At 51.1% G+C, this 143,885-nt stretch overlaps 2 protein-coding genes and 4 pseudogenes across 6 annotated transcripts in view; all 6 read right to left on the reverse strand.

Moving 5' to 3' along the window:
• Positions 1 to 1,143: 1,143 nt before the first annotated feature.
• LOC307054036 (death-inducer obliterator 1-like) lies at positions 1,144 to 110,901 on the reverse strand (the record flags this gene model as incomplete). The annotated part of the gene is given in 20 exon segments (XM_079705539.1): positions 1,144 to 1,422; positions 1,426 to 1,658; positions 1,661 to 1,708; positions 1,711 to 1,829; positions 81,840 to 82,091; positions 82,093 to 82,994; positions 82,997 to 84,165; positions 90,320 to 90,515; positions 91,320 to 91,409; positions 92,135 to 92,288; positions 92,733 to 93,261; positions 93,486 to 93,621; positions 93,885 to 93,989; positions 94,149 to 94,265; positions 94,802 to 94,961; positions 95,209 to 95,686; positions 105,931 to 106,144; positions 106,933 to 107,145; positions 109,081 to 109,402; positions 110,066 to 110,901. Coding segments are annotated over 20 exon segments (6,552 nt in total).
• On the reverse strand, positions 1,923 to 41,390 carry LOC307053165 (death-inducer obliterator 1-like; the record flags this gene model as incomplete). The annotated part of the gene is made up of 16 exons (XM_079704473.1): positions 1,923 to 2,917; positions 2,977 to 4,155; positions 9,261 to 9,456; positions 10,264 to 10,353; positions 11,079 to 11,232; positions 11,713 to 12,205; positions 12,429 to 12,564; positions 12,829 to 12,933; positions 13,093 to 13,209; positions 13,746 to 13,905; positions 14,153 to 14,630; positions 24,878 to 25,091; positions 25,880 to 26,092; positions 28,028 to 28,349; positions 29,013 to 29,850; positions 41,021 to 41,390. The coding sequence occupies 16 exons, from the start codon at positions 41,388 to 41,390 to the stop codon at positions 1,923 to 1,925; spliced, it is 6,060 nt and encodes a 2,019-aa protein (XP_079560599.1).
• On the reverse strand, positions 49,302 to 53,660 carry LOC307054037 (transcription factor-like 5 protein; annotated as a pseudogene). Its single transcript has 4 exons — positions 53,013 to 53,660; positions 51,723 to 51,909; positions 51,276 to 51,438; positions 49,302 to 49,552 (listed from the first exon to the last, which is right to left on the reverse strand). The product of its transcript is annotated as a transcription factor-like 5 protein (transcript).
• On the reverse strand, positions 65,885 to 70,244 carry LOC307054038 (transcription factor-like 5 protein; annotated as a pseudogene). Its single transcript has 4 exons — positions 69,597 to 70,244; positions 68,307 to 68,493; positions 67,860 to 68,022; positions 65,885 to 66,135 (listed from the first exon to the last, which is right to left on the reverse strand). The product of its transcript is annotated as a transcription factor-like 5 protein (transcript).
• A 19,425-nt stretch (positions 110,902 to 130,326) lies between the features above and the next one.
• Positions 130,327 to 134,684, reverse strand: LOC307053612 (transcription factor-like 5 protein; annotated as a pseudogene). Its single transcript has 4 exons — positions 134,037 to 134,684; positions 132,747 to 132,933; positions 132,300 to 132,462; positions 130,327 to 130,577 (listed from the first exon to the last, which is right to left on the reverse strand). The product of its transcript is annotated as a transcription factor-like 5 protein (transcript).
• Positions 134,685 to 142,229: 7,545 nt separating this feature from the next.
• The window catches only part of LOC307053331 (transcription factor-like 5 protein), a 4,358-nt pseudogene continuing 2,702 nt past the window's right edge, over positions 142,230 to 143,885 (reverse strand). The window contains exon 4 of the transcript in view: positions 142,230 to 142,480. The product of the transcript in view is annotated as a transcription factor-like 5 protein (transcript). The remainder of the gene's footprint in view (positions 142,481 to 143,885) is intronic.

Raw genomic sequence — 143,885 nt, forward strand, 5'->3', positions numbered from 1 at the left:
ATGTTCAATGGAACAGACTCCAAAGAAAAAATGAAATTCTCTCATTTTATGTTTGCAAAAGTAAGTTTATGAAAATATAAAAAAATTATCAAAGTTTCTTTGTACAGTCAAATAAATGAGCACGTTTTTTCTCTCTTTCGCACTTCAGAAGTACTTGGTAAATACACATGACGAGAAGAGGTATACTGTGTCTCACAGTGAAAAGCTTTCTAGTTGGCAGTTCTTAAGCTAGTGTCACTATTTTCATCTCAGGCTTTACACAAATATTGTTCCGTTTCAACGACAAACGTTGAGATTTGTCACCTGACAAGTACCACAGTGCAGAGCTCGTGCACCTTTCCAGGGACAGAGAACGAACCGCTCAGATGGTAAAGTTCAACAAACAAAACGTTCCTGATTATCCAAATCAAAGAAACCTACTCCCTCCACCCACCCTGCCTTTTAAAGTACACTTGATTGCTTTCTTTTCTCACTTTCTTTAGGCTGGTAAAATTTACACCTTTCAAAATAAATTGTTCTTTAAAATTCCACAATTTCTATTCAGATGTTGCTTTTAATCCTGTTTGGGGCTGGGGGGAACATGTAAGGCGATACCTAAACACTGAGCAAAACCAAGAAATGTGTTTTTGTTTCCGGGTTGAAATTTGTATTTCAAATTTCTTCATGACAAGAGAAAGATGCACCTGTAAGTCTGGTGTTTCTCAACATTCCAGAGACGAGCTGACACAGCCATGCACAGAAACACGTGGCCGCCTGCCCCGAACCCTGTGAAGTTAGCTTCTGGAAACAGGTATCACAGATGAGAAGATGTCAGGAAAGGTATGGCTCTGAGGTCCACTAAACTCCCTTAAAATTTACAACAGTCAAGTTATGAGAAAAGATAACTTTATACTCTGAAAAGCAATATGCTCTTGTAGATACTTTCCCATTTCAGTACATTCAAATGGACACGTTAAAGAGTTCTTAGTTTTTTGTTTTTATTTAAAAAGCGTCAGAATTGTAAAGGTGTGAAATTTTGTAAGAAATAATCACACACAAAATTACAGTAATTTCTCAAGTCCAGAAGGTTCTGTCCTGTGCGTCAGCTCCCAGCTCTTTCCAAGACCACCTGCTTAGCACGTGAGCGCGGCTTCACGGGCGGCCCTAGGTCTCGGTGGCAGGGGTGGCGCCCCGCGGGGCCGCGGCCTTGGGGTCCCGGGGTCGCTCCGGGCTCCGACTGCGGTCCCTGCGGCACTCCTCCTCGCGGGCCTTGTCGCCTTCGTGGTCCCTGCTGCAGGACCTCTCCCGCTCACGTCTGCGGTCGCGGTGGCAGCTCCGTCCTCGGGCCCAGTGCCACTCGCGCCGCTCGGCCCTGCCCGCGTTGCGCTCGCGGCCGCGGTCCCACTCGCGGCCAGTGTCCTTCTCGCGGGGTTGGTCCCACTCTCAGCCTCGGTCCCAGTCCTGCTCGCGGCTCCAGGTCCGGCCGCGTTCCTGCTCCCAGGGCTTCCCACGCTCCCGCTCGCGCCGCCGGTCCTCGAGGGCCTGGCCCGGGCGGCTGTCGGGCGGCGGGGCCTCGGGCTCCTCCGGGGCCTTGTCCCGGGGCCGCCCCTTGCAGCCTGGGCCTCTGTACTCGTGGCCCCTGCCCTCGCGGAATTCGGCCTCGGGGCCTGGGGCCGGCGCGGTGGGTGGCTGCGCAGCTCCAGCAGCGCCCGGGGCGCCGGTTTGGCTCTGGGGTGGCCGGGCCCTGGCAGTGGAAGTGTGGAAGCACCGATTCGCTCTTCTCCGGGAAGGGAGTGGCCCCCCGGGGCCCCCCAAAGGGCAAGGGCGCCGCTGCCCTCTGGCCGGTGAACCTGGGCGGCGAGTGGACCCTCTGCTCTTCGAACCGCTGAGGCTGCATCCCCCTGGGTCCCGGCACGAATCCAGGAGCTTGGCCCATTGGGCCTTCAAACTGCCCAGGGTGTGCCCCCTCGGGCCCACAAAGTGGCCCGCGGTGGGGGCCTCTCTGACCTCTGAACTGAGGGGGAGGAGGGCCACCTCGGGGTCCTTTGAACTGTGACAGCACAGGCCTCCTCTGGCCCCCGAACTGGAAAGGTGCGGTGCCCGTTTCCCAGGAACGGGGCCTGCTCGGGCCCCTCGCTCTGGCCAGGGGGGCCCGAGGCCTCACCGTACGGGGCCTCCGGGAACTCCCTCTTCTCCCCGTGGGGGTCCTTGCGGTCTCCAAATGGAGGCGGCCCTGCTCCCCTGGGCCCGCCCACGTGGGAGACGGATGGGCCCCTCCCATCCCTGTAGGGAGGTGGCCCGTGTGGCCCTGAGAACAAAGAAGGGATGGGCCCGTTTGGGGGCCCGAATCTGCCTGGTGGAGGCCCCCCTCTCGGCCCATCGTTATTAGAATTCTCTTCCGAGAACGGAGGGACTGGCCCCCGTGGGCCAGTGAAATTGGGGCCGTGAAGGCCCGACATCCCGAGAACGCGCGGTGCAGGCTCCCGCTGGCCTTGGAACTGGGGCCGAGGCCCCCCTTTCTCTGCTGCGGTGGGGAACGTGCCGGCCCCCTCAGCCGGCCTGGGCTGTGGCTCTCTGTCTCTTTCGGTTTCAGCTGCCAGGGAGTCACGTTTTTCGGGAAACTGAGCATTTCTCGGATCCTCGTACTGGCAAGAGCCCAGAGGTTTTTCCTGACAGGCGTACACTGGACCCGAGAAAGAATCCCTTCTTCCGGGAGGGTGGAAGGTCTGGCCGTCGTGCTGCCAAGGGAAGAGGGGCTGGAAGGAGGTGCCCTGCAGCGTGGGCAGCAGCACCTTCCGGGCAGGCCTGGCCGCGCCCTCCGCGCCCGCAGGCCCCGGGCTTTCTGTGGGCTCGCGCAGGGGGCCGTCCTGCTTGGCCGGCAGTGGGGCCTCTTCGCCCGGAGCCCACGGTGGAGGGGCTGACTCTGGCTCCTCCTGGGCTGGAAGTGGCCCCGGGGGAGCAGCGGCCCCTCCGGGCGCTACTCTGGCCGGCGGGGGCCTCGGGGCGCGGCCTCGCTCTCGTTGCTCTCCGTGGCCAGCCGCCGGGCCTGACGCGGGTCCCGGCTCAGCCGCGCCTCGGCGCTCGGGCCCGGGGCCTGGCTGCCAGCGGGGGGCGCGGCCGCCTTGGCCGCGGCCTGCAGCTCCTGCGGCAGCAGCGCGGGCTTGGGCGGCGGCGGCGACATGAGCGCGTCCGACACAGAGAAGTGGGCCATGGAGGCCCCGACGGCCGCCCTCTGCTGCCTGAGCGCCTCCTCCTGCTCCTCCACCTGCTTCTGCTGCTCCTCGATCTGCTTGGTGAGCTCCTCTATCATCTGCTGCCGCTCGGCCAGGGAGGGCGCCTGCAGGCCAGGCCCGCCGTGCGCGTCCACACACATTCTGGTGGGCAGGTCGTCCACGGTCACTTTGGCTTCTTCTAGGATCGTCTCGTCCTCCGGGTCATAGGCCACCTCCTCCCGCTCAGCTGCCTCAGCGGCCTTGTCCGCGTCCTGGCGTCTCCCGCGGTCTCCGAGCTGATTGCCCAAGGCTCTCTCAGGACCGTACTCTTCCTCAGGGTCATACGGCCTGTCGTCTTCCTCCTCCTCCAGAGCTCTGTCTTTGGAGAGCTGACCAAACTGCTGGACAATTGGGTCCAGCAGAAGCGCCGACGGCACCCCGCCGCCGGCTTTGGCTCTCGAGTCTTGGTGGGGGGCTGGGGCCGACTCGGCAGGCTCTTCGGTGGGGGTGTCAAACGCCTTCTTCTTCCCGAAGAGAGTCTGCAGGATATATTCTAGGGGTGAAGAAGAGGAAGTGACAGAGGAAGCGGCCACCGCAACCGTCACTGACGCGGGTGATGCTGTGACAGTGTTCGTGGCTCCTGGTTTGAGCGACGACGGTATCTGTAACCCGGAAGATGAGGCCGGCGCACCTGGTGCTTCTGGAGGAGGGGCTGGGGGTGGGGGAGACCCCGGGGGTGTGGTGCTGACAGCCGCGTTCCCTGGGCGCAGCGGGTACTTGCGGGGCTTCTTCTCAGGGAGCAGGGCTGCTGGCATTCTGGGGTGGACGGCATCCATTTCTTCTTGTGTCTGAATACGGGGCCGCTTCTCCTCTGTCTTGTCTGATTCGCCAGCATTTGAAGGCCGCTGTATTTTTTGGCAGATTACTAACCCCAGTATTATGTTTGGACGCGGTGACTCAAGACCTAAAAAGCAAAACAGTTGTGCAAATTTTAGAATCGAATTGTAGCTTTTGTCCTTCAGGGGTCAACTCTGGCTGTGAAGGGCAGCGGGGGGATGGTTTCCAGAGGGAGGAGGAGGGGGAAATTCTGTGGCAAAATAGAACCAAGTGTTCGAAGACCGGCCGCAAAAGACGCAGACTGCACCGCGCACCTGCCCAGCCTGACGGGCCCACAGACCACAAAACCAAGGGCCCAATGCACACGCGCATTCGCCCAGTGCTAAAATTATTACAGGTTTTCAATTATACACAACGCTAGGGTAGAGGCGCGCTGGGGGAGGTGGGGAAGGCCAGCACGCACACACTCCAGGCCGTTCACCTACTGGGAGTGAAGCCTGTATGTACCAGGATGTTTTCTAAACAAACTCTTAGCCGTGTACCTTCATTTGCCTCTTGCTACAAATCAGGAAGGCAGCACCCCCTTTCGACTTTAACTTATGAGCTGCAATATGTAAATTAAGCTATTCATACTAAAATTAAAGGTTCAATTAAGGACCAATTCTACAACTCAATTATAATGATCAACAAAATTATACGGATCGATATAGCACACGCCCTTCGGTAAGTTCATGAGTCACTGGTGTCAAAATGACAATTGATGGGAAAAGTGATGCTGACCAAAATGCCTAAAACAAATGTTCTTGCAGGTTTAGAAAGACATTCAATGACCAGTAACTTCTCAAAAGCTACCGAACGCTCAGGTCTCTGTCAACACAGGACGTGCGGCTTAAAGCCCAAAGGTGTTCAGGACAGGGGCAACAGAGGACACACCACGTGGAGAACACGCTGGGAATTTCAGAACATTGCACAGTTCTTAAAACATAATGATTTCTTAACAAATTCTTGGTCCACACATTCTGGATTGTGGTGCACTGGACCAGGAATGCTACTGTTTCTGTACGGCTCCGCCACCCTCACAGTAATAACAAACCTGGAATACCAACAGGGGAACAGAGAAGCCCACGTCACAGATCAGTAAGTTAGGGAGAAACGATAAACACGGCACCAAAATTTTGTTTCAACAGCATATTTTAGGAGGCTAAGGCACTGCGTTAAATCCAGGGAGATGGGGTCCTGTCCTCGGGAGGTGTGCCAGCCCTACAACTGGCAACAGCTTTATATGCCTCCTAACAAAAAGGATACACCCCAGACTTGGCAAAATTCTCTAGACTCTACCCTTTGCGGTCACAGGCATCACAGCTGAGGGTAGGATTCAATTACTTAACATTTACATTTGTTTCGAAAACAGTAAACTCCCTGGAGACCAGCATCTAACTAAGCAGCTAGTATTTTTAAATGCTTTCAGCTCTCAACTACTTCATCTACACACACCCGTAAGCGATCTAATAAAGCTCCAGAGTTGGAGGAGTGTTAGTTATGCATTTCCCCACTAATCTTCCCCAGGATTTGACATTTGAATTGGGCTGTTTTTGAAGCAGTCAAACCTTCTCTACTTCACCTGTGCACGTTATGGCTGCATGGAGACTTGAAATGTAACTAGCACCGTGGAGATGACTGACTCGTGGAAGAATATGATTCACAGTGCTACCGGGGTCTCGGCAGTGACCTTCAGGGAGGTGAGGGCACGTCTGGCTCCACCCCGCTCCGCACCCTCACGACAGGCGCCTGGCAAGGGCACGCTGGACACAGTCAAAGGGCTACTACCACTGGGGCGGTGGCAGGGGCAGCTTTCCCCCGAAGGCCCCATTTTCTGCCTGGGGCCCCTGTGGGCGCGCCCACTGTTGAGTGTGACCCCTGGAGAGGAAAGGGCGCCCCGAGACGGCGCAGCAGCAGTGAGCACGCTGGCTGCGTGCAGAGACAGGGCTCCCTCTGGGGGCCCGGGGCGCCCCGCCGGCTCCGCACAGGGCCTCTGTCCCATGGTTACAAGGGGGGTGCTTACTTACCGACCTCCCTTTGAGGGTAGTGGTGAGGCTTATGACTCATCAAGTAGATGAGAACTAGGTGGGAGGCCACTGAACTATCATTTCCAGACAAGGGGTACTGGTCAGACTGAGCACCGGGGTGTCGGCACCCCTGCCCGACCCCCTCCGAACTGCGGGAGCAAACGTGTCCACAATGAACCGTCTGGTTGAAACGAGCCTTCCTAGCTGCATGTAGGTCCCCGAGTCTTCACGGTGAAAGAACGGGTCAGCCCCAGACCACCCGTACAAAGAGAGAAGTGGACAAACCCAGGGACGAGGGACAGCTGAAAAGGTGTGTGTGGATTTCCTGAGCCAAGACCCAAACCAGGATCTGTGTCCGGGTGTGTCAGCAACAGGGCCGCGGGGGAAGCAGCCCCCATGCACCTTGGACGTGGCACAGCGGGAGACGAGGTTTAGTTTTAATTAATAAACCAGCTGAAAGCTGCCCAACTATCAAATGAGGCTTTTACCCCTAAATCAACCTGGCATGCTCCACTATTCAGTATTTACAGTGAACACCTTTTTATGGTCTGAGTCCGACAAGACAAAACGTCCACACCTGCGGGAACAGAAACTGTGCTGGAGTTAGCAACAACCATCCTCAAAGAGGACTTGGGCAGAGACCCAGCAAATACAGGGAGAAGCAGCTGCCCGCACGCCACACTCGGCTCCCATGCAGACTTCGCCCGCTCCCACTCTTGGGTCCCTAAGACCTGAGCAAAGCCAGGGCTCCGCGTCCCAGTGAGGAGAGCGTCGTCCATCCGTCCGTCCGCCCGCCCGTGTCCAGGCGCCCCCAGCGCAGCACCGCCGCCTGCACAGCCAGAAGCACACTGGCGTCGGCTGAGGCAAAGCAAGGTGGAGACAGTCCTCCCTCACAGTGCACCTGGATGGGCACCAAGAGCTACCAAATGGTTCAAATTCAGACAAACAATGGCCAGTTTCCATGAAATATTCATTGATTTCAAAGGAGAGAGAAGCACTTTCCATTCAGCACCATTTTGCCTTTGATTACAACATCTGTACACAGCTACGCAGGAAGACACGCAGAAACTGAAGACGTGCTTTTATCTGACAATACTGCAACTCACGGAAACGGTCTGCTGTTCAGGAAGCAGTTAAGAGTGAGGACAGAAGGCAGACACCACGGATGGAGCCAGCCTAAGAGAATGGCCCTCTCCCGGCAGTGCCTCGGAAGGCAGGTCCCTGTCCTCTGCTCAGGGTGGTCCACACCTTAGATGCCCGAGGGCCCTCGACAGGCGCCCCCCACCCCCTCGGGAGGGCCGGGCACCCTGGCCTAGGCCCAGCGTCCCATCTGACTGCTCTTCCTTCCGTGAATAAAGCCCTTAGAATTAAAAACATATATACTAAATTAAACAAGCTGAGATTTAGAAGCCCTTCGATTGAAAAACAAAGTCTTTAAAAGTTTATGGTAAAATTTCCCGTACAATCACGTTTCCAAAACCCCTCCTACTACTTTATTTTAATGAAACATTCGTTCTCTATTGTGGAGGAACACCTGCAGGCTTTTGAGCATCCCCTTCAGGAAGTGACAGCCTTGGCAATGCAGGTGGAGGAGTGATGTCCACTCCGCTGGTCATCAAGTGTGGTCACTTAGCAGATGAGGTGGGCGCCCTGCCCAGCCTTCCTTGTCCCCGTGTCACCCCGGAACACCCAGCGCGGCCCCCTCCCTCTGCCAGCCGGGCCCCAACCCAGCACTGCACCAGCTCCCGCCGCGGCTCCAACCGGGGGTTTCCTCGGTGGCCCCCGCGCCCCTGCCTCCTCACCACGCCTGACCTCGTCCACCTCTGCCCCCCTCAGGGTCTGTGTGTGGCCCCGAACCTGGCAGCCCCCTGCTCGTGTGACAAGGTGCACCGGGACGGTGTCAGGCAAGACCCCATCGCGGGCTCTGCAGGTGGAGCCGTGAGAGGGGCTCCAACACGGGTGAAACAGGGCTTCGTCACCTCCCAGGTCCCGCTGCTACAGACGCGCAGAGTGTGCGTGTCACAGGATCTACGCTCACACTAGGCCCCGCACAGGCTTCCGCCCTTGTGACTGACCGGAGGCTCTTCACGGTATCGGGAAGTCGGCTTCACCACCGTCACCCCTGCCTCGGGAACACGGCGTCCAGGGAGCCGGCCGGCGCCCCGGGAGCTGCCCGCCAAGAACCTCGGCCACAGCCCTCCCTGCTGCCCGTCAGGCGGCACCGCTTTAGCGCGAGGAGTGGGACAGCCCTCCGGAGAGCTTGGCTTCTAACGTGTTTGGCACTGAGACAGTTCCGTGTGTTGTGTCAGGGGACACGAGCCCTGCGGTCACGGGGACCGACCAGGACGCTGGGCCCAGCCGCAGAGCTGCCGGGGCGCGTAAGTGCCTGGCCGCGGCAGGGGCGCTGGCCATGGACACGGAGGCGCCGGGCGCGGGCGTAGCTACTGCCTGTAGAAGCAGGTGCTTCAAGAGCCCTCACCGCGGGTTACACTCAGCATCTTTTAGGCTTAGCCGTTTTGGGGGCGCCATGGACAAGGAGACACTCCCATTTAGGCGAGACTTAAGTCCCGTCAACTTCTCAGGGTGAAGGGGAGTTGGGTCCCCAGAGACCACGCCCCCCTTGGAATCACCCTTAGCTCCCTTGAGAAGCCTGAACTTTCTTTCTGGTCAGCCTGGAAATAATTCTTTAGAAGCAGCACTTTCTAAGGAATGAGTGACCAAAACGTGGTCTGCCAAAGACACGCATTCGAGCAGCAGATTTCAAAGTGACTATTTCTAGAACTAGTTCCTGTCTCTCAACGCTATTTTTCGTTTCTCCTCAAAACGAATGCCTGCAGCCAAGAGGCTCTGCCTGACGCCTGCAAGGAGCCAAGCCCGCAGGCCAGGCCCAGGCCCCGCCCTCCCGGCACTGCCCAGCCCCTGCCAGCAACACCCTGCTCATGCCAGGCGGGCGGGCTCCGGACAGGGTTGTCCCTCTTCACAGGACTTTTCTAAGACAATGCACACCTTCCTCAGGGGACCTCCCGTGCCACCCTCCACTATCCGCTGCTTCACCCCTGTTCCCAAGTTCCGCTGCCAAAGGCCGGGTCTAGGTGAGGCACGCAGCTCGCTGGGACGGACTCCGCAGGGCGTCGGGGGGACGTGTGGGCGGAAGCCTGGGGCCTACCTGGTCCCTCAAAGGGCAGGAGTTTGGAGGGGACGGGGTCCGCGGCGCTCAGCGGGATCAGGTAGAAGTCCTTGACGTGCCTGCTGTTGTTTACCACGACGCCGAAGCGGCCGCGGCTACTGAAATAGGAGTACAGAGACATGTAGGCCACCTCCTCCTCCTCCGTCGCGGGGTGGAAGCGGATCAGACACAGCTCCTGCAACAAACAGAGGGCGGGGAGCATTGACCTGCGGCCACTCGGAAAGGCAGCCCCTTCTCCTTGCACCTAAGCCCCCAAAGCAGGAGGGAAGCGAGGAGAGAAGCGACCAGCCCTGATTCTGACTGTCACAGCCCTGCTGCCCAACACATCAGAACAATGAGCTGCTGAAGAGGACACAGGCCCGAGTCTCAAGACTGCTGGGTTTGATCTTGGTTTCGGAGGACTTGCTTTAAAACTACTTAGCCCCACCGTCCTCAACACAGAGCCCACCTCCTGGGGCTCTCGTACTGATGGGGTACTCTGTGTGCAGGGCCAGTCTGGGGCAGCGTCTGACACAGAGCTAAGTGACCACTAAGCGTGCGATGAGCTGCCCGCAGCTCCGAAACGGGAGGGCTGAACTAGACCAGGGTCATAACCCTTCTGTGACCCCAGTAAAAACCAGAGCCCCTCCCCCAAAGAGCACTGCACACGCAGACACACAGCTGCGTCCGCATCTCAGCGGTTCACAGACTCCAGCCCAGCCGCCTCCCCCGACCTCTCCTCCATCAGCTCAGACAAGAAGGGACACAGCATCTGTATTTCTAACTCTGAACCACACATGCGCTTTCACAAAGCTTCCACCGTCATGCTACTCAGACCCCCCTTCACAGGTTAGCCAGCTATCAACTTCAACGTCCACCTGCAAACATCTCACCAACTAGAGACATTTCAAGTATTAACGCGCAAGATGAGACGTCAAAAAAGAGCCGTGGGTAAACAAACCCCTTCTTCCTTGGGTGCAGAGGTCAGACTGTGGGCAGGTACCTTAGACACCGAAGACCTGAGTTTGCCGACGTAATCCCAGACTGTCTTCGGGGCAATCCGTCCGCCGATGTGAATTGTGTCGGGCAGGTCCTAAGTGAAATGAGCTCTGATTCAATGGCCGGTGGAACCGTGGCCGTCACAGAGACAGACCCCAAACTACCCGAGATTCACAACTAAGACAACTGCAACTATCCCAAACACAGCGGCAATAACTGTGTCAAATGTTGCTTAGTTGACTAACATCCGGGATTATGAGTGACCAAACCCAAGGGTGGTAGGAGGATAAGCTTCTGCTAAATAGGATGACATTTAGCAAAGTGTGTTACTGTTGTCTTTTAGGAACATACACATACAGGAAAGATCCAGGTATGTCTCAGAAGAGACTGAGCACTCTTTCTTAAGTCTGAAGTGCTAGTGCTGTTTCGTTAATTTTGAAAAATAAAAGACCTGTCACGTGTGCCCCTCCACACCAGGGCAGGTCACGCGTGTCTGGCCACACCTGCAGTGGGCACATGCACACCCAGCTTTTGCACAAGCTCTAGCGGAACAGAGGGAGAAGAAAGACAAGCTTCAGCTTTTTCAGAAAAGAGGGAAGGTCTGATTTCTCATTTCAATTTTCGCCACTGTCCAAACTGCGTAACCTGCTGACTCGGCCCGGCAACCCTTATTTTGCCTTCAGAGGTGCTTGTGCGTCCAGACACTCAGCAGGAAGGTGGTCACACGCCTGACTCCAGCGCCGGATCAGAGTGCCTTTGGAAAACGCGCGCGTGCACGCACATGCACACACACACACTTCTCTCCCTCCTGGTTCTAACCTCACTGAGATAATCAAAATATCCAGAGACAGGAAACGCCTTAGTGACAAACTTCGCTACACTCTGCATGTTAATGAATCCTTTCCAAATGGTGCTGAGTTGAGACAAAAAGAGGGTGGTATCTCCTTCTGGAGGGGACTGGGACTCCGAGATGCTGTAAAACAGAACCACAGAAAATACGTGAATCTTTCTCTGCCCAAAGAATCCCCAAGATTTATTTATTTATTTATTTATTTGACGTGTTTATAAAAGCAAAGTGAATTCCTGCAAGTTTTGATAGCTTACTTTTTCAAATTAATTACCTTCATCATAATGATATGAACACATTCTGGTCAAAGAAATATAAACTATATAGGCAATAAACTGGATGGCTGTAAATTCAAATTCCAGTTTTCAACAACTATATGTCTAAGGTGATAATTAGTCATCCTAAAACTGAAGCTTTAAAAAAACGCCTTTCTAAAATAGAAAATTGAGGAGAGTTGTATATCTGGGTGGATTTCAGAGCCGAAGGACTGAATCACTCATTACTGCTCCTTCTCTTCATCTGAAAGAAAGGCCACAGCTCAGCTGCTCAGACCACACACGGGGGCAGCACCTGATGCTTGGCGACGGCGGGACCGACAGCAGGTATCTGGGCTCGGGCAACATGGACGGCTTCACCAAGATGGACTTGGGCACCGTCATGGAAGTCGGCAGAGGCTTCGGGACATCCTGTCGGGGCTCTGCTGGGTGGGCGCTGCCTGGGCGGGCTGCCGAGGGAGCCGTGCCCGTGCTCGGCCTGCCTGGTGCAGTCCTGGGGTCTCGGCCGGACACCGTGACTGTGGTGAGCACTGCGCCGCCACCAGGGGCCGGGCAGGGGGCGCCTTCCAGGGCGGAGGGCTCGGGGTGGCCATCCTCTGGAGGCACCGGGAGGGACTTTCCCTCCAAATGGGCGCGAGCAGGGCTTTCCAGGTCTGGCTCCAAGATGTTTTTAGGCAGAGTTTCTGGGGCCGCATCATCGGCTGAGCTGAGAGCGGGCTCAGAGGCAGAGCTGTCCCGCTTGGACTTTGAGTCCTCCTTCTTGGCAGAATTTGACCACCTTTGTCTTTGCAGAGCTGGCTCATCTTCTGACGATGGAACCTGACCTGGAGAACAGAAGGCAGGCCTTCGTGAGAAGTCCCACACATTCGAGAGCAAAGCCTTCCCATGGGTAGACAGACGATCACTGCTTTAAAACAACCACACTATAAAGGTGGGGGGTCACTTCCTAAGCTTGAAGAAACGATTCTAGCCTTTCCACTGTGTGACTTGGTTTGAATGCAGCCGTCCTGAGAAGGGTCTCCACAGTCTCCCCCCAGACCTGCTCACCTGTGCAGATCTTACAGTTCCGGTCAAAGAGGTGCGTGCGGTGCTGCCCGGTCGTGTCCTGCAGCGTGCCGCCGCCAAGGCCCAGCAGCGGTACCGCGCTCCTCTCGGGGGCCGCCCGCACCGATTCTTGCTGTCCCTAAAGCACAAGAAGCAGAGGAGGTCATTTCCTTTCCCACCCCCTCTCCAAATTAGCAGCACCCATGGAAAAAACATCTCACGTGATTAAGAACCACTGAAAAAAGAGGAAAAGGACTACTGAATACAAGTCCTCGAGAAGCAATACAACTACACACACTTGTGTCAGCTCAGTGTCTTGCCCAGTAATTCAGGCACCTAACAACGTCTGGAACGGGATCATCTTTGTCAATTCTCGTGAGCAATGGAAATCCTAAACGCTTACATCACAATCTGATACTGGTGGAGAATCTTCCATATCGGGAATAGTTTCCGGTTTAACGGTCGGCTTCTTACTCTCATTATGCAAGTTAGTTCCGGACTCCATCACCTAAGATGAAAAAGACAGACAAACGTGAACCCTTAGCCCTTCTTTCCCAAGGGGACTCTCTCACGCCAACAGGCTATTAATTCACTCTGGGGTGGGGTTGGGGGCGGCGTTGGTGTCAGGCTTCTGGCATCCGCAGCCGCCTCTCCCGTCGGCACACACAGGATTGGACGATCTCTCTTTCCACATGGAAAGCCCTTTGGAGACAAGTTCTTCTGGCTTCATTCTCACAAGTTTTGCCAAAGAGATTTCTTCACGCAGAACACGATGCAAGAGCCCCTGTAAACAAACATCTCTTGTTCACTCGTTCAAAACCCTCTAAGATACTAGAGAGGATGTGGAGGTGGGCAGCAAGGCAAGCCCCTGCCCCGCGGCAGGACGAGGGCCCGGAGCCTCCCATCGATGCTTGGAGAACAAGGGCCCTGAATTCGGGCAGCTCATCTCCAGTATCCCACCGCACTAACCCTGCTACAAAGACCACTTCACAGAAAACACAATTGACTGAAGAAGGTACACTGTTAGGGACAAAGGTAGAAGAAATCCCTTCTGCCAGGGCGTTAACAAGGCGAAATGGAAAGTCAAGAGTATGTGCCCTGCTTCTAAACACAGGCAAGAGGTCAAGAGGCCGATACAGACAGCGTGGGCCCCGGCAGGCACACAGGCGCGCAGGTGGCAAGAACCTCAGCTGGCGAGCGCCTGGCCCCACGGGAACAGCATGCCACTCACCCGCAGCCGCAGGGGGACCCAGTGCCCTAACCCAGGCCTGGGCAGCCCCTGGCCAGGACTGCCCCCGCTCCTGACGGTCGGACACGCACCTGGTTGTTGGGGTCCTTGAGGTTGAACATGAGGCTGCGGTACTTGCTTTTGTACCGACTGTCTGTGACTCGGAACAAGTTAAACATCTCCTTCTCGAGGTGCAGTGCAATTTTTCCTACTTCATTTTCTGTTATGATTAAGTCATCGCCGTCAGTGACTCTAGATGGAATGAAGAAAGCCCCACGGTAACTGCTGCACTTACCATGCCACATGGGATCTCAGCTCCCCAACCAGGGATGGAACCCCGGTGCCCCCTGCAGTGGAAGCGTGGAGTCTTAACCACTGGACGCCAGGGAAGTCCCACATGGGACATTTTTCATAAACAGCAGGGCCATCGTGAAACAACCACCCTTTACTTGGAAAACTTTCCACTTTAACAGATAAGAAACAAAGTGGAACAGCCCACCTTTTCCACAAGATCTCCTTCAAGGAGCGTCCTATGTTTTGCCGAATTTGAGAATTTGGCTGTGACGAGGCGGGGCGCGCGGGGCCCAGGCGTCCCGGGGCTGGAGAGGCCAGGGGAACCGAGGTGGTCCCAGGCTTCCTGATGGCGCCCACCGAAGCAGCGGAGCTGGGGAACTTTCTGGAAGCAGACGTGGCAGCAACACGTGCCAGCCTTGCCTGCTTGGCCGAGGGAGCGCTGCCCGAGGGGGAGGGGGCAGCCGAGAGCCACGGCCTCTTGGGGATGGTGCCCTTGAACCCCGGTGGCAACTTTTTGATGGCCGGTTTGGCTGCCGCCGCATTTACAAAAGGAGGGGACTTCTTTGGAAGGAGACTTCTGGGCGAGGGTTGCTTGAGGCCCCCCGAGGAGCCTGGAGGAGCCACCTTCTTCGGCACCGCCGCCACCGCCGCCTTGGCCTCTGCGCGTCTGTCCTCCTTCACGGCTGAAAGGAGAGGGGCCGCTTAGTGAGGCAGGGGTGCAGGGGACCCCACACAGCATGTGCACCCGAAACCAGCAAAGCTAATAACCAGGCATCACTGTGAGACAGATTTAAAGAGGATTTTTAAAGTAACTGTTAAATTCACAAAAGGAGTGTAAACAGGGCTACCAGCAACATTTACGATACTGAATATACTTTGTTTCAGAGAGAAATGCTTTAGTATTAAAACTTTTACTCCAACCGATAAACCAGTAAGCTATCAAAGGCTTGATTTGAACCGTTAGCTTAGCTTGGAACTCCAAGGCCAAATTTCGCTGTATCAAGAGAAGGCATAGATTTCAAAGACCACTCGCATGGAGAGTCCCAGTGCAGTTTTTGGTGAACAGGAGCTTAGAAACTCTTTCCAGGGTGGATCAGACACATTCTCTTTGAATGCATATCCAAGCCCCACCTCGGGGGCCCTTGGGGCACTGGAAGGACTAGCGAGAGTCCACCCTGGGGTTAGGGGCTCACAGGTGCTCATCGTCCTCTTGGACAAGAGTCAACTGGACACGGTTAATAAATATAGAGAATGTTGGCAGAAAACTGCAACATGGGGGGAGACCAGTTACTTTTACACTAGGAGCTCGGTGGCAGGAACGCCACCTGCTGTCATTCACGTTCCCATTCACACCCCTCTAGTAGCAGCTCGCTATTGGGTAAGACAGTAGGTTAGCACTTTTAATGCAAACAAGGATTACAGCCCAAAGCTAAAATGAGAATCTTTATGCCAGTACTTCGCATGGACTGATTCCACTTAATCCTGTATCAGACCATCAGAATTACAGTCAGAGGCAAGCAAGGAGGTTCATCCTAAGACCAGTGCCTCGGTCTCAGGGGCGAGCGGCCCAGCAGACGTCCATGGGGAGCCGTGACGGAGAGCTGGGGCGTGTTCCCAGATGGCCCCGCTCAGGCCCACCGCCCAGAACGTCTGGGACCCAGGGTAGAACGGGGTGGGGGGGGGCAGGCAGGTCCAGGGAGCAAGCCAGGAGAGCACAGGGACACCACCTAGGGCCACGTCACACAGGACCGACGGAGAAGCCGCCTCCCCAGGCGCAGGCTTTTCTCAAACTACCCACAGCGCAATGAGCCCCCACATGCTAAACAGGAGACTTCGAGATGCTCTAGCAGCCTTCCGATTTTACACAGGGCTTGAACACCCACCAATGCCAGTCGGCTGCCGGTGCTTCTTGCAACTGTCCTAGTGAAGCAGGGAGAAAATCTGAAGTCCGGGGACAGAGGTGAGACCCTGTCTACAAATAAGGCCTGACCCCACAAGAGCCCCCAAGGCGTTCACAGCCTACACCCTGCGTGACCATCCTGGCGAAGGGCCGAGCGCTGCCCTCAGGACTGCCTTCCTCCAGCACTGGTCAGGCCAGTTCAGCCACAGGTGTTAAAAGCCCAGGGACCGCAAGAGTTTTCCATTTCATAGTACAGGTGAAATTACCTATGTTTAGAAACTTTGCAACAGCGCTACACACATCCAAAACTTAGAACCGTGTCAGAAGTACTTCATTGTCATCAAGCAACCATCCTGACTGCAAATCTCCTATTTTCATCTCACAGAGCACCCCCCCAACCTTATGTCCCCTTGTCCACGGTGTCCCAATCACTGGCCCCACGTGTGCCGGCACCCCCGGGCTATGCTGTCCAGGCTTTCCCAAGACCACCTGCTCCCCGCTGAGCAGCACGCTTGTGCTCTACATCCACCCTGCTGGCTGTCACCCACGTCCCGTCAGCAAGTCACAGCTGTCTGACAAAGGACGAACTGGCCACGTCATAGGAACTAAGAAGTATCTTTCTACGTATATTATTCATCAGCTCAAATCCATATTCCTAAGGCGCTACCATACCTCAGTACATGGAACCTTATCTTTACCAGCTCAGCCTCGGCTAACGGGGTCCACAGCACCGAATCCAGGCGGGGGGTGGGGGGAGAGACTGCTAGAGCTTAAGTTAAATGAAATGGACAGAGGCCCCTCTTCTTGGGGGAAGGAACGAGAGTGGAGTGGAGCAGGACGCGGCGCCAGCTGTGACTGCCAGCAGGGGAAGAAGGAACAAACCCGTCCGGATTAAAATCGAGTCCTAAAACCAGCTCACTCACTGACTTTATACGAACTTTGCTGAGATTATTTTAGTAGCACACTTTTAAGCAACTCTAAAAAGCTGGCCTAAGGGGCTTCCAGAATTCTCAATGAGGCACCCATGATGGGGCCTCAAACAAATCTTATCATGTGACATTTACATTGTTTCAAGTGAGAATTCCTGTCGACTCCGAACACATTCACTCCCTAAGATCAACGCTCCTACTGGTCTAACCGGTGTTTTGTCTCATTCAGGGAAAACAGAAGCCAGGAGCTTAATTTTAGGACATTCACAGTACAGGTGATTAAAGTGACCTGCTATCCAAGAGTGGTAATGGCAAATGAACGTACTCTATTTAAAAAGCAGGGGATGGCTTTCCTTAACCATTGTGCTGCTCTTCTAGAAGATTAGCTGCTTCTGGCTTTTAAAAGTCAACTTTCATTATCCCTCACCTGCGTCTCAGAGCGTATGTAAGTATGATTACAGAAGTAAAAAGTTGGTCAAATGTGGAAACTGGTGGACCCCGACAAGTCAGCTCTATCCCTCTTCTACTTGGAGGAAAAATGCTCAAAACAGAAAACAGCTGCATGTGGTCCCACCGTCAGCTGGATGCGGGTTAGCTGCTGCTGGAATGGCAGTGACACCATGTAGTGCCAAAGCGTCTGACAGCGACAGAAGCATTACTTCTGTGTAGAGCTAAAATCACATTTGCAAATTCTTCATCCAAATTCCCTTTTAACTGTATTATGTGTATACATTCACAGAAGAGCAAGGCGTAACCAACCGACCTCGAAGCGCCAGTTCTAGAACAGGACAGCAGCCCACCCACCCCCGGCAGAGTGGCTCCAGCAGTGGCAGGGCCCCCAGTGCTGCCAGCTCGAGGCAGGGTGACCACCTGCCCACGTGCCAGACAGAGACGGCCTCCTCGGAATGTACACCCAGTCTGGGCCATCCCGGGGGCTGCCGATGGGGAAAAGAGTGGCCCGAGTTCCAGGCCAGGTGCTGTCTCGGGGAGCAGATACAGGAGGAAAGGCTGGCCGGTGGCCAGGCCACCGCCCCACATGACGTCGTTTCTGCTGGGTCTGGCCATTGGTTTCTACTGGAAACGACTTGTTTGTGGTGAAGCCCGGCAGGAACCAGGCAGGCCGGTGCGCTCAGGGACCAGCAACAATCTAACTGGCTAACTTCCCAGTAAGCATGAAACTGGGGGCCTTGCCACACGGCAAGGTGGGCCATGCTGCTATGGCATTGCTGGCCACTGGGTGGCACTGGTGGGCCTTCGAGGGGACAGGAGGAAAAGGGAGTGGAAGCTGTGTTACTGGGAGCAGCCAGTGCTGTGCAGCACCACAAGGAACCGGCGCCTGGCAAGAGCCGAGTCGCACCGCACAGCACAGCATCGCGCGGCCCGCGCCCACTCACAGCTCAGTGACAGCCGTTGCCGGGGTGGGCCCTCACAGGGACCACTGAGAAACCCTGAGGGACGGTCACTGCTTTATACCTTTTGTCCTGCCCCAAAGAGGTGCCAAGATACCCTACAAATCCCCAGATATGAGGCTTTCAGTCACACTGACACGGTGGGGGGTAGGAGGGGAGACACTACTTAGAATGATTGGTTGTAAACGCCAAAGGAATCGAAGAGCTTCTGATGTGACCAGGCGCCAAGCAAGCCCTCGTGGTGCAGGTCGGAGCGTCCCCTCCCCCCCGCCATTCCCACAGGGCCCCAGATCCACCCAGGCTCAGTGGTGAGGCCGAGGCAGCTACCGCCACAAGGCCCGGGTAACGTAACGGGACCAGCCAGGGCTCAGAGGACACAGTGGACCAGCGGCAGGGGTTGGGGGGAGTGGACTCTGCTCACTGTGACAGCGGTTCTAATTTCAGCTCAGCCTGACACGTGTACGAGGTCGTTTCTCATTACAACTTTGTTTCTTGGCTGTCAAGACTTTAGTGTGAAAATTCAAGTAGCAAGAGAGAACCATTTTACTTTTGTGCCTTTGCTTAAATAGTTTGCAGTGAATTATTCCTGTAGAAGTTATGCTTACACAGAAACAGAGACAATCCCCACCCAAGACTTGGGAGGCCTGATCTCCATCTCTGGGGCCCTCACGCCAGCTGCCCTCCATCGCTAGGGGTCTGTATGTGGGTCCACAGCCAAACTGCCATGATCTGGGGCTACACAAAGCTTGTCCAGATTGACTTTTTCTTACTGATGTGCAGTATTTGAGCGACTTACACCTCAAGAGAGGTGCACAGAACCGGCCGTAACAAGCTTGCAAAAAACCAAGTACGCCTCCGGAGGCAAATGGACCCTTCCTTCTTTTCAGAGTTTCACAGATTTTGAAAACCAAAAGCCAATTCACGTTGGACTGGTAATATATGAAAAAAATGGTCACATCATCCTTCAGCACGAACCACGAGAAGGAAACGGGGCCGAGGCTGTGTGTGAGGCAGGCGTTCCACTCTCCTGTCTACGCCAACTGGACTGGCGGGGACTGGCCGCCAGACCTGACACTCAGCTGCAAGTAGAGCTGCTGCTTTCCCTCATCTCCAAAACCCGCCAACAGGCACTTCACCACTTTGACAAGGTTCAACTTTAACTGTTATCTGTGCCTGCACCATCTGCTACTTCAAGCAACATGATGGGGTCGAGGGCATGATAAGACTCTGGGGCACAGAGCCCGCGGCACCTGCTGACCCCGGCGGGTTTAGCGGCCGTTACCTTTGTGCTCGTCTTGCTGACGCCTCCAGGTGCACGGCAACGCCCCGACCTTCGTTGACAGAAATCAAAGTGGAAACCCTTCTTCTCGATCTTCCAGGTTTACTTCTTTAACTTTCAGAAGGTAAGACTATGACTACGTGCACGGTGAGGTGCAACACGCAAAAAATCAAAAACATTACTTTACAGCTTCAAGTGTACCTGAGACTCCTACACCGTGTGGGAGGGTTTACAGCTGCATCTTCAGAAAGATCCCTTGGGACTCGATGCCACCTAAGGGACTCTGCCGCGGGACCGTCTGTGAACAGTGCCACAGGAGATGCAGAGCCCCAGAGGCCACATGAAGGCCAAAGGGCAGGTGAGGTGAGCAGGACCAATCCTGCTAGCAACTTCTACCCCGACCCCCCGCTAAAGCACAAGAACTAAGGGGGGCAGCCAGGATACATCTGAGGGTCTCTGTCAGAAAAAGTACATGTACATGCAAAACCTTCCCTGCACTAATTTTCTGAACAGTTGGCTATTAAAAAAAAAAAAAAAACCTGTAAAAAGTAAAACACATAAAAATACAAGAGAATGCCAATGACCAAGAAAATTCCAGGTATTTGGATAACATTAAAAACAGCTGTCAAGGTAAATCCTTATCAGGACAAGTTTTGGTTCTCTCTCCAAATGGGGGGAGGAAATTGGTGAGATGTACAAGGCTGCTTTGTCCCCACCCACATTTTTTTGCCACTGCAGATCTGGAAGAGACAGAGACAAACAGCTCGTGTAGCTGATAAAACATGCCTCTCCCACCGTTCCATTCCTACCAAACACCCCTTGGTCCAGGCAGCGCCTCCCATCTATGTCACCATGGGGACCTGTCTTCTCTTACTACCTGTGAAGCGTGCTCCCGGAACTCACACCACCGATCCCTGTGAAACCCGCGCCCCCAGATCCACTTCGCCACAGCACAGGAACCGGACATGTGGCACACGGAGACCACGGGGCAACGCTTACGTCAGGGCAGGATGCTAACACATCACTGGACCTGGGTGCACAGGTTCTGCCAGGGGTCCCCATTTCAATTCTCAAACCTACATGGAACTGCAGAACTCTGATTTCCCAGTCAAAATTTATTCAGGTCCCCAGAGTTTCAAGTCATCTTGGAGCCATTTAGGGAGCCCCAAACATGGGACCATGTACCTATGCCTAACACAATTCCACTTCCAAACCCTAACCAACCAGGGCCACTTTAGAAGAACATCTTCAGCCCTCTTCGTGCCTGTGCCTGGACAGTAACGAGAGGCGATGAAGAGGAAATGAAGAGAAACCATGAGGAGGACTACGAGACACAGGGACCTGGGGGGAAATACAATGGCAACTGTTTCCCTAAGTTACACTGTTTCTGTTTTCAGAAACTCTGAAAAACAATTTAAAAAACTCATCAGAGAACAAGTGGGTGTTAATCCCATCACTGTGAGGACCTTAAGATCTACTGACTGTCTCACGAGAGAAGCAGGTCAGAGCCTCTGTGTAGCAAGGTCTTGCCCACGATGCTCATGAAAGGCCGCCCTGAACCCACAACCCAAGGCCAGTGCCAATGGCCTGGGAGAAGTGGGGTGGGGGCAGAGCACCTCCAGGGGCCGCACACTGGCTGCCTAAGGATCCGCCCAACACCTGACCCGAGTCCAGGGCAACAGGGAAAACGCCCCCTCCGAAGAGCTGTCCCGGCATCACCTGCACCCAGAAACATATCACGCTCTGCAGCCAGGGAGGCGGCTGGGGGCGTGGTGGGGGTGCAGGGCTCTGCTGAGTGTGTGCGGGGGGCCCCCTCCCATTGTGCCTGTGTGTGGGGACCCGCGGAAGGTCCACAGCCACTGCCACTGTCAAGTAATGGTTTGGGGAAGAGGCAGAGGCACAGCTGCTACTCACCGAGGCTCAAGTCGGGTGTTGACCTTCGACCTTTTACACTCCTCCCAATCATCTTTTGGGAAGAGGACATTTCTGGGATAACAGAAAATGATCAGAAGCAACTAGCTCAACAGCATGTCCCTTATGCAGGCTACAAGCTGTGGCTATCCATCCACGTACTTCTGAGACGTAAATGTGCTACAGTCATCAAGACAGTGTGGTGCTGGCACAAAAACAGAAAGATACATCAATGGAACACGATAGAAAGCCCAGAGATAAACCCACGCACATATGGTCACCTTATCTTTGATAAAGGAGGCAGGAATGTACAGTGGAGAAAGGACAGCCTCTTCAGTAAGTGGTGCTGGGAAAACTGGACAGGTCCATGTAAAAGTATGACATTAGATCACTCCCTAACACCATACACAAAAATAAGCTCAAAATGGCCTAAAGACAGAAATGTAAGGCCAGAAACTATCAAACTCTTAGAGGAAAACATAGGCAGAACACTCTATGACATAAATCACAGCAAGATCCTTTTGGACCCACCTCCTACAGAAATGGAAATAAAAACAAAAATAAACAAATGGGACCGAATGAAACTTCAAAGCTTTTCCACAGCAAAGGAAACGATAAACAAGACCAAAAGACAACCCTCAGAATGGGAGAAAATATTTGCAAATGAAGCAACTGACAAAAGATTCATCTCCGAAATTTATAAGCAGCTTATGCAGCTCAAGAGCAAAAAAAAAACAAACAACCCAATCCAAAAATGGGCAGAAGACCTAAATAGACATTTCTCCAAAGCAGATATACAGACTGCCAACAAACACATGAAAGAATGCTCAACATCATTAATCATTAGAGACATGCACATCAAAACTACAATGAGATATCATCTCCCACCAGTCAGAATGGCCATCATCAAAAAACCTAGAAACAATAAATGCTGGAGAGGGTGTGGAGAAAAGGGAACACTCTTGCACTGCTGGTGGGAATGTGAACTGGTAGAGCCACTATGGAGAACAGTATGGAGGTTCCTTAAAAAACTACAAATAGAACTACCAGATGACCCAGCAATCCCACTACTGGGCATATACCCTGAGAAAACCATAATTCAAAAGGAGTCACGTACCAAAATGTTCATTGCAGCTCTATTTACAATAGCCCGGAGATGGAAACAACCTAAGTGTCCATCATCCAATGAATGGATAAAGAAGATGCGGCACATATATACAATGGAATACTACTCGGCCATAAAAAGAAACGAAATTGAGCTATTTGTCAGGAGGTGGATGGACCTAGAGTCTGTCATACAGACTGAAGTCAGTCAGAAAGAGAAAGACAAATACCGTCTGCTAACACATATATATGGAATTTAAGAAAAGAAAACGTCATGAAGAACCTAGGGGTAAAACAGGAATAAAGACACAGACCTACTTGAGAATGGACTTGAGGATATGGGGAGGGGGAAGGGTTAGCTGTGACAAGGCGAGAGAGAGGCATGGACACATATACACTACCAAACGTAAGGTAGATAGCTACTGGGAAGCAGCCACATAGCAAAGGGAGATCAGCTCGGTGCTCTGTGACCATCTAGAGGGGAGGGATAGGGAGGGTGGGAGGGAGGGAGACGCAAGAGGGAAGGGATATGGGAACAGACGTATATGTATAACTGATTCGCTTTGTTATAAAGCAGAAATTAATTTAAAAAAATGCGCTGGGAAGTTGGTCAGTGAGGAGGTGATGTGCAGAGGAGGGGGGTGGGGCAGAGGGAAGAGAAACCCGGCCTGTGAGCAGAGCCACCACCTCCTTGAGGCCGGGCTCCCCGCCCCTCCACCCCAATCTTCCCTCAAAAACCGGGAAGTCAGAACTGGGGATAAGTAAGCACCCACCCCTCCCCCAAACCCCGCCAGCTTTCCTTTCTCACTGTGCGCCCTACATCTGACTCCACACTCCGAGCCTGGGGGCAGTCTCCCGATTCTGGTCCACAGACATGGAAATCAACTGAATTGAAATCAATCACCCAGGGTTTTGTGGCTACACCTCGGTTTCCCTTTCATTCTGTCACGTGCCTATAACCAACTGAGAACATTCAGCCCAGGATTCCAACATGACGGCTCCCCACCCATTCACAGCTGGGCGATGCTTATATTTAGGTCCACTCGTAACCCCTGTAGAGGCGCTACGGTGTAGAGCTGCTACAACTTGATGGATGTTTGCGACACGTTGTTAGCATGAAGTTCTTGCTTCAAACAACCTGAGGTGTATTGAGACTCATTTTAATACAGCAACTGGTTAATTCTATATTTAACCACTCACTCCAAAAATCCAAAAATAAATACACAAACAAATATGTATAGAGACATATACACACACAGTATTGCTTGGCAGTTTACTTGCAACTCCATTTCTTAGGTCTTGGGTCATTTACATTCTCAAAATGCATCTAGTTATGCAGTCTTCTAACCACACTACATCCACGAGGCCTTCCCTCAGGCCACTGGCCTAAACAGCCCGCTGAGAGGAGGAAGCAGCACGTGGCTATAATCCTGGAATTTAGGGCCATTTAACCTCTTGTGCTTTTAAAAAAAGTTGCAAGAGTATAAAAGATAGCATAAATAAAAACACAAAATGACCTTAATCATAGAAAAATAAGAATAAGATGTGCCCCAGAGCAATTTAAATTTCTAAAATTTAATTTTGGAGAGTGAGCTGAGAAAAAGAAGAAGGAGAAAAGATTCAAGTTGCATGATCTCATCTGGGATTGCAAAGGTCTGTCTGAACTTGAAGCCTGGGTGGCATGACCCAGCAGTGCACGCCAAGACTCCTGGCCTGGGTGCTGCTCAGAGTGGACAGACATTGTGCTCACTTACTTTCAAGCACGGGAAGCAGGGTAAACAGCCTTCAAGACTGGCATGTGTGTTTCTGTTGTGTGTAGTATGTGAATTGGACATTAAAAAAATTCCGGTTCGGTCAAGAATAATATAACTCCTGCAAATCATGCTTCAGTTGAAAATCAGCTACAACACTACTGTGCTAATAGTAATAGGTTCCCACAATATACAAAGAAGTGAGGGTCACGTGTGCTGGGAGCAGACTGTGTGGAAAGGCCCCCGCGTGGAGAGCCCACGGCGGTGACGGCGCAGTGGTGAACACCTGGATGACAGCGGACCCTGAGTGCCGGGCAGCGCGCCCCCTTGTCAGATTCTGCTGAAGATACTACACATACTTACCAGAGCCTGATAATAAAGAAAAGCAATTAAAGACATCAGTCGTCGGAGGTGAGACATTCAGCAACGGGGCTGGTACAGCTTTTTGGAAACACGGACAGGAAGTCCCGACAGACTAAGGATGGGCACGCGGGGCTCAGGAGGCCTCCTGGACTTGGGCAAGGGCTTTGATCTCTGCAGGTGCAGCAGAAAACACGGCTAGAACTCCTAGCTCTGGACAGGCCCGAGTGCACGGCCGTCCAGAAAGACCGGGAAGGGTCCAGAGCTCCCCCCCGGGTGATACATACATTTATACAACAGTGGCGGCCAGGGGGCGGCAGTCTTTTCTGGCTTTACTGCATTGTACTTGTGGTCGCTGGCCCACGACGGCGTGCTGCTCTCACAGGGCGGCTCCTTAGCGAGGACCTCACTCCTTGGAGGCACCACCGCCACCTTCCTCGCTGTGTTCTCCTTCTTGTCTGGAGCCGGTCTCTTGTGCACAGAAGAGATTTTAATGCCTGCCTGGATAATCAGTAAAGCCCCAATCATGAACGAGGTCAGAAATTAACCTTTGCGCATTTCACTCTGCAGTGAGGGTCACGACTCAATCAGCTCCTGGACCATCCTAAGCCCAATACACTGCATCTGCTCAGCAGAGGGCTTGGCTACTCCCCCACATCCAGCAGGCCCGCATCAACATCCGAACGATGACAAGGTCCCTGACACAACAACCCGTCAACCTAGCATCCTCATGAGGCGCTAGGCCGCCAGGATAACCGAGGGGCCGTGGAGTGAGGCAGTGAAGCAAGGCGGAGAGCACGACAGACCGGGGCCCCGTGTGAGAACCCGCCCAAGCAGCACTGACAGGCAGGAGCTGCAGACACAACAGCACGTGGAGAAAGGACAGGCGTACAAACGACATCCCTGTACCCTACCGGGCACTCAGTGAGGTGCCCCCAGAACCCACTGGCCACCCCGCTGTGTGTCAACTCCCCGCACAGACTCCAGCAGGGACCACTCTCCTCCCAGCGGGGCTGGCGTGTGGGTGGACAGCTATTCCACGCAGCAGCCGGTTCCCACGTTTCTATCAGTTAATCCCTCGGCAGGAGGCGGAGAAGGAAAACATGAGAACACGTGCCTATTTGTCATTTCGACAAGAACACTGGTGGGCAAGACGGAGGGCAGTGTGAAGGTGCCTGCATCCCGTCCGGGCCTGTGTGCCCTACACTCTCCAAATCAACCCACCGAGCCTGTAACCTCCAGACGCTCATGGGTTGAACTACACAAATGGTTGGTTTCAGTCAACTTACCTGAACGCTCCATTTCTGAAGAATGATTTTTTCCGGCCTTGTCTTGGGTTTCTTTTTAGGTTTTGGTTTCTGCTCTTTCCCTGCGCTCAGGAAGCGCATGGTGGCCGCGGCGTGTTTCCGGATACACTCGCTGCTGCAGTAGACAGAGTCGGGCTGCGCCACGCTCGAGCACCCGGGGCCAATGCATCTGGCGGCACCAGGCGCCTCTAGGACCTGCAGGATCAGACGTGGCTTCAGTGTACTCACCCACCAGGTGGGTACGGCACTTTGTAACAGAACTATTTATGGTACCGAGATGACTGCTTTTAATCATGTATGAAAAACTGTAAATAAACATGTACCTTTGTTTATTCAAAACACACACATCTACCTCCCCTGAGGAAGGCCCTCGGCTTCTTACCTGCCCTTCAGCCACGCAAGAAGGGCGGAACCCTAAGCGGACCCGGCGCTCACGCTGCGCACTTCTGAACACAATGGGGTTTCACACCACAAGTAGGTTCCCTTATCGGGCAAATGGGCAGGGATTTTACCAACGCATTAAGATCCCAAGTGAGAGGATTCTCAGTTAGTCCAAAGGGTCCAACTTCATCAACTGAAAACCCTTCAAAGAGGAACTGAGCCTCCAGAAGATAGAGGATTCCACTGCTGCCTCTGCTGAGAGGGCGCCCATGCCTAGGCTCGGCGGGCAAGCTTGGGAGACGACACCCAGGACACCCAGTTAAACGTGGCTCTCAGAAACAACAGATCACTTTTTGCTATTATCAGGCCACAAAAATTGCCCGGGATATATTTTTCATGCTAAACCAAGTCAGAGCTTTTGGAAGTGGATCTTTCCCCAGCCGAGCCTCTGATACCTCAGGCCCCACAGACACCTGGAGGGCAGTCTTGTAAGACCCAGAGCAGAGGGGGCCCAGCTAAGCCAGGCCTGGATTTTGGAGCTAATAAATGTGTGTTGTTTAAGCTGCTGAACAAGTCTGTGGTTGCCTGCCGTGCAGTAGGAACCTGGTTCACTACAAGGGCTGAACACAGCTGTCCATCATCACTAGAGCATGTTCTGATGGTCGAGACTAATAACATACATGAACATACCCCTCCAATGTACTGGAGCAAAATCTTAAATCTCAAATTATGCACTTAATTGTTTTTCCTCCACAGAATCCACGTTTTGCTCAGAGAAATACTTAAGTTTCTGGGTAGTCTCAAACACATCAGCAATCACAGGACGTTTCCTACTGACTTCCATTTCCATTCATTCTCTTCCTTACCAGTTATCATCATACTTCCACTCGATGCCTCCTCATACGCCCGTGACAGGTAAAATTTAAACGGTCCAGCCCTCGAGGCTACCTCAGTGCAAGGGGGAGACGGCGGGAAGCTAGGACACGGCCACCGCAAGGTCGTCTGCATGCCCAACACTGGCTAGAGCACGGGCTGTGGGGGCGGCATGGGCCCCCAATTCAAGGAAGGCCTGGGGTGAAAACATGCTCTGAGTAGGACGATCATGAGAGCCTCAGACAGCTCTCAAGATGCACGGAATCCATGACAAAGCATCACGGCCCTTGGGCAGGAGACACGAGTGAACAGACTTGGGAAAGGAGAAAACACAGCTGCACAAGCACTGGTGAGTGGGAGAACACCATAACAGAGGGCGTGCCAGCCGCAGCTGTCTTGTCAGCCTGGGGACCCGTGCGGTCACCACCGCTGGCCTTGGCATCTTGCTGCGAGGCAGGGACTAGACCACTGGTTCTCTCAAGGCGCTGACGGGTAATATAGGTGCACACGTGCCCCCGTGACTCAAAAATAATTTTGTTTGTTCACATATGTACTTCAAACTCCGGATCCATTCATGAGAAAACTTAAGGGAAGACTTACAAAAGTGAGTCCACTTATGGAAAATGTTAAGTCAGTAATAACAGCATAGGAGATAGATATGATGAACAAACATAGAGAAAGAATAGACAGGCGTGCCAGCCTTAAGCAGGTGCATGGACCTGGGAGCTCGCAGAGCCCAGCCCCGCGCCCAATGCCACTCCTGGGAAAAGCTAATTTATCTCAGGAAACAAACGCTTCTGTCTTGATGTTTCTGCCAACGGCAGCTGAGGGCTCCACAGTCACCTCTACCGCTGACCTTGGGAGACAGGTACTTACGGGCTGGAATATCTTGAGTTTTTTCTTGCAACTTGGGTTTGCAGCTTTCTCAATTCTAACCTTAATTCCTTGGTCTTCATTCGATTTCTGCTCCACGATTCCTAGACTTGTACAGTCCATGCCGTCGGCATCTGCAGGTCTCGACCTCGAGTCCTGCGTGCCTGTGGTCTCGGAGCTGGGCTCGTCCTGCACTTGCAGGATGGTGCAGTTTGGGCAGATGTAATCCTGCCCGTTCCTTTCCAAGAGCCTCCCTCGAGCCTCAGAAATGCCCACACAGTCGCCATGAAACCATTCTTCACATCGGTCACAGCGAATCATAAACCTGGAATGATAAAATAAGGAATGGAGATTATTATTAGTATTACGAATGGAAAGTGAGAGACCAACTCAATTTTAAACACAAATCAAATTTCAACATTCTATTATGAAAAAAACAAAAATATTACAGACACGTGGGCAGAACAGAATAAAGAGCATCCACGTGTCCCTCTCAATTTTACTAACATTCAATCAAATTTGCTTCATCTTTTCTTTCAGGGGAGCACCCTGCCCTGGACACCAAAGTTCTTGTCCACAGGAGGGCAGCCATGCCTTTACCCGCCCCCTCCCTGAGCTGCCCCAAAGTCCACACCACAGCCCAGTCGCAGCCGGTCTGGAGCAGCGTCACCCAGCGAGCTCTCTGGGACAGCAGATCCTCTCTGGTCCAGGCCGCCCTGTCCGTGGCTGCTGGGACCGAGGCAGCCAATGTCCCACGCCAGCCCCCACCTTGGTGGAGGGTGTGGCTCTTGGCAGTGCCCACCCATGCCGTATTTGGTTTTGTTTTTTGACAATGACTTGCTCGTCTTTCCCAAGAGAACAAGTCCCTCATTCAGGCCACCCTGGGACTCTCTAAACTAAGACGAATGGAAAACCCTCTCTGGCACTTTCCACACCTCGGACTGACCCCCGGAAGCCTGGGCAGCCACTTCATCCCCCCACGACCCACCTGTTGTTGTGAGGCTGGCGGCACAGGCAGTACAGGGCATTGGGGTCGTACACTTCACATGCGGGCTTGTGTCGGACTGCGTCTCCGGGTTCCTCTGCATTCCCCCCTGGGGCCGCCCTCCCTTCCAGCTGGCTCTCTCTGTCCATTCTCGCCGCGTGGGACGCAGCCCCCAGGTCGGCCTCCGGCTCCTGCGGGACGGGCCGCGAACCCTCCATCGCATCGCCTGCCTCAGCATCCACGGTCTCCACCGGGTCCTCCTCCCGATGCTTCTTCCTCAGGCGGTTCTGGATGCCCTTTGGGGGCCTGTCGGTGGGCTCCTGCTCGCGCTTTCTCCGCAGGCCATTCTGGAGTTCTTTCAAAGTCAAACCGTCACTGTGGCTATTGGAGGTGTCAATCTCGTCGCCACGCCCTCTGGCCTTTGCCGAGGAGGCCGTTCGTTCCTTAGCACCCGTGCAGCCAGACCTGGGACCGCTATTCCCGTCCGAGGTGCTCTCCATGCTCCCCTCGGAGGCGCTCTCCGCTTCTGTCACTGGACAGGATGCCGGCTCCACTGAGGCCTCTAGGGACACAGAGGTGCCCCTCCGGCCCCGGCGCCGAACCGTGGTCAGGAACTCCTCCACCCGCTCCGTACGCTTCGGCTGCCTTCCGCTGCGACGCAGCGACGGGCTCTGCTGCTGCCCGGGCAGCGGCTCCAGGGAATCCACCTCCGCATCCCTGGCCCCCTCGCGCTTGCCGATGGTGGTCCTCCGGAACCTCCACGTCTTCCTGAACACTTTGCTGGTGGGCTTGATGGCCTTGGGCGCGTCCTCACCACTCGGGTCATCCTCCTCGTCCATACCTGACAGGGAAATGCAACCAAACCACGCCAGGCGTCAGCCAGGGCCGCGGTCCAGGCCCAGGACCGGCACCCACCAGCCACGAGAGTGCACCAGAAGGGGCACCACCCGCACGGAGGAAACCCAGACACAGTGAATCGCAACAATTCTCCACCTACAAAAACCGAAGGCTTTTCCTAAAGCGCGCTGAGAGGATTCAAGGTGATCTCTGAAGAAAAGTGTAACACTTACGGAGCTAATGTTCAGTAGAAAAACACAGCTAGCAAACCAAATCTGTGCATCTGTCAACTGCTGAGGACCAGGATTTGTACAAGATGTAGCGGGGAAAGAGGAAGCGAGCAGCAGTGCTGCCAGGACAGGACAGGGTGGCGGGTGCCTCGGGCTCTCCCGCACAGAGACGCAGGGCCCACCTGGCTCTGCCCGCAGAGCTCGGTGGACAGAATGCCGTGCTGGCTCCGGGCCTAGTGCTTGGAAGCCCCGAGCTGCGTGTGAGACGTCTGACCACGCTGCTGGAGGGATCACGTGGAGATGGGGGATTCGGACCCTGAACACCCACACCCAGCCCCCGCTAGGCCCTGCCCAGATTCCCGAGCCACGACTGTGTTGACACAAGATGGGCCCATCCAGCTCTGCACGCAGGGTCTGCAGCAGCAGACCATCAGGACACTGAGAAAATACTGACCCACGCAGCACCTGTGGTATTTATTTCTTCTCTCCTCTTTCTAACAGACTGTTTAAACGGTCGTGTTTGTGAAAACTTCACTCCTGTTTACAATGAAAAAGCCTGAAAAAGATAGTATATACCTTGAGAATTTTTTCCCAAGCTGCGCGGGCTTCAATTACATTTAAATGCTAACGATGACTCAGGTTTTACGCCATGATCCATCCCAGGGGAAGGACTAGTACAGAATGGAAACCTTCAAACAGAAAACACACAAAATTAAAAATCACACGTAACTGAACTCTCTTTTTCGTTCCCACTAAGTATGGTCACCTCCCATTTCCATGTCCAGCTCTGCAACTCCCCCACCCTGGGCCTGGGCCCACACTCTCCCAGGCCACTTGGAAGCTTGCAGGAGCAGCTGTGGCATCAGCACCTGTGCCACCAAGGACCACGCCACTGTCCTGGTCACCCAAGTCTTTCTGCAGGAAGGACTCTCTTCTACAAAACACAGTTCTCACCAGAGAACATACAACGTCATCGTAAATGCACTAAAGAAACCACCCATGTAAAAATAAAGTAGTGCTCTGAATCAGATTCTTAACACACAGTTAGACACTCTTCAAGAAATCTTGGGCTAAAGCTTAAACCACTGCAAACAGATACTAATGTCACATCAGTTTCTTTACATATAATGCTGCTTTTGAAATAGAAAACATGACATCTAAACTGAAAATTGTGTTGCTGGCGTTTAACACTATTGCCACGTTACCTGCCCCACACGGAAGCTTGGGCGCTTCTTCCGACTTCCTAGGAACAATGAAAACCTGGCCGATGCAACTGCGGGGTCCAAGGGAAGCGCCAAGCCCCGAAACCCTGCTGCTGCCGGTCACTATTCACAGATTACAATGCAGATTATCTCGAGACTGTCACCACGGAGTAAGCTCCTAAAAGAAGACAACAAAACAGTTTAAAGATTTAAAGCAACTATAACTAAAATCATGTTTAAGAAAAAAAAGGCATGAAGCTTTCCAAACAATCTCTTATTTGAATGTACATTACATGACCCACAAAGACACTGGGCGAGTCGACAAACAATATCCACAAAACAAAGTCCCCTGCTTCCTTAAGGACTTTTAAAGAAGGGAAGATACTTTGACTACACTCTCAAAGCAGGGGGCTGGAAAGGCCTCCGCTTGCGCACTGGTGGGGAGGAAGCTGGTGGGCAGAGGGCAGAGGCCTCAGTGGGAAGGAGGGTTTCAAAACTGATCATTGGTACCAGCTGCTTTCCAATTACAATCGTACTTTTAAGATGGACCCAGGTCAGTAAAAACCCAGAGACAGAGAGAAAGGAACAAAACATGAAAAGATGAACACAAAAATTACACATGAAAGTCATTATTTAGAAATTCTTTTCTTTTTAAATCTATTTATTTAAGTTTTGGCCGTGTTGGTCTCTGTTGCTGTGCGTGGGTTTTCTCTAGTTGCAGTGAGCGGGGGCTACTCTTCGTTGTGGTGCGTGGGCTTCTCATTGCGGTGGCTGCTCTTGTTGTGGAGCACGGGCTCTAGGCGCATGGCTTCAGTAGTTGTGGCACGCGGGCTCAGTAGTTGTGGCTCGTGGGCTCTAGAGCACAGGCTCAGTAGTTGTCGCACACGGGCTTAGTTGCTCTGCTGCATGTGGGATCTTCAGTTCCCTGACCAGATATCAAACTCGTGTCCCCTGCCTCGGCAGGCGGATTCTTAACCACTGTGCCACCAGGGAAGCCCTAAAACACTATACCTATGTCATCCTTTTAGTTAAAAATCTAAGGAAGATTTCAGAGGACTAATGTGATGATGATTGAACATCACCGGGGTACAGCTCATCTATGTGTATTTACATATTGAAAGAACGTTTCTCCTCCTGTGCCCTCATTCAATCACGATACCTAGTTTGCTCCACAAATGTGTCTCTGTTTCTAGGTAAGTCCGCAGTGTTAACATTTTAACACATTTTGCTTTCTAGACCCAGGACTCCCTGCCCGCAACTCACCTCTTCCTCACCTCACACCAACTGCCTCCCCTCTAACTGTGGTCTCCTTGGGTGACCTCAGAGCAAACATTCCGTCCCACCTCCTTTTAAAGAGATAGCGACCATCTCACTCTGGTCACCCCCGGCCCCCCATGGCCACCACCTCTCTCACATATGGTCAACCCATCTCAAAATGAGAAACTTCTCAGGAGAAACTGTTCAGAACAGTGAACATGTATAAAAGCAAAGAAATTACGATGGTCTCAGGAATTAAAAAGTTTTTAAGGTTTGGGTTAATCTCAACCACCCAACCAAGAAGAAACCCATGCCTCTGGATTTGACTTCTGAATCATCAGAAAAGGAAAATCCAGCTATTTCTGTTAAGTGGAATGAAGTACTTTATTCAGAATAGATCATATCATTTTAGATCATCTGGTTCATTTTGGTTCTTTTTTTTTGATTTTACATTTGCAAGATCGCTTTCATAATTTCTTCCCAGAAATTCTAAGGTAAAATTTCAGGTCACGAAACAAAAACAAACCCCTATGATCAAGGCAAAAGTTAAAAGAGAAAAATTGTGTTCTGTTCCTAACACAACTTAAAATGTGGGTCCACACACAACAGCAGGTCACCAAACGGTGGTCACACCGTACTAGTAACAACTTTTCCCCAGAGGAAAAGAACGGTGGGCGGTCATCCCTGAAACTGGGAAAAAGAAAACCTGGAGGCGAACATGATGCACTGAGATACTTTTAGATCTTTACATTTCTAAGTGCAAATGTCCTCTCAGCTGAAAACGGCTCCACTTCCTAAGCAGACCTAGGAATACCAACACGAAACCTTAGGTTCCCCCAGGCCACCCAAGGGCAGGAAGCAGCCCACCACCTCCCAGGCAGCTCTCCAACGTTTTGCTGTCAAGGTCCCTTTATACCCTTACAAACTGAGGACCCCAAAGAGCGGCTGCTCATGTGGGATATGTATTTCCAAAATTAAACCTGAGAAAGGCTTTCAGAATTGTGGATGTTCCCTGATACCACATCAAACCTCGACAGGCCGCAGTTCCATAAAAACTACTTGGGACACGAATCTGCAACCACAGCCATGAATGCTCCACACCTTCCTGCGTCGTAACGCACTCTGAAAACAGCTTTTGCCTATGTGCACGGTGGCCAGTTGGACACGTGCAGAGTCCACACGCTGGCACATTTCATTAGACGACATGAGACGCATCTCTTAATGTGAGCGCCCATCTCCTGAAATGTCTTTCATCACTGGGAAGCCATCAAGCTCAGGGTGGCAGATAAAAGCTTTTCCAAATGCTAATTTTCCTTTAACACCGGAATTTTGTCATCAGTAACAAATATAGGCAGTTGATTTCCTCGAGTCTCACGCTGTGCATCTTCGAGAAAACGCCTGACACACACCACCTGAAAAATGCAGTCCATCGGCACTGCTCTGCGGCCCCTGGCTGCGGGCGCCTCTGGCCCCTCAGGGGCACTACCAGGAACCTCTGTGCCAGCAGTGCAAACGCCGACCCGGCAGGGCTGGCTCACGAGGCCGACTGTGACCCTGGACAGGGCTTCTGAGCTCTTAGCCTCCAAAGGGTTTCAAAACACACCATTTCCGGTAGCTCAAGAACATTCTGGATACACGCCAAGCGCTCACACGAATCCGCACTCCAGTGTCAGAGGAGAGGAAACATTTGCTTCCACAAAACTGTTCTAAAGCCCCACTTCGTTTTCCCTTCAGACTATACAACCCTTGGAAAACGTTAAGCTGCCAGAAGTGATTTTCTTTCAAGCAAAACCCAAAATACGCTCCCCAAACAAACAACGTGGGTGCTGCCCGACTCTACAAGCACGTAAATCTGAAGGCTCCACTACTACAAAGCTCGCCACAGGTAAGTAACCGCATCTTACCCATCTGAAGATGCTTAGTTCTATGCACTGGAGACTAATTTCTCTGAGATACTTTAAAATGTAGTATATAACCACAATGAAGCTCCTATTTTCACAGCACAACAAACACGAGAAAACCGTTGCGGCTTCTCAAAAACATAACACACAAGCGTGCACCTGCCCTGCCCACCTAGCGGCAAAACAAGGTGGTCCTCCGAATCTCACACCCCGAAACAATATTCAAAGCTAACAATTTTAATTTTGAAACAATTCTAACCTGCGGGTCACAAATTATATCCAGTGCTACAACATAACCTCATTATTTCGCTCACAAATTATATCCAATGCTACAACGTAACCTCATTATTTCGGACTCTGCTAACTCAACTTATGGTTCTAACAGGCTGGGCCAAAGTTCACAGTTACTGATATTTCACGTTAAGAGTCTTCCGTCTCATGACGAATCCTTTGCTGGGGATGAGGAGGGATTGAGAAGGTGCTGAAAGTTCTATGAAGTACTGAAAACAGCAAGCTTGCACAATTTCACAAGCCTCTTGCACAATTCCGTTTTTATTAATGGGACAGTCACTAACGAGGCCACGCCCAGGAATTTGAGAGGACATGCGACATCCTGCCGACCTGGCAGCGGTCCCTCTCAGCGACCCCACGCTCATCCTGACTCGACTGCCCTAGTGGCGCTGCAGTCCTTGAGGTGGCCAATCCAAAGTCTGCTGCTTGCCAAATAACACTGTCATTCAAATTCCACTGAAGCAAAAGGACCCACAGCACGATACGCTTCTCAAGCGGTAACTACAGAGAGAAATCTAGGAACCACCTGCTGTTCAAAATTTCTTAGGTGTTTTTGCTTCACAGGTCTGTGCAGACAAAAAGTAAAACTTGTTGCTTAAAAGCTCGCCACGACTGGTGCCTCGGCAAAGCTCTGGTGAGGCCGGGACCCCAGCTCCCCCTTGGCGGGCGGGCAGCGGGCACTCTGCTTTCTCTCTATCCACTTCCTAGTGAAAACACAGGCTTGTGACCTCGGTGGGCAGCTCTCCAAAAGCGCTTCAGGAACAACCAGCAGAGCCACGTGAATGCGTCCAGGGTAAGGTGGAGGAAACGAGGCTTTCCCTGTCCTCTACGGAACCGCTTGCTACCTTGGATGGACTACTCCTGGGGTCTGCACGTTTGTGCCCCCGGAGCCCTCCTGAATGGGGTATCTGCCCTGGAAAAGACGCCCCAGACCCCACCTGGCCCTGCCACCGGGACCCAACTGCCCCGGCATCCTGACCTCGGGCCTCCCGCCTTCAGAGCTGCAAGAAATCAAGTCCACTGTGTCAAAGCTCCTAGTCTGTGGTCCTTGCCACGGCAGCCCGAGTGCACTGAGGCAGCTCCCTCTTGTCTCTCAAGGAACAAGAAGACATGGCTTCAAACACTGCCAAGGGACTCTCTGAATCCTACACCCTGGGGATTGGTGCTTGTAAGACAAGGCCCCCGCCAGGGTCTTAGGGACCCTCTGAACTGCACAGGCTCCTGTCCTCACCGAGTCTGCAAGATGGGGCAGGTCTGGCTAAATGCCCAGGACAACACTGGGATGGGCCCCCAAACGGGAGCCTTCCCCATCCTTCCCCAACCAAGACAGAGGGTGTGACTCTGAGGTGGGGGAGGAGGGTCACAGAAGGGACCTGGGCACAGTAAGTCGCTCCCCAGGACAGTCAGCCCTGCTGGGCACCTCAGGGGTTGCTTCCTAGGGACCCTGATCCTCCAGCTCCGCCCCCCTAACCACCCACCCTATCGCTTTCACATCCGCAGTGGTCTGTCTGGGCCCCGAGTGCACCCGGGCTGGCTACTCCCTTCCAGCACCCACGGGGGCACTGCTGCCAGATCCCCGTGTCACCTGTAGCACCCAGTGCAGGCCCAGTGCACCGTGTCTCGCTGCGGCAAGAGCTGTTGGTAAGGATCCGGTGAGAGGCTGTGGGTGAGGACAGCCTACGATAAAGGCAAAATGCCACCGTTCCCTCAGGCCCAAAGACCCCTGGGGCCTCCTCACCCACAGCGCACCCCGGCTGTACTCTGGGGCTCTGGTTCCCGGCGGTCCACTTTGAGGGGGACGTGTGCACTGAACCCTCTTCACTGGGGACCACAAACTAGCCAGATAGTCCACGCTGTTCCCAAAAAGCAAGAACGTGGTTGAGGGCCCCCTGAAAACATTGCCTATCTTCTTAAAAGTAACCCATTTCCCCAGGTGTTAAAGTTCAGAGTCAACTGCCTTTTGAAATTCCCATTTCTCAACAACAAGAGCATTTCTAACCATGACCTACAGCAGAGGTTCTCAAAGTGTGGCCCCCGGGCCTTTCAGGAGGGCCCCCCCCAAGGTCAAACTATTTGCACAACACTAAGGGCACAGACGTGGTGGTTTCTCAGAAGCCAAATGACAGAGATAGGACGAAGGAGACAAGAGAATCTGGCTACTGTCGCTTAAGCCAGACGTTCAGGAGACCTGCAAAACCCTAGGACAACACTACCTTTCTCATTAAATTGTTTTTCTTTTGGAACATAGTTTCCATAAAGTGTTATTTACGTTAGTATTTTTAAGTATATTTAAATGTCTCATTTTTAATGCCAAATATGGAAAATATCAATAGACACAACATAAACAAAAGCCCTGTGGGGTCCTTGTCAATTTTAGGTGTAAAGGGGTCAGTCTGAGTATGGCCAACGGCACAGACTTGACACTACTGGCTACTTCAAAGGGCTGCTCTTGATGGGCCAGTGAGACTGAACGGCCGTGACAGTGACGCTCCAGGAGGCTGCTCTCCCAGACCCTCCCCACCTCTCCTCGGATGACTGAGAAGGCACCAGTTATGAAACGGCAGCATTCAGAGGGACGGCCACCCAAGTCCAAAGAGAAAATGGCTGGAGGAAAAAACCAAAGGCCTGCTGCTGTCTCACAAGTACGTGCTTCATGAGTGGAGCTGCATCTCATGCCACAGGCCAAGGGGCAAAAATAATGCTTGGAGACCTTGGAAATGCAAAAGTCAAGAATTCAACTGTATACTTGAGCTGGAATCTTCCTTTCTTTCTCTGAGATTAGAAGAGGCCAATGTCTACCTTTGGGGGGCAGTGGGGAAGGTCCAAGCTTAAATAAAGCAGTTATTAAATAAAAACAGGATTTTACAGATCCACGCAGAGCTCAACTTGAGGCAACTTCTCCGACTCCTGCCACCACTGCCCGGGTCGCGGAAGTGCAGAAGAAAGCCACCTTACTACTAAAAACACAAATACTGTTTAAATTACAATCTAACAAACCTAAAGAGTCAATGGCTAGCACTGACCTAGCCCTGTCTCCATGGGGCACTGGGGGCATTTCAGGGGGACCACTCCTTGTGCCGGCTCAGCATGCCAAGTCCTGACCAAGGCAGCCCCCAGTGTCCTCCTCCGCTGACCACAGCATGACCACACCCACACACTAACAAGTAGGGTAAGTCCTCTGATAAGCAGAGAGGGGGCTGGGAGGCTCAAGGGGCAGCACCACGGAAGAAGGCAGGCTTCACACCAGGGTGTCCCTGCCTTCAATCCCAACTACAAACCTAACAGCTAGGTGTGCTGCCCAGGGAAATGGGGACAACTGTGAAACTCCATCGTGTCAAGTGCCAGTCAGAGTATGATAAATAGCCTGTGTCATTTGTAAGGGGGCTCCCAGCATGCCTTTTTTTTTTTTAAATTAAGGGACACAAACCAATGTCCATCACCAGGCGACCAGTTTGAGAAAAACCCAGAAACAGCCATATGATGCAATTCTTTAAGACTGTAATTAAAGGATGATGAACTCCACGGCCCCTGCCATGGAAAGAGCCCCACACCCTTGAGCGAAGCCAGCAGGTAACAGTTCCCAGCGCATCTTGACCCCCACCCCCACCCCGCCCCAACCAAGTTCACAAACACATCCACAGCTGTAACTGGGCTTCCAAATGGTGCCATTTCTGGGGTTTCTGCTCTCTTTATATCCTTTCATATTTTATATCCTTTCTTTATCTCCTAATTTTCTCTCTATATAAACTTATCTTTGCAACCCATACACAGTACAGCTCTCTTTACATTGGGGGAGAACCTCATTTCCCTTCCTGTAGTAAAGGTGTATTAAATACCTCTTGAGTGTCTCTATCAGCGTATGAAAGACAAAACCATAGCACCTAAGTTTGACACTCAAGAGAGAAACTTCTGCTTTACAAATTACAAACAAGATAATCACACCGACTAAGTAGGTTGTACAATCACGGCTACAACAATTCTTATTAAAATGCGTACAATTACCTATTCAACTTCACGCAACAACTTACCCTCAAAATTAGAGGTGACCTTTCAACAATGCAGGAACTGGACTCCCATCCATTTCCCGTGGATAACTTATACTTGGCCTCCGTATACAGCAGACTGTGCAGTACCGTACTATTTACTACTGGAAAAAGTCCCTGTGTAAGTGCACCCGGACCGTTCAAACCCATGCTGTTCAAGGGTCAACTACACTACTCAAAAAAATAAAATGAAGAGAACAGTATGGAGGTTCCTTTAAAAACTAGAGTTGCTGTATGATCCAGCAATCCCAGTCCTGGGCATGTATCAACCTAAATGTCCACTGATGGATGCAATGGATAAAGATTATGTGGTTAATGTATACATCAAAACATTACTCAGCTATAATGAAATGCCATTTGCAGCAACATACATGGACCCAGAGATTATTATACTAAATGAAATCAGACAAAGACGAATATATATCACTTATATGTGGAATCTAAAAAACTTGACATAAATAAACTTACTTATTACAAAACAGAAATAGACTCAGACGTAGAAAACAAAGTGTATCCCACGGCCCGCATGCTCGGGCAGGGGGATAAATTAGAGTTTGGAATTTAAAAAAAAAAAAGGCCTCAGCGAGAGACTCCAGGAAGTGTGGGCGGTTAAGATCAACGGAGCTCAATGTAGACCGTTAGGCCTCCTCCTTCCCAAATAGTACATGTCCATTAGCTTTTAGTCACAGAGCCTTTGCAGTGGAATTAACACACATCATTTGATGCTGGCCTTAAAGAGAGTAACATTAGGTTTCCACTGTACCTGACGCCACCATTTCAGTAAGAAGAAATGCAAAAGGGACTCTTTAAGGGAAGTTTTTCTTAAAGGACTTCCCGAAGCCACCAGTTGTATGAGAAATCAGGCCTCTACTGGACACAGTGCCAACTGCAGGGACCCAAGGACAACAGTGAACTGACCTGTAAACATTCAATCTTCGCTCTGTAAGAGCCAAATGGAAGTCACTTGGTAGCCTGCAACACGTGGATAAAAAAGGTAAAACACGTCATGTTAACAGAAATAAAAAACAATCAGTACCTGGAACATCTGGAAAACACACACACAAAAGACCCAGGCCGCGGGCTGCCAGGGAAGGGGCTCCGCGCCAATAAGGCACCCTGTGCTCAGTCACGGAGAGACTTCCAGTGTCAACAGCAGGACCCACAACTCCACCGCCAAGAAGAAAACGGGAGCCGAGTCCCCACTCCAAACCCTCCCCGCCTCACCAAGAAGATAAACCCCACCCACACGAAGGGCCACCTAAAGCACTGGGCGTCGCCCCGTGTCCAGGTTCCAGTGACGCATTTCCTCAACAAGCCATGGTGATGCTCACACACGCATACATGCTGGGAGGGGCACTGCTCGCCAGAAAGAAATGGTGACCCCCGGTAACAGCAGACAATCAGGGGAGGGGCCAACTGCCCAACTTTTAATTCTGCCCTTTCTTATCAGAACATAACTCGTTTCGCCTGGAACAGCCTGAATTTAATCGAATACTAATAGAAGACAGTTCTCGGTGGAAAATCAGAAGGAAATTAAAGATACGCCTTATTCCTAAACTCACTGCTAACCTAAGTCTGCAAGAACACGGGCAGCTAGGAAACAGAAGGTGCTCAGGAAATGCATTAGGCAGAACGCTTCACAACAGGGTTGGGGCTGGGCCTCCCCAGGCGACCCCTGAGACGTCTCTGCCATGTTAAGATGGGAGAGCAGAGGACTAGACGTGGAGACGTGGATGTTCAATACACGCCACCCTCAAGTGCCAACAAGGGGCCCCAGGCTCCAGGGACATGGCTGCCGACCCTCACAGGACCCCATCACACACGTCTCCAGGGCTGGGAAGGCCACCCTTCTGCTCCCTGCTACAACCAGGGTGCTTGGCACACAGGATGCAATAAATGTTTGTTGAATACAACGAGAAATCGTTCTAAAGGTCACAGATCTTATTTCCTTAAAATCCATGACTAAGATATGGGGATATGTGCATGTGGATAACTGAGTCACTTTGTTATAAAGCAGAAACTAACAAACCATTTTAAGCAACTATACTCCAATAAAGATGTTGGAAAAAAAGAACCAGGGCTAAAGCACCTTTCTTGGAAACATGAAGGCAGGGACTACGTAGCTCTGGGGAAATCATGGAACATTTGTTTGGGGTTGGCCCAACGGCCCAGTTAGAACCCAGCTCTGCGATCTGGATTGCTGGATCTGGAATCAAGGGGTGCGAATGGGGTGGCCCCCTTCCCTATTACCTCTCCTGATGCCCCGCAGAATCTGTGCTTCCTGTCCTGTGACTCTCGATTCTAGAGGGCTCAGTCCCGAGGGGAAGAGAGCTTCCTCGCAGGGACGCAGTGAGGCTTCCTGGGGCCGTCGCTGGAGGCTGTGGCCTGGCCACTTGGGACTCTTCAGGCCCAAAGCAGGGGTGGCAGGGCCCGACTCAGCAGGGTGAGGAGCCGGAGAACCCAGGTCCTCTTCATCCTCCAGGCCGGTGGACAGCCACAGCGATGCCCTCGGGCCCGACGGCTGAGGCTCAGACCCGGCAGAAGCAAAGGTTTGGGTCACCCACCAGGCCACGAACTCCCAGCAGCTGCTCGGGGGCCCAGGGAGCGTGGACGGGTTCATGGAGGAGGGTCGTTGTCGGTACCAGCGCCGCGGCTGCCACCAGGAGTGACGGCTCTTGACAGCCGCGCCTCATCCTGCTTCTGATGGAAACTTGCCTGCGCATCTATCCACCGCACGCTTTTGTTTTCTCCTCCTTGCTCGTCCCTGGTCGCGTTGGATGCGACGGGAATGGCCGGCCTTATTGCCATGGTCTGCAGGACCGGGAAGCCCGCCCAGAAGTGACGGGAGGTCCGGTCCCCCCTCCTGGGGGCGGGGACAGTGGCGAGGAGGGCGTCGTGTTGGGTGGGAGGTGAGTTTGTGCCTGTCTTCCTTTGGGAATTTGGCTCAAAGGGCGCCTGTAAGCAAGGCATGCAGGCACGCGGGGGGCCGAGATGATGGGTCCACTCACCCAAATTTGGGTCCACTCACCCACGCACAGTAAGGCCAATCTACTGACACTGGCTTGCAGTGAAAGAAAGTGCAGCTTTTATTGCGGGTGCCAAACAAGAACTTCAGGTCTTTTGAGCAATAGCTGCCCACACTGCTTCTTTGGCACCTGCAAGAGACGCTGAACTTTTTTTCACCGCAACTGGTGGCAGCAAATTGGCTTTACTGTGTGCAGGCAAGTGGACCCACATCTGGTTCAGTACCATTCAGCCTCATCAATAAACAAACAGCAAGGAAAATAGGCAAGGGGAGCCGTAACAGATTAAAAGGTATTGAAGAGCCGTGAACCAAATGCAGAGTTTGGATACTGATTTAAGTAAGTCAACAGTAAAAAGACACTTGTGAGCCAATCAGAGAAATCTGGACACGGAAGGAGATTAAGGAAGATGATGATGACATGATTGTGCTTTTAAACAGCCCTTTTCTTTTTAGAGATACGTTTGTGAATGAAAATGATATGACATCTGGAAATGCTTTAAAATAACTCAGTGACGGTGGGAGGATGGCGATGTATAGGTGAAACAAAGTTATGCCTGAAGCTGAGTTATTGCACACGGGAGTTCATTATTCTAGTCTCTCCGTTTTTGTGCATGTATACATTTCTGTAAGTTTTTGTTTTTAAGCACAGCATTCCTACACAATTAAGTCTAAGTTTATATGTTTTTATTGCGGTAAAATATATATAACATAAAATTTGCCGTTTTTTACCATTTGGAAGTGTACAATTCAGTGGCTTAAGTACATTCACAATGTTGTGTAAACATCACCGTTATCTATTTGCAGCACTTTCTCATCTCCCCAAACGGAAACTCTGTCCCTGTGAAACATGTACCCTCCATCCATCCGCCTCCACCAGTCTCTGGCCCCCCTCATTCCACTTTTTGACGTTATGAATCTGATGACTCTAGGTACTACATGTAAGTGGAATCATACAGTATTTGTCTTTTTGTGTCTGCCTCTTCCCACTCAGCATCCTGTTTTGGAGGTCCATCTATATTGTGAGGCATGTCAGAACTTCATTCCTTTTCATGGCTGAATAGTAATCCATTGGCTGTACAGACATTCTGCTTATCCATTCGTCTGTTGATTGGATTGTTTCCACCACTTGGATTGTTTCCACCTTTTGGTTACTATGAATAAAGCGGCTATGAACACTGGTATACAAATATCTGTTTCAGTCCCTGCTTTCTATTCTTCTGGGTAATTCCTATTCTTTTGGATCATATGGTAACTCTGTGTTTCACTTTTTGAGGAACCACCAGCTGCACCATTTTACATTCCCACCAGCAATCCCGAGGGCTGCAATGTCTCCACATCCTCACCAACACTTCTTATTTCCTTTTATAAGAGCCACAGCCAATGGGCGTCAACTGCTATCTCACATCCATTAAAGTGCTTTTGATTTGCATTTCCCTGATCATTAGTGATGTTGAGCATCTTTTCATGTGCTTATTGGCCATTTGCTTATCTTCTGTGGAGAAACGTCTATTCAAGTCCTTTGCCCATTTTTGAATTGTGCTGTCTCTTTGTTGCTGGACTACAATAGGTTGATATTTACTTTGTGTCCAGGAAGGGAAGTATAAGCGCTCTCTCTGCTGCCACTGCGCTGACTTCTGAGTCATCTGGAACGGCTGGAGCACTCCACCTGTCCACACGCTAAGTGGCATCCCAACCAAGGCCATCTGCCATTTGCAACAACTGTCTATGCTCAGAAGCTATATCTGCACATAAATACATTCTAATTTCCTTCCCAAAATTTAAAAGATTTTCAACGGGTCTTAATGCAATGTAAGATGAACCATGGTTTGATATATTGGTTTCTATATTCTGACACCCAAAGCCCAACTATAAAATATTTGCCTATATTTCAGAAGGTAGAATTTACCTTTGAGAATACCTAAATAGAAGTCAGAAGGAAGACAAGAATCATCTCTCAGATGTCAGAAAGTACTTCAAGAGATTTTCTAAACAATCGTCGTAAAATGAGGTGGATAGCCCTGGGCACCCGTCTTTATTTTGAATACTTCTGCCAGCAGTGGGGTTAAGGTGTAGCTCAATCTAGACTCTCACGAGGTCCCTGGGACTCAGTTCATGGGAACTTGGGGTGACCGTGAAAGAGGGAGACAAGTGGACACCTCCCGCCCTTGACTGCCGCAAAGGGAAGCTAGTAATTGTTACTCTGCTCTCTCAAGTAGCGTCTATTTCAACGAAACGTAAGCGAAATAGCTGAGTTTGAAGGGATTTTTACAACTCATCAGACATCCTGAGATGACCTCTGGTCAAAGTTGGATATTCACATTAAATTTGTAAATAGGAGAAGGTCAATAATAAAAACTATTTTTAGTAGGAAAAAAGAAAGACTGTTCCAATTACATGTCAAGAAATTATACCAGGAAGTCAGGAAGAGGAAGAAAACTGGTGTCATCTGTACAGAGAGACGAGAGACTTAAAGGAAAAGGGTTAATGAAACCAAGCGGGGTGACAAACCTCGGGGCCCCGGTGGGAGGATGTGCCCCCGACACTCAGCCACGCTGAGAGCCCCACAGACATGGGACAAGGCCAGTCACGGCGGGAGATGCCACGGGGGCTCTCAGAACCACAGGTCTGACAGACAAGAGAGAACAGGAAAGGCCTGAACCACAGTTCGTAACCTCAACCTAATAAACATACAGAATTCGCCAAACACACATCCTTTCCAAATAAACACAGAATTTAAAAAAATTGACCACATAAGAGGTCACAATGGAAGTCTCAACAAGCTTTTAAAAACTACCATCTTCACTGATCACAATGTGATAAATAAATGGGAGAAATAGATGAAATGCTGTTCTTACAAACAACAGTCTTATCTGCAAAACGGAAACAGACTCACAGACGTAGAGAACAGACTGGTGGTTGTCAAGGGGGTGGGGGGGATCGATGGAGCGAGAGCTTGGGGTTAGCAGATGCAAACTATTACATATAGGATGGATAAACAAGGTCGTAACCCTATATAGGGTTACAGTTCCCTGTATAGCACAGGGAACTATATTCAGTATCCTGTGATAAACCATAATGGAAAAGAATATGAAAAAGAATGTATGTATGTATATATATATATACGTGTGTGTATATATATGTGTATATACATATATATACACCTGAGTCACTTGGCTCTACAGCAGAAATTAACACAACATTGTGAATCAACTATACTTCAATAAAATAAATTTAAAATAAAAAGGACAGAATTCCTACTGCACAGGAAAGGGAGAAGTAATAGTACAGCTGCACCTGATAACTGGGGATGGTGCGCAAGGACAAGTGGGTGCGGGGCGGCCCCCAGCCCGTCTTCAGGTGGAGGAGGGAAGACAAAGCAGGGGGGCAGCGCCACCGTCCTGCCCAAAGACTGTGATGGTGACACGACACAGGAGAGGGGAGCACAGAGTGAGAGACTGCCCCACAGCCCCAGAGCCTGGCTAGGGTTCAAGGTCATGACCCCAAAATGTCACCTCACAACAACTGTGTCACCAGTGATCCTGGATTGGGGCTGGACGGGGAAAATGGTGTAGAGGGTGTTATTGGGATAAGAGGCAAAATTTGAATTAGATAAGAGTATTACAGCAATGTTAAGTGTCCTGATTTGGGCCATTGTATTCTGGTTATGTAAGATAATGTAATATTCTTTAAAATCACAGACCGAAGTGTTTGGGTATCAAGGGGCATGGTGCCCACAGTTTACCATCAAATGGTTGAGACTGCGAGAGACAGAACAAATGGGGCAAAATGTGAACAACTGGGGGTTCTGGGTAAAGCTGGGTGGGCACACAAGGAGCTCTTAGCACTCATCTTGCAATTTTCCTGCAAGTTTAAAATTATATAAAAATTTTTAATTACCATAAATAAATACAACGAATCATCTAAATCCAGGGTTCTACAGGCACCTGTCTGGCCCGATCTCTTCAAAATCTCAGTGCCGTAATAGAAACTGTGCGGTAGGAAGGACTGCTATAGCTTAGAGACAGAAAAACGTCACTGAATGCAACACAGGAGCATGGCTGGGTGCTGGTCTGGAAAAACACGCAGCCATAAAAGTCACCTTTAGAACATCCGGGGGACATGGGAATACGGACTGGGTAGTAGATGGTATAAGACAATGATTATCGACCTTGTGAGGTGTGAAAACGGCACTGGCGTTACGTGGGCGACGCAGGCGTAAATATTCAGAGGTGACGGGTCATGACATCTGTCATTGTCTTTGAAATTGTGCTGTGCGCGTGCACGTGTGTGTTAAACATGGGAAATGTTGACGGCTCACACTAGGTGAGGGGAGGGCAGGTGTTCAGTGAACTCTGTGCTCATTAGAAAAATAAAACAAAGCGAACCACCTGCTTGCAGACTCGTTTACTCATTCTCAACTTCTCCACCTGACGCCTCCTGGGCACTGAAAACCTAGCCCGTCGGACACAGAACGTGGATTCCGCCCCACCCCATCCTGCTCGTCCACACGTCTTCCCATCTCAGGAAACGGCGCCACCCGCCCACCTGCTCCAGCCAGACGCCCCACCGTGATCCCCACTTCCTCTGCCCAGCAGCCCTACATCCAGCACCGCGGGCCCTGGCCAGTCACAGCAGAGCGGCTGCGGCCTCTGACCAGGGTCTGTGTCTCCACTCCTGCCCACCCCCAACCTCTCCTCCTGGAGTCCAGTCTCCCTGCTGCACAGCAGGGAGAGCCATCTTTGCAGCATGTCAACCAGACCCCACACCGGGATGGAGGTGGTCCATTCACCCTCGACCTCTCAGCCGCTTCCCTCCAGCCCACGGGGTCTCTGTCTTATTCAAGGTGCCCCCAGTGTCTGGGACACAAGCCTGGTTAGAGTCGGAACAGACCTGTGGCATAACATGTGTACTGAAATAATTTAGGAAAATCACGGAAGACTTTTGGGTATCACATCTTTCAAAATGTTCATGCAAGGAAGAGGGGGAAAGTCACTAAGGAAACAGGAAGGACACAAGGGTTTAAGCTACCTACATTCTAATTCCCCCCCAAGTTGCTACTGAGGTCACTTCAGCCTGTTTCCTGATGGGTCTTGTAATCCGACCCAGAAACAATCTACAACTTCAATGTAACTAAATTTCACAAAGATTCAGGAAGCCTAAGACACATAAAAATTAATGTCCGGAAGTTTTTAACCTATTTAATCTTTGAGTAGAGATAGTGACAGTTACGTTTTTTTATTGCTGTAAACACCTTCATCATATTTGAATGAATCATAGAAATAATAGTTTACCACTATTACGTACACACAGCCAACCAGTAAATCATTGTTTTAAATAGAAAAGCTTTATTTTTTTACAATAAACCAAGTCTATCGCTAAAAAATAATGTTAAAGAGTAACCACACTATAAATAACCAGAAATGATCCAATCAGCACAAACTGCACACAGGGATCGCTTTCAAAGGCAACTAAATATACAAGGAAAATAAGGAACTTGACCAAATTACGAAATACACAAGATGGAAATGCCCATAGGCACAGAAAAGGGAAACGGAGAAGACAAACTCTTAGCACTCAGCCCCAGGGGCCTCACTCCAGGCGACCTGGGGCGCTCGGCCGGCCGCTGCCCCAGGATCTCGATACGGAAGGCTCTTTTGCAAAAGGTTCCACGTTTACAGTGCCAGCCTCAGCTCGGTTCTCTAACCAGGCCCGTGCTGCCGTCAACGGCAGCGACTACGCGACAGCCGGGACCAGCAGCCAAACCCGGACGCTCTTCACTAAGGCCTCATCTACAGCGGCCAGCCCCCCTTCAGTGGCCCACTAAGCCCAGCTGCGCTCCCTGGAAAGTTTCCTGTTTACTTCTCCTGGGCCAGGAGCAAGGACCAGGTCCAAGTCTCTAGACCAAGGATGGACCCAAACCCTCTGAAACTGGAGGCAAAATTGTGTGTGTGTTTCTTCTGGGCAGGACATTCTTTCACTCACCTGCCCTCCAGGTGCCAAGAAAGTCACAGAAGCTAGGATTCACAGCTTTCATCCTCCAGGGGTCCCGGTTCATAAAGGACCACAGACTACCAGCCGGTTAATATCCCCAAACCTGCTCTTTTTAGGGATGATTTACATCACAACTGGAGTCTTAGACCATCTTTAACTTTTACGTATTACGTTCAGATAATACGGCCCTTGTTTCTATTTCCCCACCTGTACGCTCAGAGCTTTAGAGCAACTTTCTAAGGTAACAACAACAGCAGGAATTCACTAGATGCTCTGTAACTGCAGGCACTGGGCCAGACACTACATTTCAGCTTCTTTACTTCCTGTGTCCCATCTACGCAGTAGGTAATATACCTATTGTATAGACGAGAGACTCAGGTGGAGAGGTAAAGAATGTGTAGGAAGTTGTTAAACTAGGGAATGGCAGAGCAAGAATTTAAGCTTTTACCGTCAACACGTAGTACATATGAGGCTTTTTTTCAGACGGTAGGTGCTCAGCAAATGTTTATTAAATAAATAAAAACCACGCCCATTATGATTCACGGTGAGTTCCGTGATGCCCATCACTTGGCGTGTATGTGCGGACACACCCTTAGGAAAGGGATCTAGATGCCTAGCTTTAATATATCCCTTTAAAGAAATAAATTTCCACCGCTCCACACTGTAGGTTCAGAGATGAACATTTCTCTTGCTCAATGCTCTATTTCCTGAGCCTAAAACAGAAACTGGTACAAAGTACTCAATAAATGACTAAGTTAATTAACTCTATGTTAGGGAATCATCCCGTACCCAGCTCTAACAGAAAAAGTAACCACCTTTTGCTTCTACACAGAACAGCACAAATAAAATCCACAGATAAAACAACTTACATAAGCTGTAACTTCCTCCTTCTTCAATATCCTTAAAAGAACCAAGCAAAACTAAGTAACCCCGTGTGCAGGCGGACTCCCTCCCAGGAAGGCGGCCCCGGCCAGCACCTGGGAACTTAGATTTCGGGGGGGTTCCCACCACCATTGGTCACTGGCTTATGCTAAACACCAGCTTTCCTTCTGGGCGTCTGGGATTTGGCCGCGTGCCACCTAGGGAATACCCCCCACAACCAGCCCCCAGTAGGATCCATGGCCCCGAGTCTCTAAGGAGCTTTGCTGTCCGGGAACATGTCACCAGTGCTGGGGGGTGACAGGCATCCTGAGTGGCTCCACTGAGAGGTGTTCTGGGGAGCTGGCGCCTGGGGCCCCTAGACCTCTCCCCATGCGCCTCTGCTGACTTTGCTGGGTTCTTTGCCCAAAATAAATCAAAGCCATGAGTCCTCCTAATGAATCTTCAAACCTGGGGGTGGTCTTGGCTACCCCCATCCACCTAGCAAAGCAAGGTGACCATTGACTCTTGCCAGCTTTCCCTCCCTTGAACACAGAAGTGCCTACACCATTGTTTTCTACAAAAAGGTGCCTGTTACCAGCACTGACTCTCATCAGCTTGGCGTCTAGGACAACTGTATACCACCGGCAGCACGCATTACCTTCTATCTCTTTCCAGGCGGCTGTGCCTCTCCCTCCGCTGGGACCTGCCCCGTGGGGGCCCGCTCTGCCTCTGCTCCCCGAGGGCGGCCTGGGGCGACTCCACCGACGGCCAAGCACCCTGCGCTGCTGTGGAGCCTTCACCCACATTCTGGAGCTCTCCAAGGGTTCTTCGTTCTATGTTTGTGTCCAACTGACGTATCCTACTCCGACTCCTCTTATTTATTGCTTGTTTACATAGCGCTTCTTCTTTGCAAAAGAAGGAAAAAGCGGTATTTTAATTTTTTGATTCTTCTAAACTTACCCTCGTGAATGCTGAATATATTTTTTGGTATTTTCGATCCAAGATATAAACATGAATGGGTAAGGAGCACACAGAACCAAACAAGAAGCACTCCAAAATTCCATAGAAACATCCGGCACAAGGCTCTAGGTTTCAAACTATACAACGGAACATAAACTAAATTAAAACACCCCAGAGGGCTTTCCTGGTGGCGCAGTGGCTGAGAGTCCGCCTGTTGATGCAGGGGACACGGGTTCATGCCGCGGTCCGGGAAGATCCCACGTGCCGCGGAGCGGCTGGGCCCGTGAGCCATGGCCACTGAGCCTGCGCGTCCGGAGCCTGTGTTCCGCAACGGGAGAGGCCACAACAGTGAGAGGCCCACGTACCGCAAAAAAAAAACACCCCAGGTATTATGTCATCAATACAGCTTATACAGCAATACAATCAAAAGTCCCCCTTTTAAATCAAGAGCCATTTTAACTGTCATCTAGGAATAAAAAAACCAAGAAGTTGTTTCATTTTTCTGATATTCAGAAGGGGAAAAAAAAAACAAACCTAGAAATATTTTCTCCAAAAGATTTTCTTGATATGCAATTATTCTAAGATGACAACTGATATTCTAACTGCAATGCTCAGAAGAGGACAGAACCTAAGTGGTTTAGGATTAAACACGCCCTCACCTGACAAGTGAGATTCCCCCCACAAAAGGAGTCATCACGTCATAGCTTTGACCTGTGCTACAGAAATATGTCAAATTTCTATCACAGTACAGCAGGCGTCTAAGAAGTACCTGTGGTGATGTGCATTCCCGAGGTACCGTACAAAGCCAAACCCTCTACGATGAAAGAATCACTTAACACACATTTCAGAATGGTGATAACTTTTCAAAAGACATAGAGAGGAATTCACAAGTATTGGTAATATTTTGGTTCTTCAGCTGAGTAGTCAGTACAGGGACTATTTTAATTTTAACCTTTATACCTCACAAATGCTAACATATACTTTCACGAGCAATGTCATAAGAACAATGAAAAAATAATCACTGGCGTGGGAGAAAGAAGGAGAGCTCCATCCCTACCCTGTCTTTATCAGCTCTTGAAAAGCTGAGTGTGAGCTGTGTTATTGTTGGATAACTCGAAAAAGAATGTTTTCCAGGAAAAACAGATTGAGGGTTAACGTCAGGGGTAAGCAAAGTTTGCCTTCAGAAGTTTCTTTCTTTCTAAGACTTTCTGTATCACCTTATGGCCTCTTGCTCCCAACTCAATCCTTTGCCCATCTGCAGATGGTCCCCTAAAGCTCTGAGCGGATTCCAGACTCCTGCCTCACTCATGAAGTATGAAATAAGAGAAAAAAAAAAAAACCCTAAATTTGCTGTCAGTAACGAAAATGTACCTAAGTCTATCATGTTTCTGTTTAAGGAGGTTACTGTTAAGAAAAAGCAGCCCCTAAACTCAACGTTTCCAGGCCAAGGATAAACGTGATGTTCAAAATTCGCAAGGATGTTCCAAGTGAGGTGACTGGGCAGAGGGACAGAAGGATTCCTAAGATGCAAGCAGGCTTCCGAGATCCTTTCATTTGTTTATAAACCACCTCTCTCCCCTCCCCCACCCGTGGCCAAAAAAAAAAAGGGGGGGCAGAGACATCAGGCAGGAGGAGAAAGCAGCTGCCAGCTTCTGTTTTATCGCTTACCTCCTACTTTAATCCGAACGTGCTCAGGCAAAGCTTTGTTTCTACTACCCAAAGTCTGTTTAGTGGATTCAATTTACTTCTGATAACAGAAAGAAAACGCTCTCGGCAATCCAATATCCTGATGCTTGGTAGCTTCAAGTACAGAACGTGAGTTACTAGAACTCTGGAAAACAATGAAGCAACCGGAACGTTATCAACAGGTGACAATCTCCTCTCTACGCACAAATAAAATGCGTTTTAATAGAAGTAACGTCAAAGTTATTCACATGAACTTGAAGAACTTTAGGTGCACTAAGGATTTTTAAATATCCCCGAACCACATAAATACTCTCGATTTTAACAAGTTATCGAGCTCAATGAAAGACAAAAACAGCCTTGGGACCTAACTAAAATACAATTTATCCACTTAACACAAAAGAGCAAAGCTTCGCAAATCATTTTCCCTACCTGTGTTTGTGAAAGATTAGAATTTCCACTAGTAGAGCAACTATTTGCAGTTAACAGAGGGTATGTAAATTGAAGAGCAGTAGTTGCAGCAGCTGTTTTGTTTTTCACTCATGTTCTACATTTGTTTTGTTGCTGATGAAGTGGAACACTCATTAATCCGGATGGATGGCGAATAAGAGTTACCAAACTGCCAAGACAAAAGAAACCCAGAAACACATGAAGAGTATGTGGCAGGTAAGTTTCCTGAAACACCACAATCACTATCACACTCTAATGGCTAACATTTGATTTTCTGGATAGGAACTCGAATCTGTTACCATGAATGCCCCCCATCATGGAAATCTCTACAAAGCAATTATCAGCTAGTGTTGTAGGGGACAAGTTCAAACTTTCTTCCTCACATTGGAAGGTGTGGCTGTGTGTCATCTTTTAGTTACACCTCCCTTCCCATTACACTTCTGACACCAATCTCTGGTTTTTTCTGGCCATCCTCCAAAATCTGACGACTATGGGCAAAACGGGGAAAACTACAGGGTGGGGACAGACAGAAAGCTGAGGAGACACCCTAGCAGACAGGCTACTCCTCTCCGATAGTTGTTGCTGCGAGATCACTTATGGGCTGGCAGTCTGGCTGAAGGATGAAGCTGCATTTTACACTCAAAGCCTCACAACATGACGTCTGTCCTCCCAGGGGATGCATCTGTGCAAGATCAGGTCAGCCTCAAGCTGAGTCAACAGAGGGGGAAGCAGAGGTCTCTCCTGACATTTAGGTGGGTGATTTGGGGACAAAACCTTTGTTCCTCAGGAACACGTGTGCACTTATCTCAACTCATCTCTCTTCCACATGCAGACGCAGAGCGCACACCGCAAAGGTAATGCTGCAGGCTCTGTACTTAATATCTGCTTGCTGTGCCTGCACAGAGCACACAAACTTTCAGCTCAGCCTCCACACCCACTGAGGTCTGCTCCCTGTTAAGATGCAAGCTGCAGTGAGGCCGCTGGCCTCTGCAGAAAACCCGGGTCTACATCCAGACCGAGGCTGGTGCTTCTCTGCACAGGACCCTGGTCTACACCCGGACCCAGGCTAGTCCCTCCCTGCAGAGGCCCCTGGTTCCACCCGGATACAGGCCGGTGGCCTCTGCTGAGGACCCTGGTCTACACCCAGACCCACGATGGTGCTTCTCTGCAAGGACCCTGGTCTATACCCGCACACAGCCTGCTGCTTCTCTGCACAGGACCCTGGTCTACACCCTGATCCAGCCGGGCCCGCTCCCTGGGGGATGCACCCACTTGTTGAGCGCCATGCCAGGCTCGGGGGGATCCGCACCGCGCGGGGCTGGCGGGGGCTCGGCTGCTATGCTGTTGAAGCCGTCCTCCAGGCGGACGCGCACCGCCCACTTGGCCCGCACCTCGGTCGCGCCCTCCACGTTCTCCTTGACGCCGCCGTCGGGCGCCTTGGGCCGGGGTGCGCCGGCGCCCGGCACGTCGGCGCCCGGCGTCTTCTCGGCGGCGCGGGGCGCGCCCGCCTCGCTCAGCAGCATCATGCGCAGCTCCTGGAAGTCGATGTGGCCCAGGCACTGGTTGGCGCCCGCGAAGCCACCATCGGCCAGCGCAGGCGGCACAGCACCGGGTACACGGGCGGCGCGACACCGCCGCCGCGCCCACGGCCGCAGCGAAGCCCCCCGCCGCTGCGCCCGACGCCGCCGCCGCCAGGAAGCAAGAGTTGACGCGCGTCTCGAGCTCGCCGTCGGCCGCCGCCGCCTCCATGTGCGAGTAGAGGATGTGCTGCAGCTGCATGTACTCGATCTCCGTCATCTCCACAAGGCTCAGCTCGCTGGTCCTGAAACTCAGCCCCGCCTCGCCGAGCGCCGCGTCCGCGCCCTCGGGGCCCGCCGGCCCGCCCGCCTGCGGCGGCTCCTGCTGCCCGGGACCCGACATGCCTGCGCCAAAGGCGTGTGGCGCGCGGGCGGGCCGGCTGGGCCAGGCCGGGCGGTCGGGTACGCACAAACCGACGGCCGCGGCGGGGCTGTGCCGCCCGCCCGCAATGGCGGACCCTCCCGGGCCCCACCCCGCCCCGCCCGGAGGCCCCACCCCGAGGGCGGGCCACACTCACCGCCGCCCCGCCCCCGCGGCGGCGCCCCTTCCCGAGCTGCGCGCCCATGTTGGGGGCGCGGGGTTCTGGTGGCGGGGGCGTGGCGCGCGGGTCCAGGCCGTCCAAGTCCAGTGCCTGAGGGGCCAGACCACCCGGGTCGAGTGTCCGCAGGGCCGGGCCGCCCGGATCCCAATGTCCAAGGGGCCAAACGCCCGAGTCCAGTGTCCGAGGGTCAGACACACCCGGGTCGAGTGTCCGCGGGGCCGCCCGGGGCCTGGCCGGGTATCAGGGCGCATGCAAGAGACACCTCTCTAGGTAACGCTTCACCACCAGTCCACGTATCCACGGGGTGCCCTGCGGTCCCCCCCTTCTCGGGACACGAGGCCTGCAGTAAGCCCGAACAGTAGACAGGTGAGACAGCGGCCCCAAATACAGGTGTGACAAGGCAGGCTGTACGTAGGTGAAAACTCAGGCAGGTAAATCAATACACGTGGTGCACGGTTCCTCCTACAACCGGCAGGGCTCGTGTAATCAATGCACTGGACAAACACTGGCCACTGATGAGCTGGAATGCACGTGCCATGTGGGTTCATCCTTTTAAAGTGCGCTCTTCAGTGGTAGTGGGTTCACATGCCATCACCACAACCAGTTTTCGAACATTTTCATCACCCCAAAGAATCCCATACCCATTAGCACTCCCTAAACACTAACCTTCTTTTTGTCCCTATGGGTTTGCCAACCCTGGGTACGTCCTATAAATGGTATCATAGAATACGTGGTCTTTAGAAGAATTAGTTTTGCAGGCTCAAAATGATGACTGTACCCACCTCTCACCCTTACCCCCATCTCAACCAGTGGCTGTTTTCTGTATGGGAACCACGTGCTTTAAAGAAAGGCCTGTGATTTAGGCACAGTTTTCTTCCATCAGGCTCTGAATCGCTCATTCTGTCAGAGCTCAGACATCTATGGAGTGCTATTCATTTCTTCTGCAGTCTCTTTTCTTTGAACAATGTAAGATCATCCTGCACTTCCCTGGAGGACCAGTGGTGAAGACTCCGTGCTTCCACTGCAGGGGGAGCAGGTTCAATCCCTGGTAGGGGAACGAAGATCTCACATGCCACGTGGCACAACCAAAAAACTTTCAAAAAAAAAAAAGGAAAAAGACAAAATATATATACATTTGCTTTTCTTTTTGTCGACTTAATATGTCCCCAGTAGGATAATGATGGACCACTTACTCAAGAAAAGGTATCAGGTGTGGGGGGGAAAAAAAGAGCACTTTTTCTCACACCTAACATAAAAATTAGTTTCAGATCATCGAAATACCTACATTTAAAAAGAAAATTATACAACTCCTATATGTATAGGATGATATCGATAAAATCTTTGAGAAGATTCTCAGCGTGACATCAACACAGACCGTAATGTGCACAGGCTCGCCCTGGGGATCTTGTTTAAAAGCAGATTCTAATTCAGCAGGCCTAGGTGGGACCCGGAATGCCACCTTTCTAAGGAGGCCCCAGCTGACGTGTGTGCAGCTGATCAGTTGACCCCACTTTGAGCAGCAAAATCACGCAGTATGGTGAAATTTACAATGTTTAAAAAAGAAAATAAAATCAAGATTATATGCGACTTGGTTTTTTGCTTATTGGAAATAAAGACCTTTGGCACCTACATTGTTTTCTGTGTTTCTTGATTTGGGCGGATTCCTTGCAGATAACAGTTTTTGAGCCCTCTTTTATTTAGACATGAAACGTGAGAATGATCTGGCTTTAGTGGGACCTATTTCATAAATAAAATGTGAAGAAAATATAAAACATGTTTTTTTCAAACTCTAAACGTGGCTCCAAGTGGTTCTGGTGTAGCCCTCCAGGGGTAGCCCTCCTTAGCTGAGGACCCTGGCTGTAGGGTCAGGCAGAGCCCGGCGGAGCAGGTCAGGGTGGGAGAAAGGCCCCACCTGGGCTCCCCTGAGCTAAGAACTAAACATGCAAAAAAATCAATAAATGAATAAGTAAACAGCATCATGGACCGATGCGAAGGGCTGGCTTTCGAGAACAGGAGGAGCTGCTCTGTGGACAGGCCATCGTGCAGGGGGTGACCCCCAGTGGGTGGCAAAGGCAGTTTAGTGGCTCCGGACTAACGGCCAGAGACCCAAGCACAGCATCCACGTGAGCCTCAAGGAATGCGGGCAAGCGTCGGACATGACACCGCTGTACAAATATATGGATTCGGTGGAACCAGCAGGGCTGGATAGCAAAACCAGATAGAGAATAGAGACATTACAAGAAATTAAAACTACAGGCAATATTGGACATGAACAGATAGGCACACATTCTTAACAAAAGCTTAGCAAATTGAATCCAACAAGATTTCTTAAAAGGAATAACTCATCGTAACCAAGTGGTGTTTATTCCAGGGATGCAAGTTTTGTTTACATTTGAAAATCAACCAATGTAAATTACTATATTCATAGAGCAAAGTGGAAAACCATATGATTACCTCAAAAATGCAAAAAAAAAAAAAGTGGCTGGCAAATCTAACATCCATTCCCAATAAAAATTCGGCAAACCAAGCATGGAGGGCAAGTTCCTCAACCTGATAAAGGAGTACATGAAATTACCACACTTCACATCATACTTAAATGGCAAAAGACGGAATGTTTTCCCTCTCGATGAGGAAAAAGGAAAGATACCCACTGTCGCCACTTCTATTCAGCATTGTGCTGGAGGGTCTACTCGGCGTGACAGGGCAAGAGAAAGAAGAGCATGCAGGTGGGAAGACCAGAAGTGGAACTGTCAACTTTCTCCCTAGGCAGCACGATGACCTAGGGAGAAACTCCTACAGAACCTACAGAAAAGCCAGTGAGTTCAGCGAGGTCGGAGAACATAACAACATCCTAATACCAGTCATGTTCCTATACAATAGCGGTGGACATGCAGACCCTGCAATTAAAGTACAGTAGCACCTACCATCACTCAAGTGCACACCGAGGTGTGAGTGTAACAGAATACGTATAGGACATGCATGTTGAATAGCATACGGGGTGCTTTCACTGCCCTAAATATCCCCTGTGCTCTGCCTACCCATCCCTCTGCCCCTTTGCCCCCTGGCAGCTACCGATCCTCTTACTGTCTCCATAGTTCTGCCTTTTCCAGAGTGTCATAGAGGTGGCATCATGAGGCCTTTTCTGATTGGCTTCTTTCACTTAGTTAAATGCATTTCAGGTTCCTCTGTGTCTTATCGTGGTTTGATAGCTGATTTCACTTAGTGCTGAATCATATGCCATTGTCTGTGTGGGACACCGTTTATTTATCCGTCACCTGCTGAAGGACATCTTGGTTGCTTCCAAGTTTTGGCAACTATGAATACAGCTGCTGTAAACATCTGCGTGCAGGCTTTTGTGTGGACATGGGTTTTAGCTCCTTTGGGTAGGTACCAGGGAGTGTGCTCCTGGAGCGTATGATAAGCGGATGCTTAGTTTTGTAAGAAATAATCAAACCATCTTCCAAAGAGGCTGCACCATTCTGAATTCCCACTGGCGTGAACGAGAGCTCCTGTCATTCCACATCCCCAGCCCCATCTGGTGTTGTCAGCGTTGCATGCTTTGGGCAGTCTACGAAGTGTGCTTGACGGCCTTTTGAAGACTCAGTTACTGTGCCGGCTAGGTGGCAACCCCGTGCGGGGCAGGGCGGGGGCGATGTCTCCCAGGACACGGTCTGGGCTCCGCAACCAGTGGTGCTCTTGCTCCAGGATTGCTGGATCGGGAATCAAGGGGTGCGAATGGGGTGGCCCCGCTCCCTATTACCTCTCCTGATGCTCCGCAGAATCTGTGCTTCCTGTCCTGTGACTCTCGGTTCTAGAGGGCTCAGTCCCGAGGGGAAGAGAGCTTCCTCGCGGGGACGCAGTGAGGCTTCCTGGGGCCGTGGGTGGAGGCTGTGGCCTGGCCACTTGGGACTCTTCAGGCCCAAAGCTGGGGTGGCAGGGCCCAACTCAGCAGGGTGAGGAGCCAGAGAACCCAGGTCCTCTTCATCCTCCAGGCCGGTGGACAGCCACAGCGATGCCCTCGGGCCTGACGGATGAGGCTCAGACCCGGCAGAAGCAAAGGTTTGGGTCACCCACCAGGCCACGAACTCCCAGCAGCTGCTCGGGGGCCCAGGGAGCGTGGACGGGTTCATGGAGGAGGGTCGTTGTCGGTACCAGCGCCGCGGCTGCCACCAGGAGTGACGGCTCTGACAGCCGCGCCTCATCCTGCTTCTGATGGAAACGTGTCTGCGCGTCTATCCACCGCACGCTTTTGTTTTCTCCTCCTTGCTCGTCCCTGGTCGCGTTGGATGCGACGGGAATGGCCGGCCTTATTCCCATGGTCTGCAGGACCAGGAAGCCCGCCCAGAAGTGACGGGAGTTCCGGTCCCCTCTCCTGGGGGCGGGGACAGTGGCGAGGAGGGCGTCGTGTTGGGTGGGAGGTGAGTTTGTGCCTGTCTTCCTTTGGGAATTTGGCTCAAAGGGCGGCTGTAAGCAAGGCATGCAGGCACGCGGGGGGCCGAGATGATGGGTCCACTCACCCAAATTTGGGTCCACTCACCCACGCACAGTAAGGCCAATCTACTGACACTGGCTTGCAGTGAAAGAAAGTGCAGCTTTTATTGCGGGTGCCAAACAAGAACTTCAGGTCTTGTGAGCAATAGCTGCCCACACTGCTTCTTTGGCACCTGCAAGAGACGCTGAACTTTTTTTCACCGCAACTGGTGGCAGCAAATTGGCTTTACTGTGTGCAGGCAAGTGGACCCACATCTGGTTCAGTACCATTCAGCCTCATCAATAAACAAACAGCAAGGAAAATAGGCAAGGGGAGCCGTAACAGATTAAAAGGTATTGAAGAGCCGTGAACCAAATGCAGAGTTTGGATACTGACTTAAGTAAGTCAACAGTAAAAAGACACTTGTGAGCCAATCAGAGAAATCTGGACACGGATGGAGATTAAGGAAGATGATGATGACGTGACTGTGCTTTTAAACAGCCCTTTTCTTTTTAGAGATACGTTTGTGAAAGAAAATGATATGACATCTGGAAATGCTTTAAAATAACTCAGTGACGGTGGGAGGATGGCGATGTATAGGTGAAACAAAGTTATGCCTGAAGCTGAGTTATTGCACACGGGAGTTCATTATTCTAGTCTCTCCGTTTTTGTGCATGTATACATTTCTGTAAGTTTTTGGGTTTTTTTAAGCATAGCATTCCTACACAATTAAGTCTAAGTTTATATGTTTTTATTGTGGTAAAATATATATAACATAAAATTTGCCATTTTTTACCATTTGGAAGTGTATAATTCAGTGGCTTAAGAAAGTGATGTTGTATAAACATCACCGTTATCTATTTGCAGCACTTTCTCATCTCCCCAAACGGAAACTCTGTCCCTGTGAAACATGTACCCTCCATCCATCCGCCTCCACCAGTCTCTGGAACCCGTCATTCTACTTTTTGACATTATGAATCTGATGACTCTAGGTACTTCACGTAAGTGGAATCATACAGTATTTGTCTTTTTGTGTCTGCCTTTTCCCGGTCAGCATCCTGTTTTGGAGGTCCATCCATATTGTGAGGCATGTGTCAGAACTTCATTCCTTTTCATGGCTGAATAGTAATCCATTGGCTGTACAGACATTCTGCTTATCCATTCGACTGTTGATTGGATTGTTTCCACCTTTTGGTGACTGTGAATAAAGCAGCTACGAACACTGGTATACAAATATCTGTTTCAGTCCCTGCTTTCTATTCTTCTGGGTAATTCCTATTCTTTTGGATCATATGGTAACTCTGTGTTTCACTTTTTGAGGAACCACCAGCTGCACCATTTTACATTCCCACCAGCAATCCCGAGGGCTGCAATTTCTCCACATCCTCACCAACACTTGTTATTTTCTTTTATAAGAGCCACAGCCAATGGGTGTGAACTGCTATCTCACATGCATTAAAGTGCTTTTGATTTGCAATTCCCTGATCATTAGTGATGTTGAGCATCTTTTCATGTGCTTATTGGCCATTTGCTTATCTTCTGTGGAGAAATGTCTATTCAAGTCCTTTGCCCATTTTTGAATTGTGCTGTCTCTTTGCTGCTGGACTACAATAGGTTGATATTTAATTTGTGTCCAGGAAGGGAAGTATAAGCGCTCTCTCTGCGGCCACTGCGCTGACTTCTGAGTCATCTGGAACGGCTGGAGCACTCCACCTGTCCACACGCTAAGTGGCATCCCAACCAAGGCCATCTGCCATTTGCAACAACTGTCTATGCTCAGAAGCTATATCTGCACATAAATACATTCTAATTTCCTTCCCAAAATTTAAAAGATTTTCAACGGGTCTTAATGCAATGTAAGATGAACCATGGTTTGATATATTGGTTTCTATATTCTGACACCCAAAGCCCAACTATAAAATATTTGCCTATATTTCAGAAGGTAGAATTTACCTTTGAGAATACCTAAATAGAAGTCCGAAGGAAGACAAGAATCATCTCTCAGATGTCAGAAAGTACTTCAAGAGATTTTCTAAACAATCGTCATAAAATGAGGTGGATAGCCCTGGGCACCCGTCTTTATTTTGAATACTTCTGCCAGCAGTGGGGTTAAGGTGTAGCTCAATCTAGACTCTCACGAGGTCCCTGGGACTCAGTTCATGGGAACTTGGGGTGACCGTGAAAGAGGGAGACAAGTGGACACCTCCCGCCCTTGACTGCCGCAAAGGGAAGCTAGTAATTGTTACTCTGCTCTCTCAAGTAGCGTCTATTTCAACGAAACGTAAGCGAAATAGCTGAGTTTGAAGGGATTTTTACAACTCATCAGACATCCTGAGATGACCTCTGGTCAAAGTTGGATATTCACATTAAATTTGTAAATAGGAGAAGGTCAATAATAAAAACTATTTTTAGTAGGAAAAAAGAAAGACTGTTCCAATTACATGTCAAGAAATTATACCAGGAAGTCAGGAAGAGGAAGAAAACTGGTGTCATCTGTACAGAGAGACGAGAGACTTAAAGGAAAAGGGTTAATGAAACCAAGCGGGGTGACAAACCTCGGGGCCCCGGTGGGAGGATGTGCCCCCGACACTCAGCCACGCTGAGAGCCCCACAGACATGGGACAAGGCCAGTCACGGCGGGAGATGCCACGGGGGCTCTCAGAACCACAGGTCTGACAGACAAGAGAGAACAGGAAAGGCCTGAACCACAGTTCGTAACCTCAACCTAATAAACATACAGAATTCGCCAAACACACATCCTTTCCAAATAAACACAGAATTTAAAAAAATTGACCACATAAGAGGTCACAATGGAAGTCTCAACAAGCTTTTAAAAACTACCATCTTCACTGATCACAATGTGATAAATAAATGGGAGAAATAGATGAAATGCTGTTCTTACAAACAACAGTCTTATCTGCAAAACGGAAACAGACTCACAGACGTAGAGAACAGACTGGTGGTTGTCAAGGGGGTGGGGGGGATCGATGGAGCGAGAGCTTGGGGTTAGCAGATGCAAACTATTACATATAGGATGGATAAACAAGGTCGTAACCCTATATAGGGTTACAGTTCCCTGTATAGCACAGGGAACTATATTCAGTATCCTGTGATAAACCATAATGGAAAAGAATATGAAAAAGAATGTATGTATGTATATATATATATACGTGTGTGTATATATATGTGTATATACATATATATACACCTGAGTCACTTGGCTCTACAGCAGAAATTAACACAACATTGTGAATCAACTATACTTCAATAAAATAAATTTAAAATAAAAAGGACAGAATTCCTACTGCACAGGAAAGGGAGAAGTAATAGTACAGCTGCACCTGATAACTGGGGATGGTGCGCAAGGACAAGTGGGTGCGGGGCGGCCCCCAGCCCGTCTTCAGGTGGAGGAGGGAAGACAAAGCAGGGGGGCAGCGCCACCGTCCTGCCCAAAGACTGTGATGGTGACACGACACAGGAGAGGGGAGCACAGAGTGAGAGACTGCCCCACAGCCCCAGAGCCTGGCTAGGGTTCAAGGTCATGACCCCAAAATGTCACCTCACAACAACTGTGTCACCAGTGATCCTGGATTGGGGCTGGACGGGGGAAAATGGTGTAGAGGGTGTTATTGGGATAAGAGGCAAAATTTGAATTAGATAAGAGTATTACAGCAATGTTAAGTGTCCTGATTTGGGCCATTGTATTCTGGTTATGTAAGATAATGTAATATTCTTTAAAATCACAGACCGAAGTGTTTGGGTATCAAGGGGCATGGTGCCCACAGTTTACCATCAAATGGTTGAGACTGCGAGAGACAGAACAAATGGGGCAAAATGTGAACAACTGGGGGTTCTGGGTAAAGCTGGGTGGGCACACAAGGAGCTCTTAGCACTCATCTTGCAATTTTCCTGCAAGTTTAAAATTATATAAAAATTTTTAATTACCATAAATAAATACAACGAATCATCTAAATCCAGGGTTCTACAGGCACCTGTCTGGCCCGATCTCTTCAAAATCTCAGTGCCGTAATAGAAACTGTGCGGTAGGAAGGACTGCTATAGCTTAGAGACAGAAAAACGTCACTGAATGCAACACAGGAGCATGGCTGGGTGCTGGTCTGGAAAAACACGCAGCCATAAAAGTCACCTTTAGAACATCCGGGGGACATGGGAATACGGACTGGGTAGTAGATGGTATAAGACAATGACTATCGACCTTGTGAGGTGTGAAAACGGCACTGGCGTTACGTGGGCGACGCAGGCGTAAATATTTAGAGGTGACGGGTCATGACATCTGTCATTGTCTTTGAAATTGTGCTGTGCGCGTGCACGCGTGTGTTAAACATGGGAAATGTTGACGGCTCACACTAGGTGAGGGGAGGGCAGGTGTTCAGTGAACTCTGTGCTCATTAGAAAAATAAAACAAAGCGAACCACCTGCTTGCAGACTCGTTTACTCATTCTCAACTTCTCCACCTGACGCCTCCTGGGCACTGAAAACCTAGCCCGTCGGACACAGAACGTGGCTTCCGCCCCACCCCATCCTGCTCGTCCACACGTCTTCCCATCTCAGGAAACGGCGCCACCCGCCCACCTGCTCCAGCCAGACGCCCCACCGTGATCCCCACTTCCTCTGCCCAGCAGCCCTACATCCAGCACCGCGGGCCCTGGCCAGTCACAGCAGAGCGGCTGCGGCCTCTGACCAGGGTCTGTGTCTCCACTCCTGCCCACCCCCAACCTCTCCTCCTGGAGTCCAGTCTCCCTGCTGCACAGCAGGGAGAGCCATCTTTGCAGCATGTCAACCAGACCCCACACCGGGATGGAGGTGGTCCATTCACCCTCGACCTCTCAGCCGCTTCCCTCCAGCCCACGGGGTCTCTGTCTTATTCAAGGTGCCCCCAGTGTCTGGGACACAAGCCTGGTTAGAGTCGGAACAGACCTGTGGCATAACATGTGTACTGAAATAATTTAGGAAAATCACGGAAGACTTTTGGGTATCACATCTTTCAAAATGTTCATGCAAGGAAGAGGGGGAAAGTCACTAAGGAAACAGGAAGGACACAAGGGTTTAAGCTACCTACATTCTAATTCCCCCCCAAGTTGCTACTGAGGTCACTTCAGCCTGTTTCCTGATGGGTCTTGTAATCCGACCCAGAAACAATCTACAACTTCAATGTAACTAAATTTCACAAAGATTCAGGAAGCCTAAGACACATAAAAATTAATGTCCGGAAGTTTTTAACCTATTTAATCTTTGAGTAGAGATAGTGACAGTTACGTTTTTTTATTGCTGTAAACACCTTCATCATATTTGAATGAATCATAGAAATAATAGTTTACCACTATTACGTACACACAGCCAACCAGTAAATCATTGTTTTAAATAGAAAAGCTTTATTTTTTTACAATAAACCAAGTCTATCGCTAAAAAATAATGTTAAAGAGTAACCACACTATAAATAACCAGAAATGATCCAATCAGCACAAACTGCACACAGGGATCGCTTTCAAAGGCAACTAAATATACAAGGAAAATAAGGAACTTGACCAAATTACGAAATACACAAGATGGAAATGCCCATAGGCACAGAAAAGGGAAACGGAGAAGACAAACTCTTAGCACTCAGCCCCAGGGGCCTCACTCCAGGCGACCTGGGGCGCTCGGCCGGCCGCTGCCCCAGGATCTCGATACGGAAGGCTCTTTTGCAAAAGGTTCCACGTTTACAGTGCCAGCCTCAGCTCGGTTCTCTAACCAGGCCCGTGCTGCCGTCAACGGCAGCGACTACGCGACAGCCGGGACCAGCAGCCAAACCCGGACGCTCTTCACTAAGGCCTCATCTACAGCGGCCAGCCCCCCTTCAGTGGCCCACTAAGCCCAGCTGCGCTCCCTGGAAAGTTTCCTGTTTACTTCTCCTGGGCCAGGAGCAAGGACCAGGTCCAAGTCTCTAGACCAAGGATGGACCCAAACCCTCTGAAACTGGAGGCAAAATTGTGTGTGTGTTTCTTCTGGGCAGGACATTCTTTCACTCACCTGCCCTCCAGGTGCCAAGAAAGTCACAGAAGCTAGGATTCACAGCTTTCATCCTCCAGGGGTCCCGGTTCATAAAGGACCACAGACTACCAGCCGGTTAATATCCCCAAACCTGCTCTTTTTAGGGATGATTTACATCACAACTGGAGTCTTAGACCATCTTTAACTTTTACGTATTACGTTCAGATAATACGGCCCTTGTTTCTATTTCCCCACCTGTACGCTCAGAGCTTTAGAGCAACTTTCTAAGGTAACAACAACAGCAGGAATTCACTAGATGCTCTGTAACTGCAGGCACTGGGCCAGACACTACATTTCAGCTTCTTTACTTCCTGTGTCCCATCTACGCAGTAGGTAATATACCTATTGTATAGACGAGAGACTCAGGTGGAGAGGTAAAGAATGTGTAGGAAGTTGTTAAACTAGGGAATGGCAGAGCAAGAATTTAAGCTTTTACCGTCAACACGTAGTACATATGAGGCTTTTTTTCAGACGGTAGGTGCTCAGCAAATGTTTATTAAATAAATAAAAACCACGCCCATTATGATTCACGGTGAGTTCCGTGATGCCCATCACTTGGCGTGTATGTGCGGACACACCCTTAGGAAAGGGATCTAGATGCCTAGCTTTAATATATCCCTTTAAAGAAATAAATTTCCACCGCTCCACACTGTAGGTTCAGAGATGAACATTTCTCTTGCTCAATGCTCTATTTCCTGAGCCTAAAACAGAAACTGGTACAAAGTACTCAATAAATGACTAAGTTAATTAACTCTATGTTAGGGAATCATCCCGTACCCAGCTCTAACAGAAAAAGTAACCACCTTTTGCTTCTACACAGAACAGCACAAATAAAATCCACAGATAAAACAACTTACATAAGCTGTAACTTCCTCCTTCTTCAATATCCTTAAAAGAACCAAGCAAAACTAAGTAACCCCGTGTGCAGGCGGACTCCCTCCCAGGAAGGCGGCCCCGGCCAGCACCTGGGAACTTAGATTTCGGGGGGGTTCCCACCACCATTGGTCACTGGCTTATGCTAAACACCAGCTTTCCTTCTGGGCGTCTGGGATTTGGCCGCGTGCCACCTAGGGAATACCCCCCACAACCAGCCCCCAGTAGGATCCATGGCCCCGAGTCTCTAAGGAGCTTTGCTGTCCGGGAACATGTCACCAGTGCTGGGGGGTGACAGGCATCCTGAGTGGCTCCACTGAGAGGTGTTCTGGGGAGCTGGCGCCTGGGGCCCCTAGACCTCTCCCCATGCGCCTCTGCTGACTTTGCTGGGTTCTTTGCCCAAAATAAATCAAAGCCATGAGTCCTCCTAATGAATCTTCAAACCTGGGGGTGGTCTTGGCTACCCCCATCCACCTAGCAAAGCAAGGTGACCATTGACTCTTGCCAGCTTTCCCTCCCTTGAACACAGAAGTGCCTATACCATTGTTTTCTACAAAAAGGTGCCTGTTACCAGCACTGACTCTCATCAGCTTGGCGTCTAGGACAACTGTATACCACCGGCAGCACGCATTACCTTCTATCTCTTTCCAGGCGGCTGTGCCTCTCCCTCCGCTGGGACCTGCCCCGTGGGGGCCCGCTCTGCCTCTGCTCCCCGAGGGCGGCCTGGGGCGACTCCACCGACGGCCAAGCACCCTGCGCTGCTGTGGAGCCTTCACCCACATTCTGGAGCTCTCCAAGGGTTCTTCGTTCTATGTTTGTGTCCAACTGACGTATCCTACTCCGACTCCTCTTATTTATTGCTTGTTTACATAGCGCTTCTTCTTTGCAAAAGAAGGAAAAAGCGGTATTTTAATTTTTTGATTCTTCTAAACTTACCCTCGTGAATGCTGAATATATTTTTTGGTATTTTCGATCCAAGATATAAACATGAATGGGTAAGGAGCACACAGAACCAAACAAGAAGCACTCCAAAATTCCATAGAAACATCCGGCACAAGGCTCTAGGTTTCAAACTATACAACTGAACATAAACTAAATTAAAACACCCCAGAGGGCTTTCCTGGTGGCGCAGTGGCTGAGAGTCCACCTGTTGATGCAGGGGACACGGGTTCATGCCGCGGTCCGGGAAGATCCCACGTGCCGCGGAGCGGCTGGGCCCGTGAGCCATGGCCACTGAGCCTGCGCGTCCGGAGCCTGTGTTCCGCAACGGGAGAGGCCACAACAGTGAGAGGCCCACGTACCGCAAAAAAAAAACACCCCAGGTATTATGTCATCAATACAGCTTATACAGCAATACAATCAAAAGTCCCCCTTTTAAATCAAGAGCCATTTTAACTGTCATCTAGGAATAAAAAAACCAAGAAGTTGTTTCATTTTTCTGATATTCAGAAGGGGAAAAAAAAAACAAACCTAGAAATATTTTCTCCAAAAGATTTTCTTGATATGCAATTATTCTAAGATGACAACTGATATTCTAACTGCAATGCTCAGAAGAGGACAGAACCTAAGTGGTTTAGGATTAAACACGCCCTCACCTGACAAGTGAGATTCCCCCCACAAAAGGAGTCATCACGTCATAGCTTTGACCTGTGCTACAGAAATATGTCAAATTTCTATCACAGTACAGCAGGCGTCTAAGAAGTACCTGTGGTGATGTGCATTCCCGAGGTACCGTACAAAGCCAAACCCTCTACGATGAAAGAATCACTTAACACACATTTCAGAATGGTGATAACTTTTCAAAAGACATAGAGAGGAATTCACAAGTATTGGTAATATTTTGGTTCTTCAGCTGAGTAGTCAGTACAGGGACTATTTTAATTTTAACCTTTATACCTTACAAATGCTAACATATACTTTCACGAGCAATGTCATAAGAACAATGGAAAAATAATCACTGGCGTGGGAGAAAGAAGGAGAGCTCCATCCCTACCCTGTCTTTATCAGCTTTTGAAAAGCTGAGTGTGAGCTGTGTTATTGTTGGATAACTCGAAAAAGAATGTTTTCCAGGAAAAACGGATTGAGGGTTAACGTCAGGGGTAAGCAAAGTTTGCCTTCAGAAATTTCTTTCTTTCTAAGACTTTCTGTATCACCTTATGGCCTCTTGCTCCCAACTCAATCCTTTGCCCATCTGCAGATGGTCCCCTAAAGCTATGAGCGGATTTCAGACTCCTGCCTCACTCATGAAGTATGAAATAAGAGAGAAAAAAAAAAAAACCCTAAATTTGCTGTCAGTAACGAAAATGTACCTAAGTCTATCATGTTTCTGTTTAAGGAGGTTACTGTTAAGAAAAAGCAGCCCCTAAACTCAACGTTTCCAGGCCAAGTATAAACGTGATGTTCAAAATTCGCAAGGACGTTCCAAGTGAGGTGACTGGGCAGAGGGACAGAAGGATTCCTAAGATGCAAGCAGGCTTCCGAGATCCTTTCATTTCTTTATAAACCACCTCTCTCCCCTCCCCCACCCGTGGCCAAAAAAAAAAGGGGGGGCAGAGACATCAGGCAGGAGGAGAAAGCACCTGCCAGCTTCTGTTTTATCGCTTACCTCCTACTTTAATCCGAACCTGCTCAGGCAAAGCTTTGTTTCTACTACCCAAAGTCTGTTTAGTGGATTCAATTTACTTCTGATAACAGAAAGAAAATGCTCTCGGCAATCCAATATCCCGATGCTTGGCAGCTTCAAGTACAGAACGTGAGTTACTAGAACTCTGGAAAACAATGAAGCAACAGGAACGTTATCAACAGGTGACAATCTCCTCTCTACGCACAAATAAAATGCGTTTTAATAGAAGTAACGTCAAAGTTATTCACATGAACTTGAAGAACTTTAGGTGCACTAAGGATTTTTAAATATCCCCGAACCACATAAATACTCTCGATTTTAACAAGTTATCGAGCTCAGTGAAAGACAAAAACAGCCTTGGGACCTAACTAAAATACAATTTATCCACTTAACACAAAAGAGCAAAGCTTCGCAAATCATTTTCCCTACCTGTGTTTGTGAAAGATTAGAATTTCCACTAGTAGAGCAACTATTTGCAGTAAACAGAGGGTATGTAAATTGAAGAGCAGTAGTTGCAGCAGCTGTTTTGTTTTTCACTCATGTTCTACATTTGTTTTGTTGCTGATGAAGTGGAACACTCATTAATCCGGATGGATGGCGAATAAGAGTTACCAAACTGCCAAGACAAAAGAAACCCAGAAACACATGAAGAGTATGTGGCAGGTAAGTTTCCTGAAACACCACAATCACTATCACACTCTAATGGCTAACATTTGATTTTCTGGATAGGAACGCGAATCTGTTACCATGAATGCCCCCCATCATGGAAATCTCTACAAAGCAATTATCAGCTAGTGTTGTAGGGGACAAGTTCAAACTTTCTTCCTCACATTGGAAGGTGTGGCTGTGTGTCATCTTTTAGTTACACCTCCCTTCCCATTACACTTCTGACACCAATCTCTGGTTTTTTCTGGCCATCCTCCAAAATCTGACGACTATGGGCAAAACGGGGAAAACTACAGGGTGGGGACAGACAGAAAGCTGAGGAGACACCCTAGCAGACAGGCTACTCCTCTCCGATAGTTGTTGCTGCGAGATCACTTATGGGCTGGCAGTCTGGCTGAAGGATGAAGCTGCATTTTACACTCAAAGCCTCACAACATGACGTCTGTCCTCCCAGGGGATGCATCTGTGCAAGATCAGGTCAGCCTCAAGCTGAGTCAACAGAGGGGGAAGCAGAGGTCTCTCCTGACATTTAGGTGGGTGATTTGGGGACAAAACCTTTGTTCCTCAGGAACACGTGTGCACTTATCTCAACTCATCTCTCTTCCACATGCAGACGCAGAGCGCACACCGCAAAGGTAATGCTGCAGGCTCTGTACTTAATATCTGCTTGCTGTGCCTGCACAGAGCACACAAACTTTCAGCTCAGCCTCCACACCCACTGAGGTCTGCTCCCTGTTAAGATGCAAGCTGCAGTGAGGCCGCTGGCCTCTGCAGAAAACCCGGGTCTACATCCAGACCGAGGCTGGTGCTTCTCTGCACAGGACCCTGGTCTACACCCGGACCCAGGCTACTGCCTCCCTGCAGAGGCCCCTGGTTCCACCCGGATACAGGCCGGTGGCCTCTGCTGAGGACCCTGGTCTACACCCAGACCCACGATGGTGCTTCTCTGCAAGGACCCTGGTCTATACCCGCACACAGCCTGCTGCTTCTCTGCACAGGACCCTGGTCTACACCCTGATCCAGCCGGGCCCGCTCCCTGGGGGATGCACCCACTTGTTGAGCGCCATGCCAGGCTCGGGGGGATCCGCACCGCGCGGGGCTGGCGGGGGCTCGGCTGCTATGCTGTTGAAGCCGTCCTCCAGGCGGACGCGCACCGCCCACTTGGCCCGCACCTCGGTCGCGCCCTCCACGTTCTCCTTGACGCCGCCGTCGGGCGCCTTGGACCGGGGTGCGCCGGCACCCGGCCCGTCGGCGCCCGGCGTCTTCTCGGCGGCGCGGGGCGCGCCCGCCTCGCTCAGCAGCATCATGCGCAGCTCCTGGAAGTCGATGTGGCCCAGGCACTGGTTGGCGCCCGCGAAGCCACCATCGGCCAGCGCAGGCGGCACAGCACCGGGTACACGGGCGGCGCGACACCGCCGCCGCGCCCACGGCCGCAGCGAAGCCCCCCGCCGCTGCGCCCGACGCCGCCGCCGCCAGGAAGCAAGAGTTGACGCGCGTCTCGAGCTCGCCGTCGGCCGCCGCCGCCTCCATGTGCGAGTAGAGGATGTGCTGCAGCTGCATGTACTCGATCTCCGTCATCTCCACAAGGCTCAGCTGGCTGGTCCTGAAACTCAGCCCCGCCTCGCCGAGCGCCGCGTCCGCGCCCTCGGGGCCCGCCGGCCCGCCCGCCTGCGGCGGCTCCTGCTGCCCGGGGCCCGACATGCCTGCGCCAAAGGCGTGTGGCGCGCGGGCGGGCCGGCTGGGCCAGGCCGGGCGGTCGGGTACGCACAAACCGACGGCCGCGGCGGGGCTGTGCCGCCCGCCCGCAATGGCGGACCCTCCCGGGCCCCACCCCGCCCCGCCCGGAGGCCCCACCCCGAGGGCGGGCCACACTCACCGCCGCCCCGCCCCCGCGGCGGCGCCCCTTCCCGAGCTGCGCGCCCATGTTGGGGGCGCGGGGTTCTGGTGGCGGGGGCGTGGCGCGCGGGTCCAGGCCGTCCAAGTCCAGTGCCTGAGGGGCCAGACCACCCGGGTCGAGTGTCCGCAGGGCCGGGCCGCCCGGATCCCAATGTCCAAGGGGCCAAACGCCCGAGTCCAGTGTCCGAGGGTCAGACACACCCGGGTCGAGTGTCCGCGGGGCCGCCCGGGGCCTGGCCGGGTATCAGGGCGCATGCAAGAGACACCTCTCTAGGTAACGCTTCACCACCAGTCCACGTATCCACGGGGTGCCCTGCGGTCCCCCCCTTCTCGGGACACGAGGCCTGCAGTAAGCCCGAACAGTAGACAGGTGAGACAGCGGCCCCAAATACAGGTGTGACAAGGCAGGCTGTACGTAGGTGAAAACTCAGGCAGGTAAATCAATACACGTGGTGCACGGTTCCTCCTACAACCGGCAGGGCTCGTGTAATCAATGCACTGGACAAACAGTGGCCACTGATGAGCTGGAATGCACGTGCCATGTGGGTTCATCCTTTTAAAGTGCGCTCTTCAGTGGTAGTGGGTTCACATGCCATCACCACAACCAGTTTTCGAACATTTTCATCACCCCAAAGAATCCCATACCCATTAGCACTCCCTAAACACTAACCTTCTTTTTGTCCCTATGGGTTTGCCAACCCTGGGTACGTCCTATAAATGGTATCATAGAATACGTGGTCTTTAGAAGAATTAGTTTTGCAGGCTCAAAATGATGACTGTACCCACCTCTCACCCTTACCCCCATCTCAACCAGTGGCTGTTTTCTGTATGGGAACCACGTGCTTTAAAGAAAGGCCTGTGATTTAGGCACAGTTTTCTTCCATCAGGCTCTGAATCGCTCATTCTGTCAGAGCTCAGACATCTATGGAGTGCTATTCATTTCTTCTGCAGTCTCTTTTCTTTGAACAATGTAAGATCATCCTGCACTTCCCTGGAGGACCAGTGGTGAAGACTCCGTGCTTCCACTGCAGGGGGTGCAGGTTCAATCCCTGGTAGGGGAACGAAGATCTCACATGCCACGTGGCACAACCAAAAAACTTTCAAAAAAAAAAGGAAAAAGACAAAATATATATAAATTTGCTTTTCTTTTTTTTTTTTTTTTGTGGTACGCGGGCCTCTCACTGTTGTGGCCTCTCCCGCTGCGGAGCACAGGCTCCGGACCCGCGGGCTCAGCGGCCATGGCTCACGGGCCCAGCTGCTCCGCAGCATGTGGGATCTTCCCGGACCGGGGCATGAACCCGTGTCCCCTGCATCAGCAGGCGGACTCTCAACCACTGCGCCACCTGGGAAGCCCCAATTTGCTTTTCTTTTTGTCGACTTAATATGTCCCCAGTAGGATAATGATGGACCACTTACTCAAGAAAAGGTATCAGGTGTGGGGGGAAAAAAGGAGCACTTTTTCTCACACCTAACATAAAAATTAGTTTCAGATCATCGAAATACCTACATTTAAAAAGAAAATTATACAACTCCTATATATATAGGATGATATCGATAAAATCTTTGAGAAGATTCTCAGCGTGACATCAACACAGACCGTAATGTGCACAGGCTCGCCCTGGGGATCTTGTTTAAAAGCAGATTCTAATTCAGCAGGCCTAGGTGGGACCCGGAATGCCACCTTTCTAAGGAGGCCCCAGCTGACGTGTGTGCAGCTGATCAGTTGACCCCACTTTGAGCAGCAAAATCACGCAGTATGGTGAAATTTACAATGTTTAAAAAAGAAAATAAAATCAAGATTATATGCGACTTGGTTTTTCGCTTATTGGAAATAAAGACCTTTGGCACCTACATTGTTTTCTGTGTTTCTTGATTTGGGCGGATTCCTTGCAGATAACAGTTTTTGAGCCCTCTTTTATTTAGACATGAAACGTGAGAATGATCTGGCTTTAGTGGGACTTATTTCATAAATAAAATGTGAAGAAAATATAAAACATGTCTTTTTCAAACTCTAAACGTGGCTCCAAGTGGTTCTGGTGTAGCCCTCCAGGGGTAGCCCTCCTTAGCTGAGGACCCTGGCTGTAGGGTCAGGCAGAGCCCGGCGGAGCAGGTCAGGGCGGGAGAAAGGCCCCACCTGGGCTCCCCTGAGCTAAGAACTAAACATGCAAAAAAATCAATAAATGAATAAGTAAACAGCATCATGGACCGATGGGAAGGGCTGGCTTTCGAGAACAGGAGGAGCTGCTCTGTGGACAGGCCATCGTGCAGGGGGAGACCCCCAGTGGGTGGCAAAGGCAGTTTAGTGGCTCCGGACTAACGGCCAGAGACCCAAGCACAGCATCCATGTGAGCCTCAAGGAATGCGGGCAAGCGTCGGACATGACACCGCTGTACAAATATATGGATTCGGTGGAACCAGCAGGGCTGGATAGCAAAACCAGATAGAGAATAGAGACATTACAAGAAATTAAAACTACAGGCAATATTGGACATGAACAGATAGGCACACATTCTTAACAAAAGCTTAGCAAATTGAATCCAACAAGATTTCTTAAAAGGAATAACTCATCGTAACCAAGTGGTGTTTATTCCAGGGATGCAAGTTTTGTTTACATTTGAAAATCAACCAATGTAAATTACTATATTCATAGAGCAAAGTGGAAAACCATATGATTACCTCAAAAATGCAAAAAAAAAAAGTGGCTGGCAAATCTAACATCCATTCCCAATAAAAATTCGGCAAACCAAGCATGGAGGGCAAGTTCCTCAACCTGATAAAGGAGTACATGAAATTACCACACTTCACATCATACTTAAATGGCAAAAGACGGAATGTTTTCCCTCTCGATGAGGAAAAAGGAAAGATACCCACTGTCGCCACTTCTATTCAGCATTGTGCTGGAGGGTCTACTCGGCGTGACAGGGCAAGAGAAAGAAGAGCATGCAGGTGGGAAGACCAGAAGTGGAACTGTCAACTTTCTCCCTAGGCAGCATGATGACCTAGGGAGAAACTCCTACAGAACCTACAGAAAAGCCAGTGAGTTCAGCGAGGTCGGAGAACATAACAACATCCTAATACCAGTCATGTTCCTATACAATAGCGGTGGACATGCAGACCCTGCAATTAAAGTACAGTAGCACCTACCATCACTCAAGTGCACACCGAGGTGTGAGTGTAACAGAATACGTATAGGACATGCATGTTGAATAGCATACGGGGTGCTTTCACTGCCCTAAATATCCCCTGTGCTCTGCCTACCCATCCCTCTGCCCCTTTGCCCCCTGGCAGCTACCGATCCTCTTACTGTCTCCATAGTTCTGCCTTTTCCAGAGTGTCATAGAGGTGGCATCATGAGGCCTTTTCTGATTGGCTTCTTTCACTTAGTTAAATGCATTTCAGGTTCCTCTGTGTCTTTTCGTGGTTTGATAGCTGATTTCACTTAGTGCTGAATCATATGCCATTGTCTGTGTGGGACACCATTTATTTATCCGTCACCTGCTGAAGGACATCTTGGTTGCTTCCAAGTTTTGGCAACTATGAATACAGCTGCTGTAAACATCCGTGTGCAGGCTTTTGTGTGGACATGGGTCTCAGCTCCTTTGGGTAGGTACCAGGGAGTGTGCTCCTGGAGCGTATGATAAGCGGATGCTTAGTTTTGTAAGAAATAATCAAACCATCTTCCAAAGAGGCTGCACCATTCTGAATTCCCACTGGCGTGAACGAGAGCTCCTGTCATTCCACATCCCCAGCCCCATCTGGTGTTGTCAGCGTTGCATGCTTGGGGCAGTCTACGAAGTGTGCTTGACGGCCTTTTGAAGACTCAGTTACTGTGCCGGCTAGGTGGCAACCCCGTGCGGGGCAGGGCGGGGGCGATGTCTCCCAGGACACGGTCTGGGCTCCGCGACCAGTGGTGCTCTTGCTCCAGGATTGCTGGATCTGGAATCAAGGGGTGCGAATGGGGTGGCCCCTTTCCCTATTACCTCTCCTGATGCCCCGCAGAATCTGTGCTTCCTGTCCTGTGACTCTCGGTTCTAGAGGGCTCAGTCCCGAGGGGAAGAGAGCTTCCTCGTGGGGACGCAGTGAGGCTTCCTGGGGCCGTGGGTGGAGGCTGTGGCCTGGCCACTTGGGACTCTTCAGGCCCAAAGCAGGGGTGGCAGGGCCCGACTCAGCAGGGTGAGGAGCCGGAGAACCCAGGTCCTCTTCATCCTCCAGGCCGGTGGACAGCCACAGCGATGCCCTCGGGCCCGACGGCTGAGGCTCAGACCCGTTAGAAGCAAAGGTTTGGGTGACCCACCAGGCCACGAACCCCCAGCAGCTGCTCGGGGCCCCAGGGAGCGTGGACGGGTTCATGGAGGAGGGTCGGTGTCGGTACCAGCGCCGCGGCTGCCACCAGGAGTGACGGCTGTGACAGCCGCCCCTCGTCCTCCTTCTGATGGAAACGTGCCTGCGTGTTTATCCACCGCACGCTTTTGTTTTCTCCTCCTTGCTCGTCCCTGGTCGCGTAGGATGCGACGAGAATGACCGGCCTTATTCCCATGGCCTGCAGGACCGGGCAGCCCACCCAGAAGTGACGGGAGGTCCGGTCCCCACTTCTGGGGGCGGGGACAGTGGCGATGGGGGCGTCGCGTTGGGTGGGAGGTGACTTTGTGCCTGTCTTCCTTTAGGAATTTGGCTCAAAGGGCGGCTGTAAGCAAGGCATGCAGGCGTGCGGGGGCCGAGATGATGGGTGCGGGGCGGCTAGCCGGGGCCCTTTTCTTAGAAGCCCCTCTGCTGCGTGTTCGCGGTTGAGGGGGTCAGCAGAGACAGTTCTGCACGAGATCTGGAGACCAGAAGGGAAGCAACAGCCACACCGATATTTCAACTCGGACGGTCGACCTGGGGTCACACGCGTAGCATTCGCCTTGTTGGGGGCAGTGTCCCCACTGGCCACGCCACCTCCTGGGCCCGCTCAGCCTCCCTCGGGCCAGGTGTGCCTGTAACCTCTATGACAAAGTGTGCCAGCTTCTCAGGCCGGCTGTCCGCACCGTCCAGGCTGGAGGTAGAGAGAAACACGTGAGAGGGGCTAGTCCATCCTCGTGGGGCCCGGCCTGGCCTCACCTCGCCCTCCACGCCCTCCCCTCTGCCCGTCCTTCCCGTCCAGCTCTGGCCGCAGCAGCTCCCACAGCTGGGACTAAGCCTGCAGACCAAGCCCTGATGCGTCCCCCCATCCCTGTCTTCCTCTTCTCTCCCTCCCTCTCCTCTTCTCTCTGTCTCTCTCTGATCCAGATAACGAAGAGACGGTGAAACCCACGGCACCGGCGTCTGTAAACCATTTGCTGCGCATCGTGTTATTGCTGTGATTTGTGAGTTTTGTTCACTCCTTAAGGGGTAAAAGAATCGGAATACCTTTGTTAGAGATGTGATTTCAACCAGCGGCTTAGGAGAATTCGATTAAATACCTTTGTGACCGATTTCTAAATATTTGGAAAAATTGTTCAGTATTTAATTTGGTGTTTAAGTGTTCGATATTGTGTTTAAATATCTCTAAAAGTATTGTTTAATAGATTTATAGGACTGAGAAATAGGACATTGAACAAAATACGAGTTTCCTTCTGATTGCTCGAAAGTTCCTCAGCTAATAAAGTATTGATTAATCACACACACACAAACACACACGCACATGCACACGCAACGCACAGAAGGAAAGACAAACTAAAGGAAAGTTTGAGCAACTGCTTTTGAACTTCAAAGGAAATTAACGTGAGTTTGAGCTCGCGGGGTCAAGAGATGAACACTCCAGTGACGAGGGGCAGGGCAGCAGGAGTCAGAGGCCAGCAGAGGCAGGGAAGGGTCGAGTCTTCAGTTAAAACTGCAAAATCACAACACAGTAAGAGCAGCAAGTGGTGGAGCCAGTGCTGGAGAGAATCGGGTCCGAATGCCCAGCAGGGTGGAGGGATTCCAGGACTGGCCTAGAATAAGGCACGATGCAGCAGGACGCCAGAGCCAGGGATGCACAGGGCCGTCCTGACGGGGGTGATAGCGTGACTGAGAAAAGCAGCGGCAGAGGGACTCGAGGCCGCTGCACGGGGCTCCTCTCCTTCCCTCTGCCCTCCTCCTCCCTCCCCACTCCTTGTTTTCCAAACAAAAGGAAAGCTTTCCTTTACCACTTGATTACATGGGTGGGGATCTTTTCTGAAAACCAAGAGTGCGCCACTACAGATGAAAGGTGCACATCGTCCAGGGAGAGAAGCGTGACCGCGGCCGGTTCGCCTTCCACACTTGAGCTGCTTTCTTTCCGTTCCTGACACGTGTGTGTGTGTGTGCCAGTGTGTGCACACGTGTGTGCGTATCCGTGTGCATGTGTGTGCGCGGGGGCTGGGGCTTATCCCTGCGAGCTGCCAGCCCAGCACTTGGTCTCCCTGTGCGTCTGGGTGTTGCTCACGGTCAAAGTCACAAGTGCAAACAGCTGTGCCTGCAGCGCTGCCATCGGACAGGACGCCCCCGTCCCCCAGATGCCTCCCTCGTGCTGCCCCTTAGAGGCCCCGCCACCCCACCCTATCTGCAACCCGCCCCCTCCAGCATGTCCCTCAGGGGGTCCTGCGGCCAGTGGCCTTGGTCTGGGGACTCTCTCACTGGATGCACTTCCCTCCTCCCCGTGGCTGGGCCACGATCCACCCCCGTGTTGACTGAAGGGCACCTGGGTGGTTTCCTGGTGTAGGCAACTGTGAATAAATCACTCTAAGTACTTGGGTTCTCATCCCCTTGGGGTGACATTGCCCTCACTGATGATGCGTGCTTTGGGGTGAATGTCTAGCGGGGGGTGGCCGGCTTCTGTGGAATTTAATGACAAGTCACTGATTGGAAACCCGCAGCTCTTCCCCAGGGCGGTGCCACCTTCCCTCCCCGCCACCCCGCATCCTCGCCAGCGCTTGCTACAGTCAGTTTTCTGACCCTTTACGTAAAGGGACACCCTGGGGTGGGGTCCACAGTGGCTGTATTCCTCTTCTTTTTCTCTGGCAGACCCCGATACCCTGATTTGCTGCCTTGTAGCCAGAGGTGGCCGTGTGCCAACCTGGCCAATGAGGTCAAACCAGACATTTCAAAGGGGAACAGAGGCTCTGTCGCTCCTGCTGGCTTCCTCCTATAACAGTGAGGTGATGACGTGATGGCTGCAGGGGCAGCCTCCTTGCAAACACGAGGACAAGAGTCATGAGCTGAGGTTGGCAGAGCACGGGGGACCCTCAGTGACATTGCAAGCCGCTCCAGCCACCAGGGCTGCCTGCCCCACCCTCGTGGGAAGCTCGAAGATGGAAAAAGTCTCTGTGCTTCCTTGGTGACCCCCTCACCTGAACACCAGCAACATGGGTACAGGAAAAGTGGGCCAGAAACACCATTAAGAACAGTTGTCTCCAGATGGCGGCATTTGGGAGATCTTGATTTTCTTGGTACACCTCTTTCATTTCCCATTCTGGGAACACACAGGACCCCACAAATCTCCAGGGAGCCCACATTCTCTGGAAAGTAGAAGTTAGAAACTTTTGAACGATGTGAAAAATGTAAATGATGCCTTTTTTAATATACAAATATATTTATATATTTTTATTTTTGGCCGCGTTGGGTCTTCGTTGCTGCGCGCGGGCTTTATCTAGTTGCGGAGAGTGGGGGCTACTCTTCGTCGCGGTGCGCGGGCTTCTCGTTGCGGTGGCTCCTCTTGTTGCGGAGCACGGGCTCTAGGGCTCTAGAGCGCAGCCTCAGTAGTCGTGGCTCGCGGGCTTCGTTGCTCTGCGGCACATGGGATCTTCCTGGACCAGGGCTCTAACCCGTATTCCCTGCATTGGCAGGTGGATTCTTTTCTTTTCTCTCTCTTTTTTTTTTTTGGCGGTACGCGGGCCTCTCACTGTTGTGGCCTCTCCCGCTGAGGAGCACAGGCTCCGGACGCGCAGGCTCAGCGGCCATAGCTCACGGGCCCAGCCGCTCCACGGCATGTGGGATCATCCCAGACCGGGGCACGAACCTATGTCCCCTGCATCGGCAGGCGGACTCTCAACCACTGTGCCACCAGGGAAGCCCGGCAGGGGGATTCTTAACCACTGAAACACGAAGGAAGTCCTAAATGATGCTCTTGATGAATACTTGATCACTTTGGGAATTGCCCTGGTTATAAGAAGTGAAGAAAAGATACAAGAATGTATAGAATCCCAATTTTGTAAAAGAAAAATAGAGGGGAAAAAAGATTAAGGGAAAAGAGACAGATGACTGCCCTTGGTGACCGCTGGGTGGAAAGTGTGGGTGGTGTTGGAGGGCCTCCCCTGTCCTAAATGTCTGATGGGAAGCAGGCGTCAGAGCCATCCCAAGCCAGGAGCTCCCATCCGCACCCTGAGGGGCCCCCCCAACCCTTGCTCAGGCCCCTTCAAGGGCACAGCCAGTTGGTCCCCGTCGCCGTGCCCTCACCCTGCTGTCTCCCTGGCCCTGGCCCTGCTGGTGCGGCGGTGGGGAGGTTCCGGCCCCTGGGGTGTGATCCTCCCTTGGAGGCTGCTTTCATCCTCCCCGACGGTTGCCTCTGCGGAGCTGGATGGGATACGGGGCCCTGCCAGGCACCGCGGCCCTCGAGGCCTCCAGCGGGAGGGAGTCCTCATGCCAGGTTTCCGGAGAGCCAAGCTCTGCACGGCGCACCTGATTGCGTGTGAGTGACTTTGGCTAAACGGGGTCACGGGTTGGAGCCGTCAGCGCTGGTCCTGGAGGAGAGCAGGGGAAGCTGGCAGCGTGAGGACAGAGCTGTGGGCGCCGTGGGAGTATATTCTCTGCAGCAGATAAAGCAGGGATTGGGGAGGATGCAAATGTCCCAGCTGTACTCCAGGGACGGAGGATTTTAAAACTTGGGCATATTTTCCCCGACGTTTTGGGAAAACTGCTTGGACATCAGCCTGCAGGCCGGAGGGACTCACGCGTTTTGGAGCCGGGCACCGTGCCCAGCCCTGCTCGGCGTCTATCCTGCAGGATTCGGGATTTCCTCTTTGGCGGGACCTCGCCGTAGGGCGGTCTTCCCCAAGGTCAGGCTAGCGCGGTGGGGTCTCCGTAGATGAGCGGCCACCCTCCAGGCCTCGCCTGGCCCGACGCCTTTCTGAGACGGCAGTGATGGCGGCGTCCCCTCGCGGGACCCCTGCTTTGCGGCACTTTCCCCTGGTTTGTCGTGCGCTCGGCCGAGTAAACCAGACCGTAAGCTACTGACTCTCCAGCCCAAGGGGTAGAGCCTGTCCTGCCCGAGGGATGTTTTCTGGCTGTCTGGGCTCACGGTGGGCATTGGGTGCACAAACTTGTTGAGAAGCTAAATGCTGGCACAAGGGCCACCGCGTTGGGGCCAGTCACCGGTGGCCCTGAAGTTCAAGGGCAAGGCCCACACCTTTCTCTTCTCCTCCCAGCGGCGGCCGCTTCCCTGACCTGAAGGCGCCGCATCTGCTGGTGCAGCCCCTGCCCCTTATTCCACCCAGCAAGGTGCCTGGGCCACCAGCTCTGCCTCACCACACGCTCGTGACCAGCCCAGTGCTCCTTTAAGGCCCGAGTCAGCGGCCGGGACTTTTGGGTGCCTGCCGACCCTGTCGGTACCTTTGTCGATCGCCAGCCCCACCCCCACCCGGGCCCACGTCTCTGTCATCCCCTGACCGTGCGCTTCTCCGTCCTTCCCTTGGTGGCCTCGGGCTTCCTGCTCGACATGGGGTCCTGTGCTGGAACCATCCCGGGAACGGGGTGCATCCGGCAGGCGTCTTCAGGCCAAAGGGCACCGATGCCCACACCACGCCGACTGCCAAGAAGCGGGAGCTGACGCATCCCTCTCCAGACCCGACTTTCCAACGCCATGCCCCACGAGACAGAAAACCTTCTGTAGATGCTTATTCTACTTCAAGTAACAAAGCTATGAAGCTCCATGTTTTAATGTACAGTGATATAATACTTTGCAATATAAAATACAATTTACAGAAATTTCTATCAAGTAAACCTAAACAAACACACTGCATTTTTTACATTTGTTGTAAATTAGAAAAATTTTGTTTTACACGTAAAAAAGCCTTCACATGTCGTTAGATTTTGGAACTCGTCGCCACTTTAACGTAACCTAATGACAGGGTCTCTAACACCAATCACTCCAAATTGCTAAGTTCTCGATGTTCTCATAACTTAAACGTTTGTGCTAGAAACTGAAAAATCTGTAGTGATGTTCAATGGAACAGACTCCAAAGAAAAAATGAAATTCTCTAATTTTGTTTGCAAAAGTAACTTTATGAAAATATAAAAAAATTATCAAAGTTTCTTTGTACAGTCAAATAAATGAGCACGTTTTTTCTCTCTTTCGCACTTCAGAAGTACTTGGAAAATACACGACGAGAAGCGGTATACTGTGTCTCACAGTGAAAAGCTTTCTAGTTGGCACCTCTTAAGCTAGTATCACTATTTTCATCTCAGGCTTTACACAAATATTGTTCCGTTTCAACGACAAACGTTGAGATTTGTCACCTGACAAGTACCACAGTGCAGAGCTCGTGCACCTTTCCCGGGACAGAGAACGAACCGCTCAGATGGTAAAGTTCAACAAACAAAAACGTTCCTGATTATCCAAATCAAAGAAACCTACTCCCTCCACCCACCCTGCCTTTTAAAGTACACTTGATTGCTTTCTTTTCTCACTTTCTTTAGGCTGGTAAAATTTACACCTTTCAAAATAAATTGTTCTTTAAAATTCCACAATTTCTATTCAGATGTTGCTTTTAATCCTGTTTGGGGCTGGGGGGAACATGTAAGGCGATACCTAAACACTGAGCAAAACCAAGAAATGTGTTTTTGTTTCCTGGTTGAAATTTGTATTTCAAATTTCTTCATGACAAGAGAAAGATGCACCTGTAAGTCTGGTGTTTCTCAACATTCCAGAGACGAGCTGACACAGCCATGCACAGAAACACGCGGCCGCCTGCCCCGAACCCTGTGAAGTTAGCTTCTGGAAACAGGTATCACAGATGAGAAGATGTCAGGAAAGGTATGGCTCTGAGGTCCACTAAACTCCCTTAAAATTTACAACAGTCAAGTTATGAGAAAAGATAACTTTATACTCTGAAAAGCAATATGCTCTTGTAGATACTTTCCCATTTCAGTACATTCAAATGGACATGTTAAAGACTTCTTATTTTGTTTTTATTTAAAAAGTGTCAGAATTGTAAAGGTGTGAAATTTTGTAAGAAATAATCACACACAAAATTACAGTAATTTCTCAAGTCCAGAAGGTTCTGCAGCAGGGGCGCCGGCTTGGCTCTGGGGTGGCCGGGCCCTGGCAGTGGAAGTGTGGAAGCACCGATTCGCTCTTCTCCGGGAAGGGAGTGGCCCCCCCGGGACCCCCCAAAGGGCAAGGGCGCCGGTGCCCTCTGGCCGGTGAACCTGGGTGGCGAGTGGACCCTCTGCTCTTCGAACCGCTGAGGCTGCATCCCCCTGGGTCCCGGCACGAATCCAGGAGCTTGGCCCATTGGGCCTTCAAAGTGCCCAGGGTGTGCCCCCTCGGGCCCACAAAGTGGCCCGCGGTGGGGGCCTCTCTGACCTCTGAACTGAGGGGGAGGAGGGCCACCTCGGGGTCCTTTGAACTGTGACAGCAGAGGCCTCCTCTGGCCCCCGAACTGGAAAGGCGCGGTGCCCGTTTCCCAGGAACGGGGCCTGCTCGGGCCCCTCGCTCTGGCCAGGGGGGCCCGAGGCCTCACCGTACGGGGCCTCCGGGAACTCCCTCTTCTCCCCGTGGGGGTCCTTGCGGTCTCCAAATGGAGGCGGCCCTGCTCCCCTGGGCCCGCCCACGTGGGAGACGGGTGGGACCCTCCCATCCCTGTAGGGAGGTGGCCCGTGTGGCCCTGAGAACAAAGAAGGGATGGGCCCGCTTGGGGGCCCGAATCTGCCTGGTGGAGGCCCCCCTCTCGGCCCATCGTTATTAGAATTCTCTTCCGAGATCGGAGGGACTGGCCCCCGTGGGCCTGTGAAATTGGGGCCGTGAAGGCCCGACATCCCAAGAACGCGCGGTGCAGGCTCCCGCTGGCCTCGGAACTGGGGCAGAGGCCCCCCTTTCTCTGCTGCGGTGGGGAACGTGCCGGCCCCCTCAGCCGGCCTGGGCTGTGGCTCTCTGTCTCTTTCGGTTTCAGCTGCCAGGGAGTCACGTTTTTTGGGAAACCGAGCATTTCTCGGATCCTCGTACTGGCAAGAGCCCAGAGGTTTTTCCTGACAGGCGTACACTGGACCCGAGAAAGAATCCCTTCTTCCGGGAGGGTGGAAGGTCTGGCCGTCGTGCTGCCAAGGGAAGAGGGGCTGGAAGGAGGTGCCCTGCAGCGTGGGCAGCAGCACCTTCCGGGCAGGCCTGGCCGCGCCCTCCGCGCCCGCATGCCCCGGGCTTTCTGTGGGCTCGCGCAGGGGGCCGTCCTGCTTGGCCGGCAGTGGGGCCTCTTCGCCCGGAGCCCACGGTGGAGGGGCTGACTCTGGCTCCTCCTGGGCTGGAAGTGGCCCCGGGGGAGCAGCGGCCCCTCCGGGCGCTACTCTGGCCGGCGGGGGCCTCGGGGCGCGGCCTCGCTCTCGTTGCTCTCCGTGGCCAGCCGCCGGGCCTGACGCGGGTCCCGGCTCAGCCGCGCCTCGGCGCTCGGGCCCGGGGCCTGGCTGCCAGCGGGGGGCGCGGCCGCCTTGGCCGCGGCCTGCGGCTCCTGCAGCAGCAGCGCGGGCTTGGGCGGCGGCGGCGACATGAGCGCGTCCGACACGGAGAAGTGGGCCATGGAGGCCCCGACGGCCGCCCTCTGCTGCCTGAGCGCCTCCTCCTGCTCCTCCACCTGCTTCTGCTGCTCCTCGATCTGCTTGGTGAGCTCCTCTATCATCTGCTGCCGCTCGGCCAGGGAGGGCGCCTGCAGGCCAGGCCCGCCGTGCGCGTCCACACACATTCTGGTGGGCAGGTCGTCCACGGTCACTTTGGCTTCTTCTAGGATCGTCTCGTCCTCCGGGTCATAGGCCACCTCCTCCCGCTCAGCTGCCTCCGCGGCCTTGTCCGCGTCCTGGCGTCTCCCGCGGTCTCCGAGCTGAGTGTCCAAGGCTCTCTCAGGACCGTACTCTTCCTCGGGGTCATACGGCCTGTCGTCTTCCTCCTCCTCCAGAGCTCTGTCTTTGGAGAGCTGACCAAACTGCTGGACAATTGGGTCCAGCAGAAGCGCCGACGGCACCCCGCCGCCGGCTTTGGCTCTCGAGTCTTGGTGGGGGGCTGGGGCCGACTCGGCAGGCTCTTCGGTGGGGGTGTCAAACGCCTTCTTCTTCCCGAAGAGAGTCTGCAGGATATATTCTAGGGGTGAAGAAGAGGAAGTGACAGAGGAAGCGGCCACCGCAACCGTCACTGACGCGGGTGATGCTGTGACAGTGTTCGTGGCTCCTGGTTTGAGCGACGACGGTATCTGTAACCCGGAAGATGAGGCCGGCGCACCTGGTGCTTCTGGAGGAGGGGCTGGGGGTGGGGGAGACCCCGGGGGTGTGGTGCTCACAGCCGCGTTCCCTGGGCGCAGCGGGTACTTGCGGGGCTTCTTCTCAGGGAGCAGGGCTGCTGGCATTCTGGGGTGGACGGCATCCATTTCTTCTTGTGTCTGAATACGGGGCCGCTTCTCCTCTGTCTTGTCTAATTTGCCAGCATTTGAAGGCCGCTGTATTTTTTGGCAGATTACTAACCCCAGTATTATGTTTGGACGCGGTGACTCAAGACCTAAAAAGCAAAACAGTTGTGCAAATTTTAGAATCGAATTGTAGCTTTTGTCCTTCAGGGGTCAACTCTGGGTGTGAAGGGCAGCGGGGGGATGGTTTCCACAGGGAGGAGGAGGGGGAAATTCTGTGGCAAAATAGAACCAAGTGTTCGAAGACCGGCCGCAAAAGACGCAGACTGCACCGCGCACCTGCCCAGCCTGACGGGCCCACAGACCACAAAACCAAGGGCCCAATGCACACGCGCATTCGCCCAGTGCTAAAATTATTACAGGTTTTCAATTATACACAACGCTAGGGTAGAGGCGCGCTGGGGGAGGTGGGGAAGGCCAGCACGCACACACTCCAGGCCGTTCACCTACTGGGAGTGAAGCCTGTACGTACCAGGATGTTTTCTAAACAAACTCTTAGCCGTGTACCTTCATTTGCCTCTTGCTACAAATCAGGAAGGCAGCACCCCCTTTCGACTTTAACTTATGAGCTGCAATATGTAAATTAAGCTATTCATACTAAAATTAAAGGTTCAATTAAGGACCAATTCTACAACTCAATTATAATGATCAACAAAATTATACGGATCGATATAGCACACGCCCTTCGGTAAGTTCATGAGTCACTGGTGTCAAAGTGACAATTGATGGGAAAAGTGATGCTGACCAAACTGCCTAAAACAAATGTTCTTGCAGGTTTAGAAAGACATTCAATGACCAGTAACTTCTCAAAAGCTACCGAACGCTCAGGTCTCTGTCAACACAGGACGTGCGGCTTAAAGCCCAAAGGTGTTCAGGACAGGGGCAACAGAGGACACACCACGTGGAGAACACGCTGGGAATTTCAGAACATTGCACAGTTCTTAAAACATAATGATTTCTTAACAAATTCTTGGTCCACACATTCTGGATTGTGGTGCACTGGACCAGGAATGCTACTGTTTCTGTACGGCTCCGCCACCCTCACAGTAATAACAAACCTGGAATACCAACAGGGGAACAGAGAAGCCCACGTCACAGATCAGTAAGTTAGGGAGAAACGATAAACACGGCACCAAAATTTTGTTTCAACAGCATATTTTAAATTAATCAAATTGTATAAACTCAATTTACACATAAATCACTATTGTGTAAAAGACATTCATGCTATATATTTTTTGTTGACTCACTAAAAAAGAAAATCAGCACTGTTTTTCCTATTCTTTCTGTGATTTGAAGTTGATCACAGATCAAAGAGTTGTCCCTAGACACCCATTGTGTAGTTCTGAGCGCCTGTCACCCATCCTAAATTCCAACAGAGATGGGGTGACATGCCGAGCACGAGGGTGGCGGATGTCCCGTCCCGCCCCCGAGGAGGAGGAAGACCTGGCATGCCAGGGGGAGCTGGGCTGGCCCAGCATCCGCATGGATCGGCGAGGTACTGCTGGCGCCCCTCCCCACTGTGCTCAGCGCCTCGTTTCACAGGCTGACATTCAAGGGCTGAGGTGCCCATGAAGACACCCACTCATGGTAAGAGGAATGGCTTCCAGAATGTCCTCTGCCTGCCCTTCTAATGACAGTGGTGACTCAGGGGAAGGAGGAGCTGGGCAAAGGACGGCGTGGACACAGGAAGGCCAGGCCCACTGCACTGAGCATGGCATCCAGATGGTTCTGCTCAGATGTGAAAGATGCTCTATCAAGTTCGCTTTCTAATCAAAATGAATTATTTTAACTTAAAATAGTAAATCTCTCACTCGCTGTAACAGCCACTTACTGAATAATTTACAGCTCACTGATATCCAGTCTGGGGCATAGTCAATAGCTCAACTGGCTCTCGTGGCCCTCTCTGGACCGACTGTCACCGACACGGCCCCAGAGCTGGCAGAACAGGTCCCCAGCCGAGCCACACGCTGGAGCGTTGGCCAGCCCCGTGAGCAGGAGCAGCAGAGGAATGTGCTCGGCCACGCGGGCGGGGGCGGGGAGGGCTGGGGAGCCCTGGCCGGGGGCGTCCTCTCAGCAGCCCAGGGCCCACGACTGTCCTCACTGTCCTCAATGCAGATGGGCTATGCTACCTGTGAAGAGCTAAACCTCTAAGGTGCCAACACCAGGGCTTGCGGCATGAATCACGTTTCAGGTCAAAGATGCTGTGTGTGGAGGCTAAGGCACTGCGTTAAATCCAGGGAGATGGGGTCCTGTCCTCGGGAGGTGTGCCAGCCCTACAACTGGCAACAGCTTTATATGCCTCCTAACAAAAAGGATACACCCCAGACTTGGCAAAATTCTCTAGACTCTACCCTTTGCGGTCACAGGCATCACAGCTGAGGGTAGCATTCAATTACTTAACATTTACATTTGTTTCGAAAACAGTAAACTCCCTGGAGACCAGCATCTAACTAAGCAGCTAGTAGTTTTAAATGCTTTCAGCTCTCAACTACTTCATCTACACACACCCGTAAGCGATCTAATAAAGCTCCAGAGTTGGAGGAGTGTTAGTTATGCATTTCCCCACTAATCTTCCCCAGGATTTGACATTTGAATTGGGCTGTTTTTGAAGCAGTCAAACCTTCTCTACTTCACCTGTGCACGTTATGGCTGCATGGAGACTTGAAATGTAACTAGCACCGTGGAGATGACTGACTCGTGGAAGAATATGATTCACTGTGCTACCGGGGTCTCGGCAGTGACCTTCAGGGAGGTGAGGGCACGTCTGGCTCCACCCCGCTCCGCACCCTCACGACAGGCGCCTGGCAAGGGCACGCTGGACACAGTCAAAGGGCTACTACCACTGGGGCGGTGGCAGGGGCAGCTTTCCCCCGAAGGCCCCATTTTCTGCCTGGGGCCCCTGTGGGCGCGCCCACTGTTGAGTGTGACCCCTGGAGAGGAAAGGGCGCCCCGAGACGGCGCAGCAGCAGTGAGCACGCTGGCTGTGTGCAGAGACAGGGCTCCCTCTGGGGGTCCGGGGCGCCGCGCCGGCTCCGCACAGGGCCTCTGTCCCATGGTTACAAGGGGGGTGCTTACTTACCGACCTGCCTTTGAGGGTAGTGGTGAGGCTTATGACTCATCAAGTAGATGAGAACTAGGTGGGAGGCCACTGAACTATCATTTCCAGACAAGGGGTACTGGTCAGACTGAGCACCGGGGTGTCGGCACCCCTGCCCGACCCCCTCCGAACTGCGGGAGCAAACGTGTCCACAATGTCCCGTGTGGTTGAAACGAGCCTTCCTAGCTGCATGTAGGTCCCCGAGTCTTCACGGTGAAAGAACGGGTCAGCCCCAGACCACCCGTACAAAGAGAGAAGTGGACAAACCCAGGGACGAGGGACAGCTGAAAAGGTGTGTGTGGATTTCCTGAGCCAAGACCCAAACCAGGATCTGTGTCCGGGTGTGTCAGCAACAGGGCCGCGGGGGAAGCAGCCCCCATGCACCTTGGACGTGGCACAGCGGGAGACGAGGTTTAGTTTTAATTAATAAACCAGCTGAAAGCTGCCCAACTATCAAATGAGGCTTTTACCCCTAAATCAACCTGGCATGCTCCACTCTTCAGTATTTACAGTGAACACCTTTTTATGGTCTGAGTCCGACAAGACAAAACGTCCACACCTGCGGGAACAGAAACTGTGCTAGAGTTAGCAACAAACATCCTCAAAGAGGACTTGGGCAGAGACCCAGCAAATACAGGGAGAAGCAGCTGCCCGCCCGCCACACTCGGCTCCCATGCAGACTTCGCCCGCTCCCACTCTTGGGTCCCTAAGACCTGAGCAAAGCCAGGGCTCCGCGTCCCAGTGAGGAGAGCGTCGTCCATCCGTCCGTCCGCCCGCCCGTGTCCAGGCGCCCCCAGCGCAGCACCGCCGCCTGCACAGCCAGAAGCACACTGGCGTCGGCTGAGGCAAAGCAAGGTGGAGACAGTCCTCCCTCACAGTGCACCTGGATGGGCACCAAGAGCTACCAAATGGTTCAAATTCAGACAAACAATGGCCAGTTTCCATGAAATATTCATTGATTTCAAAGGAGAGAGAAGCACTTTCCATTCAGCACCATTTTGCCTTTGATTACAACATCTGTACACAGCTACGCAGGAAGACACGCAGAAACTGAAGACGTGCTTTTATCTGACAATACTGCAAGTCACGGAAACGGTCTGCTGTTCAGGAAGCAGTTAAGAGTGAGGACAGAAGGCAGACACCACGGATGGAGCCAGCCTAAGAGAATGGCCCTCTCCCGGCAGTGCCTCGGAAGGCAGGTCCCTGTCCTCTGCTCAGGGTGGTCCACACCTTAGATGCCCGAGGGCCCTCGACAGGCGCCCCCCACCCCCTCGGGAGGGCCGGGCACCCTGGCCTAGGCCCAGCATCCCATCTGCCTGCTCTTCCTTCCGTGAATAAAGCCCCTAGAATTAAAAACATATATACTAAATTAAACAAGCTGAGATTTAGAAGCCCTTCAATTGAAAAACAAAGTCTTTAAAAGTTTATGGTAAAATTTCCCGTACAATCACGTTTCCAAAACCCCTCCTACTACTTTATTTTAATGAAACATTCGTTCTCTATTGTGGATGAACACCTGCAGGCTTTTGAGCATCCCCTTCAGGAAGTGACAGCCTTGGCAATGCAGGTGGAGGAGCGATGTCCACTCCGCTGGTCATCAAGTGTGGTCACTTAGCAGATGAGGTGGGCGCCCTGCCCAGCCTTCCTTGTCCCCGTGTCACCCCGGAACACCCAGCGCGGCCCCCTCCCTCTGCCAGCCGGGCCCCAACCCAGCACTGCACCAGCTCCCGCCGCGGCTCCGACCGGGGGCTTCCTCGGTGGCCCCCGCGCCCCTGCCTCCTCACCACGCCTGACCTCGTCCACCTCTGCCCCCCTCAGGGTCTGTGTGTGGCCCCGAACCTGGCAGCCCCCTGCTCGTGTGACAAGGTGCACCGGGACGGTGTCAGGCAAGACCCCATCGCGGGCTCTGCAGGTGGAGCCGTGAGAGGGGCTCCAACACGGGTGAAACAGGGCTTCGTCACCTCCCAGGTCCCGCTGCTACAGACGTGCAGAGTGTGCGTGTCACAGGATCTACGCTCACACTAGGCCCCGCACAGGCTTCCGCCCTTGTGACTGACCGGAGGCTCTTCACGGTATCGGGAAGTCGGCTTCACCACCGTCACCGCTGCCTCGGGAACACGGCGTCCAGGGAGCTGGCCGGCGCCCCGGGAGCTGCCCGCCAAGAACCTCGGCCACAGCCCTCCCTGCTGCCCGTCAGGCGGCACCGCTTTAGCGCGAGGAGTGGGACAGCCCCCCGGAGAGCTTGGCTTCTAACGTGTTTGGCACTGAGACAGTTCCGTGTGTTGTGTCAGGGGACACGAGCCCTGTGGTCACGGGGACCGACCAGGACGCTGGGCCCAGCCGCAGAGCTGCCGGGGCGCGTAAGTGCCTGGCCGCGGCAGGGGCGCTGGCCATGGACACGGAGGCGCCGGGCGCGGGCGTAGCTACTGCCTGTAGAAGCAGGTGCTTCAAGAGCCCTCACCGCGGGTTACACTCAGCATCTTTTAGGCTTAGCCGTTTTGGGGGCGCCATGGACAAGGAGACACTCCCATTTAGGCGAGACTTAAGTCCCGTCAACTTCTCAGGGTTAAGGGGAGTTGGGTCCCCAGAGACCACGCCCCCCCTTGGAATCACCCTTAGCTCCCTTGAGAAGCCTGAACTTTCTTCCTGGTCAGCCTGGAAATAATTCTTTAGAAGCAGCACTTTCTAAGGAATGAGTGACCAAAACGTGGTCTGCCAAAGACACGCATTCGAGCAGCAGATTTCAAAGTGACTATTTCTAGAACTAGTTCCTGTCTCTCAACGCTATTTTTCGTTTCTCCTCAAAACGAATGCCTGCAGCCAAGAGGCTCTGCCTGACGCCTGCAAGGAGCCAAGCCCGCAGGCCAGGCCCAGGCCCCGCCCTCCCGGCACTGCCCAGCCCCTGCCAGCAACACCCTGCTCATGCCAGGCGGGCGGGCTCCGGACAGGGTTGTCCCTCTTCACAGGACTTTTCTAAGACAATGCACACCTTCCTCAGGGGACCTCCCGTGCCACCCTCCACTATCCGCTGCTTCACCCCTGTTCCCAAGTTCCGCTGCCAAAGGCCGGGTCTAGGTGAGGCACGCAGCTCGCTGGGACGGACTCCGCAGGGCGTCGGGGGGACGTGTGGGCGGAAGCCTGGGGCCTACCTGGTCCCTCAAAGGGCAGGAGTTTGGAGGGGACGGGGTCCGCGGCGCTCAGCGGGATCAGGTAGAAGTCCTTGACGTGCCTGCTGTTGTTTACCACGACGCCGAAGCGGCCGCGGCTACTGAAATAGGAGTACAGAGACATGTAGGCCACCTCCTCCTCCTCCGTCGCGGGGTGGAAGCGGATCAGACACAGCTCCTGCAACAAACAGAGGGCGGGGAGCATTGACCTGCGGCCACTCGGAAAGGCAGCCCCTTCTCCTTGCACCTAAGCCCCCAAAGCAGGAGGGAAGCGAGGAGAGAAGCGACCAGCCCTGATTCTGACTGTCACAGCCCTGCTGCCCAACACATCAGAACAATGAGCTGCTGAAGAGGACACAGGCCCGAGTCTCAAGACTGCTGGGTTTGATCTTGGTTTCGGAGGACTTGCTTTAAAACTACTTAGCCCCACCGTCCTCAATACAGAGCCCACCTCCTGGGGCTCTCGTACTGATGGGGTACTCTGTGTGCAGGGCCAGTCTGGGGCAGCGTCTGACACAGAGCTAAGTGACCACTAAGCGTGCGATGAGCTGCCCGCAGCTCCGAAACGGGAGGGCTGAACTAGACCAGGGTCGTAACCCTTCTGTGACCCCAGTGAAAACCAGAGCCCCTCCCCCAAAGAGCACTGCACACGCAGACACACAGCTGCGTCCGCATCTCAGCGGTTCACAGACTCCAGCCCAGCCGCCTCCCCCGACCTCTCCTCCATCAGCTCAGACAAGGGACACAGCATCTGTATTTCTAACTCTGAACCACACATGCGCTTTCACAAAGCTTCCACCGTCATGCTACTCAGACCCCCCTTCACAGGTTAGCCAGCTATCAACTTCAACGTCCACCTGCAAACATCTCACCAACTAGAGACATTTCAAGTATTAACGCGCAAGATGAGACGTCAAAAAAGAGCCGTGGGTAAACAAACCCCTTCTTCCTTGGGTGCAGAGGTCAGACTGTGGGCAGGTACCTTAGACACCGAAGACCTGAGTTTGCCGACGTAATCCCAGACTGTCTTCGGGGCAATCCGTCCGCCGATGTGAATTGTGTCGGGCAGGTCCTAAGTGAAATGAGCTCTGATTCAATGGCCGGTGGAACCGTGGCCGTCACAGAGACAGACCCCAAACTACCCGAGATTCACAACTAAGACAACTGCAACTATCCCAAACACAGCGGCAATAACTGTGTCAAATGTTGCTTAGTTGACTAACATCCGGGATTATGATTGACCAAACCCAAGGGTGGTAGGAGGATAAGCTTCTGCTAAATAGGATGACATTTAGCAAAGTGTGTTACTGTTGTCTTTTAGGAACATACACATACAGGAAAGATCCAGGTATGTCTCAGAAGAGACTGAGCACTCTTTCTTAAGTCTGAAGTGCTAGTGCTGTTTCGTTAATTTTGAAAAATAAAAGACCTGTCACGTGTGCCCCTCCACACCAGGGCAGGTCACGCGTGTCTGGCCACACCTGCAGTGGGCACATGCACACCCAGCTTTTGCACAAGCTCTAGCGGAACAGAGGGAGAAGGAAGACAAGCTTCAGCTTTTTCAGAAAAGAGGGAGGGTCTGATTTCTCATTTCAATTTTCGCCACTGTCCAAACTGCGTAACCTGCTGACTCGGCCCGGCAACCCTTATTTTGCCTTCAGAGGTGCTTGTGCGTCCAGACACTCAGCAGGAAGGTGGTCACACGCCTGACTCCAGCGCCGGATCAGAGTGCCTTTGGAAAACGCGCGCGTGCACGCACATGCACACACACACACTTCTCTCCCTCCTGGTTCTAACCTCACTGAGATAATCAAAATATCCAGAGACAGGAAACGCCTTAGTGACAAACTTCGCTACACTCTGCATGTTAATGAATCCTTTCCATATGGTGCTGAGTTGAGACAAAAAGAGGGTGGTATCTCCTTCTGGAGGGGACTGGGACTCCGAGATGCTGTAAAACAGAACCACAGAAAATACATGAATCTTTCTCTGCCCAAAGAATCCCCAAGATTTATTTATTTATTTATTTATTTCACGTGTTTATAAAAGCAAAGTGAATTCCTGCAAGTTTTGATAGCTTACTTTTTCAAATTAATTACCTTCATCATAATGATATGAACACATTCTGGTCAAAGAAATATAAACTATATAGGCAATAAACTGGATGGCTGTAAATTCAAATTCCAGTTTTCAACAACTATATGTCTAAGGTGATAATTAGTCATCCTAAAACTGAAGCTTTAAAAAAACGCCTTTCTAAAATAGAAAATTGAGGAGAGTTGTATATCTGGGTGGATTTCTGAGCCGAAGGACTGAATCACTCATTACTGCTCCTTCTCTTCATCTGAAAGAAAGGCCACAGCTCAGCTGCTCAGACCACACACGGGGGCAGCACCTGATGCTTGGCGACGGCGGGACCGACAGGAGGTATCTGGGCTCGGGCAACGTGGACGGCTTGACCAAGATGGACTTGGGCACCGTCACGGAAGTCGGCAGAGGCTTCGGGACATCCTGTCGGGGCTCTGCGGGGTGGGCGCGGCCTGGGCGGGCTGCCGAGGGAGCCGTGCCCGTGCTCGGCCTGCCTGGTGCAGTCCTGGGGTCTCGGCCGGACACCGTGACTGTGGTGAGCACTGCGCCGCCACCAGGGGCCGGACAGGGGGCGCCTTCCAGGGCGGAGGGCTCGGGGTGGCCATCCCCTGGAGGCACCGGGAGGGACTTTCCCTCCAAATGGGCGCGAGCAGGGCTTTCCAGGTCTGGCTCCAAGGTGTTTTCAGGCAGAGTTTCTGGGGCCGCATCATCGGCTGAGCTGAGAGCAGGCTCAGAGGCAGAGCTGTCACGCTTGGACTTTGAGTCCTCCTTCTTGGCACAAGTTGACCACTTTTGTCTTTGCGGAGCTGGCTCATCTTCCGACGATGGAACCTGACCTGGAGAACAGAAGGCAGGCCTTCATCATGAAGTCCCACACATTCGAGAGCAAAGGCTTCCCATGGGTAGACAGACGATCACTGCTTTAAAACAACAACACTATAAAGGTAGGGGCTCACTTCCTAGGCTTGAAGAAACGATTCTAGCCTTTCCACTGTGTGACTTGGTTTGAATGCAGCCATCCTGAGAAGGGTCTCCACAGTCTCCCCCCAGATCTGCTCACCTGTGCAGATCTTACAGTTCCGGTCAAAGAGGTGCGTGCGGTGCTGCCCGGTCGTGTCCTGCAGCGTGCCGCCGCCAAGGCCCAGCAGCGGTACCGCGCTCCTCTCGGGGGCCGCCCGCACCGATTCTTGCTGTCCCTAAAGCACAAGAAGCAGAGGAGGTCATTTCTTTTCCAGCCCCTCTCCAAATTAGCAGCACCCATGGAAAAAACATCTCACGTGATTAAGAACCACTGAAAAAAGAGGAAAAGGACTACTGAATACAAGTCCTCGAGAAGCAATACAACTACACACACTTGTGTCAGCTCAGTGTCTTGCCCAGTAATTCAGGCACCTAACAACGCCTGGAACGGGATCATCTTTGTCAATTCTCGTGAGCACTGGAAATCCTAAACGCTTACATCACAATCTGATACTGGCGGAGAATCTTCCATATCGGGAATAGTTTCCGGTTTAACGGTCGGCTTCTTAGTCTCATTATGCAAGTTAGTTCCGGACTCCATCACCTAAGATGAAAAAGACAGACAAACGTGAACCCTTAGCCCTTCTTTCCCAAGGGGACTCTCTCACGCCAACAGGCTATTAATTCACTCTGGGGTGGGGTTGGGGGCGGCGTTGGTGTCAGGCTTCTGGCATCCGCAGCCGCCTCTCCCGTCGGCACACACAGGATTGGACGATCTCTCTTTCCACATGGAAAGCCCTTTGGAGACAAGTTCTTCTGGCTTCATTCTCACAAGTTTTGCCAAAGAGATTTCTTCACGCAGAACACGATGCAAGAGCCCCTGTAAACAAACATCTCTTGTTCACTCGTTCAAAACCCTCTAAGATACTAGAGAGGATGTGGAGGTGGGCAGCAAGGCAAGCCCCTGCCCCGCGGCAGGACGAGGGCCCGGAGCCTCCCATCGATGCTTGGAGAACAAGGGCCCTGAATTCGGGCAGCTCATCTCCAGTATCCCACCGCACTAACCCTGCTACAAAGACCACTTCACAGAAAACACAATTGACTGAAGAAGGTACAGTGTTAGGGACAAAGGTAGAAGAAATCCCTTCTGCCAGGGGGTTAACAAGGCGAAATGGAAAGTCAAGAGTATGTGCCCTGCTTCTAAACACAGGCAAGAGGTCAAGAGGCCGATCCAGACAGCGTGGGCCCCGGCAGGCACACAGGCGCGCAGGTGGCAAGAACCTCAGCTGGCGAGCGCCTGGCCCCACGGGAACAGCATGCCACTCACCCGCAGCCGCAGGGGGACCCAGTGCCCTAACCCAGGCCTGGGCAGCCCCTGGCCAGGACTGCCCCAGCTCCTGACGGTCGGACACGCACCTGGTTGTTGGGGTCCTTGAGGTTGAACATGAGGCTGCGGTACTTGCTCTTGTACCGACTGTCTGTGACTCGGAACAAGTTAAACATCTCCTTCTCGAGGTGCAGTGCAATTTTTCCTACTTCATTTTCTGTTATGATTAAGTCATCGCCGTCAGTGACTCTAGATGGAATGAAGAAAGCCCCACGGTAACTGCTGCACTTACCATGCCACATGGGACCTCAGCTCCCCAACCAGGGATGGAACCCCGGTGCCCCCTGCAGTGGAAGCGTGGAGTCTTAACCACTGGACGCCAGGGAAGTCCCACATGGGACATTTTTCATAAACAGCAGGGCCATCGTGAAACAACCACCCTTTACGTGGAAAACTTTCCACTTTAACAGATAAGAAACAAAGTGGAACAGCCCACCTTTTCCACAAGATCTCCTTCAAGGAGCGTCGTATGTTTTGCCGAATTTGAGAATTTGGCTGTGACGAGGCGGGGCGCGCGGGGCCCAGGCATCCCGGGGCTGGAGAGGCCAGGGGAACCGAGGTGGTCCCAGGCTTCCTGATGGCGCCCACCGAAGCAGTGGAGCTGGGGAACTTTCTGGAAGCAGACGTGGCAGCAACAGGTGCCAGCCTTGCCTGCTTGGCCGAGGGAGCGCTGCCCGAGGGGGAGGGGGCAGCCGAGAGCCACGGCCTCTTGGGGATGGTGCCCTTGAACCCCGGTGGCAACTTTTTGATGGCCGGTTTGGCTGCCGCCGCATTTACAAAAGGAGGGGACTTCTTTGGAAGGAGACTTCTGGGCGAGGGTGGCTTGAGGCCCCCCGAGGTGCCTGGAGGAGCCACCTTCTTCGGCACCGCTGCCACCGCCGCCTTGGCCTCTGCGCGTCTGTCCTCCTTCACGGCTGAAAGGAGAGGGGCCGCTTAGTGAGGCAGGGGTGCAGGGGACCCCACACAGCATGTGCACCCGAAACCAGCAAAGCTAATAACCAGGCATCACTGTGAGACAGATTTAAAGAGGATTTTTAAAGTAACTGTTAAATTCACAAAAGGAGTGTAAACAGGGCTACCAGCAACATTTACGATACTGAATATACTTTGTTTCAGAGAGAAATGCTTTAGTATTAAAACTTTTACTCCAACCGATAAACCAGTAAGCTATCAAAGGCTTGATTTGAACCGTTAGCTTAGCTTGGAACTCCAAGGCCAAATTTCGCTGTATCAAGAGAAGGCATAGATTTCAAAGACCACTCGCATGGAGAGTCCCAGTGCAGTTTTTGGTGAACAGGAGCTTAGAAACTCTTTCCAGGGTGGATCAGACACATTCTCTTTGAATGCATATCCAAGCCCCACCTCGGGGGCCCTTGGGGCACTGGAAGGACTAGCGAGAGTCCACCCTGGGGTTAGGGGCTCACAGGTGCTCATCGTCCTCTTGGACAAGAGCCAACTGGACACGGTTAATAAATATAGAGAATGTTGGCAGAGAACTGCAACATGGGGGGAGACCAGTTACTTTTACACTAGGAGCTCGGTGGCAGGAACGCCACCTGCTGTCATTCACGTTCCCATTCACACCCCTCTAGTAGCAGCTCGCTATTGGGTAAGACAGTAGGTTAGCACTTTTAATGCAAACAAGGATTACAGCCCAAAGCCAAAATGAGAATCTTTATGCCAGTACTTCGCATGGACTGATTCCACTTAATCCTGTATCAGACCATCAGAATTACAGTCAGAGGCAAGCAAGGAGGTTCATCCTAAGACCAGTCCCTCGGTCTCAGGGGCGGGCGGCCCAGCAGACGTCCATGGGGAGCCGTGACGGAGAGCTGGGGCGTGTTCCCAGATGGCCCCGCTCAGGCCCACCGCCCAGAACGTCTGGGACCCAGGGCAGAACGGGGTGGGGGGGGCAGGCAGGTCCAGGGAGCAAGCCAGGAGAGCACAGGGACACCACCTAGGGCCACGTCACACAGGACCGACGGAGAAGCCGCCTCCCCAGGCGCAGGCTTTTCTCAAACTACCCACAGCGCAATGAGCCCCCACATGCTAAACAGGAGACTTCGAGGTGCTCTAGCAGCCTTCCGATTTTACGCAGGGGTTGAACACCCACCAATGCCAGTCGGCTGCCGGTGCCTCTTGCAACTCTCCTAGTGAAGCAGGGAGAAAATCTGAAGTCCGGGGACAGAGGTGAGACCCTGTCTACAAATAAGGCCTGACCCCACAAGAGCCCCCAAGGCGTTCACAGCCTACACCCTGCGTGACCATCCTGGCGAAGGGCCGAGCGCTGCCCTCAGGACTGCCTTCCTCCAGCACTGGTCAGGCCAGTTCAGCCACAGGTGTTAAAAGCCCAGGGACCGCAAGAGTTTTCCATTTCATAGTACAGGTGAAATTACCTATGTTTAGAAACGTTGCAACAGCGCTACACACATCCAAAACTTAGAACCGTGTCAGAAGTACTTCATTGTCATCAAGCAACCATCCTGACTGCAAATCTCCTATTTTCATCTCACAGAGCAACCCCCCAACCTTATGTCCCCTTGTCCACGGTGTCCCAATCACTGGCCCCACGTGTGCCGGCACCCCCGGGCTATGCTGTCCAGGCTTTCCCAAGACCACCTGCTCCCCGCTGAGCAGCACGCTTGTGCTCTACATCCACCCTGCTGGCTGTCACCCACGTCCCGTCAGCAAGTCACAGCTGTCTGACAAAGGAGGAACTGGCCACGTCATAGGAACTAAGAACTATGTTTCTACGTATATTATTCATCAGCTCAAATCCATATTCCTAAGGCGCTACCATACCTCAGTACGTAGAAACTTATCTTTACCAGCTCAGCCTTGGCTAACGGGGTCCACAGCACCGAATCCAGGCGGGGGGTGGGGGGAGAGACTGCTAGAGCTTAAGTTAAATGAAATGGACAGAGGCCCCTCTTCTTGGGGGAAGGAACGAGAGTGGAGTGGAGCAGGACGCGGCGCCAGCTGTGACTGCCAGCAGGGGAAGAAGGAACAAACCCGTCCGGATTAAAATCGAGTCCTAAAACCAGCTCACTCACTGACTTTATACGAACTTTGCTGAGATTATTTTAGTAGCACACTTTTAAGCAACTCTAAAAAGCTGGCCTAAGGGGCTTCCAGAATTCTCAATGAGGCACCCATGATGGGGCCTCAAACAAATCTTATCATGTGACATTTACATTGTTTCAAGTGAGAATTCCTGTCAACTCCGAACACATTCACTCCCTAAGATCAACGCTCCTACTGGTCTAACCGGTGTTTTGTCTCATTCAGGGAAAACAGAAGCCAGGAGCTTAATTTTAGGACATTCACAGTACAGGTGATTAAAGGGACCTGCTATCCAAGAGTGGTAACGGCAAATGAACGTACTCTATTTAAAAAGCAGGGGATGGCTTTCCTTAACCATTGTGCGGCTCTTCTAGAAGATTAGCTGCTTCTGGCTTTTAAAAGTCAACTTTCATTATCCCTCACCTGCGTCTCAGAGCGTATGTAAGTATGATTACAGAAATAAAAAGTTGGTCAAATGTGGAAACTGGTGGACCCCAACAAGTCAGCTCTATCCCTCTTCTACTTGGAGGAAAAATGCTCAAAACAGAAAACAGTTGCATGTGGTCCCACCGTCAGCTGGATGCGGGTTAGCTGCTGCTGGAATGGCAGTGACACCATGTAGTGCCAAAGCGTCTGACAGCGACAGAAGCATTACTTCTGAGTACAGCTAAAATCACATTTGCAAATTCTTCATCCAAATTCCCTTTGAACTGTATTATGTGTATACATTCACAGAAGAGCAAGGCGTAAACAACCGACCTCGAAGCGCCAGTTCTAGAACAGGACAGCAGCCCACCAACCCCCGGCAGAGTGGCTCCAGCAGTGGCAGGGCCCCCAGTGCTGCCAGCTCGAGGCAGGGTGACCACCTGCCCACGTGCCAGACAGAGACGGCCTCCTCGGAACGTACACCCAGTCTGGGCCATCCCGGGGGCTGCCGATGGGGAAAAGAGTGGCCCGAGTTCCAGGCCAGGTGCTGTCTCGGGGAGCAGATACAGGAGGAAAGGCTGGCCGGTGGCCAGGCCACCGCCCCACATGACGTCGTTTCTGCTGGGTCTGGCCATTGGTTTCTACTGGAAACGACTTGTTTGTGGTGAAGCCCGGCAGGAACCAGGCAGGCCGGTGCGCTCAGGGACCAGCAACAATCTAACTGGCTAACTTCCCAGTAAGCATGAAACTGGGGGCCTTGCCACACGGCAAGGTGGGCCATGCTGCTATGGCATTGCTGGCCACTGGGTGGCACTGGTGGGCCTTCGAGGGGACAGGAGGAAAAGGGAGTGGAAGCTGTGTTACTGGGAGCAGCCAGTGCTGTGCAGCACCACAAGGAACCGGCGCCTGGCAAGAGCCGAGTCGCACCGCACAGCACAGCATCGCGCGGCCCGCGCCCACTCACAGCTCAGTGACAGCCGTTGCCGGGGTGGGCCCTCACAGGGACCACTGAGAAACCCTGAGGGACGGTCACTGCTTTATACCTTTTGTCCTGCCCCAAAGAGGTGCCAAGTTACCCTAAAAATCCCCAGATATGAGGCTTTCAGTCACACTGACACGGTGGGGGGTAGTGGGGGAGACACTACTCAGAATGATTGGCTGTAAACGCCAAAGGAAGCGAAGAGCTTCTGATGTGACCAGGCGCCAAGCAAGCCCTCGTGGTGCAGGTCGGAGCGTCCCCTCCCCCCCGCCATTCCCACAGGGCCCCAGATCCACCCAGGCTCAGTGGTGAGGCCGAGGCAGCTACCGCCACAAGGCCCGGGTAACGTAACGGGACCAGCCAGGGCTCAGAGGACACAGTGGACCAGCGGCAGGGGTTGGGGGGAGTGGACTCTGCTCACTGTGACAGCGGTTCTAATTTCAGCTCAGCCTGACACGTGTACGAAGACGCTTCTCATTACAACTTTGTTTCTTGGCTGTCAAGACTTTAGTGTGAAAATTCAAGTAGCAAGAGAGAACCATTTTACTTTTGTGCCTTTGCTTAAATAGTTTGCAGTGAATTATTCCTGTAGAAGTTATGCTTACACAGAAACAGAGACAATCCCCACCCAAGACTTGGGAGGCCTGATCTCCATCTCTGGGGCCCTCACGCCAGCTGCCCTCCATCGCTAGGGGTCTGTATGTGGGTCCACAGCCAAACTGCCACGATCTGGGGCTACACAAAGCTTGTCCAGATTGACTTTTTCTTACTGATGTGCAGTATTTGAGCGACTTACACCTCAAGAGAGGTGCACAGAACCGGCCGTAACAAGCTTGCAAAAAACCAAGTACGCCTCCGGAGGCAAATGGACCCTTCCTTCTTTTCAGAGTTTCACAGATTTTGAAAACCAAAAGCCAATTCACGTTGGACTGGTAATATATGAAAAAAATGGTCACATCATCCTTCAGCACGAACCACGAGAAGGAAACGGGGCCGAGGCTGTGTGTGAGGCAGGCGTTCCACTCTCCTGTCTACGCCAACTGGACTGGCGGGGACTGGCCGCCAGACCTGACACTCAGCTGCAAGTAGAGCTGCTGCTTTCCCTCATCTCCAAAACCCGCCAACAGGCACTTCACCACTTTGACAAGGTTCAACTTTAACTGTTATCTGTGCCTGCACCATCTGCTACTTCAAGCAACATGATGGGGTCGAGGGCGTGATAAGACTCTGGGGCACAGAGCCCGCGGCACCTGCTGACCCCGGCGGGTTTAGCGGCCGTTACCTTTGTGCTCGTCTTGCTGACGCCTCCAGGTGCACGGCAACGCCCCGACCTTCGCTGACAGAAATCAAAGTGGAAACCCTTCTTCTCGATCTTCCAGGTTTACTTCTTTAACTTTCAGAAGGTAAGACTATGACTACGTGCACGGTGAGGTGCAACACGCAAAAAATCAAAAACATTACTTTACAGCTTCAAGTGTACCTGAGACTCCTACACCGTGTGGGAGGGTTTACAGCTGCATCTTCAGAAAGATCCCTTGGGACTCGATGCCACCTAAGGGACTCTGCCGCGGGACCGTCTGTGAACAGTGCCACAGGAGATGCAGAGCCCCAGAGGCCACATGAAGGCCAAAGGGCAGGTGAGGTGAGCAGGACCAATCCCGCTAGAAACTTCTACCCCGACCCCCCGCTAAAGCACAAGAACTAAGGGGGGCAGCCAGGATACATCTGAGGGTCTCTGTCAGAAAAAGTACATGTACATGCAAAACCTTCCCTGCACTAATTTTCTGAACAGTTGGCTATTAAAAAAAAAAAAAACCTGTAAAAAGTAAAACACTTAAAAATACAAGAGAATGCCAATGACCAAGAAACTTCCAGGTATTTGGATAACATTAAAAACAGCTGTCAAGGTAAATCCTTATCAGGACAAGTTTTGGTTCTCTCTCCAAATGGGGGGAGCAAATTGGTGAGATGTACAAGGCTGCTTTGTCCCCACCCACATTTTTTTGCCACTGCAGATCTGGAAGAGACAGAGAAAAACAGCTCGTGTAGCTGATAAAACATGCCTCTCCCACCGTTCCATTCCTACCAAACACCCCTTGGTCCAGGCAGCGCCCCCCATCTATGTCACCATGGGGACCTGTCTTCTCTTACTACCTGTGAAGCGTGCTCCCGGAACTCACACCACCGATCCCTGTGAAACCCGCGCCCCCAGATCCACTTCGCCACAGCACAGGAACCGGACATGTGGCACACGGAGACCACGGGGCAACGCTTACGTCAGGGCAGGATGCTAACACATCACTGGACCTGGGTGCACAGGTTCTGCCAGGGGTCCCCATTTCAATTCTCAAACCTACATGGAACTGCAGAAATCTGATTTCCCAGTCAAAATTTATTCAGGTCCCCAGAGTTTCAAGTCATCTCGGAGCCATTTAGGGAGCCCCCAACATGGGACCATGTACCTATGCCTAACACAATTCCACTTCCAAACCCTAACCAACCAGGGCCACTTTAGAAGAACATCTTCAGCCCTCTTCGTGCCTGTGCCTGGACAGTAACGAGAGGCGATGAAGAGGAAACGAAGAGAAACCATGAGGAGGACTACGAGACACAGGGACCTGGGGGGAAATACAATGGCAACTGTTTCCCTAAGTTACACTGTTTTTGTTTTCAGAAACTCTGGAAAACAATTTAAAAAACTCATCAGAGAACAAGTGGGTGTTAATCCCATCACTGTGAGGACCTTAAGATCCACTGACTGCCCCACGAGAGAAGCAGGTCAGAGCCTCTGTGTAGCAAGGTCTTGCCCACGATGCTCAGGAAAGGCTGCCCTGAACCCACAACCCAAGGCCAGTGCCAATGGCCTGGGAGAAGTGGGGTGGGGGCAGAGCACCTCCAGGGGCCGCACACTGGCTGCCTAAGGATCCACCCAAGACCTGACCCGAGTCCAGGGCAACAGGGAAAACGCCCCCTCCGAAGAGCTGTCCCGGCATCACCTGCACCCAGAAACATATCACGCTCTGCAGCCAGGGAGGCGGCTGGGGGCGTGGTGGGGGTGCAGGGCTCTGCTGAGTGTGTGCGGGGGGCCCCCTCCCATTGTGCCTGTGTGTGGGGACCCGCGGAAGGTCCACAGCCACTGCCACTGTCAAGTAATGGTTTGGGGAAGAGGCAGAGGCACAGCTGCTACTCACCGAGGCTCAAGTCGGGTGTTGACCTTCGACCTTTTACACTCCTCCCAATCATCTTTTGGGAAGAGGACATTTCTGGGATAACAGAAAATGATCAGAAGCAACTAGCTCAACAGCATGTCCCTTATGCAGGCTACAAGCTGTGGCTATCCATCCACGTACTTCTGAGACGTAAATGTGCTACAGTCATCAAGACAGTGTGGTGCTGGCACAAAAACAGAAAGATACATCAATGGAACACGATAGAAAGCCCAGAGATAAACCCACGCACATATGGTCACCTTATCTTTGATAAAGGAGGCAGGAATGTACAGTGGAGAAAGGACAGCCTCTTCAGTAAGTGGTGCTGGGAAAACTGGACAGGTCCATGTAAAAGTATGACATTAGATCACTCCCTAACACCATACACAAAAATAAGCTCAAAATGGCCTAAAGACAGAAATGTAAGGCCAGAAACTATCAAACTCTTAGAGGAAAACATAGGCAGAACACTCTATGACATAAATCACAGCAAGATCCTTTTGGACCCACCTCCTACAGAAATGGAAATAAAAACAAAAATAAACAAATGGGACCGAATGAAACTTCAAAGCTTTTGCACAGCAAAGGAAACCATAAACAAGACCAAAAGACAACCCTCAGAATGGGAGAAAATATTTGCAAATGAAGCAACTGACAAAAGATTCATCTCCGAAATTTATAAGCAGCTTATGCAGCTCAAGAGCAAAAAACAAACAAACAACCCAATCCAAAAATGGGCAGAAGACCTAAATAGACATTTCTCCAAAGCAGATATACAGACTGCCAACAAACACATGAAAGAACGCTCAACATCATTAATCATTAGAGACATGCACATCAAAACTACAATGAGATATCATCTCCCACCAGTCAGAATGGCCATCATCAAAAAACCTAGAAACAATAAATGCTGGAGAGGGTGTGGAGAAAAGGGAACACTCTTGCACTGCTGGTGGGAATGTGAACTGGTAGAGCCACTATGGAGAGCAGTATGGAGGTTCCTTAAAAAACTACAAATAGAACTACCAGATGACCCAGCAATCCCACTACTGGGCATATACCCTGAGAAAACCATAATTCAAAAGGAGTCACGTACCAAAATGTTCATTGCAGCTCTATTTACAATAGCCCGGAGATGGAAACAACCTAAGTGTCCATCATCCAATGAATGGATAAAGAAGATGCGGCACATATATACAATGGAATACTACTCGGCCATAAAAAGAAACGAAATTGAGCTATTTGTCAGGAGGTGGATGGACCTAGAGTCTGTCATACAGACTGAAGTCAGTCAGAAAGAGAAAGACAAATACCGTCTGCTAACACATATATATGGAATTTAAGAAAACAAAACGTCATGAAGAACCTAGGGGTAAAACAGGAATAAAGACACAGATCTACTTGAGAATGGACTTGAGGATATGGGGAGGGGGAAGGGTAAGCTGTGACAAGGCGAGAGAGAGGCATGGACACATATACACTACCAAACGTAAGGTAGATAGCTACTGGGAAGCAGCCACATAGCAAAGGGAGATCAGCTCGGTGCTCTGTGACCATCTAGAGGGGAGGGATAGGGAGGGTGGGAGGGAGGGAGACGCAAGAGGGAAGGGATATGGGAACAGACGTATATGTATAACTGATTCGCTTTGTTATAAAGCAGAAACTAATTTAAAAAAATGCGCTGGGAAGGTGGTCAGTGAGGAGGTGATGTGCAGAGGAGGGGGGTGGGGCAGAGGGAAGAGAAACCCGGCCTGTGAGCAGAGCCACCACCTCCTTGAGGCCGGGCTCCCCGCCCCTCCACCCCAATCTTCCCTCAAAAACCGGGAAGTCAGAACTGGGGATAAGTAAGCACCCACCCCTCCCCCAAACCCCGCCAGCTTTCCTTTCTCACTGTGCGCCCTACATCTGACTCCACACTCCGAGCCTGGGGGCAGTCTCCCGATTCTGGTCCACAGACATGGAAATCAACTGAATTGAAATCAATCACCCAGGGTTTTGTGGCTACACCTCGGTTTCCCTTTCATTCTGTCACGTGCCTATAACCAACTGAGAACATTCAGCCCAGGATTCCAACATGACGGCTCCCCACCCATTCACAGCTGGGCGATGCTTATATTTAGGTCCACTCGTAACCCCTGTAGAGGCGCTATGGTGTAGAGCTGCTACAACTTGATGGATGTTTGCGACACGTTGTTAGCATGAAGTTCTTGCTTCAAACAACCTGAGGTGTATTGAGACTCATTTTAATACAGCAACTGGTTAATTCTATATTTAACCACTCACTCCAAAAATCCAAAAATAAATACACAAATAAATATGTATAGAAACATATACACACACAGTATTGCTTGGCGGTTTACTTGCAACTCCATTTCTTAGGTCTTGGGTCATTTACATTCTCAAAATGCATCTAGTTATGCAGTCTTCTAACCACACTACATCCACGAGGCCTTCCCTCAGGCCACTGGCCTAAACAGCCCGCTGAGAGGAGGAAGCAGCACGTGGCTATAATCCTGGAATTTAGGGCCATTTAACCTCTTGTGCTTTTAAAAAAAGTTGCAAGAGTATAAAAGATAGCATAAATAAAAACACAAAATGACCTTAATCATAGAAAAATAAGAATAAGATGTGCCCCAGAGCAATTTAAATTTCTAAAATTTAATTTTGGAGAATGAGCTGAGAAAAAGAAGAAGGAGAAAAGATTCAAGTTGCATGATCTCATCTGGGATTGCAAAGGTCTGTCTGAACTTGAAGCCTGGGTGGCATGACCCAGCAGTGCACGCCAAGACTCCTGGCCTGGGTGCTGCTCAGAGTGGACAGACATTGTGCTCACTTACTTTCAAGCACGGGAAGCAGGGTAAACAGCCTTCAAGACTGGCATGTGTGTTTATGTTGTGTGTAGTATGTGAATTGGACATAAAAAAAATTCCGGTTCGGTCAAGAATAATATAACTCCTGCAAATCATGCTTCAGTTGAAAATCAGCTACAACACTACTGTGCTAATAGTAATAGGTTCCCACAATATACAAAGAAGTGAGGGTCACGTGTGCTGGGAGCAGACCGTGTGGAAAGGCCCCCGCGTGGAGAGCCCACGGCGGTGACGGCGCAGTGGTGAACACCTGGATGACAGCGGACCCTGAGTGCCGGGCAGCGCGCCCCCTTGTCAGATTCTGCTGAAGATACTACACATACTTACCAGAGCCTGATAATAAAGAAAAGCGATTAAAGACATCAGTCGTCGGAGGTGAGACATTCAGCAACGGGGCTGGTACAGCTTTTTGGAAACACGGACAGGAAGTCCCGACAGACTAAGGATGGGCACGCGGGGCTCAGGAGGCCTCCTGGACTTGGGCAAGGGCTTTGATCTCTGCAGGTGCAGCAGAAAACACGGCTAGAACTCCTAGCTCTGGACAGGCCCGAGTGCACGGCCGTCCAGAAAGACCGGGAAGGGTCCAGAGCTCCCCCCCGGGTGATACATACATTTATACAACAGTGGCGGCCAGGGGGCGGCAGTCTTTTCTGGCTTTACTGCATTGTACTTGTGGTCGCTGGCCCACGACGGCGTGCTGCTCTCACAGGGCGGCTCCTTAGCGAGGACCTCACTCCTTGGAGGCACCACCGCCACCTTCCTCGCTGTGTTCTCCTTCTTGTCTGGAGCCGGTCTCTTGTGCACAGAAGAGATTTTAATGCCTGCCTGGATAATCAGTAAAGCCCCAATCATGAACGAGGTCAGAAATTAACCTTTGCGCATTTCACTCTGCAGTGCGGGTCACGACTCAATCAGCTCCTGGACCATCCTAAGCCCAATACACTGCATCTGCTCAGCAGAGGGCTTGGCTACTCCCCCACATCCAGCAGGCCCGCATCAACATCCGAACGATGACAAGGTCCCTGACACAACAACCCGTCAACCTAGCATCCTCATGAGGCGCTAGGCCGCCAGGATAACCGAGGGGCCGTGGAGTGAGGCAGTGAAGCAAGGCGGAGAGCACGGCAGACCGGGGCCCCGTGTGAGAACGCGCCCAAGCAGCACTGACAGGCAGGAGCTGCAGACACAACAGCACGTGGAGAAAGGACAGGCGTACAAACGACATCCCTGTACCCTACCGGGCACTCAGTGCGGTGCCCCCAGAACCCACTGGCCACCCCGCTGTGTGTCAACTCCCCGCACAGACTCCAGCAGGGACCACTCTCCTCCCAGCGGGGCTGGCGTGTGGGTGGACAGCTATTCCACGCAGCAGCCGGTTCCCACGTTTCTATCAGTTAATCCCTCGGCAGGAGGCGGAGAAGGAAAACATGAGAACACGTGCCTATTTGTCATTTCGACAAGAACACTGGTGGGCAAGACGGAGGGCAGTGTGAAGGTGCCTGCATCCCGTCCGGGCCTGTGTGCCCTACACTCTCCAAATCAACCCACCGAGCCTGTAACCTCCAGACGCCCATGGTTTGCACTACACAAATGGTTGGTTTCAGTCAACTTACCTGAACGCTCCATTTCTGAAGAATGATTTTTTCCGGCCTTGTCTTGGGTTTCTTTTTAGGTTTTGGTTTCTGCTCTTTCCCTGCGCTCAGGAAGCGCATGGTGGCCGCGGCGTGTTTCCGGATACACTCGCTGCTGCAGTAGACAGAGTCGGGCTGCGCCACGCTCGAGCACCCGGGGCCAATGCATCTGGCGGCACCAGGCGCCTCTAGGACCTGCAGGATCAGACGTGGCTTCAGTGTACTCACCCACCGGGTGGGTACGGCACTTTGTAACAGAACTATTTATGGTACCGAGATGACTGCTTTTAATCATGTATGAAAAACTGTGAATAAACATGTACCTTTGTTTATTCAAAACACACACATCTACCTCCCCTGAGGAAGGCCCTCGGCTTCTTACCTGCCCTTCAGCAACGCAAGAAGGGCGGAACCCTAAGCGGACCCGGCGCTCACGCTGCGCACTTCTGAACACAATGGGGTTTCACACCACAAGTAGGTTCCCTTATCGGGCAAATGGGCAGGGATTTTACCAACACATTAAGATCCCAAGTGAGAGGATTCTGAGTTAGTCCAAAGGGTCCAACTTCATCAACTGAAAACCCTTCAAAGAGGAACTGAGCCTCCAGAAGATAGAGGATTCCACTGCTGCCTCTGCTGAGAGGGCGCCCATGCCTAGGCTCGGCGGGCAAGGTTGGGAGACGACACCCAGGACACCCAGTTAAACGTGGCTCTCAGAAACAACAGATCACTTTTTGCTATTATCAGGCCACAAAAATTGCCCGGGATATATTTTTCATGCTAAACCAAGTCAGAGCTTTTGGAAGTGGATCTTTCCCCAGCCGAGCCTCTGATACCTCAGGCCCCACAGACACCTGGAGGGCAGTCTTGTAAGACCCAGAGCAGAGGGGGCCCAGCTAAGCCAGGCCTGGATTTCGGAGCTAATAAATGTGTGTTGTTTAAGCTGCTGAACAAGTCTGTGGTTGCCTGCCGTGCAGTAGGAACCTGGTTCACTACAAGGGCTGAACACAGCTGTCCATCATCACTAGAGCATGTTCTGATGGTCGAGACTAATAACATACATGAACATACCCCTCCAATGTACTGGAGCAAAATCTTAAATCTCAAATTATGCACTTAATTGTTTTTCCTCCACAGAATCCAAGTTTTGCTCAGAGAAATACTTAAGTTTCTGGGTAGTCTCAAACACATCAGCAATCACAGGACGTTTCCTACTGACTTCCATTTCCATTCATTCTCTTCCTTACCAGTTATCATCATACTTCCACTCGATGCCTCCTCATACGCCCGTGACAGGTAAAATTTAAACGGTCCAGCCCTCGAGGCTACCTCAGTGCAAGGGGGAGACGGCGGGAAGCTAGGACACGGCCACCGCAAGGTCGTCTGCATGCCCAACACTGGCTAGAGCACGGGCTGTGGGGGCGGCATGGGCCCCCAATTCAAGGAAGGCCTGGGGTGAAAACATGCTCTGAGTAGGACGATCATGAGAGCCTCAGACAGCTCTCAAGATGCACGGAATCCATGACAAAGCATCACGGCCCTTGGGCAGGAGACACGAGTGAACAGACTTGGGAAAGGAGAAAACACAGCTGCACAAGCACTGGTGAGTGGGAGAACACCATAACAGAGGGCGTGCCAGCCGCAGCTGTCTTGTCAGCCTGGGGACCTGTGCGGTCACCACCGCTGGCCTTGGCATCTTGCTGCGAGGCAGGGACTAGACCACTGGTTCTCTCAAGGCGCTGACGGGTAATATAGGTGCACACGTGCCCCCGTGACTCAAAGATAATTTTGTTTGTTCACATATGTACGTCAAACTCTGGATCCATTCATGAGAAAACTTAAGGGAAGACTTACAAAAGTGAGTCCACTTATGGAAAATGTTAAGTCAGTAATAACAGCATAGGAGATAGATATGATGAACAAACATAGAGAAAGAATAGACAGGCGTGCCAGCCTTAAGCAGGTGCATGGACCTGGGAGCTCGCAGAGCCCAGCCCCGCGCCCAATGCCACTCCTGGGAAAAGCTAACTTATCTCAGGAAACAAACGCTTCTGTCTTGATGTTTCTGCCAACGGCAGCTGAGGGCTCCACAGTCACCTCTACCGCTGACCTTGGGAGACAGGTACTTACGGGCTGGAATATCTTGAGTTTTTTCTTGCAACTTGGGTTTGCAGCTTTCTCAATTCTAACCTTAATTCCTTGGTCTTCATTCGATTTCTGCTCCACGATTCCTAGACTTGTACAGTCCATGCCGTCGGCATCTGCAGGTCTCGACCTCGAGTCCTGCGTGCCTGTGGTCTCGGAGCTGGGCTCGTCCTGCACTTGCAGGATGGTGCAGTTTGGGCAGATGTAATCCTGCCCGTTCCTTTCCAAGAGCCTCCCTCGAGCCTCAGAAATGCCCACACAGTCGCCATGAAACCATTCTTCACATCGGTCACAGCGAATCATAAACCTGGAATGATAAAATAAGGAATGGAGATTATTATTAGTATTACGAATGGAAAGTGAGAGACCAACTCAATTTTAAACACAAGTCAAATTTCAACATTCTATTATGAAAAAAACAAAAATATTACAGACACGTGGACAGAACAGAATAAAGAGCATCCACGTGCCCCTCTCAATTTTACTAACATTCAATCAAATTTGCGTCATCTTTTCTTTCAGGGGAGCACTCTGCCCTGGACACCACAGTTCTTGTCCACAGGAGGGCAGCCATGCCTTTACCCGCCCCCTCCCTGAGCTGCCCCAACGTCCACACCACAGCCCAGTCGCAGCCGCTCTGGAGCAGCGTCACCCAGCGAGCTCTCTGGGACAGCAGATCCTCTCTGGTCCAGGCCGCCCTGTCTGTGGCTGTTGGGACCGAGGCAGCCAATGTCCCACGCCAGCCCCCACCTTGGTGGAGGGTGTGGCTCTTGGCAGTGCCCACCCATGCCGTATTTGTTTTTGTTTTTTGACAATGACTTGCTCGTCTTTCCCAAGAGAACAAGTCCCTCATTCAGGCCACCCTGGGACTCTCTAAACTAAGACGAATGGAAAACCCTCTCTGGCAATTTCCACACCTCGGATTCCCCCCCGGAGGCCTGGGCAGCCACTTCATCCCCCCACGACCCACCTGTTGTTGTGAGGCTGGCGGCACAGGCAGTACAGGGCATTGGGGTCGTACACTTCACATGCGGGCTTGTGTCGGACTGCGTCTCCGGGTTCCTCTGCATTCCCCCCTGGGGCCGCCCTCCCTTCCAGCTGGCTCTCTCTGTCCATTCTCGCCGCCTGGGACGCAGCCCCCAGGTCGGCCTCCGGCTCCTGCGGGACGGGCCGCGAACCCTCCATCGCATCGCCTGCCTCAGCATCCACGGTCTCCACCGGGTCCTCCTCCCGATGCTTCTTCCTCAGGCGGTTCTGGATGCCCTTTGGGGGCCTGTCGGTGGGCTCCTGCTCGCGCTTTCTCCGCAGGCCATTCTGGAGTTCTTTCAAAGTCAAACCGTCACTGTGGCTATTGGAGGTGTCAATCTCGTCGCCACGCCCTCTGGCCTTTGCCGAGGAGGCCGTTCGTTCCTTAGCACCCGTGCAGCCAGACCTGGGACCGCTATTCCCGTCCGAGGTGCTCTCCATGCTCCCCTCGGAGGCGCTCTCCGCTTCTGTCACTGGACAGGATGCCGGCTCCACTGAGGCCTCTAGGGACACGGAGGTGCCCCTCCGGCCCCGGCGCCGAACCGTGGTCAGGAACTCCTCCACCCGCTCCGTACGCTTCGGCTGCCTTCCGCTGCGACGCAGCGACGGGCTCTGCTGCTGCCCGGGCAGAGGCTCCAGGGAATCCACCTCCGCATCCCTGGCCCCCTCGCGCTTGCCGATGGTGGTCCTCCGGAACCTCCACGTCTTCCTGAACACTTTGCTGGTGGGCTTGATGGCCTTGGGCGCGTCCTCACCACTCGGGTCATCCTCCTCGTCCATACCTAACAGGGAAATGCAACCAAACCACGCCAGGCGTCAGCCAGGGCCGCGGTCCAGGCCCAGGACCGGCACCCACCAGCCACGACAGCGCACCAGAAGGGGCACCACCCGCACGGAGGAAACCCAGACACAGTGAATCGCAACAATTCTCCACCTACAAAAACCGAAGGCTTTTCCTAAAGTGCGCTGAGAGGATTCAAGGTGATCTCTGAAGAAAAGTGTAACACTTACGGAGCTAATGTTCAGTAGAAAAACACAGCTAGCAAACCAAATCTGTGCATCTGTCGACTGCTGAGGACCAGGATTTGTACAAGATGTAGCGGGGAAAGAGGAAGCGAGCAGCAGTGCTGCCAGGACAGGACAGGGTGGCGGGTGCCTCGGGCTCTCCCGCACAGAGACGCGGGGCCCACCTGGCTCTGCCCGCAGAGCTCGGTGGACAGAATGCCGTGCTGGCTCCGGGCCTAGTGCTTGGAAGCCCCGAGCTGCGTGTGAGACGTCTGACCACGCTGCTGGAGGGATCACGTGGAGATGGGGGATTCGGACCCTGAACACCCACACCCAGCCCCCGCTGAGCCCTGCCCAGATTCCCGAGCCACGACTGTGTTGACACAAGATGGGCCCATCCAGCTCTGCACGCAGGGTCTGCAGCAGCAGACCATCAGGACACTGAGAAAATACTGACCCACGCAGCACCTGTGGTATTTATTTCTTCTCTCCTCTTTCTAACAGACTGTTTAAACGGTCGTGTTTGTGAAAACTTCACTCCTGTTTAAAATGAAAAAGCCTGAAAAAGATAGTATATACCTTGAGAATTTTTTCCCAAGCTGCGCGGCCTTCAATTACATTTAAATGCTAACGATGACTCAGGTTTTACGCCATGATCCATCCCAGGGGAAGGACTAGTACAGAATGGAAACCTTCAAACAGAAAACACACAAAATTAAAAATCACACGTAACTGAACTCTCTTTTTCGTTCCCACTAAGTATGGTCACCTCCCATTTCCATGTCCAGCTCTGCAACTCCCCCACCCTGGGCCTGGGCCCACACTCTCCCAGGACACTTGGAAGCTTGCAGGAGTAGCTGTGGCATCAGCACCTGTGCCACCAAGGACCACGCCACTGTCCTGGTCACCCAAGTCTTTCTGCAGGAAGGACTCTCCTCTACAAAACACAGTTCTCACCAGAGACAACATACAACGTCATCGTAAATGCACTAAAGAAATCACCCATGTAAAAATAAAGTAGTGCTCTGAATCAGATTCTTAACACACAGTTAGACACTCTTCAAGAAATCTTGGGCTAAAGCTTAAACCACTGCAAACAAATACTAATGTCACATCAGTTTCTTTACATATAATGCTGCTTTTGAAATAGAAAACATGACATCTAAACTGAAAATTGTGTTGCTGGCGTTTAACACTATTGCCACGTTACCTGCCCCACACGGAAGCTTGGGCGCTTCTTCCGACTTCCTAGGAACAATGAAAACCTGGCCGATGCAACTGCGGGGTCCAAGGGAAGCGCCAAGCCCCGAAACCCTGCTGCTGCCGGTCACTATTCACAGATTACAATGCAGATTATCTCGAGACTGTCACCACGGAGTAAGCTCCTAAAAGAAGACAACAAAACAGTTTAAAGATTTAAAGCAACTATAACTAAAATCATGTTTAAGAAAAAAAAGGCATGAAGCTTTCCAAACAATCTCTTATTTGAATGTACATTACATGACCCACAAAGACACTGGGCGAGTCGACAAACAATATCCACAAAACAAAGTCCCCTGCTTCCTTAAGGACTTTTAAAGAAGGGAAGATACTTTGACTACACCTCAAAGCAGGGGGCTGGAAAGGCCTCCGCTTGCGCACTGGTGGGGAGGAAGCTGGTGGGCAGAGGGCAGAGGCCTCAGTGGGAAGGAGGGTTTCAAAACTGATCATTGGTACCAGCTGCTTTCCAATTACAATCGTACTTTTAAGATGGACCCAGGTCAGTAAAAACCCAGAGACAGAGAGAAAGGAACAAAACATGAAAAGATGAACACAAAAATTACACATGAAAGTCATTATTTAGAAATTCTTTTCTTTTTAAATCTATTTATTTAAGTTTTGGCCGTGTTGGTCTCTGTTGCTGTGCGTGGGTTTTCTCTAGTTGCAGTGAGCGGGGGCTACTCTTCGTTGTGGTGCGTGGGCTTCTCATTGCGGTGGCTGCTCTTGTTGTGGAGCACGGGCTCTAGGCGCATGGCTTCAGTAGTTGTGGCACGCGGGCTCAGCAGTTGTGGCTCGTGGGCTCTAGAGCACAGGCTCAGTAGTTGTCGCACACGGGCTTAGTTGCTCTGCTGCATGTGGGATCTTCAGTTCCCTGACCAGGGATCAAACTCGTGTCCCCTGCCTCGGCAGGCGGATTCTTAACCACTGTGCCACCAGGGAAGCCCTAAAACACTATACCTATGTCATCCTTTTAGTTAAAAATCTAAGGAAGATTTCAGAGGACTAATGTGATGATGATTGAACATCACCGGGGTACAGCTCATCTATGTGTATTTACATATTGAAAGAACGTTTCTCCTCCTGTGCCCTCATTCAATCACGATACCTAGTTTGCTCCACAAATGTGTCTCTGTTTCTAGGTAAGTCCGCAGTGTTAACATTTTAACACATTTTGCTTTCTAGACCCAGGACTCCCTGCCCGCAACTCACCTCTTCCTCACCTCACACCAACTGCCTCCCCTCTAACTGTGGTCTCCTTGGGTGACCTCAGAGCAAACATTCCGTCCCACCTCCTTTTAAAGAGATAGCGACCATCTCACTCTGGTCACCCCCGGCCCCCCATGGCCACCACCTCTCTCACATATGGTCAACCCATCTCAAAATGAGAAACTTCTCAGGAGAAACTGTTCAGAACAGTGAACATGTATAAAAGCAAAGAAATTACGATGGTCTCAGGAATTAAAACGTTTTTAAGGTTTGTGTTAATCTCAACCACCCAACCAAGAAGAAACCCATGCCTCTGGATTTGACTTCTGAATCATCAGAAAAGGAAAATCCAGCTATTTCTGTTAAGTGGAATGAAGTACTTTATTCAGAATAGATCATATCATTTTAGATCATCTGGTTCATTTTGGTTCTTTTTTTTTGATTTTACATTTGCAAGATCGCTTTCATAATTTCTTCCCAGAAATTCTAAGGTAAAATTTCAGGTCACGAAACAAAAACAAACCCCTATGATCAAGGCAAAAGTTAAAAGAGAAAAATTGTGTTCTGTTCCTAACACAACTTAAAATGTGGGTCCACACACAACAGCAGGTCACCAAACGGTGGTCACACCGTACTAGTAACAACTTTTCCCCACCGGAAAAGAACGGTGGGCGGTCATCCCTGAAACTGGGAAAAAGAAAACCTGGAGGCGAACATGATGCACTGAGATCGTTTTAGATCTTTACATTTCTAAGTGCAAATGTCCTCTCAGCTGAAAATGGCTCCACTTCCTAAGCAGACCTAGGAATACCAACACGAAACCTTAGGTTCCCCCAGGCCACCCAAGGGCAGGAAGCAGCCCACCACCTCCCAGGCAGCTCTCCAACGTTTTGCTGTCAAGGTCCCTTTATACCCTTACAAACTGAGGGCCCCAAAGAGCGGCTGCTCATGTGGGATATGTATTTCCAAAATTAAACCTGAGAAAGGCTTTCAGAATTGTGGATGTTCCCTGATACCACATCAAACCTCGACAGGCCGCAGTTCCATGAAAACTACTTGGGACACGAATCTGCAACCACAGCCATGAATGCTCCACACCTTCCTGCGTCGTAACGCACTCTGAAAACAGCTTTTGCCTATGTGCACGGTGGCCAGTTGGACACGTGCAGAGTCCACACGCTGGCACATTTCATTAGACGACATGAGACGCATCTCTTAATGTGAGCGCCCATCTCCTGAAATGTCTTTCATTACTGGGAAGCCATCAAGCTCAGGGTGGCAGATAAAAGCTTTTCCAAATGCTAATTTTCCTTTAACACCGGAATTTTGTCATCAGTAACAAATATAGGCAGTTGATTTCCTCGAGTCTCACGCTGTGCATCTTCGAGAAAACGCCTGACACACACCACCTGAAAAATGCAGTCCATCGGCACTGCTCTGCGGCCCCTGGCTGCGGGCGCCTCTGGCTCCTCAGGGGCACTACCAGGAACCTCTGTGCCAGCAGTGCAAACGCCGACCCGGCAGGGCTGGCTCACGAGGCCGACTGTGACCCTGGACAGGGCTTCTGAGCTCTTAGCCTCCAAAGGGTTTCAAAACACACCATTTCCGGTAGCTCAAGAACATTCTGGATACACGCCAAGCGCTCACACGAATCCGCACTCCAGTGTCAGAGGAGAGGAAACATTTGCTTCCACAAAACTGTTCTAAAGCCCCACTTCGTTTTCCCTTCAGACTATACAACCCTTGGAAAACGTTAAGCTGCCAGAAGTGATTTTCTTTCAAGCAAAACCCAAAATACGCTCCCCAAACAAACAACGTGGGTGCTGCCCGACTCTACAAGCACGTAAATCTGAAGGCTCCACTACTACAAAGCTCGCCACAGGTAAGTAACCGCATCTTACCCATCTGAAGATGCTTAGTTCTATGCACTGGAGACTAATTTCTCTGAGATACTTTAAAATGTAGTATATAACCACAATGAAGCTCCTATTTTCACAGCACAACAAACACGAGAAAACCGTTGCGGCTTCTCAAAAACATAACACACAAGCGTGCACCTGCCCTGCCCACCTAGCGGCAAAACAAGGTGGTCCTCCGAATCTCACACCCCGAAACAATATTCAAAGCTAACAATTTTAATTTTGAAACAATTCTAACCTGCGGGTCACAAATTATATCCAGTGCTACAACATAACCTCATTATTTCGCTCACAAATTATATCCAATGCTACAACGTAACCTCATTATTTCGGACTCTGCTAACTCAACTTATGGTTCTAACAGGCTGGGCCAAAGTTCACAGTTACTGATATTTCACGTTAAGAGTCTTCCGTCTCATGACGAATCCTTTGCTGGGGATGAGGAGGGATTGAGAAGGTGCTGAAAGTTCCATGAAGTACTGAAAACAGCAAGCTTTCACAATTTCACAAGCCTCTTGCACAATTCCGTTTTTATTAATGGGACAGTCACTAACGAGGCCACGCCCAGGAATTTGAGAGGACATGCGACATCCTGCCGACCTGGCAGCGGTCCCTCTCAGCGACCCCATGCTCATCCTGACTCGACTGCCCTAGTGGCACTGCAGTCCTTTAGATGGCCAATCCAAAGTCTGCTGCTTGCCAAATAACACTGTCATTCAAATTCCACTGAAGCAAAAGGACCCACAGCACGATACGCTTCTCAAGCGGTAACTACAGAGAGAAATCTAGGAACCACCTGCTGTTCAAAATTTCTTAGGTGTTTTTGCTTCACAGGTCTGTGCAGACAAAAAGTAAAACTTGTTGCTTAAAAGCTCGCCACGACTGGTGCCTCGGCAAAGCTCTGGTGAGGCCGGGACCCCAGCTCCCCCTTGGCGGGCGGGCAGCGGGCACTCTGCTTTCTCTCTATCCACTTCCTAGTGAAAACACAGGCTTGTGACGTCGGTGGGCAGCTCTCCAAAAGCGCTTCAGGAACAACCAGCAGAGCCACCTGAATGCGTCTAGGGTAAGATGGAGGAAACGAGGCTTTCCCTGTCCTCTACGGAACCGCTTGCTACCTTGGATGGACTACTCCTGTGGTCTGCACGTTTGTGCCCCCGGAGCCCTCCTGAATGGGATATCTGCCCTGGAAAAGAGGCCCCAGACCCCACCTGGCCCTGCCACCGGGACCCAACTGCCCCGGCATCCTGACCTCGGGCCTCCCGCCTTCAGAGCTGCAAGAAATCAAGTCCACTGTGTCAAAGCTCCTAGTCTGTGGTCCTTGCCACGGCAGCCCGAGTGCACTGAGGCAGCTCCCTCTTGTCTCTCAAGGAACAAGAAGACATGGCTTCAAACACTGCCAAGGGACTCTCTGAATCCTACACCCTGGGGGTTGGTGCTTATAAGACAAGGCCCCCGCCAGGGTCTTAGGGACCCTCTGAACTGCACAGGCTCCTGTCCTCACCGAGTCTGCAAGATGGGGCAGGTCTGGCTAAATGCCCAGGACAACACTGGGATGGGCCCCCAAACGGGAGCCTCCCCCATCCTTCCCCAACCAAGACAGAGGGTGTGACTGTGAGGTGGGGGGGAGGGAGGGTCACAGAAGGGACCTGGGCACAGTAAGTCGCTCCCCAGGACAGTCAGCCCTGCTGGGCACCTCAGGGGTTGCTTCCTAGGGACCCTGATCCTCCAGCTCCACCCCCCTAACCACCCACCCTATCGCTTTCACATCCGCAGTGGTCTGTCTGGGCCCCGAGTGCACCCGGGCTGGCTACTCCCTTCCAGCACCCACGGGGGCACTGCTGCCAGATCCCCGTGTCACCCGTAGCACCCAGTGCAGGCCCGGTGCACCGTGTCTCGCTGCGGCAAGAGCTGTTGGTAAGGATCCGGTGAGAGGCTGTGGGTGAGGACAGCCTACGATAAAGACAAAATGCCACCGTTCCCTCAGGCCCAAAGACCCCTGGGGCCTCCTCACCCACAGCACACCCCGGCTGTACTCTGGGGCTCTGGTTCCCGGCGGTCCACTTTGAGGGGGACGTGTGCACTGAACCCTCTTCACTGGGGACCACAAACTAGCCAGATAGTCCACGCTGTTCCCAAAAAGCAAGAACGTGGTTGAGGGCCCCCTGAAAACATTGCCTATCTTCTTAAAAGTAACCCATTTCCCCAGGTGTTAAAGTTCAGAGTCAACTGCCTTTTGAAATTCCCATTTCTCAACAACAAGAGCATTTCTAACCATGACCTACAGCAGAGGTTCTCAAAGTGTGGCCCCCGGGCCTTTCAGGAGGGGCCCCCCCAAGGTCAAACTATTTGCACAACACTAAGGGCACAGACGTGGTGGTTTCTCAGAAGCCAAATGACAGAGATAGGACGAAGGAGACAAGAGAATCCGGCTACTGTCGCTTAAGCCAGACGTTCAGGAGACCTGCAAAACCCTAGGACAACACTACCTTTCTCATTAAATTGTTTTTCTTTTGGAACATAGTTTCCATAAAGTGTTATTTACGTTATTATTTTTAAGTATATTTAAATGTCTCATTTTTAATGCCAAATATGGAAAATATCAATAGACACAACATAAACAAAAGCCCTTCGGGGTCCTTGTTAATTTTAGGTGTAAAGGGGTCAGTCTGAGTATGGCCAACAGCACAGACTTGACACTACTGGCTACTTCAAAGGGCTGCTCTTGATGGGCCAGTGAGACTGAAGGGCCGTGACAGTGACGCTCCAGGAGGCTGCTCTCCCAGACCCTCCCCACCTCTCCTCGGATGACTGAGAAGGCACCAGTTATGAAACGGCAGCATTCAGAGGGACGGCCACCCAAGTCCAAAGAGAAAATGGCTGGAGGAAAAAACCAAAGGCCTGCTGCTGTCTCACAAGTACGTGCTTCATGAGTGGAGCTGCATCTCATGCCACAGGCCAAGGGGCAAAAATAATGCTTGGAGACCTTGGAAATGCAAAAGTCAAGAATTCAACTGTATACTTGAGCTGGAATCTTCCTTTCTTTCTCTGAGATTAGAAGAGGCCAATGTCTACCTTTGGGGGGCAGTGGGGAAGGTCCAAGCTTAAATAAAGCAGTTATTAAATAAAAACAGGATTTTACAGATCCACGCAGAGCTCAACTTGAGGCAACTTCTCCGACTCCTGCCACCACTGCCCGGGTCGCGGAAGTGCAGAAGAAAGCCACCTTACTACTAAAAACACAAATACTGTTTAAATTACAATCTAACAAACCTAAAGAGCCAATGGCTAGCACTGACCTAGCCCTGTCTCCATGGGGCACTGGGGGCATTTCAGGGGGACCACTCCTTGTGCCGGCTCAGCATCCCAAGTCCTGACCAAGGCAGCCCCCAGTGTCCTCCTCCGCTGACCACAGCATGACCACACCCACACACTAACAAGTAGGGTAAGTCCTCTGATAAGCAGAGAGGGGGCTGGGAGGCTCAAGGGGCAGCACCACGGAAGAAGGCAGGCTTCACACCAGGGTGTCCCTGCCTTCAATCCCAACTACAAACCTAACAGCTAGGTGTGCTGCCCAGGGAAATGGGGACAACTGTGAAACTCCATCGTGTCAAGTGCCAGTCAGAGTATGATAAATAGCCTGTGTCAATTGTAAGGGGGCTCCCAGCATGCCTTTTTTTTTTTTTTAAATTAAGGGACACAAACCAATGTCCATCACCAGGCGACCAGTTTGAGAAAAACCCAGAAACAGCCATATGATGCAATTCTTTAAGACTGTAATTAAAGGATGATGAACTCCACGGCCCCTGCCATGGAAAGAGCCCCACACCCTTGAGCGAAGCCAGCAGGTAACAGTTCCCAGCACATCTTGACCCCCACCCCCACCCCGCCCCAACCAAGTTCACAAACACATCCACAGCTGTAACTGGGCTTCCAAATGGTGCCATTTCTGGGGTTTCTGCTTTCTTTATATCCTTTCATATTTTATATCCTTTCTTTATCTCCTAATTTTCTCTCTATATAAACTTATCTTTGCAACCCATACACAGTACAGCTCTCTTTACATTGGGGGAGAACCTCATTTCCCTTCCTGTAGTAAAGGTGTATTAAATACCTCTTGAGTGTCTCTATCAGCGTATGAAAAACAAAACCATAGCACCTAAGTTTGACACTCAAGAGAGAAACTTCTGCTTTACAAATTACAAACAAGATAATCACACCGACTAAGTAGGTTTTACAATCACGGCTACAACAATTCTTATTAAAATGCGTACAATTACCTATTCAACTTCACGCAACAACTTACCCTCAAAATTAGAGGTGACCTTTCAACAATGCAGGAACTGGACTCCCATCCATTTCCCGTGGATAACTTATACTTGGCCTCCGTATACAGCAGACTGTGCAGTACCGTACTATTTACTACTGGAAAAAGTCCCTGTGTAAGTGCACCCGGACCGTTCAAACCCATGTTGTTCAAGGGTCAACTACACTACTCAAACAAATAAAATGAAGAGAACAGTATGGAGGTTCCTTTAAAAACTAGAGTTGCTGTATGATCCAGCAATCCCAGTCCTGGGCATGTATCAACCTAAATGTCCACTGATGGATGCAATGGATAAAGAAGATGTGGTTAATGTATACATCAAAACATTACTCAGCTATAATGAAATGCCATTTGCAGCAACATACATGGACCCAGAGATTATTATACTAAATGAAATCAGACAAAGACGAATATATATCACTTATATGTGGAATCTAAAAAACTTGACATAAATAAACTTACTTATTACAAAACAGAAATAGACTCAGACGTAGAAAACAAAGTGTATCCCACGGCCCGCATGCTCGGGCATGGGGATAAATTAGAGTTTGGAATTTTTTAAAAAAAAGGCCTAAGCGAGAGACTCCAGGAAGTGTGGGCGCTTAAGATCAACGGAGCTCAATGGAGACCGTTAGGCCTCCTCCTTCCCAAATAGTACATGTCCATTAGCTTTTAGTCACAGAGCCTTTGCAGTGGAATTAACACACATCATTTGATGCTGGCCTTAAAGAGAGTAACATTAGGTTTCCACTGTACCTGACGCCACCATTTCAGTAAGAAGAAATGCACAAGGGACTCTTTAAGGAAAGTTTTTCTTAAAGGACTTCCCGAAGCCACCAGTTGTATGAGAAATCAGGCCTCTACTGGACACAGTGCCAACTGCAGGGACCCAAGGACAACAGTGAACTGACCTGTAAACATTCAATCTTCGCTCTGTAAGAGCCAAATGGAAGTCACTTGGTAGCCTGCAACACGTGGATAAAAAAGGTAAAACACGTCATGTTAACAGAAATAAAAAACAATCAGTACCTGGAACATCTGGAAAACACACACACAAAAGACCCAGTCCGCGGGCTGCCAGGGAAGGGGCTCCGCGCCAATAAGGCACCCTGTGCTCAGTCACGGAGAGACTTCCAGTGTCAACAGCAGGACCCACAACTCCACCGCCAAGAAGAAAACGGGAGCCGAGTCCCCACTCCAAACCCTCCCCGCCTCACCAAGAAGATAAACCCCACCCACACGAAGGGCCACCTGAAGCACTGGGCGTCGCCCCGTGTCCAGGTTCCAGTGACGCATTTCCTCAACAAGCCATGGTGATGCTCACACACGCATACATGCTGGGAGGGGCACTGCTCGCCAGAAAGAAATGGTGACCCCCGGTAACAGCAGACAATCAGGGGAGGGGCCAACTGCCCAACTTTGAATTCTGCCCTTTCTTATCAGAACATAACTCGCTTCGCCTGGAACAGCCTGAATTTAATCGAATACTAATAGAAGACAGTTCTCGGTGGAAACTCAGAAGGAAATTAAAGATACGCCTTATTCCTAAACTCACTGCTAACCTAAGTCTGCAAGAACACGGGCAGCTAGGAAACAGAAGGTGCTCAGGAAATGCATTAGGCAGAACGCTTCACAACAGGGTTGGGGCTGGGCCTCCCCAGGCGACCCCTGAGACGTCTCTGCCGTGTTAAGATGGGAGAGCAGAGGACTAGACGTGGAGATGTGGATGTTCAATACACGCCACCCTCAAGCGCCAACAAGGGGCCCCAGGCTCCAGGGACATGGCTGCCGACCCTCACAGGACCCCATCACACACGTCTCCAGGGCTGGGAAGGCCACCCTTCTGGTCCCTGCTACAACCAGGGTGCTTGGCACACAGGATGCAATAAATGTTTGTTGAATACAACGAGAAATCATTCTAAAGGTCACAGATCTTATTTCCTTAAAATCCATGACTAAGATATGGGGATATGTGCATGTGGATAACTGAGTCACTTTGTTATAAAGCAGAAACTAACAAACCATTTTAAGCAACTATACTCCAATAAAGATGTTGGAAAAAAAGAACCAGGGCTAAAGCACCTTTCTTGGAAACATGAAGGCAGGGACTACGTAGCTCTGGGGAAATCATGGAACATTTGTTTGGGGTTGGCCCAACGGCCCAGTTAGAACCCAGCTCTGCGATCTGGATTGCTGGATCTGGAATCAAGGGGTGCGAATGGGGTGGCCCCTCTCCCTATTACCTCTCCTGATGCCCCGCAGAATCTGTGCTTCCTGTCCTGTGACTCTCGGTTCTAGAGGGCTCAGTCCCGAGGGGAAGAGAGCTTCCTCGCGGGGACGCAGTGAGGCTTCCTGGGGCCGTCGCTGGAGGCTGTGGCCTGGCCACTTGGGACTCTTCAGGCCCAAAGCAGGGGTGGCAGGGCCCAACTCAGCAGGGTGAGGAGCCGGAGAACCCAGGTCCTCTTCATCCTCCAGGCCGGTGGACAGCCACAGCGATGCCCTCGGGCCCGACGGCTGAGGCTCAGACCCGGCAGAAGCAAAGGTTTGGGTCACCCACCAGGCCACGAACTCCCAGCAGCTGCTCGGGGGCCCAGGAAGCGTGGACGGGTTCATGGAGGAGGGTCGTTGTCGGTACCAGCGCCGCGGCTGCCACCAGGAGTGACGGCTCTTGACAGCCGCGCCTCATCCTGCTTCTGATGGAAACTTGCCTGCGCATCTATCCACCGCACGCTTTTGTTTTCTCCTCCTTGCTCGTCCCTGGTCGCGTTGGATGCGACGGGAATGGCCGGCCTTATTGCCATGGTCTGCAGGACCGGGAAGCCCGCCCAGAAGTGACGGGAGGTCCGGTCCCCGCTCCTGGGGGCGGGGACAGTGGCGAGGAGGGCGTCGTGTTGGGTGGGAGGTGAGTTTGTGCCTGTCTTCCTTTGGGAATTTGGCTCAAAGGGCGCCTGTAAGCAAGGCATGCAGGCACGTGGGGGGCCGAGATGATGGGTCCACTCACCCACGCACAGTAAGGCCAATCTACTGACACTGGCTTGCAGTGAAAGAAAGTGCAGCTTTTATTGTGGGTGACAAACAAGAACTTCAGGTCTTTTGAGCAATAGCTGCCCACACTGCTTCTTTGGCACCTGCAAGAGACGCTGAACTTTTTTTCACTGCAACTGGTGGCAGCAAATTGGCTTGACTGTGCGCAGGCAAGTGGACCCAAATATCGTTCAGTACCATTCAGCCTCATCAATAAACAAACAGCAAGGAAAATAGGAAAGGGGAGCCGCAACAGATTAAAAGGTATTGAAGAGCCATGAACCAAATGCAGTGTTTGGATACGGATTTAAGTAAGTCAACAGTAAAAAGACACTTGGTGAGCCAATCAGAGAAATCTGGACACGGATGGAGATTAAGGAAGATGATGATGACGTGATTGTGCTTTTAAACAGCCCTTTTCTTTTTAGAGATACGTTTGTGAATGAAAATGATATGACATCTGGAAATGCTTTAAAATAACTCAGTGACGGTGGGAGGATGGCGATGTATAGGTGAAACAAAGTTATGCCTGAAGCTGAGTTATTGCACACGGGAGTTCATTATTCTAGTCTCTCCGTTTTTGTGCATGTATACATTTCTGTAAGTTTTTGGGTTTTTTTAAGCATAGCATTCCTACACAATTAAGTCTAAGTTTATATGTTTTTATTGTGGTAAAATATATATAACATAAAATTTGCCATTTTTTACCATTTGGAAGTGTATAATTCAGTGGCTTAAGAAAGTGATGTTGTATAAACATCACCGTTATCTATTTGCAGCACTTTCTCATCTCCCCAAACGGAAACTCTGTCCCTGTGAAACATGTACCCTCCATCCATCCGCCTCCACCAGTCTCTGGAACCCGTCATTCTACTTTTTGACGTTATGAATCTGATGACTCTAGGTACTTCACGTAAGTGGAATCATACAGTATTTGTCTTTTTGTGTCTGCCTCTTCCCGGTCAGCATCCTGTTTTGGAGGTCCATCCATATTGTGAGGCATGTGTCAGAACTTCATTCCTTTTCATGGCTGAATAGTAATCCATTGGCTGTACAGACATTCTGCTTATCCATTCGACTGTTGATTGGATTGTTTCCACCTTTTGGTGACTGTGAATAAAGCGGCTACGAACACTGGTATACAAATATCTGTTTCAGTCCCTGCTTTCTATTCTTCTGGGTAATTCCTATTCTTTTGGATCATATGGTAATTCTGTGTTTCACTTTTTGAGGAACCACCAGCTGCACCATTTTACATTCCCACCAGCAATCCCGAGGGCTGCAATTTCTCCACATCCTCACCAACACTTGTTATTTTCTTTTATAAGAGCCACAGCCAATGGGTGTGAACTGCTATCTCACATCCATTAAAGTGCTTTTGATTTGCATTTCCCTGATCATTAGTCATGTTGAGCATCTTTTCATGTGCTTATTGGCCACGTGCTTATCTTCTGTGGAGAAATGTCTATTCAAGTCCTTTGTCCATTTTTGAATTGTGCTGTCTCTTTGTTGCTGGACTACAATAGGTTGATATTTACTTTGTGTCCAGGAAGGGAAGTATAAGCGCTCTCTCTGCTGCCACTGCGCTGACTTCTGAGTCATCTGGAACGGCTGGAGCACTCCACCTGTCCACACGCTAAGTGGCATCCCAACCAAGGCCATCTGCCATTTGCAACAACTGTCTATGCTCAGAAGCTATATCTGCACATAAATACATTCTAATTTCCTTCCCAAAATTTAAAAGATTTTCAACGGGTCTTAATGCAATGTAAGATGAACCATGGTTTGATATATTGGTTTCTATATTCTGACACCCAAAGCCCAACTATAAAATATTTGCCTATATTTCAGAAGGTAGAATTTACCTTTGAGAATACCTAAATAGAAGTCCGAAGGAAGACAAGAATCATCTCTCAGATGTCAGAAAGTACTTCAAGAGATTTTCTAAACAATCGTCATAAAATGAGGTGGATAGCCCTGGGCACCCGTCTTTATTTTGAATACTTCTGCCAGCAGTGGGGTTAAGGTGTAGCTCAATCTAGACTCTCACGAGGTCCCTGGGACTCAGTTCATGGGAACTTGGGGTGACCGTGAAAGAGGGAGACAAGTGGACACCTCCCGCCCTTGACTGCCTCAAAGGGAAGCTAGTAATTGTTACTCTGCTCTCTCAAGTAGCGTCTATTTCAACGAAACGTAAGCGAAATAGCTGAGTTTGAAGGGATTTTTACAACTCATCAGACATCCTGAGATGACCTCTGGTCAAAGTTGGATATTCACATTAAATTTGTAAATAGGAGAAGGTCAATAATAAAAACTATTTTTAGTAGGAAAAAAGAAAGACTGTTCCAATTACATGTCAAGAAATTATACCAGGAAGTCAGGAAGAGGAAGAAAACTGGTGTCATCTGTACAGAGAGACGAGAGACTTAAAGGAAAAGGGTTAATGAAACCAAGCGGGGTGACAAACCTTGGGGCCCCGGTGGGAGTATGTGCCCCCGACACTCAGCCACGCTGAGAGCCCCACAGAGACGGGACAAGGCCAGTCACGGCGGGAGATGCCACGGGGGCTCTCAGAACCACAGGTCTGACGGACAAGAGAGAACAGGAAAGGCCTGAACCACAGTTCGTAACCTCAACCTAATAAACATACAGAATTCGCCAAACACACATCCTTTCCAAATAAATACAGAATTTAAAAAAATTGACCACATAAGAGGTCACAATGGAAGTCTCAACAAGCTTTAAAAAACTACCATCTTCACTGATCAGAATGTGATAAATAAATGGGAGAAATAGATGAAATGCTGTTCTTATAAACAACAGTCTTATCTGCAAAACGGAAACAGACTCACAGACGTAGAGAACAGACTGGTGGTTGTCAAGGGGGTGGGGGGGATCGATGGAGCGAGAGCTTGGGGTTAGCAGATGCAAACTATTACATATAGGACGGATAAACAAGGTCCTAACCCTATATAGGGTTACAGTTCCCTGTATAGCACAGGGAACTATATTCAGTATCCTGTGATAAACCATAATGGAAAAGAATATGAAAAAGAATGTATGTATGTATATATATATATACGTGTGTGTATATATATGTGTATATACATATATATACACCTGAGTCACTTGGCTCTACAGCAGAAATTAACACAACATTGTGAATCAACTATACTTCAATAAAATAAATTTAAAATAAAAAGGACAGAATTCCTACTGCACAGGAAAGGGAGAAGTAATAGTACAGCTGCACCTGATAACTGGGGATGGTGCGCAAGGACAAGTGGGTGCGGGGCGGCCCCCAGCCCGTCTTCAGGTGGAGGAGGGAAGACAAAGCAGGGGGGCAGCGCCACCGTCCTGCCCAAAGACTGTGATGGTGACACGACACAGGAGAGGGGAGCACAGAGTGAGAGACTGCCCCACAGCCCCAGAGCCTGGCTAGGGTTCAAGGTCATGACCCCAAAATGTCACCTCACAACAACTGTGTCACCAGTGATCCTGGATTAGGGCTGGACGGGGGAAAATGGTGTAGAGGGTGTTATTGGGACATGAGGGAAAATTTGAATTAGATAAGAGTATTACAGCAATGTTAAGTGTCCTGATTTGGGCCATTGTATTCTGGTTATGTAAGATAATGTAATAGTCTTTAAAATCACAGACTCAAGTGTTTGGGTATCAAGGGGCATGGTGCCCACAGTTTACCATCAAATGGTTGAGACTGCGAGAGACAGAACAAATGGGGCAAAATGTGAACAACTGGGGGTTCTGGGTAAAGCTGGGTGGGCACACAAGGAGCTCTTAGCACTCATCTTGCAATTTTCCTGCAAGTTTAAAATTATATAAAAATTTTTAATTACCATAAATAAATACAACGAATCATCTAAATCCAGGGTTCTACAGGCACCTGTCTGGCCCGATCTCTTCCAAATCTCAGTGCCGTAATAGAAACTGTGCGGTAGGAAGGACTGCTATAGCTTAGAGACAGAAAAACGTCACTGAAGGCAACACAGGAGCATGGCTGGGTGCTGGTTTGGAAAAACACGCAGCCATAAAAGTCACCTTTAGAACATCTGGGGGACATGGGAATACGGACTGGGTAGTAGATGGTATAAGACAATGACTATCGACCTTGTGAGGTGTGAAAACGGCACTGGCGTTACGTGGGCGACGCAGGCGTAAATATTCAGAGGTGACGGGTCATGACATCTGTCATTGTCTTTGAAATTGTGCTGTGCGCGTGCACGTGTGTGTTAAACATGGGAAATGTTGACGGCTCACACTAGGTGAGGGGAGGGCAGGTGTTCAGTGAACTCTGTGCTCATTAGAAAAATAAAACAAAGCGAACCACCTGCTTGCAGACTCGTTTACTCATTCTCAACTTCTCCACCTGACGCCTCCTGGGCACTGAAAACCTAGCCCGTCGGACACAGAACGTGGCTTCCGCCCCACCCCATCCTGCTCGTCCACACGTCTTCCCATCTCAGGAAACGGCGCCACCCGCCCACCTGCTCCAGCCAGACGCCCCACCGTGATCCCCACTTCCTCTGCCCAGCAGCCCTACATCCAGCACCGCGGGCCCTGGCCAGTCACAGCAGAGCGGCTGCGGCCTCTGACCAGGGTCTGTGTCTCCACTCCTGCCCACCCCCAACCTCTCCTCCTGGAGTCCAGTCTCCCTGCTGCACAGCAGGGAGAGCCATCTTTGCAGCATGTCAACCAGACCCCACACCGGGATGGAGGTGGTCCATTCACCCTCGACCTCTCAGCCGCTTCCCTCCAGCCCACGGGGTCTCTGTCTTATTCAAGGTGCCCCCAGTGTCTGGGACACAAGCCTGGTTAGAGTCGGAACAGACCTGTGGCATGACATGTGTACTGAAATAATTTAGGAAAATCACGGAAGACTTTTGGGTATCACATCTTTCAAAATGTTCATGCAAGGAAGAGGGGGAAAGTCACTAAGGAAACAGGAAGGACACAAGGGTTTAAGCTACCTACATTCTAATTCCCCCCCAAGTTGCTACTGACGTCACTTCAGCCTGTTTCCTGATGGGTCTTGTAATCCGACCCAGAAACAATCTACAACTTCAATGTAACTAAATTTCACAAAGATTCAGGAAGCCTAAGACACATAAAAATTAATGTCCGGAAGTTTTTAACCTATTTAATCTGTGAGTAGAGATAGTGACAGTTACGTTTTTTTATTGCTGTAAACACCTTCATCATATTTGAATGAATCATAGAAATAATAGTTTACCACTATTACGTACACACAGCCAACCATTAAATCATTGTTTTAAATAGAAAAGCTTTATTTTTTTACAATAAACCAAGTCTATCGCTAAAAAATAATGTTAAAGAGAAACCACACTATAAATAACCAGAAATGATCCAATCAGCACAAACTGCACACAGGGATCGCTTTCAAAGGCAACTAAATATACAAGGAAAATAAGGAACTTGACCAAATTACGAAATACACAAGATGGAAATGCCCATAGGCACAGAAAAGGGAAACGGAGAAGACCAACTCTTAGCGCTCAGCCCCAGGGGCCTCACTCCAGGCGACCTGGGGCGCTCGGCCGGCCGCTGCCCCAGGGATCTCGATACTGAAGGCTCTTTTGCAAAAGGTTCCACGTTTACAGTGCCAGCCTCAGCTCGGTTCTCTAACCAGGCCCGTGCTGCCGTCAACGGCAGCGACTACACGACAGCCGGGACCAGCAGCAAAACCCGGACGCTCTTCACTGAGGCCTCATCTACAGCGGCCAGCCCCCCTTCAGTGGCCCACTAAGCCCAGTTGCGCTCCCTGGAAAGTTTCCTGTTTACTTCTCCTGGGCCAGGAGCAAGGACCAGGTCCAAGTCTCTAGACCAAGGATGGACCCAAACCCCCTGAAACTGGAAGCAAAATTGTGTGTGTGTTTCTTCTGGGCAGGACATTCTTTCACTCACCTGCCCTCCAGGTGCCAAGAAAGTCACAGAAGCTAGGATTCACAGCTTTCATCCTCCAGGGGTCCCGGTTCATAAAGGACCACAGACTACCAGCCGGTTAATATCCTCAAACCTGCTCTTTTTAGGGATGATTTACATCACAACTGGAGTCTTAGACCATCTTTAACTTTTACGTATTACGTTCAGATAATACGGCCCTTGTTTCTATTTCCCCACCTGTACGCTCAGAACTTTAGAGCAACTTTCTAAGGCAACAACAACAGCAGGAATTCACTAGATGCTCTGTAACTGCAGGCACTGGGCCAGACACTACACTTCAGCTTCTTTACTTCCTGTGTCCCATCTACGCAGTAGGTAATACACCTATTGTATAGACGAGAGACTCAGGTGGAGAGGTAAAGAATGTGTAGGAAGTTGTTAAACTAGGGAATGGCAGAGCAAGAATTTAAACTTTTACCGTCAACACGTAGTACATATGAGGCTTTTTTTCAGACGGTAGGTGCTCAGCAAATGTTTATTAAATAAATATAAACCATGCCCATTATGAGTCACGGTGAGTTCAGTGATGCCCATCACTTGGCGTGTATGTGCGGACACACCCTTAGGAAAGGGATCTAGATGCCTAGCTTTAATATATCCCTTTAAAGAAATAAATTTCCACCGCTCCACACTGTAGGTTCAGAGATGAATATTTGTCTTGCTCAATGCTCTATTTCCTGAGCCTAAAACAGAAACTGGTACAAAGTACTCAATAAATGACTAAGTTAATTAACTCTATGTTAGGGAATCATCCCGTACCCAGCTCTAACAGAAAAAGTAACCACATTTTGCTTCTACACAGAACAGCACAAATAAAATCCACAGATAAAACAACTTACATAAGCTGTAACTTCCTCCTTCTTCAATATCCTTAAAAGAACCAAGCAAAACTGAGTAACCCAGTGTGCAGGCGGACTCCCTCCCAGGAAGGCGGCCCCGGCCAGCACCTGGGAACTTAGATTTCGGGGGGGTTCCCACCACCATTGGTCACTGGCTTATGCTAAACACCAGCTTTCCTTCTGGGCGTCTGGGATTTGGCCGCGTGCCACCTAGGGAATACCCCCCACAACCAGCCCCCAGTAGGATCCATGGCCCCGAGTCTCTAAGGAGCTTTGCTGTCCGGGAACATGTCACCAGTGCTGGGGGGTGACAGGCATCCTGAGTGGCTCCACTGAGAGGTGTTCTGGGGAGCTGGCGCCTGGGGCCCCTAGACCTCTCCCCATGCGCCTCTGCTGACTTTGCTGGGTTCTTTGCCCAAAATAAACCAAAGCCATGAGTCCTCCTAATGAATCATCAAACCTGGGGTTGGTCTTGGCTACCCCCATCCACCTAGCAAAGCAAGGTGACCATTGACTCTTGCCAGCTTTCCCTCCCTTGAACACAGAAGTGCCTACACCATTGTTTTCTACAAAAAGGTGCCTGTTACCAGCACTGACTCTCACCAGCTTGGCATCTAGGACAACTGTATACCACCGACAACACGCATTACCTTCTATCTCTTTCCATGCGGTTGTGCCTCTCCCTCCGCTGGGACCTGCCCCGTGGGGGCCCGCTCTGCCTCTGCTCCCCGAGGGCGGCCTGGGGCGACTCCACCGACGGCCAAGCACCCTGCGCTGCTGTGGAGCCTTCACCCACATTCCGGAGCTCTCCAAGGGTTCTTCGTTCTATGTTTGTGTCCAACTGACGTATCCTACTCCGACTCCCCTTATTTATTGCTTGTTTACATAGCGCTTCTTCTTTGCAAAAGAAGGAAAAAGTGGTATTTTAATTTTTTGATTCTTCTAAACTTACCCTCGTGAATGCCGAATACATTTTTTGGTATTTTCGATCCAAGATATAAACATCAATGGGTAAGGAGCACACAGAACCAAACAAGAAGCATTCCAAAATTCCATACAAACATCCGGCACAAGGCTCTAGGTTTCAAACTATACAACGGAACATAAACTAAATTAAAACACCCCAGAGGGCTTTCCTGGTGGCGCAGTGGCTGAGAGTTCGCCTGCTGATGCAGGGGACACGGGTTCATGCCGCGGTCCGGGAAGATCCCACATGCCGCGGAGCGGCTGGGCCCGTGAGCCATGGCCAATGAGCCTGCGCGTCCGGAGCCTGTGTTCCGCAACGGGAGAGGCCACAACAGTGAGAGGCCCACGTACCGCAAATAAAAAGCACCCCAGGTATTATGTAATCAATACAGCTTATACAGCAATACAATCAAAAGTCCCCCTTTTAAATCAAGACCCATTTTAACTGTCATCTAGGAATAAAAAAACCAAGAAGTTGTTTCATTTTTCTGATATTCAGAAGGGGAAAAAAAAAACAAACCTAGAAATAGTTTCTCCAAAAGATTTTCTTGATATGCAATTATTCTCAGATGACAACTGATATTCTAACTGCAATGCTCAGAAGAGGACAGAACCTAAGTGGTTTAGGATTAAACACGCCCTCACCTGACAAGTGAGATTCCCCCCACAAAAGGAGTCATCACGTCATAGCTTTGACCTGTGCTACAGAAATATGTCAAATTTCTATCACAGTACAGCAGGCGTCTAAGAAGTACCTGTGGTGATGTGCATTCCCGAGGTACCGTACAAAGCCAAACCCTCTACGATGAAAGAATCACTTAACACACATTTCAGAATGGTGATAACTTTGCAAAAGACATAGAGAGGAATTCACGAGTATTGGTAATATTTTGGTTCTTCAGCTGAGTAGTCAGTACAGGGACTATTTTAATTTTAACCTTTATACCTTACAAATGCTAACATATACTTTCGCGAGCAATGTCATAAGAACAATGGAAAATTAATCACTGGCGTGGGAGAAAGAAGGAGAGCTCCATCCCTACCCTGTCTTTATCAGCTCTTGAAAAGCTTAGTGTAAGCTGTGTTATTGTTGGATAACTCGAAAAAGAATGTTTTCCAGGAAAAACGGATTGAGGGTTAACGTCAGGGGTAAGCAAAGTTTGCCTTCAGAAATTTCTTTCTTTCTAAGACTGTCTGTATCACCTTATGGCCTCTTGCTCCCAACTCAAGCCTTTGCCCATCTGCAGATGGTCCCCTAAAGCTCTGAGCGGATTTCAGACTCCTGCCTCACTCATGAAGTATGAAATAAGAGTGAAAAAAAAACCCCTAAATTTGCTGTCAGTTAACGAAAATGTACCTAAGTCTATCATGTTTCTGTTTAAGGAGGTTACTGTTAGGAAAAAGCAGCCCCTAAACTCAACGTTTCCAGGCCAAGTATAAACGTGATGTTCAAAATTCGCAAGGATGTTCCAAGTGAGGTGACTGGGCAGAGGGACAGAAGGATTCCTAAGATGCAAGCAGGCTTCCGAGATCCTTTCATTTGTTTATAAACCACCTCACTCCCCTCCCCCACCCGTGGCCAAAAAAAAAAAGGGGGGCAGAGACATCAGGCAGGAGGAGAAAGCACCTGCCAGCTTCTGTTTTATCGCTTACCTCCTACTTTAATCCGAACCTGCTCAGGCAAAGCTTTGTTTCTACTACCCAAAGTCTGTTTAGTGGATTCAATTTACTTCTGATGACAGAAAGAAAGTGCTCTCGGCAATCCAATATCCTGATGCTTGGTAGCTTCAAGTACAGAACGTGAGTTACTACAACTCTGGAAAACAATGAAGCAACAGGAACGTTATCAACGGGTGACAATCTCCTCTCTACGCACAAATAAAATGCACTTTAATAGAAGTAACGTCAAAGTTATTCACATGAACTTGAAGAACTTTAGGTGCACTAAGGATTTTTAAATATCCCCGAACCACATAAATACTCTCGATTTTAACAAGTTATCGAGCTCAATGAAAGACAAAAACAGCCTTGGGACCTAACTAAAATACAATTTATCCATTTAACACAAAAGAGCAAAGCTTCGCAAATCACTTTCCCTACCTGTGTTTGTGAAAGATTAGAATTTCCACTAGTAGAGCAACTATTTGCAGTAAACAGAGGGTATGTAAATTGAAGAGCAGTAGTTGCAGCAGCTGTTTTATTTTTCACTCATGTTCTACATTTGTTTTGTTGCTGATGAAGTGGAACATTCATTAATTCGGATGGATGGCGAATAAGAGTTACCAAACTGCCAAGACAAAAGAAACCCAGAAACACATGAAGAGTATGTGGCAGGTAAGTTTCCTGAAACACCACAATCACGATCACACTCTAATGGCTAACATTTGATTTTCTGGATAGGAACTCGAATCTGTTACCATGAATGCCCCCCATCATGGAAATCTCTACAAAACAATTATCAGCTAGTGTCGTAGGGGACAAGTTCAAACTTTCTTCCTCACATTGGAAGGTGTGGCTGTGTGTCATCTTTTAGTTACACCTCCCTTCCCATTACACTTCTGACACCAATCTCTGTGTTTTTTTGGCCATCCTCCAAAATCTGACGACTATGGGCAAAATGGGGAAAACTACAGGGTGGGGACAGACAGAAAGCTGAGGAGACACCCTAGCAGACAGGCTACTCCTCTCCGATAGTTGTTGCTGCGAGATCACTTATGGGCTGGCAGTCTGGCTGAAGGATGAAGCTGCATTTTACACTCAAAGCCTCACAACATGACGTCTGTCCTCCCAGGGGATGCATCTGTGCAAGATCAGGTCAGCCTCAACCTGAGTCAACAGAAGGGGAAGCAGAGGTCTCTCCTGACATTTAGGTGGGTGATTTGGGGACAAAACCTTTGTTCCTCAGGAACACGTGTGCACTTACCTCAACTCATCTCTCTTCCACATGCAGACGCAGAGCGCACACCGCAAAGGTAATGCTGCAGGCTGTGTACTTAATATCTGCTTGCTGTGCCTGCACAGAGCACACAAACTTTCAGCTCAGCCTCCACACCCACTGAGGTCTGCTCCCTGTTAAGATGCAAGCTGCAGTGAGGCCGCTGGCCTCTGCAGAAAACCCGGGTCTACATCCAGACAGAGGCTGGTGCTTCTCTGCACAGGACCCTGGTCTACACCCGGACCCAGGCTACTGCCTCCCTGCAGAGGCCCCTGGTTCCACCCGGATACGGGCCGGTGGCCTCTGCTGAGGACCCTGGTCTACACCCAGACCCACGATGGTGCTTCTCTGCAAGGACCCTGGTCTATACCCGCACACAGCCTGCTGCTTCTCTGCACAGGACCCTGGTCTACACCCTGATCCAGCCGGGCCCGCTCCCTGGGGGATGCACCCACTTGTTGAGCGCCATGCCAGGCTCGGGGGGATCCGCACCGCGCGGGGCTGGCGGGGGCTCGGCTGCTATGCTGTTGAAGCCGTCCTCCAGGCGGACGCGCACCGCCCACTTGGCCCGCACCTCGGTCGCGCCCTCCACGTTCTCCTTGACGCCGCCGTCGGGCGCCTTGGGCCGGGGTGCGCCGGCGCCCGGCCCGTCGGCGCCCGGCGTCTTCTCGGCGGCGCGGGGCGCGCCCGCCTCGCTCAGCAGCATCATGCGCAGCTCCTGGAAGTCGATGTGGCCCAGGCACTGGTTGGCGCCCGCGAAGCCACCATCGGCCAGCGCAGGCGGCACAGCACCGGGTACACGGGCGGCGCGACCCCGCCGCCGCGCCCACGGCCGCAGCGAAGCCCGACGCCGCTGCGCCCGGCGCCGCCGCCGCCAGGAAGCAAGAGTTGACGCGCGTCTCGAGCTCGCCGTCGGCCGCCGCCGCCTCCATGTGCGAGTAGACGATGTGCTGCAGCTGCATGTACTCGATCTCCGTCATCTCCACAAGGCTCAGCTCGCTGGTCCTGAAACTCAGCCCCGCCTCGCCGAGCGCTGCGTCCGCGCCCTCGGGGCCCGCCGGCCCGCCCGCCTGCGGCGGCTCCTGCTGCCCGGGGCCCGACATGCCTGCGCGCGCCAAAGGCGTGTGGCGCGCGGGCGGGCCGGCTGGGCCAGGCCGGGTGGTCGGGTACGCACAAAACGACGGCCGCGGCGGGGCTGTGCCGCCCGACCGCAATGGCGGACCCTCCCCGGACCCACCCCGCCCCGCCCCGCCCCGCCCGGAGGCCCCACCCCGAGGGCGGGCCACACCCACCGCCCGCCCCGCCCCCGCCGCGGCGCCCCGTCCCGAGCTGCGCGCCCATGTTGGGGACGCGGGGTTCTGGTGGCAGGGGCGCGGCGCGCGGGTCCAGGCCGTCCACGTCCAGTGCCTGAGGGGCCAGACCACCCGGGTCGAGTGTCCGCAGGGCCGGGCCGCCCGGATCCCAATGTCCAAGGGGCCAAACGCCCGAGTCCAGTGTCCGAGGGTCAGACACACCCGGGTCGAGTGTCCGCGGGGCCGCCCGGGGCCTGGCCGGGTATCAGGGCGCATGCAAGAGACACCTCTCTAGGTAACGCTTCACCACCAGTCCACGTATCCACGGGGTGCCCTGCGGTCCCCCCCTTCTCGGGACACGAGGCCTGCAGTAAGCCCGAACAGTAGACAGGTGAGACAGCGGCCCCAAATACAGGTGTGACAAGGCAGGCTGTACGTAGGTGAAAACTCAGGCAGGTAAATCAATACACGTGGTGCACGGTTCCTCCTACAACCGGCAGGGCTCGTGTAATCAATGCACTGGACAAACACTGGCCACTGATGAGCTGGAATGCACGTGCCATGTGGGTTCATCCTTTTAAAGTGCGCTCTTCAGTGGTAGTGTGTTCACATGCCATCACCACAACCAGTTTTCGAACATTTTCATCACCCCAAAGAATCCCATACCCATTAGCACTCCCTAAATACTAACCTTCTTTTTGTCCCTATGGGTTTGCCGACCCTGGGTACGTCCTATAAATGGTTATCATAGAATACGTGGTCTTTAGAAGAATTAGTTTTGCAGGCTCAAAATGATGACTGTACCCACCTCTCACCCTTACCCCCATCTCAACCAGTGGCTGTTTTCTGTATGGGAACCACGTGCTTTAAAGAAAGGCCTGTGATTTAGGCACAGTTTTCTTCCATCAGGCTCTGAATCGCTCATTCTGTCAGAGCTCAGACATCTATGGAGTGCTATTCATTTCTTCTGCAGTCTCTTTTCTTTGAACAAGGTAAGATCATCCTGCACTTCCCTGGAGGACCAGTGGTTAAGACTCCGTGCTTCCACTGCAGGGGGTGCAGGTTCAATCCCTGGTAGGGGAACGAAGATCTCACATGCCACGTGGCACAACCAAAAAAGTTTCAAAAAAAAAAGGAAAAAGACAAAATATATATAAATTTGCTTTTCTTTTTGTCGACTTAATATGTCCCCAGTAGGACAATGATGGACCACTTACTTAAGAAAAGGTATCAGGTGTGGGGGGAAAAAAAAGAGCACTTTTTTTCACACCTAACATAAAAATTAGTTTCAGATCATCGAAATACCTACATTTAAAAAGAAAATTATACAACTACTAAATATATAGGATGATATCGATAAAATCTTTGAGAAGATTCTCAGCGTGACATCAACACAGACCGTAATGTGCACAGGCTCGCCCTGGGGATCTTGTTTAAAAGCAGATTCTAATTCAGCAGGCCTAGGTGGGACCCGGAATGCCACCTTTCTAAGGAGGCCCCAGCTGACGTGTGTGCAGCTGATCAGTTGACCCCACTTTGAGCAGCAAAATCACGCAGTATGGTGAAATTTACAATGTTTAAAAAATAAAATAAAATCAAGATTATATGCGACTTGGTTTTTCGCTTATTGGAAATAAAGACCTTTGGCACCTACATTGTCTTCTGTGTTTCTTGATTTGGGCGGATTCCTTGCAGATAACAGTTTTTGAGCCCTCTTTTATTTAGACATGAAACGTGAGACTGATCTGGCTTTAGTGGGACTCATTTGATAAATAAAGTGTGAAGAAAATATAAAACATGTTTTTTTTCAAACTCTAAACGTGGCTCCAAGTGGTTCTGGTGTAGCCCTCCAGGGGTAGCCCTCCTTAGCTGAGGACCCTGCCAGCAGTGGGGTTAAGGTGTAGCTCAATCTAGACTCTCACGAGGTCCCTGGGACTCAGTTCATGGGAACTTGGGGTGACCGTGAAAGAGGGAGACAAGTGGACACCTCCCGCCCTTGACTGCCTCAAAGGGAAGCTAGTAATTGTTACTCTGCTCTCTCAAGTAGCGTCTATTTCAACGAAACGTAAGCGAAATAGCTGAGTTTGAAGGGATTTTTACAACTCATCAGACATCCTGAGATGACCTCTGGTCAAAGTTGGATATTCACATTAAATTTGTAAATAGGAGAAGGTCAATAATAAAAACTATTTTTAGTAGGAAAAAAGAAAGACTGTTCCAATTACATGTCAAGAAATTATACCAGGAAGTCAGGAAGAGGAAGAAAACTGGTGTCATCTGTACAGAGAGACGAGAGACTTAAAGGAAAAGGGTTAATGAAACCAAGCGGGGTGACAAACCTCGGGGCCCCGGTGGGAGGATGTGCCCCCGACACTCAGCCACGCTGAGAGCCCCACAGACATGGGACAAGGCCAGTCACGGCGGGAGATGCCACGGGGGCTCTCAGAACCACAGGTCTGACAGACAAGAGAGGACAGGAAAGGCCTGAACCACAATTCGTAACCTCAACCTAATAAACATACAGAATTCGCCAAACACACATCCTTTCCAAATAAACAGAGAATTTAAAAAAATTGACCACATAAGAGGTCACAATGGAAGTCTCAACAAGCTTTTAAAAACTACCATCTTCACTGATCAGAATGTGATAAATAAATGGGAGAAATAGATAAAATGCTCTTCTTACCAAGAACAGTCTTATCTGCAAAACAGAAACAGACTCACAGACATAGAGAACAGACTGGTGGTTGTCAAGGGGGTGGGGGTGGGGGATTGATGGAGTGGGAGCTTGGCGTTAGCAGATGCAAACTATTACATATAGGACGGATAAACAAGGTCCTAACCCTGTATAGGGTTACAGCTCCCTGTATAGCACAGGGAACTATATTCAGTATCCTGTGATAAACCATAATGGAAAAGAATATGAAAAAGAATGTATGTGTGTATATATATATATATATATATACGTGTGTTTGTATATATACATACGTGTATATACATATATACACAACTGAGTCACTTGGCTGTACAGCAGAAATTAACACAACATTGTAAATCAACTATACTTCAATAAAATAAATTTAAAATAAAAAGGACAAAATCCCACTGCCCAGAAAAGGGAGAAGTAACAGTACAGCGGCACCTGATAACTCAGGATGATACGCAAGGACAAGTGGGTGCGGGGCGGCCCCCAGCCCGTCTTCAGGTGGAGGAGGGAAGACAAAGCAGGGGGGCAGCGCCACCGTCCTGCCCAATGACTGTGATGGTGACACGACACAGGAGAGGGGAGCACAGAGTGAGAGACTGCCCCACAGCCCCAGAGCCTGGCTAGGGTTCAAGGTCATGACCCCAAAATGTCACCTCACAACAACTGTGTCACCAGTGATCCTGGATTGGGGCTGGACGGGGGAAAATGGTGTAGAGGATGTTATTGGGACAAGAGGCAAAATTTGAATTAGATAAGAGTATTACAGCAATGTTAAGTGTCCTGATTTGGGCCATTGTATTCTGGTTATGTAAGATAATGTAATAGTCTTTAAAATCACAGACTGAAGTGTTTGGGTATCAAGGGGCATGGTGCCCACAGTTTACCATCAAATGGTTGAGACTGCGAGAGACAGAACAAATGGGGCAAAATGTGAACAACCGGGGGTTCTGGGTAAAGCTGGGTGGGCACACAAGGAGCTCTCAGCACTCATCTTGCAATTTTCCTGCAAGTTTAAAATTATATAAAAATTTTTAATTACCATAAATAAATACAACGAATCATCTAAATCCAGGGTTCTACAGGCACCTGTCTGGCCCGATCTCTTCCAAATCTCAGTGCCGCAATAGAAACTGTGGGGTACGAAGGACTGCTATAGCTTAGAGACAGAAAAACGTCACTGAATGCAACACAGGAGCATGGCTGGGTGCTGGTTTGGAAAAACACGCAGCCATAAAAGTCACCTTTAGAACATCTGGGGGACATGGGAATACGGACTGGGTAGTAGATGGTATAAGACAATGACTATCGACCTTGTGAGGTGTGAATACGGCACTGGCGTTACGTGGGCGACGCAGGCGTAAATATTTAGAGGTGACGGGTCATGACATCCGTCATTGTCTTTGAAATTGTGCTGTGCGCGTGCACGTGTGTGTTAAACATGGGAAATGTTGACGGCTCACACTAGGTGAGGGAAGGGCAGGTGTTCAGTGAACTCTGTGCTCATTAGAAAAATAAAACAAAGAGAACCACCTGCTTGCAGACTCGTTTACTCATTCTCAACTTCTCCACCTGACGCCTCCTGGGCACTGAAAACCTAGCCCGTCGGACACAGAACGTGGATTCCGCCCCACCCCATCCTGCTCGTCCACACGTCTTCCCATCTCAGGAAACGGCGCCACCCGCCCACCTGCTCCAGCCAGACGCCCCACCGTGATCCCCACTTCCTCTGCCCAGCAGCCCTACATCCAGCACCGCGGGCCCTGGCCAGTCACAGCAGAGTGGCTGCGGCCTCTGACCAGGGTCTGTGTCTCCACTCCTGCCCACCCCCAACCTCTCCTCCTGGAGTCCAGTCTCCCTGCTGTGCAGCAGGGAGAGCCATCTTTGCAGCATGTCAACCAGACCCCACACCGGGATGGAGGTGGTCCATTCACCCTCGACCTCTTAGCCGCTTCCCTCCAGCCCACGGGGTCTCTGTCTTATTCAAGGTGCCCCCAGTGTCTGGGACACAAGCCTGGTTAGAGTCGGAACAGACCTGTGGCATGACATGTGTACTGAAATAATTTAGGAAAATCACGGAAGACTTTTGGGTATCACATCTTTCAAAATGTTCATGCAAGGAAGAGGGGGAAAGTCACTAAGGAAACAGGAAGGACACAAGGGTTTAAGCTACCTACATTCTAATTCCCCCCCAAGTTGCTACTGACGTCACTTCAGCCTGTTTCCTGATGGGTCTTGTAATCCGACCCAGAAACAATCTACAACTTCAATGTAACTAAATTTCACAAAGATTCAGGAAGCCTAAGACACATAAAAATTAATGTCCGGAAGTTTTTAACCTATTTAATCTGTGAGTAGAGATAGTGACAGTTACGTTTTTTTATTGCTGTAAACACCTTCATCATATTTGAATGAATCATAGAAATAATAGTTTACCACTATTACGTACACACAGCCAACCATTAAATCATTGTTTTAAATAGAAAAGCTTTATTTTTTTACAATAAACCAAGTCTATCGCTAAAAAATAATGTTAAAGAGAAACCACACTATAAATAACCAGAAATGATCCAATCAGCACAAACTGCACACAGGGATCGCTTTCAAAGGCAACTAAATATACAAGGAAAATAAGGAACTTGACCAAATTACGAAATACACAAGATGGAAATGCCCATAGGCACAGAAAAGGGAAACGGAGAAGACCAACTCTTAGCGCTCAGCCCCAGGGGCCTCACTCCAGGCGACCTGGGGCGCTCGGCCGGCCGCTGCCCCAGGGATCTCGATACTGAAGGCTCTTTTGCAAAAGGTTCCACGTTTACAGTGCCAGCCTCAGCTCGGTTCTCTAACCAGGCCCGTGCTGCCGTCAACGGCAGCGACTACACGACAGCCGGGACCAGCAGCAAAACCCGGACGCTCTTCACTGAGGCCTCATCTACAGCGGCCAGCCCCCCTTCAGTGGCCCACTAAGCCCAGTTGCGCTCCCTGGAAAGTTTCCTGTTTACTTCTCCTGGGCCAGGAGCAAGGACCAGGTCCAAGTCTCTAGACCAAGGATGGACCCAAACCCCCTGAAACTGGAAGCAAAATTGTGTGTGTGTTTCTTCTGGGCAGGACATTCTTTCACTCACCTGCCCTCCAGGTGCCAAGAAAGTCACAGAAGCTAGGATTCACAGCTTTCATCCTCCAGGGGTCCCGGTTCATAAAGGACCACAGACTACCAGCCGGTTAATATCCTCAAACCTGCTCTTTTTAGGGATGATTTACATCACAACTGGAGTCTTAGACCATCTTTAACTTTTACGTATTACGTTCAGATAATACGGCCCTTGTTTCTATTTCCCCACCTGTACGCTCAGAACTTTAGAGCAACTTTCTAAGGCAACAACAACAGCAGGAATTCACTAGATGCTCTGTAACTGCAGGCACTGGGCCAGACACTACACTTCAGCTTCTTTACTTCCTGTGTCCCATCTACGCAGTAGGTAATACACCTATTGTATAGACGAGAGACTCAGGTGGAGAGGTAAAGAATGTGTAGGAAGTTGTTAAACTAGGGAATGGCAGAGCAAGAATTTAAACTTTTACCGTCAACACGTAGTACATATGAGGCTTTTTTTCAGACGGTAGGTGCTCAGCAAATGTTTATTAAATAAATATAAACCATGCCCATTATGAGTCACGGTGAGTTCAGTGATGCCCATCACTTGGCGTGTATGTGCGGACACACCCTTAGGAAAGGGATCTAGATGCCTAGCTTTAATATATCCCTTTAAAGAAATAAATTTCCACCGCTCCACACTGTAGGTTCAGAGATGAATATTTGTCTTGCTCAATGCTCTATTTCCTGAGCCTAAAACAGAAACTGGTACAAAGTACTCAATAAATGACTAAGTTAATTAACTCTATGTTAGGGAATCATCCCGTACCCAGCTCTAACAGAAAAAGTAACCACATTTTGCTTCTACACAGAACAGCACAAATAAAATCCACAGATAAAACAACTTACATAAGCTGTAACTTCCTCCTTCTTCAATATCCTTAAAAGAACCAAGCAAAACTGAGTAACCCAGTGTGCAGGCGGACTCCCTCCCAGGAAGGCGGCCCCGGCCAGCACCTGGGAACTTAGATTTCGGGGGGGTTCCCACCACCATTGGTCACTGGCTTATGCTAAACACCAGCTTTCCTTCTGGGCGTCTGGGATTTGGCCGCGTGCCACCTAGGGAATACCCCCCACAACCAGCCCCCAGTAGGATCCATGGCCCCGAGTCTCTAAGGAGCTTTGCTGTCCGGGAACATGTCACCAGTGCTGGGGGGTGACAGGCATCCTGAGTGGCTCCACTGAGAGGTGTTCTGGGGAGCTGGCGCCTGGGGCCCCTAGACCTCTCCCCATGCGCCTCTGCTGACTTTGCTGGGTTCTTTGCCCAAAATAAACCAAAGCCATGAGTCCTCCTAATGAATCATCAAACCTGGGGTTGGTCTTGGCTACCCCCATCCACCTAGCAAAGCAAGGTGACCATTGACTCTTGCCAGCTTTCCCTCCCTTGAACACAGAAGTGCCTACACCATTGTTTTCTACAAAAAGGTGCCTGTTACCAGCACTGACTCTCACCAGCTTGGCATCTAGGACAACTGTATACCACCGACAACACGCATTACCTTCTATCTCTTTCCATGCGGTTGTGCCTCTCCCTCCGCTGGGACCTGCCCCGTGGGGGCCCGCTCTGCCTCTGCTCCCCGAGGGCGGCCTGGGGCGACTCCACCGACGGCCAAGCACCCTGCGCTGCTGTGGAGCCTTCACCCACATTCCGGAGCTCTCCAAGGGTTCTTCGTTCTATGTTTGTGTCCAACTGACGTATCCTACTCCGACTCCCCTTATTTATTGCTTGTTTACATAGCGCTTCTTCTTTGCAAAAGAAGGAAAAAGTGGTATTTTAATTTTTTGATTCTTCTAAACTTACCCTCGTGAATGCCGAATACATTTTTTGGTATTTTCGATCCAAGATATAAACATCAATGGGTAAGGAGCACACAGAACCAAACAAGAAGCATTCCAAAATTCCATACAAACATCCGGCACAAGGCTCTAGGTTTCAAACTATACAACGGAACATAAACTAAATTAAAACACCCCAGAGGGCTTTCCTGGTGGCGCAGTGGCTGAGAGTTCGCCTGCTGATGCAGGGGACACGGGTTCATGCCGCGGTCCGGGAAGATCCCACATGCCGCGGAGCGGCTGGGCCCGTGAGCCATGGCCACTGAGCCTGCGCGTCCGGAGCCTGTGTTCCGCAACGGGAGAGGCCACAACAGTGAGAGGCCCACGTACCGCAAATAAAAAGCACCCCAGGTATTATGTAATCAATACAGCTTATACAGCAATACAATCAAAAGTCCCCCTTTTAAATCAAGACCCATTTTAACTGTCATCTAGGAATAAAAAAACCAAGAAGTTGTTTCATTTTTCTGATATTCAGAAGGGGAAAAAAAAAACAAACCTAGAAATAGTTTCTCCAAAAGATTTTCTTGATATGCAATTATTCTCAGATGACAACTGATATTCTAACTGCAATGCTCAGAAGAGGACAGAACCTAAGTGGTTTAGGATTAAACACGCCCTCACCTGACAAGTGAGATTCCCCCCACAAAAGGAGTCATCACGTCATAGCTTTGACCTGTGCTACAGAAATATGTCAAATTTCTATCACAGTACAGCAGGCGTCTAAGAAGTACCTGTGGTGATGTGCATTCCCGAGGTACCGTACAAAGCCAAACCCTCTACGATGAAAGAATCACTTAACACACATTTCAGAATGGTGATAACTTTGCAAAAGACATAGAGAGGAATTCACAAGTATTGGTAATATTTTGGTTCTTCAGCTGAGTAGTCAGTACAGGGACTATTTTAATTTTAACCTTTATACCTTACAAATGCTAACATATACTTTCGCGAGCAATGTCATAAGAACAATGGAAAATTAATCACTGGCGTGGGAGAAAGAAGGAGAGCTCCATCCCTACCCTGTCTTTATCAGCTCTTGAAAAGCTTAGTGTAAGCTGTGTTATTGTTGGATAACTCGAAAAAGAATGTTTTCCAGGAAAAACGGATTGAGGGTTAACGTCAGGGGTAAGCAAAGTTTGCCTTCAGAAATTTCTTTCTTTCTAAGACTGTCTGTATCACCTTATGGCCTCTTGCTCCCAACTCAAGCCTTTGCCCATCTGCAGATGGTCCCCTAAAGCTCTGAGCGGATTTCAGACTCCTGCCTCACTCATGAAGTATGAAATAAGAGTGAAAAAAAAACCCCTAAATTTGC

This window comes from Hyperoodon ampullatus (genome assembly GCF_949752795.1).
Source record: "Hyperoodon ampullatus genome assembly, chromosome: 5".
Taxonomy (NCBI): domain Eukaryota; kingdom Metazoa; phylum Chordata; class Mammalia; order Artiodactyla; family Ziphiidae; genus Hyperoodon; species Hyperoodon ampullatus.